Below are 125,269 nucleotides of genomic sequence, written 5' to 3' on the forward strand. Positions count from 1 at the left end.
CCAAATTTGACAACACGGCACGCACGCGACCAAAGAGTCGAAAGAGCTGCTATCTTACGATAAATAAGTCGAATGAAAGCGATTCTGATGACTATCTTTCAACTATTTGGCTATTCATACGACACTCTTACGATATTCCTTCAACTAAAAAGCTGAAAGAAGTGCGCCCAAATCGCGTCGAGAGAACGTCGTTGGATCTTTCTTTCGACCTTTTACGGATCTATCTCTCGACCAAATAGCTGAAAGAGAAACGTAATGGTGCCTTTCTTACGACATAATTTGCTAGTTGGGTAATAAGTAAAGCACCTACCTATCGAAGCAGTTGTATTTTGTATTTGGACATACGGTAGTATTTAATCGGCGCGATTCGGGAAATGATTTAGAGATTCACTAGATCTATATGAAATAGTAAAAATATGTGACGTTGCACGGTAAAAGGTACCTTATTATTAACGCCGCTCCAATATTCAGCCGGGGCAATGGTACCTTTTGCCGTGGAACGTCACATATCTTTACTATTTCATATCTAATGAATCTCTAATTCATTTCCCGAATCGCGCCGAATGTCCATCACGAAGCTAACCTTGACAAAGCGTGCTTGTAGCTGTAAAAAAACATATAGAATCAAAGACACTCCTTGAATTCCAGTTTCCTTCAGTATCTGAACGAGGTGATTCACTGTTCTAAATGTGGAAAGTGATAAACAGCAAAACTTTTTACGGACTCTTGGTAGACCTTACTCCATTGGAATAAGGTTTACAAACGATAATTTAAGTATACCGCCGTTGTGTTGAAGTCTACACAAAGTTATAACATCAAATGTAAAAGACACTATACCTTTGTCTCGAAAAATAAATTTATATCAGAACGCCTTGTCTAGAATTCCGAGAATTGATAAGAAGTTGCGTGTTTTGTCGAATTCGCAAGTACCTACGAGGCGTGTTCATATTCATAAAACATTACACTAACGGCTCGATTCGGAAAATGAATTAGATTTCTACTAGACTTCAACAAGTTACGATACGGGTAATTTAAAGATATTTGTAAGATAGATATGTCAAATTTGACGCTTCCGCGATTCTGGAGGTCCTCTTGAACGATTTCTACAAGTTATGACTTACAAGGAAGGATAAAAATATATTTATTATATTTATTTATTATATATATATTTTTTTATATATAAAAAATGAGTTTGTGGTGAAATGGCAAAACACGTCCCCATTCTTTATTCATGTTCTCCAACATATAACGAAACCAGTAATTAATTATCAATTTTTTTGAACATGTCTCTTCTCAGAAATTAGAAGGTTTGGTCAATTTTCAGTACTTTGAAGGCCATTTTCTCCTAACAGGTTGAGTTTGGGCAGCTAAAAAAAAATACGTGTCCGTTATTTTAGACTACTCTATAACATATATCAAAATAAATCAAATCGGAGTCGGACAGTTGGGTACCCTTCCTTGTTAGAAACAACAACACTTACAAGTCACATCCAGTCAATATCTAATGTGGATCTAGTTGATCTCTAAATCGTCTCAAGATCTTGTGATTATCTCGAAATCCGAATAAGCCTGTAACATGGATACGTAATACATATTCATTCGCCATGTGCCTTCCTCTCTAGTGGTTGAGAATGCCCTGATTTTGATATCATGTTGGTATCGTAATATAAAAATCTAAATACACTTCCATGACCGTTGGTGACTAACCCTCTAATTTATAAAGCTGCGAACACATCAACCTGCCTTATGCCTTCCCTAGTACAATGAAAAGGTCACAAGTAGGTAACAATTTTTTGAAATACAAAACATTCATAAGATATGAGTGTAAGTTACGTGTAACAATAATATTTTAAACCTTTATTAATTTTTTCATCATCACGATGATCATGATTTAATTTTTTTAATTGGTTCTGCATACAACGTGTCGAGAAATTTTCTATTTAAAAACGCGTGTACCTATACATATACAGGGTGTCCCTAGCCATTGGACAAAGCCGAAATGTACATATGCATTAGGGTATTTAGAACCAGTATACAAAGTATCATAACAATCGGTGTAGTGGTTACGAAGAAATTAACAAATTACGATTTTTTTACTTTGGAGCAACCTGTATGTGTTAGTAGCTCCTGACCTCAGGAGCTATTTATTAGGTACCTAATAAATAGTATGAAACCTTCGACCGTTTTGATTATCCTTTTTATTTATGACATTAATAAGATTCTGACTTTTGACAAATGTCATCATTGCCGCACATTTTGAAACAAATTGTCAAAAGCACTGCCACTGATTAATACAGTACGTTTCTTTTTGTTGTCGATTATTGGAAATAACTTTTGTTTTATAATTATTATTTTTATTTCTTGTTCTAATTAAAACAATATTACCGTTAGAGCATTTCTGAGAAGTAACCCTACGTGGGATTTCAGGGTTTGTTCAATGGCTAAGGTCACCCTGTATATGTTTTTGTTTTTAATAAGTCCTAATTGTCTTTGGCGACGTATAACTCGAACAAAACGTGCAAACAATTATTACTAGCTTGTACTTGGTATTTTATAGTTCATTTTATTAACTTCTAAAATTTCAGTAGGAATTAGGATGGCTTATTTTGGCACAAATGCCGTCTTAATGCTTTTTATCATCTACCACGAGTAGGTATCGTAAAGTCGAATACAGGCTTTAGTAGATATTTTACCAAAACCCATAATGTACCTCCGGTTAGGTACATTTTTCTTGCGCTTATTTTCAAAAAGGCATCAGGATAGCTAACTAGTAGGTCAGTGTGAAACCCCCTTATATACATTTATAAATGCGCACAAGCATCGCGCCCAACATCAGTTCCCGAGTCGTTCCTGAACCAATCAGTCCCGTGTCAAGATCCTTTTAATTTTTATCAATATGAAATTTTTAATTTTCTTGACTTTGGCGGTGATGGCAACCCAGGCGAAGATCCTCATGTCACCCAACAGCCTTTCTGCTGCCATGGAGAGTAATGAAATTGACGGTAAGTCTGTTTTCTTACCTTTTTGACACCGCCATATCGTATTAGAGTCTGGCTAGCCAAAAATTGTTGACAGATATTTCGTTGTTGTATCACCAATTGTCTATGATTAAAAAAAAGCTAAAAGTCAGTTGTCAATTTATGTCATTCATTCTAATTGTTTGCGGTTTATGAGGGGTTAATTTTAAATAATATTAATAATGTCTATAATGAGTGAGGTAAGATAATAGACGCAAACTATTATTTAAGCTCGTAAATAATTACGACAATGTGCGAAGTCGACGTATAGCGTTGTATAACGAAAAACTGCAATGTATACAACTCCTAAACAAATGTAAATAAATTAGAAGGTTGGTGCTCTATAAATATTTTGATACTTAGCATTTAGCATATTTGGCAAAGTACTTATGTATTTTTTTGGTGATGGATTAATATTACGGTATTATCGAGCTAGGCCTTATTTACACTAGGTACATTTCATTTTTCGCTGTTACAATGGTATATGGTGAGAAAGTGTTAACATATGGGTTTATCATTGACTCTGTACTTTACATAGTGGTAGAAATTATGTGAGCTGACTTTGAGTGCACGTCAACGTATATTTAACTTAATCCTTAGGTACCTTACGTGTGCACATAAAATCAAAAATATTTTCTAGTATCAAAACTATAATTCCTACTACACAAAGTGTAACCAGCCCAAGATTTTTTGAATTTCCCGCCAAACATTTGTGTAATAAGTATTTCAGTAGCCAGACTCTAGCTGCGAATTAATTTAAAATAAAATGTGTGAAAATAAATAACACATTTAAACACAACATTTTTTTAGCGAGATTCATTATTTTTTTGGGATATAACAATACAGACCTAATTTATTTTTAAAAGATTTTTATTAAACTACGAGAATTTAGCGTTCTAACTTACATCAACATCAACTGAGTTAAATTAAGAGATGATAAAATGTAAAAATTAAGTAAAGGCCAGCGCAAACCGGCGGAGCGCAGCGCAGATCACCGAGGAGGATTTACGCCGAGCAGCGCAAACCGGCGAGGTAAAATCCCCCGCGATACCGCGAGCGCCCGCCAGCCCGAGTGCTGCCGGCAAGCGCACCAGGGAGCACTTCGGCGCAGGCCGGGGGATGCCGCCGCATGCCGCCGCGTGTACTCTATCACAAGGGATTAGGGACTAGTGTGCACGAGTTCTCCCCCGTCGTCCCGGCGCTACTCCGGCGCACTCAGGAGGCCTCGGCGCATGCCGGGGGATGCCGCGGCATGCCGCGGAGTAACAATCCTCCGTGATGCTCCGAGGTCGGTCTCAAAGCATTTAAATTTATACCTGAAGGTAATTGAAATAGGGAAGAAAATACATTGATAATTTTAAAGTGATTTGCGCTGCGCTCCGCCGGTTTGCGCAGGCCTTAAGTACCTACTTAACTGCAATATTTAAATACATACGTTAAACATACATACGTATATAGGTAAATACATACGTTATTTAATTTTGGTGGTAAAAATACGGCAAAGTTCAATTCTATCACAGCGATGTTTTCCTTGAGGATATTCATCACAAGAATCGACATTTTTCCTCGTTGCTCAGCCGGTGTGTAATGTGGTAGTTACTTACATGTAAATAAAATATAATTCCATACATTTAAATGGAGAGAATAATATAACCACGCTGACACGATTCATCATTACATTCCAGCAGTCCTATTATGGATGGCTTTATCCACGTGACAAAATATCCGTCACTTTTTAACACCGCAGGATTGAAAGTGACGTGCGCCGTTTTATCACGCTGTCACGTAGACAAGAACGACCATCATATCCGTACTGATCGTTGTGGAGTTATGACCAATTCAATACCAACCTAGTAGTTCTGAACTGTTACCATTCCTCTCTAAACACCCTGAACCTGCAATATAAAGAGATTTGCGGGAGTCATATAAATTTTTTTTCTTAACAGATGCACCCTTGGCCCAGGCAGCCATGCTGTCAGAGAAGCTATACATCCCGATGGCGCGACTAATGACGTGCAACAACAGCGGCTGCCTGGCCGTCTGCCACGCCCTCGGCTACAAGTACGGCCGGTGCGTCAGTGATACGACGTGCGAGTGCTACAACTAGCACACCACCGTTGGCAGCAATGGATCGATGCGGTATAGGACCAGCCCGCACGCCCTAGGTCTTATCTAAAACTCTGCCTACTTAGTTATTACTTTTTTTCAATATTATGTAATTTTTCGTGTAAGGATTAAAATTACAATTTTTTTATGACTTATTATTTTTAATTTGGAGAACCAAATACTTTTTTATTTTTAAAAACAAGTTGGACATAAAAAGACTAAGAGCCGCTTTTTCAGTTCCCAGTTATACTGACACATGATTTATTTCATAGATAACACGATTCTCAAGTGTCATTCTTAGGGCGATTGTGCACTACAATGAATTTTACTGTCCGGCAGTCCGAGTTTTTACGGTCCGACATGGCACGCCATTAAATGTATATAGTAGCTTGTGCACTACACGTAATTTTACCGTCCGACATTTTACTTTTCCCCATTCCGGACCGTTTTTTTCCGGTCCGAGATGACAGCTATGAAAAACGTGTTTATGCTTGTGCACTCATTCATTCATGACTTGGCCGGGCGGCGAATTTACAAAAGCTATACTATTTCAGTCACGACTCAGATTTTAATAGGTGAGCTTTTGTTTATGCATATTACTTGACAATATCTATACCGTTTCGGTAAAAAGTAGTCACTGAAATGGATTAGCTTTTTGCATACATATTTTCAAATATTATTCACGCCAAAACCTAGTCGAGTTTAGTAAGTTCAGGCACGTTTGAATGTGATATCTAAATTTTAATAATACTTATTTATTCAAATGGTTTAGATTTTGTCGCGATATATTTAAATATTAATGCTCTCACAATACCTAGTCGAGCGGAATCTCGCCGTCATTTTTCAATATTATTCATCGAGTATTATTTGTACGACACTAAAGTTCACTGAATATTGATTTCAACAATATTTTTTTTACTAAATTACTTTTCACCTAGTATTCATGTAAATTGCCAAAAAAGTAGTTTAGGTTAGTTTGATCTGCAACCTCCAAGAAAACGAAATGTTGCTGGAAAAGTGGGTTAGGTTAGGTTAGAACTGCGACTCCCAAGAAAACGAACTGTTACCAAAAATGTGGGTTAGGTTAAGTTAGAACTGCGACCCTCAAGAAAATGAACTGTTGCCAGAAAAGTGGCTTAGGTTAGGTTAGAACTGCAACCCCCAGGAAAATGAACTGTTGCCAGAAAAGTCGTTCTATGTAAAAAAAAAGTCGGTTCGCTGTTTGGTCGCAGTTCACCTAACACGCTCTTCCTCGCTTCGCTCGTCGTCGTACCTATCTTGACTCAGTGAACTCTGTCAAATGACTAGACGATATCGTATTAATAAATATCTAGCAAGTTGAATGATTCGACCATAGAAATGTACTCAAAACGTTGTACACATAGTAATAATCTACATAACAATAATTCTATAAAGTAAAACGTTGTCATGATGAAAATTTGGCGAATGTTGGTTGCCAAAGTAAACCATCTGCGAAAAGTTGTCTGGCAAGTGAAATTCGGACAATAAAACTTCGGAGAAAAGGCAGAACACCGTAGTAAATCTTGGTCCTTAAATAAATCATCTACTTCGTTATGTACCAATGTATTACAAAATACAGTCTACTTATAATTGTATTACGATTTCACATTAAACATGTCCTAATAAGAAATCTCAACTGATATAGTTCTTAAATGAAAAAAAAATTAGGCATTTTTAAGTAATTAGCACGAACGGTAGTTAATACAATACAATCGGAGTAATTACTAAAATATTATTCAAGTTTAGATCGCAACAAACTAGCATTTGTAGCAACAATATCCATATTAATTTAGCCAACAAAGTCTATACGATTTCAGTAAATTTCTGTACTGTAATGGATTAGGGTTTGGTCAAGTTTTGTCCAAACAAAGGCTAATCCAGTTCAGTTCGCATCTGGACCTTATCAGTATAGGCTTTGTAAATTCGCGGCCGGGCGGGGGGGCGGGCTAGGGGGGGTGTGTGTTTCATGCCAAGTGCACAAGCCAATCATCCGTTTTTTTCATGCCACTGCGCCGCACCTGCGAGTAAAAAGACGGATAAGTGCACAAGCCAATCATCCGTTTTTTTCATGCCATATCGGACCATGAAAACTCAGACTGCCGGACAGTAAAATTCATGTAGTGCACAATCGCCCTTATAACTCGGACGAGGTAGGCGGTTATCACACTGGATGCGATTCGCAAGTCGCTCCGATGTGCAAGCGGATCTGCCCGATTCGAACTTTAAGATACGTCAATTAATAGATCTAGAAACGATATGGATTAGATGTGTCAGTGTCAAAAGTGACGTTTTTGTTCGAAGAAAAGTCACATTTGACAATGACATATCTAATCCATATCGTTTCTAAATCTATCAATTGACGTATCTAAAAGTTCGAATCGGGCCGGATGTCGCTATATAATACGCGCATAGCAGGGTCTAGCTCAAACATCGGAGCGACGTGCGAATTGGATCCAGTGTGAAAACCGCCTTAAATGGTAACTGAAAAATCGTCCCTAAACGTAAACAAGATACTTATAGGGACATCACCTCGTAGTAAATTAATAGCAAACAGGTACATAGTGTGTTTGTTAAAGTTTCAGTTTCTTTTTAGGAATGAGTTTAAATTGGGCTGTTTTAGTGAGAGTGTTATAGGCAGCTTGTGACAGGTTAGGTTTGTGTGAGCAGGTTAGATTCGATAACTAACTTAAGTGCAAAATTAATATTTATACCTATGTCAGTATTAGCAAATAATTAAGGCTTATTATTAACCGGGCAACTAAAATATTAAACAGGAATTTTCACTGGGCATATAATAATATAATTAGGCTGTGCATTAATATTTTAGAGCCAATAAATTTAAATTAGCCTCTGATTTAAGCATCATATTATTAAAAAACTGGCAGCAAAAACAAGCCACCCAAAAAAAATATAGGGAACTTGAATTGATAGGTTGGCGTCTAAAATAATAAGTTGGCAACTAATATTGTAAAGAGATCATGAAACTTGGTTGGTTATATATGTACATATACAGAATAGGTACCTTAGATACCTTTATACATAAGCTTTAAATACTCCATTTTTAAATAATTTAAACATATGCATACCTAGTAAGTGTTGGAATTAACAAAACTAAATCTATCTTACTCATACAAGTATATTGTTATACTTTCTCTTTCACACATGTAAACTATTGAACAAAAAACAACAGCCCATAGTTCCTAATCTTAAGGACCTCGCTTGTGCTTTAGTACCTTGGTAGCTATGAATAGGAGCACACCTTGCCTTACAATATTGCGATAATAAATTCCAACTCTTATAAATCGCTATGTGCCTTTCAATTAATAGCCCAAATCTAATAGGTTATGACCAGATAAGAGCGTTAACTATGCAACCCTCAACATATGCATGCGACGAAATAGTAACGGCGAGAGACAACTGTAATAATTAAATTGGTCGGCGTGAGTGCTACGTGACTATCATCCATCTACCAAAAGTTTGCAGTGCTACGTGACTATCATCCGTCGACTAAAAGTTTGCTGTCAATCAAACTAATCAGCAAATCTGAAATGAGAGCATCTTAATTAATATGATGACATTCATGTCGGCGAATATCCAAAGATGGCATTGATTTACACATTATCAGTAAGTGTAAGGTGTGGTACGTATGGTTAAATGGTTATGTTACTACCATTTTTTCATTCCCTTTGTACATATCATTGCTTGAGTTAACTGATAAAAGTATCATTTAAAATTAATTGCGAGGTATTAATTTGTGTCGGTATTTTGTTTTGAGTCACAACACAAGTATATAATACTAATAAGTTAAAACTAATGCTAACAAATATAACTACACAAGCATTAGTACATCGGTCAAGTCAAAATGCACACATCAAACCTAATGCTATAAAATAATAACAAAGTTAAGCATTAGAACAACTGTTAACTAAAAGATTTTTTTGTTTCACAATTGTGTGATCAAATGTAGCTCGTTTGACTCTTTAAAGGCAAAACACATTTTTTGTTGAATAGGCGCATTGGTGCGCTCGATACTTGAAAGCTCATAATTAAGTTTTTTTGCCGACGATAAATTTAACTTTGTTTTCATTATATCAAATTGTCAAAAGTATCTACAAATTGAGATGAGATACGTAATAAAAAATTGAAAATATTTATAAGTAATATATAATAAAAATCTATCACTTGGCAGTGCTGTTGCCTTTAAGGGGTTTTAATGATGTAAGAACGAAATAACACTTTGATGTTGTTTGTCAATTTATGATTGAATAGTCGTTCTTGAGTGAGATTGTTAACTGATTCGTATGTAAAAAGGAAATCTCACTAAAGCACTGGTATGATTGTAATACACCTTTGAAAAATGCTCGAGTTTTTTGGTTCTGTATTTTGTAATAAGATATAGACATTAATTGGTTGTAAACCAAATGATTAAATGGCAAAGGTGTGAGAAAAGTGATAGATAGTGTAGTTTGTGACAGTCAGAGTCCAGTAATGACTTTCAGAGGTTTTCTGAAAAGTTGGTTATATCGGCCATGTGAATCTACGGTTATTGACTATCGGGAGTTTTCCGAAAAGTCTAGGTAGACTACATGAGCTTGAGGGTATTGGACATTTTCAATAATGACTTTCAGAGTTTTTCTGAAAAGTTGGTTATATCGGCCATGTAAATCTGCGGTTATTGACTATCGGGAGTTTTCCGAAAAGTCTAGGTAGACTACATGAGCTTGAGGGTATTGGAAATTCATTCTGACTATTGCGAGTTTTCCGAAAAGTCTCGGCAGGTAGACTACATGAGCTTGAGGGTATTGGAAATTTCCAATAATGACTTTCAGAGTTTTTCTGAAAAGTTGGTATATAAGCCATGTGAATCTGCGGATACTGACATTCGGGTGTTTTCCGAAAAGTCTAGGCAGACTACTTGTCTGCGGTTACTGACTTTCGGGTTTTTTACGAAAAGTCTAGGCAGACTACATGTCTGAGGTTAATGACTTTCGGGTGTTTTACGAAAAGTCTAGGTAGACTACATGTCTACGGTACCGACTTTCGGGTGTTAAATAAAAAAAATAATGTCAGGATTATTTTCCCTGGTTTAAGCAAAATTAAGTTCGTGTGATTTTTAAGTTTGTGAGTTATCCATTTGAAATGTGTATCTGAATGTATTATAAAATGATGACAGGCAATGTATCCAGAGCAATAAACTAGCAAACTTTTTACAATAATCAGGTTCACTCACCTGGAATATCAGATCTGTTTGAGGAACAAACTGCTTTCAATACAAGATTAGAAATTAAAATTGTTTAGGCCACAAACTTTCTTATTTTACTTGAAACGTCTAAGAGTCGATAGACCATTTGAGCCGTTGATAAAATAAAATATTTTTTTTTTGCCTGAGATAAATAAGTAAACAGTACGGACTACAATATAAGACATGTAAGCTCAATCTATTTAAATTAAACCATGTAAGTTTTTAGTTAGGTACATAAATTAAACTAAACATAATTATATTTGTTTGCGGAAAACATTGGCACTAGGATCTCTATTAAGTCATTGATTTGCAAAGCATTAACTAAAGTCTCTCTTATCAACTTATCATCTAAATGTGTTGTAATCCAGTTGCCTGTGTAAGTGTGTATGTTATGTTGAAATGTGTTTCTAAAAGATTATTGGTCAAAATTAAATTTATGATGTAAATACCCGACGTCAATTGTACCTACTTTACTTTTTAACAGTCATTTAAACTAATATTCGAGAATATTCTAACAAAATCAAACTGAATATTGCGATGTTTCATCACAAAATTCTTGTAGGCACCTCCTACATTCTTAGTCAGATTAATTCAATAATGATCTGCGATGACTCTAGTTTTTATTACCTATTTATCACTAGAATATTATGTTGGTTTGCTAATTAAAAAAAAAATTGAAATATTTCATGAGATGATTTATTACTTGGTGTACCTAGGTGTTTATAGTTCATCTTTTGGATTTTCTTCATTTAGGTAACTACTTTAACTTCATGAGATTAAATGTACTTACTTAATTACTTCTAAATAGCCTTTGTCATAAAAATGTTCATTACATTTAAAAAATAAGGAACTAGAAAAATTACATAAATGTCTTAAATGCACACCAAACAATATATTACTTTGCGTGGGAATAAAGTACATAGATTAAAAGATACATATTTTGTTTTTAACTATAGACATAAATAAATGACATTCTATTATAAAGGGTTAATCAAATACGAACATTATATCAAAGGGCAAAAACTAAATATAGAATTATCGTTGAGGCATTTTACAAACTAACGGAACGAAATGAAAATCATTGGATTCGGAATGTGAAGTAAAATAATGCAAAGAGTTTCAATTATAAAAAAACAAAGGCACTTTGTAGAAATGAAGTGTGGGGTGTTCTCAGTCAAACTTAAACTAATGTAAACAAGGCGATAAGTTTCATTATGCTAAAGAATGTCAAGTTATTATTCACGAACAAAGAAATCTTAAGTGAACTGAACACTCGTATAGCGAGCGTGGCAACTTAAAACTTGTATGAAGTGGTTTTCGTTAATTATGTTATGGGTTAGCAAAGTGATAAAGTGGAACGTCACAGGTTTATATTTATTTTTAAATTGAATCAGATTTGGTTGTTACTTTACACTTATAAACAGATTCGTCTTAATTTATATAAAACTGTCAGAGAAGACACATACATTTGTAAAATGGATAACAAATTGAACTCCATGTATTTCACTTAATAATCATTGAATTCTTGTTAATAGGAATGTGATACTATTTAATGTGTGCAAATTGTAAATAATGTAAGCTGTAATAGCTACAAATAAGTGCATACATATTATAATAAATTTTATTTTGAAATAATATGTGTAATTTACAGTTGTAAGAAACTGTGGTATTGTACAATATCTCTAAGATGAGAAACACTGTATGAATATTGTATAAAACAGTATGAAATAATGCGAGCTTACAAAATGTTAATGTTAATGATAAGACTTCAAAGAGATGTAACATTAACTTGTGTACGTACATGTAAGACTTTAAAGAGATGTAACTGTAACATGTGTTATTATTATAATATTTATGTGTTAATATAGAGTTAAGCTGAATCGATCTGATCAATCGATTCAATTATATAAAACTGCATATGCATATGTGTTGAATGTCCTTAATTATTAGCTATGGTACCATATAGGTAGGAATTTTAAAATAAGTTGGATTGTATTTTAGAATTACCTAAGTTGATATGGCTGGTAAGGTTTTACTGGGTTTCCCTTACCTTCGAACAAATGTTGGCCATGATGTTTCCCAGAAAAAGGCAGGTGGTGTTGTTATTGTTTTGTATAAATATTATTAACATAGATTTATTTTTGAGGGGGCGTGTTGGAATTAACAAAACTAAATCTATCTTACTCATACAAGTATATTGTTATACTTTCTCTTTCACACATGTAAACTATTGAACAAAAAACAACAGCCCATAGTTCCTAATCTTAAGGACCTCGCTTGTGCTTTAGTACCTTGGTAGCTATGAATAGGAGCACACCTTGCCTTACAATATTGCGATAATAAATTCCAACTCTTATAAATCGCTATGTGCCTTTCAATTAATAGCCCAAATCTAATAGTAAGTACTTTAAATTGACAAATTTCCTAATCCACAAAACACCACAAATTTATTTACCAATGGTCAGTAAGTCGAAATTCCTAATCATGCAACACCTAATGGCCATTAAGACGATAGGTAGACCCAATGCCCTTGAGCGTCTGGGTGGAGCTAAGCGCTCTGTACCCGCACCACCCGCTTACCCCGCTCACTGCGATCGTACGTGAATTTTGTATCGCTGCACCGCCACGAGGTTCAAAGAATAAGATACAGCCCGCAGAGGCGCGCAGTTGGCGCTATACTCGTAGAATCTTTTGTTTGCAGATATTTCGTTGTTTGAGTATGAGTAGATCATGCATTTAGTGGAGGTCGTAAATTACATTTCACGGTTAATACGACTCGCGTCCCGCTTAATACGCCAAATAAAATTATATTATTATTATATATTACTTACCCATCCCGTTACGCACCGTGCACTTTTGTGTAATTGACATAACCGTCGTATTGGTAGAGTGTCATTCTATGAAACTTGCTAACTATGTAATCAAACTTGATGAATGAATGAATTTACTAGTAACTTTTGTTTACATAGTTAGCAAGTTCCATAGAATGATACTCTATGCAATACGCCGTTAGCCAACATTTTTTTTTGTGTTTATTTTCTACCTTAGGTTTTTTGTTTTGTCTAATATCTAAAATTATCTTTTATGCAAGTAACATAATAAAATTGCGGTTTACGATTTATGACGTATTAAAAAAAACTACTTACTAGATCTCGTTCAAACCAATTTTCGGTGGTAGTTTGCATGGTAATGTACATCATATATTTTTTTTTAGTTTTATCATTCTCTTATTTTAGAAGTTACAGGGGGGGGGGGACACATTTTACCACTTTGGAAGTGTCTCTCGCGCAAACTATTCAGTTTAGAAAAAATGATATTAGTAACCTCAATATATTTGAAGATACCCCACACGTATGGGTTTGATGAAAAAAAAAATTCAACAGTATAGTTCTTATAGTTTCGGAAAAAAGTGGCTGTGACATACGGACGGACAGACAGACATGACGAATCCATAAGGGTTCCGTTTTTTTGCCATTTGGCTACGGAACCCTAAAAACATTTCTCAAAAGAAGATATTTATAATAATAATAATAATTTAGCCTATATACGTCCCACTGCTGGGCACAGGCCTCCTCTCAAGCACGAGAGGGTTTAGGCTATAGTCCCCATGCTGGCCCAATGCGGGTTGGGGACTTCACATACACCTTTGAATTTCTTCGCGGATGTATGCAGGTTTCCTCACGATGTTTTCCTTCACCGAAAAGCTAGTGCTAAATATCAAATGATATTCCGTACATAAGTTCCGAAAAACTCATTGGTACGAACCAGGATTTGAACCCACGACCTCCGGATTGAAAGTCGGACGTCAGATCCACTCGGCCACCACCGCTTTTTAAAGAAGATATTTAATATTTATAATATTTACACATGGCCGGGATATTCCTATTATATGCCTGCCGAGTATGATATTAAACACACAGCAAAGAAATTATATTTTATGAACGTAAGGCCGGTAAATGTTATCGCTATTGAAATAATATGTACGTACGCTTCAAACAAAATGCGCCTTTAAGGTGGTCGACTCTGGCTTTGGCCGATATTATGTATACTTACTTTTTTCAAAAAATGCGTGGAAATACTTAAAATAAGGACGGGACGTAATGACAATATTTCCACGCATGTTTGAGAAAACTTAATTTACTTAATAAACTAACATCATTTTAATAGGTATCAATCCTAAAAATGTAATGGTTTCTGAATCAAACTATATATGTAGTATATACCTACAACATAAGTTGCCAATGTTGATCAATTACATAAATTATTATTTTTTAGGAATCGAACTCTATTAAAAACGTTAAATTTTAATGGCAATATGTCGGCGCATGTTCGAAAACATTTTTAGGGTTCCGTACCCAAAGGGTAAAACGGGACCCTATTACTAAGACTCCGCTGTCCGTCCGTCCGTCCGTCTGTCACCAGGCTGTATCTCACGAACCGTGATAACTAGACAGTTGAAATTTTCACAGATGATGTATTTCTGTTGCCGCTATAACAACAAATACTAAAAACAGAATAAAATAAAGATTTAAGTACCCATACAACAAACGTGATTTTTGACCGAAGTTAAGCAACGTCGGGCGGGGTCAGTACTTGGATGGGTGACCGTTTTCTTTTTTGCCGTTTTTTGCATTATGGTACGGAACCCTTCGTGCGCGAGTCCGACTCGCACTTGCCCGGTTTTTTTTATAAATTTCAAATGAAGCTTTCTCAAACATAAGTGGAAATTTTGTCATAAGGTTTGTAATAATAGGCTGCAAAACACCGTGTTGCGCGCGCTAAAGCGCGTCACAACCAAATCAACTTTCTTCTTTGGTCACAAGAACTCCAATTTTATTGCACTTGGGCTCAGCACAAGCATGCAGAATACAAGGAAGGCACGGAGCGACGAGCGACACAGCCTCCTCGTCTCAAAGCTAGCTCATGACTGCCGGCCACGCCTTTTTCGAGCTACATACGCACGAAATGTTGAAAAATATTCGATTTCTTAGAAAAAAATTGATTAATTAACATTATTCTACATTGCATTTGTAGTGTCGGTTAAAACATTTATTTTAGTTTAAAAACAACTTTAATAGAATAAACCGTTTAGTAGACATAGGCAAAGTTAGTCGCAAAACGGCCTCTCGTAATGTTCCTTTTTTCGAAAAATTATAAGTCACAGGAAAAAAGTCAAACGTTACAAATATTGTACATAAAACGTAGATTCATATATATTTTTTTCATAATTTTTTGTTGAACCGTTATGAAGATATATACTCTAGAAAGTAAGAGTTTACGGCCAAAAACGGCGCGTAGCGCCTTAAACCATTAGGACTTTAATAGTTATCACGGTGATCTGCAAGAGCCAAAAGATAGGTGCGACGACGAGCGAAGCGAGGAGGGGCGTGTTAGGTTGACCGTGTAGTGACCAAACAAAATATTGTACAAAAGAACTTAATTTTTTTAATTAATAGATAGCCGTTTTCTTTTAAAATGTGCTTCATAAACGGTCTCCATAAATTCAGTTGCCAAATAAATACTTGGTACCTGCCTCAAAATAAACAAAAGCTGTACGGCATTAAAATGTTGTCTCATATTGATATATTTTAAGGCTCTCTTTTAGTTGCCAATCTATTAATTTTAGTACCCATACCTATTTTTTTTAACTGCTCAAATTCGATTAATTAGTTGACTAGTTAAATACGTGCCAATAATTAAGTGCAATAACAAACTATAATTGCAAGTTACCAATAACATTATTTCAAAACTTTCTTTAGATTTTTTTAAATGTTTTTTGTGATAAAAAAGTAAAACGCCACATAATAACTCAACTCCTGTGAACGCAAAACTTCTAATGTCGCAAACTCGTCCGAGTTTCAAGAAGCGCCAAAAAGCCTCCTTTACGGGCGCGGCCGCTAAAAGTGGCGTAGATATAAACAGGTCACGAGGGACGGAGTAAAAAATATTTGCATAATTCAGGCAACGCAGGTGTTGAAAGGATCTCTAAAAGGGTGAAATGTTCGCTTCATCACTTTAATTTAATTCGATGCTCGCGTAAAACGATTCGGGTAATCTTACGCATCAGAGATGTCGCGCTACAATGTAAATGGAACAAGATTTTTATTTACTTAAGTCCTAAGGAGATTTTCTGAATAAATTAACCAATTATGAAAATTTGACAAAAGCAAGCGTATTATTTTGGTGCAGTTTATGACAGCTAAAGTTAGGATAGATTATGTTGAGACGAGGCATGTTCCTAGTAGTAGGACGTACCTAAGTCGTAGGTAGGCTGGTTTATTATTAACATAATTATTACGTGTTTAGAAGTTTTAAATGATAACCTGTGAACTAGTATCCTATTCTAGCTGTCCAAAATAGTTTATTTCTATTTGTCAAATAAATCACTGCCAGTGGTATAAAAACAAACATCGGCCGTTGAATTTTAAGAATCCCTATAAGTGTGGTACATACACTTTCACTACCTGTTGCACAAATTACTATTATTGTCTATATTACAATTACGTACACTGTACCTAATTCTATTCAGGTTCGCTACTTGTCTAAGCGTAAACACAAGTTTTAACTTAGTAACTAACTACTGCTAAGCCAACTTGACTTGAGCTGTTTTCATTGACCTAATCTGAGTGAACTTAAGGGATCGAGAGCACGTTCTTATGAATACGTAAAAAACCTGGGTAGTACAATCAATATATGTAAAAATATGGCACAACATGTACAGGAATATTCTAACATCACATAAAAATTTTGCCATGCGAATATCTATTCGCGTTTTCTCGGTACACCATTTTTTACCTGAACCTAAGGCGGCATTCGCTCTTTAAAAAAAAATTGATTGATATTGATTCTAGCAATGTTTTCGTTCGCACCAATAATCGTACTCCTAGTAGTAAATGCTAAATATATAATATATATTTTAAAGTTTAGATGTCTCCTAGTGTGAATAGCTGCAGAAATTTAACTAGCTCAATTCCTAACTTATCTACGTAATTATTCACCAGTTTCTGGTTGGAACTTGTCCCATTTGACGTTACCTACCTACTTGCTAATGACTAAAATGCACACATTAATAAGGCATAGGAGGGAATACTGTAGGTACAGTTCTGAGGAACAGATAAGTTTTCTCTCCTGGGACAATAAAATTTAACAGCTTGTGGGCATGTAGGTAATGATTTTATCATAAGTACTTATCCAAATAAAAGGAGTACCTTTCCATGTGGTTATCCACATTATTAATTAAGAAAATTAACCTTCATAGCCCTTAACTTTTGGGTATGTCTACAGGAAAGACGTGAACAGAGTTTTGTGTTTTATTACTAGTATTATATGATCTGTGGTTTGATCATTAATCATTATTGAAAACTAACGTAGGAATTAAAGTAAAGAAACATTGCATCTTTTAACGAGTTTATTAATAAGTCGCCTTTTAATTATTTATGGATTATTATACAGTTATATGTATACATAGGTACCTACATGATGTCTTTATACAAAAACTTTATCTTTTCTATCGAATAGTTACCGCCCCTAACTAATGTTACAGAGTTCTTAGAGGTCAGCACTCTTGTCAGCCGAAGTGCATCAACTTAGCCAATGGCCTCGAGGACTTTTCCAACGATCAGTCTTGCTCTTATCAAAAAATTGGCTGTTTTTATTGATTACGCGAAAATAATATAAACCTTTCAACCTTAACCCTTTACCAGGCTGACAGTTTAAAAATGACAATCGAATGTCAGTCTTACTGATCGAAAATGGAATACATGTTTGAAGTGCCGTATGTGGGAAATATATATCCCTTAGCCTAGTAAAGGGTTAACTGCCAATGTGGACAAGTTTGATAGTGGTAAGTGGTAACTAATAGAAATGATGTTTTATATAGTAATGTGTTCAAAATTTGAATTCCCGTCCAGTACAGTAGCATGCACCCTGGATGCACTGTCCTCCGTCACGACCGGAGCCACGGCAGTCGCTTGCGCAGTCCGAATTGTTGCAGGCAGCGACTGGAAACAAAAGTAATTACATAGGTACTTACAAGGAAGAAGGAAGATTCTTTTCTGTTGAATGTTCCTCCTTACCTGTATGTATGTATCCACATACCTACAGTAAGAGCAGAAAGTACTAGTCATTAACTGTACTTAATTCAAATTAGATAAGTGGGCATTACTGAACTTGCATTTTATTTTTTGGAATTTTTATATTATTTCCACTCATAATCACGAGCTCTATCGATCCTAATATTAGGTCCTTACCTATGAAATTGGCGTTTTTGTTCATAGATATAAGTCTGATCCTAGTTTTTTTTTTTTTTTACAAAAGTACATACACAATTACAATAAAACTACAGTGCACTCAATAAACAACGATTTTACATACAATTAATTGTTATTTTTTATTGTTAAGTGTTCAGAATTAAGCCTTGAAAATAGGTCTTTTCATGTGCTGTCGGTTCGAGTATTAAAATTACTTATATTTTTCTAATGGTACCAATTTTCAAGAAATGGAGATATTGAAAACATACCTTAAAGGTGTCAAAAATTACTGGAAAAATTTTGTTTGGTTTGAATTAGCCATCAAAAAAATATCCGCAAAATTAATTGTATGGAAATTCGTGTTTCGTTGAAATTCTCCGAACAAAACGCCAATTTCATAGGTAATGACCTAATACAAGAAAAAAAGTCATACAAATTTTTGTTGTCCGTTTTGTTACGGTCATAGAAGGTTGTATTGAAAACCGTAACCAAACGGACCAAAAATTTTGGGGATACATTTTTTCTCAGTAAAAATGGAAAAAGCTCGTGATTCTAAGTAGAAATAATATAAGAAATGCCAAGTCTAACACAAACAATTTTGGTAGGTACCACTTTAAATAGAAATGCCCAAGTATGAGATTAAATGCACTCTTGGAGAATGTCGCCATAACTACCTATTTACTTCAATAATTAAAATATCTTTCTATGCTAATATTAAACTATGTTGACTATAAAAATACCTACTATTCCCAAAAATGTATAACAATATTCCACGTCAGTTAAATCTTATTAGGTACCTACGTGCCTCATTTGAGAGAAATATTTACATTTCAAGACAATTTAAGACTAATGAGTACTAATGACAATAAGGAAAGTGATAAAATTTTTGTAATGAAATTTTCAAAAAATGAATTTTACAAGTAAATGTGGATTCCTGGAAAATTCCACAGAGAAACGAAGGTAATCGAAGTGTTGGAAATTGTCTCATACAAAAGTGTAGAAATTTTCAATCATTCAATCATCAATTGTCAATCTCAGAAACTTTCCGTCGACTAAAAAGTAATTACTTATAAGATAATTGCTGAAATTTAAAAATGTTTAACTCACCGGACATTGCCAAAAATGCTGCGATAATGAAAAACAGAAGCAGGTATCCCTTCATTTTACTTTTACTACAAATCTCCTATATGATAAACCCGATGCCCCCGACTGTATTCTGATCGGAATGTTATTACAGCTGTGATGCCTCGTCTTATAAGCAAAACTGTAATCTCAAGCAGCAAACTTTTATTTGCAGTTGTTATTCTTTAAGTTCCAGCTATTTGGTTGAAGTTTTCATTAAAATATATTGTTTAATAGTAACATGAAGTGCGTTTTTAAGTTTGTAGGTGAAGCGCGGCTAGCGAGTGCCGGTAAAGTCCCTCCCGTCAATGAAACAGAAGGAATGATGTCATATTTTTGCTTGTATACTCGGGGCTGTGGACCTACTGGGAAGTACCTCGAAGTACTTGTAAGATGTTTATAGTTTTACAGTACATATGGTGCTACTTTACCGCACTAGTGCGATAAATTAGCACATTACGTAACTTTTCGAAAATAAAAATTGCCAGATGTGCACTCCCTTCGATCGTGTTTTAAGCTATCGCAACTCGTTGCGAATTTACTATTTTTTGCTCTTGTATCGTAATGTATAGTTAGTCAAACCAATTTGTCAGTCAGTAAGAACTAGGAAAACTATACTCATCCTTTTCTTTTGGGTGCTAGTACAGTGTAAGACAAAGATAGTATGATTCTCTCTTTATATGATTGAAATGAGACAGTCCTTTGACAAACTGTACCTACTATTATAACATAGTTAAAATATTATTTTGCTTAAGAATGTGTATGAATTAAAACCTGAAATATTTATGTAAACACATTAAAAAAAGTGACCACCGGCGCGATTCAAAGAACGCTTATAAGAAGTCACAGCGGTACGATACCGATCTGTCAGTATCAAAAGTGACATTTCTTTAACCAAAAACCGTATTCGATATCGTACCGCTGTGACTTCTTATAAGCATTGTTGGAATCGGGCCACAAGGTCTGGGATAGGCTTGGACCCACGTTTTCTGCATTCGCGGCTGGCGTCATCACAACCACTCTGGATACTTAAAAAACACGAATCTAAATACTTTTACGGCCTCCTAGCCTAGTCGGTAGTGACCCTGCCTACGAAGCAGGAGGTCCCGGGTTCGAATCCTGGTAAGGGCATTTATTTGTGTGTTCATCACAATATTTGTTCCTGAGTTATGGATGTTTTCTATGTATATTTATAAGTATTTATATATATATACCTATGTGTATATTATATGTATCGTCGTCTAGTACCCTTGTGGGTTGCGGGTTGTGGGTAGGCTTGTGTTGTCACAAGCCTTATTGAGCTTACAGGTCGATCTGTGTAAAATTGTTCTATAACATCTATTTATTTATTTATTTTATTTATTTATTTGACGAAATAAATTTAATTATAATATGCCTAAAATGCTTTTATTTCTTTGATTGTACCTTTGTGCGTGTAACATCGGTCACGAATGTCGAATTTTAGATAAGTAAATTATATAATAAGTCTTATAAGCGGAATGTGAAGCGCTGGTGGCCTAGCGGTAAGAGCGTGCGACTTTCAATCCGGAGGTTGCGGGTTCGAACCCCGGCTCGTACCAATGAGTTTTTCGGAACTTATGTAGGTACGAAATATCATTTGATATTTACCAGTCGCTTTTCGGTGAAGGAAAACATCGTGAGGAAACCGGACTAATCCCCATATGGCCTAGTTTACCCTCTGGGTTGAAAGGTCAGATGGCAGTCGCTTTCGTAAAAACTAGTGCCTACGCCAATTCTCGGGATTAGTTGCCAAGCGGACCCCAGGCTCCCATGAGCCGTGGCAAAATGCCGGGATAACGCGAGGAAGATGATGATGATGATAAGCGGTATGTGACATATTTTATACAGATCTAAAGCTACCATGGAAAAATAGTTAAAAAAAGCTAGGTAGCGCTAAGTTCGGGTTTCAATAAAATGTCAGGAAATTTAATTTTCAACAACTATATTTGCCTATTAAAATATATTGAAACAGTATTAATTAGAGATGTATGTAATATAACTTCTATTTACTTACTTAGTAAGAAAAGGATGTTTAGATAATAGGTTGTTACAGTCAGCATTAATAGTAGCGGAAACGGAAACAACTCTCCAAAAGTACCTGCTATCCTTGTTTTTTTTATTCAATAGAGAGTGATAGACTAAGATAACTCTGCAGTGATTTTGATAGCGCAGACTGCGCAAGTGTTTTGGACGTCATCATTTCATAGAAGTTTGACGTTTATAATAATATTGTACAGTCTGTGCTATGAAAATAGCTGCAGAGTTATCTTGGTCTGACTACAGGTATATCTCTACAGTTCTCGTTCTGTCTCTCGCAGTTTAATTATTCTACGTACAGGGACTATTATATTTTAGTGAAACTATTAGAGAATGGAAATAGTTATTTGTTGTACAAGGGAGCAAAGTTGTTGTTTAACCGCTCGTGCTAATATTGATACCTACCCGAGCAAGCGAAAGATTCCAAAATTGAACCACGAACGTAGCGATTGGTTCGAAAAATAGAATCTTTAGCGAGGGTTTCAAAGCACGAGGGTTATTCAAAATTTGCCCCCGAACCTTTATGCAGAACAGATCACATATTTTCTGCTGACCGTAAAAAACAGATTGAAATACATACTAAAATTTAACAGGCATTTTCAAAATTAAATGATTTTAAGGTGAAATACTATCGTATTATGTAAATTACATTGGTAACTTATGTGTTATGTGATCACATATATAATAATAGATACATTTCTCTTAAAAAACCTAATTTGAGCAAATAAAATTACTATAAGATAACACGAACATTATTACTACCTACCTATGTATTTGTTTACGAATTGGTTGGAACACACTTTCATGAATTGAATTAAATTTAGTGTTTTGCACCTCCTAAACAGTATTTAATAAATCATTTCTCCACTACCTAGAGGTTGTCAGGAAGATATCGCTCTTTAACGATAAGACCACCCGTTGTTTACCTGTGTTTTTATGTATTACGTGTTTCTTGGTAAATTTTAGTTCCAGGTTGTGCAATAAAGATGATTTGTATTGTATAGGTATTGTATCTGCAGTAAGTATTTATGTAAGTACGTAGATATTTTTAAACGTATCGATTTATGTTTACGTATAAAAATATTCAAACTTTTACAGGTCTAAATATAAATACAAGTATACCTATTATACCTAGTAAGTAGGTATACCTAGGTATAATTTGCAGGAATGTAAATACCTAAGGAAAAAATATCAGACATCGCAAAGGACCATGGGCAAATTTGTATGGGCACTGTCCCCACCCACCAACAGAAATGAAAGATGTCTCATTTAATAGATCTTGGCAAACTGATGATTTTTTACTATGACGAGAATCGCCCTATGTATGGGGTTTTTTTCTGTCCCTAAGCAGTTATGTTTTCATGGCGGTGTTCCGGTTTGAAGGGTGAGACATGGCAGTGCAATTACTGGGTATTGTGGCATAAGATCTTTACGTCACATGGTCGGTAACGCGTATTACGTGATAACCATGAGTTGTTACATCCGTCTATAGGCTGCGGTGACTGTTTACCATCACGCAGCCCCGCATGCTTGTTTATCAATCAACTAGTATAATAAAAAAAACAAAAACTTTCAATGAAATGAGCAAAAAATATGTAAAAACAAAACACGGTTTTCCAAGAAAACCCCATACATATGGCGATCCTCGTCATAGTAAAAAATCATCAGGTTGCTAAGATCTATTAAATGAGACATGTTTCATTTCTGTTGGTGGGTGGGGACATTTCTGCCCATGGGCCTTTCTCGTTTTCTATTTTGTTTCTCTGAACTTCACCTGATAATATATTTCTATACCGATATTCTAAAGGGAAAGGCTGCAATTAGGATGAGTAAATTGACTGCAGTTTAAAAAAACTGTTTTTTTATTCATTCAGGTAGGTATTTCTATTGAACAAATCTATGTACCTACTTATATACCTACTTAGTTTATTATTTGTAAACTACAAAAAAACAATTTGTAACAATATTTCAAGGCTTAATTTAAGAAAATTGGCATACTCCCTAGATATTTTAGGAAGAATGTAATAAAACATCCCAAACTTCGTATCGAAAAACATAGTTTAGCGCGGCAGGCGGCCTTAAATCGACTTTTGCGGTCGTGTATGAGGAAATAATGAATATTCATGAGAACCCTAGGGGAGGATTCCGTAAGAAATTGTCAACGTAATGGGAATTAGAGGGTGATTTACGACAGATATTCTTAACCCAGTCACTATACTGTTACAGCCGTTCATTAAGTCGGGATAAGTTGGCAGTAAAACTCGTTAAATTAAATTTAGATTATAGTCAAACTATGTGTAGACTAGCAAACGCGTCAACAAACCTAATTTACAGTATAATAAATATCCACCTATATAAAAGAAACACACATTATAGAATTATAGAATTTTGCAATAATTATCGAAATGAACACCTTTAACAATCGTACAGGTATACAGATATCAATACCTGTTACCTAATGTGTATAAAAATACTTAATATGTACAGACATTTGTTGGTTCTTGCAGGTACGGATAAATAGCTAATTAATCATAACATCCATGAAATACTTACAGCAGTAGGTAGGTACATTATATATTGTAATATTGTAACTGTATTGTTTTTTAATTATGACTTTCTCGTTGTAACTTAAAAGTTACGTAATTCAAAATTGTTCGTTCAATCGCCTTATGCTACTTAACATAGATATTCAAATTATAAAAACGAAATTAAGTAGATATTTCATTAGAATATTTTAATTTTAATTTGAGTCAGAAAAATCAGTGTTTCAAATGATTAAGTACCCTCCTCTTTTATATAAATAATAATATAAAATAAAATTAAAAAGGGCAATGTTCGCAGAACACAATATAAGCACCATTCGGGTATTACCGAATGTCGGATAATTCCGAAATTCAGATGAAAATCACCCTTAATTCCATCATAATAAAAGTCTCTTTCGGAATTATCCGACAGTTTTCGACATTCGGAATTACCCGAGTAAACCTTACCTCAATAGGTACTTAAGCATGAGTACTAGTTTACACTTATCTGTCTAAAAGTACCATTCCTTATGTGTAAAGCCTACACCTCGATCCTTACATAATATTTACGTGTTTCATTTTGTAGAAATACTTTAGCTTATAGCATTTTACAGTATATCTGGTGCTCCATTACGACACCCTGTGCTTTAATAAGCACATTACGTAACTACGTCGAAAATTTAAAGGGCCATATGTACTGTAAATAACTATTACTTCTTCCATTCTTTGGATCCACCATTTATTACTATCAAATGAAACCAAAGTCTAGATCTAGTCTACAGTTAGCACACGAGCCTCGAGCATTATCGATATGGGATAGTGTGTGCCCGCTCAGTACAGTCGCCATCAGATATATCGGAGCGGCCAACGTGTTCACAATATCTGAACACGCACTCTAACGCCTTGACAATAGAGGCGTGTTCACATATTTGTGAGCACCTTGGCCGCTCCGATATATCTGATGGCGACTTTACATCAGCAACAGGCATGTGGGGCAAGCAAAGCAGCCCTTAAAATTCCCCGGAGCTCACGTGCAGACTATAAAATATTAGCTAATAACTAATAATAACACCTTTTAATTTTTAAAGCAAAGGTAACAAATTTTACTACTAATAATATAAAATGAGTTTTGGATTGGTTCGCATCCAATCACCGTATAAAAATATAAAATACCAGTTATTTCATAAGTACGAGTATAAAGCTTATCTAAACCCCTTCTTGCATTTTATTGTATTTATTTTGTAAGCTAGCAGCTCTTGGAGCTGATGTAGGTAGTTAAGAAATTTTATTAATGCTGTCCAAATATAATTTAATTTTAATTTTTAGAGCTTTGAACGACACTTTATTAATTTTATGTGTTTTTAGGGTTCCGTACCCAAAGGGTAAAACAAGACCCTATTATTAAGACTCCGCTGTCCGTCCGTCCGTCTGTCACCAGGCTGTATCTCACGAACCGTGATAGCTAGACAGTTGAAATTTTCACAGATGATGTATTTCTGTTGCCGCTATAACAACAAATACTAAAAAGTACGGAACCCTCGGTGAGGGATTCCGACTCGCACTTGTCCGGTTTTTTGTAATATGCAAGAAGGGCTTTACTCAAGCGTGCTGCCTATACCTACTTAAAGTATTTTCTAGGCGCCAACGAGAGCCGAAACATGCGGCAACCTAATTTAAGAACTAACTTAAATTTATTGCAAATCGATCTGCAAAACTCATTTACATTAGGTCTCTTTTAAAGTATGTAGGTAACATTTGTCTTTGACATCATTGCTATGCTGTGCCTCGTCGCGTTATCTCGTTTGTCGCTTCTTAGAACTTTCATATAAATAACTAAGGTAGAACCTTCATCATACTCTACTAGCAGCTTACAATGTTCTGACACTTTGCTGGCAGTTTTTTCCCGGGCGCTACATTCCGTTCAGTCATTCAATTATTAATTTAATTTAATTATACATTCACTTTTGCTACGTTTCTAATTTGCTTTGACTAGTGTTTCTCGATATCTGGTCCTGTTGGTTTCTCATAGCGTTATCACTTAAAACTGGCCGAGCTGAAAAAGAAAGAAACAGAACATAAAAAAATAATTGTATTTGTTTGAAGAAGAGGAAGTTTATGATACGCATTTAGTAATTTAGTATAAGAAGTACAAAAAATAGAGCATAAACACAAAAAGGGTTGATATTGAACAAGATACCTACCTATTAGTACCACACGAATTAATTTTAGGGAAAAAGTAATTTTAATATGACCAGAGTTGCATTTGTTTTGTTTAATCCAATTTTATTACAATACAAATTCCACCCCTTTTTTAAAACTCCAACTCCAATCGCTATTGGAGCGATGCATAGCTGCTTCCAGTAGAGATTTTTTCTAAAATTCGAATGCTGCCAATTTTTCTTGTATGGTAGGCCGCTAGAGGTTACGTAAAACATTCCTGACTATATTCAGTAAAGTTATTATTTATGTAATAAAAATTCATATGTTAAAATAGAATGTTTGGGTTGTCAATAAACTATTTTTACGTTCTACTACTAGTCCAAAGGGACTAGTGTTGGTGTAAGTAAAAACTTACCAAACATTCTGAGAAGAATTTTCTCTATTCCATGAATGGGTGACTCGAAGCTCAGGCAAAGAAGCGTAGCCAAAAAGAACGTCAGTATTATGTGGGATATGGCATTAGCCACCTGAAATAAAATAGTTAGATATGTAATTTGTAAATTATATAAGGTTAAGCGTCAGTGTTTAATATCTCAGTGCGTGTGATATCAAACACTGAAGGCCTAGGGGAGGGGCAAATGGGCATATCGACAGGTGACAAGCAAAGTTACTAATTACTAAAAAAAAATTAAACAAAAATCGACCTTCTTTTAGTACTAATATGGTTCACTATGGCTATGAACTTGTGGTAGTACTTAGTGACTTTTGCTTGTCACCCGACGATATAATAATATTGTATGTAAAATTTAAGCTCATTATACTGAAAAGACTAATAGTTTTAGACCAAAGAAGACGAGCCTTGCTGGCTTTTATGTCTATGGTCAAGCACGTAAAGGAACATGAAGCAATATCTTACCACAGTGAAGAAAGTTATATGTAGTGGATGCCTCAGCTGCCCCACATAGTACAACTCGACGACTCCGTTGACGAGGTAAGCGCAGAAAGTAAGCCGAGAGAGCGGTACGAGGAATTTCCATGACAGCAACTTGCCGAGATAACCTGTGAAAAGGTAAGAAACGTATTACTATAAATAATGAAATAATAATTTAGTCTTTAGCTGTACAGTACAGTAGTCCTGTCCTATTCAACAATGATCGATAGGAGAAATATGCATCCTGAAGACTATTTGAGCTATATCAACGACTAAACTATGAGTCGCTTAAGTTCAAACTCGGGTAAATCCATCTGTCAGATTATGCGATTTTGGTATTAAGAAAAGGTAATAGGGTAGATAATTTGCTGAGAGGGTCGAATGGAGTTTATAGTTAAGCGACACAAGAATGTTGTCTTTCTTTTGACGTTATATCTGGATTTTGGCCAATTTTACATTTCGTTGCTTTGTAAGGTAATCTCACCTCCGTTGCCAGTAGCGCAGGCAGTGACTAGCCACCCGTTGGCGATGCCCCACGCGACCTTATGCAAGGAGATGTACGCCGCAGCCTCGATATTGTTGTAGTCGTACCAGTCCTGGTAGAATACTGACACACTGAACGTGGTTACCGTCCCGAGGATTATGCTTGTCGTCCATGCGAACACTTTGAAGATGCGAGAGAATTTGTAACTGAAAACAAAAACACGCCACGTTACTCTTTACCGTGCCTAACACGGGCGTCACATCATATTATTCACCTAATTTGATTCATACTACTACGCTTGGCATGACCGTTACCAAAAAAGATACATTCCATCAAAATCTCGAGGACATTTTCATGTTTTCTATCCAAAAATGGTTCAATTACTTCCTAATAGATATACTAAAATTATTCACGCATCAGAAAGTTAGAACTATAATAAAGTAACAAATCCAAAGTTTGATTTAGGTTTGATTTACGACTATTAAGAACTAAAAGTGATTCAGGTATAGGTACTCACTCGTTTTCCTGTATCCTGTGCAATATATAACCAGTAAGCAAACCCATGAAGTACGTAGTCAGTTTCATGTGGGTCTTGACATATTCCGTCTTGAAGTAGAAGTTAGATACGATGTCAGTAAATTCTCTGAAAAACATTGTTTAAGATGTTAAGGATCAAATGATCATACTACAATGACATGCTCTGCATATCAAATACACAATAGATACAAGTAGACAAACAAGTAAGGCACCTCAGTAAGATATTGTCAAGATATGTCATGGTTTCGAACAGAAGGCTCTTAGTATCTCCGAGGTATTCAGAACTCTTATTTTATTTTTATTCCCAAGCTTACTATCGTTCGGTTGCACTTTGTTCACAAACTCACTTGGCATAGAACAACAAGGTGGGATCCAGCTTGTCCTTATACGTGATAAAAGCAGGAATGACGACGGAAACGATAATGCTGATGGAGAGGAAGATGGGCCCGACGCGGCGCCAGCGCCACAGGCTGAATATGAAGATAGGCGCCACGAAGAATAGCTGAGTGTCCACGGAGAGGTACCACGATTGGAACATGCACTGGAATAGAAACGGCATCTTATCGCTTAGAACAAGCTTGTAAAACCATTTACATATATTAAGAATTTTATTAAGATTACGTTCTTGTCCTACTTGGAAATAATATTTTAAGTATAATAAAATAGAATAGAATAGAAGTTCGGTAATAGTATATTAGAAATTATTGTGAGATTATACTGAGCCAGTCAAAGTCGTATTGAATATCCTAACCTTCTATTTCTTAGAAACTATCCAAGTTCTTATGATAGTGATTTCAGTTAAGACCAACATCTACAGAACTTGAATCTTACCAGATGATCAGTGTTGACATAGTTGTTGATGTACAGAATGTTCGCCCACCAGGACGTCATGCATCGCTCCTGCTCTAGTTGCATCCTGTCTTCCCACAGAGGCCCCTCTCCGATCTTCGGCAGCCACGTCATGTAGAACAGAATCACCACGGCATACGCGGGAGTTACTCTATAAAAAAAAATTAATATTCTTTTAATAAAATAGAAGCGCCTCATCGTACCATAAAAGCTGATTTACTCATTAGGTGTTTGCTATGCTACCCTTGTTAGTAATAATTCTTTTCCACATATTTGACTTGAAGAGATAGTACATTTTTCTACTCCAGCACTCTTATTTGTAGATTAAATAGTCATTTAATCTGTCTGGCAGTTGACAGTGAGATTTAAATCAACTTCATAAGAAGTTCGGCGCCGTTAAGTAATGAGTTTCTATCTATTAAACTAGATACATACAATTTATTAAGCATACAATTCAATAAGCTCTATATAATCAATAATCTATAAAATACACTTATGTAAATATTTTTTCCATTTTATTTATTGGTATATGTACCACGTTATCTATAAATTGTATATACAGATGTCAATCACAATGAAAAAATTAACGATGATCAACTCTAGCCAACGTGGGATTCGTTATTTTTTTAATTGTGATTGAAATCTGTATATGTATACAATTTATAAATAGACACATAATTATATTCATGTCGTGTATGTACCGGGAATGTGTTACCTAATAAACATAAGTAGCTGGTGACATAGATACATCTTGAAGACAAACTAGAGCTTTAAGGAGAAAGTAAAATATTAAAGAAAATACTGGTAATATTTAAAACCCGTACTTTTATTGGTTCTCAGCTTGTGCACTAAACTCGTAAATGGAACAGCATTCAGGATAACTATGTACTAGTAGTTAATTGGCCGCGTGAGCGACATCAAAGGCCGCGAGCACACGCCTGTGAGGGTTCGCCACAAAGGACTCCCATTGTTTATGTAGGCGCTCTACGTCAAACACATGTTTACACTTTTGCACCTTATTCACTTGAAATAAGGAGAAAAGTGTTTACATTAATTTGACATGGACCTCACCTAGTTTACCAAACTATAATTCTGAATCATGTTTTTGGGATTATGGTAACGTTTGTTGTGCGTTGAATAACAAGCGCTTGTAATCACGCCCTTTGTACTTTCCATTGTAAAATGCTTCAATTGCCTGCTGCTGAAACCACAGCACAAAATCGAAGGTTAATAGTATGCTGAGTTCTGTGAGGCTTTCTAGACGTCATACACAAAGGAAAAAGTCTGACATGCAAATGTAAAAAGATCTACTACAGCATAATAAATTCACTAGGTTACTGGTCATTCGAAATTTTCAATACCATTTGAAATTATTATATCTCAAAAAAGCTGAAGCCGAAATTAGCCCGATTCCATAGAAGGTAGGATCGTATACTTAGAAGTGGTAAAAACATACGCAAATGCGACACTGTGATTAGTCGAATTCATTTGTTGCCCACCATAATCCATACTTAAAAAATGGTGGGGAAAACATGTGTGAGACTGTGACAAGGACAAACAATATAAGCGCTTTCGCTGCTACTCCTACTGAAAGATGCACAAGACTATCCCGTTCTGTCAGTTATCCCCACCCTCATGCCAGATCCAGTTTTAATACTAGATTCATGCCCGATTCGAACTTTAAGATACGTCAATAGATCTAGAAACTATATGGATTAGATATGTCAGTGTCAAATGCGACATTTGTTCAAACAAAAACGTCACTTTTGACACTGACACATCTAAACCATATCGTTTCTAGACCTATTAATTGACGTATCTTAAAGTTTGAATTGGGCAAAATGTCCTGTTCCTGTCAAAAAAGTTGTCATTTGTAACAGTCCTTACCTAATGTACCGGAAGACCAATATCGGTATGACGTTGACCTTGCCTTTCCTCTTGTCCAGCTCGATCAGCAGGAGCCGGCAGAACAGGAACGCGCTCAGGAACAGGAAAGTGTCCACCAGCAGGGAATTGTTCAACATGAACGCGTCTGCTGGATGACGCACCAACTGAAAGTAATATAGGTGTTATAAATCACTGCAATAGGAAGGAATTTAATATATGAACCGACATCGCCCCGATTCGAACTTTAAGATACGTCAAGTAATAGATCTAGAAACGATATGGATTAGATATGTCAGTGTCAAATGTGACGTTTCTTTAAACAAAAACGTCACTTTTGACACTGACACATCTAATACATATTGTTTCTAAATCTATTAATTGACGTATCTTAAAGTTCGAATCGGGCAGATGGTCGCATTAAACAAATCATTTGTGGTATAAAGCATACTTTTGGCCTTATTTTGAGGTGCACGTAAAATACGTGCACTTCAAAATAAATTTCCACGAATCCTTTGCCAACCAGTTTGACTGGCTAACAGCTAAATCACTAATTGGTGTCAATGACCCGTGTCCAGGGCGTTATGAAGGACAGACTGTATATAAGCAGGTACCTAATACATAAGTTACTTAAGTGCCTCAACTTAGCTCATGTTGTTGTAAGAGCTTAATGTAATATTATACATTTTACGGTCCACTAGGATACGTATTAAGTAAGTACACTTAATATTTGTGGCTCCTGTCATATTTTGTATTTACTTATTTGATTGTTATATCCCCCAACAACCGATAAAAATAAATCCATATTTTATATTAAAAAACCGGCTAACTGCAATCTGAAGTCGCGCCGCGAGGGTTCCATACCATAACACAATATTCATAAAAGTCCGGCTGACGTATAAGGCCCCGCATCGAAAAATAAGAGGATCTTTGAAACGTGGCAGTGGCTATAGAAATAAACAGATGTGATTTTCGGATATATGTTTCTTGACTATATGATAATACTAGTCGAAACACGAATGCTTAAAATTTTCTCAATAAAAAATAAATCCGAAGTTACCTCTTCATTTTTCTTGCTGCATTTTATTATTTGTTGCTAACGACTCTAAAGTCGGGCCAAGCTAACAGGCCAACTTGAACTTGCACTCACATCAAACCTATATTAGAATGATATTGGAATCATATCAGTTACTTAGCTGTCATTCGCACGTTCATTTCGCTCAGACTTGTCCGCACAAATATTAATGCGAGGGAAACGCCCGCGCCAATGATAGCTATGATATGATTTCAATATCATTCTAATGGCTCCTCTACACGATGGGCCAGGGCTGGCCACTCCAAGGGACGCAGTCATGCGGTAGAATGAGATAGCAATATCACTTGCTCCCTCTAACGCATAAATACGTCCCTTGGAGTGGCCGGAGCTGGCCCATCGTGTAGAGGAGCCATAATATTGGTTTTATGCTAGTGAACGTTCGAATTGGCCTGTAACCCAGCACAGACTTTGAATTTTAATTTTACCTTCCTTACCTCATTCATAATAAATATCTACCACCAAAATACATAATAAATTATAGTAGAGAAGTATAGACTTTTCATAGAATAAATTAAAACTTGGACTTATTTTTAAGACAAGAAATAACTATCTTAATACCCGGTCCCATGCCTCAGCGTCCATCACAGGTCCACTGGCGATAAACAAACACGCATGCCCAGCTATGATGAACACCATGGCCAGAGTCTTGATGCCCGTCACGCACTCCAAGCCCAGCGTGTGGTTCTGCTTGCACGATATCAGCTTCTTCACATTGTGGATGACGGAGAAGGAGATGACCAAGTTGTGGACTACCGACGTCTTGTTGACACCCCATTTGATCTTGTAGAACTCGTAGATTGTGCTGAAGAGCAAGATGGCTGCGAAGAATAGGATCACCGCCCTGTAATTACAAATTACATTTTCAGTTTGCTACAGGTACAGACAGCAACACTCCTGACTGTACATCGGTGGACCTTATGCCTTTTGTAATAAGGTCCACCGATGTACAGTCAGGAGTGTTGCTGTCTGTACAACGAAATCTACACACGTTTGATTCTGTAGCAGTCATAATGGAAAAGATGGTTTAGTGAGACCGGCCATAATTTTAACTCTAAACATGTCTATTTTAACGAGACTTTATTATCAGGCGTGACATTAAAAAACTAAATAATTTGAATGAAGTACAAGTTCTAACTGATTTTATGGTATTTTGGTATTATGGTAATGACTAGTTTAGAATATGTCTGCTTAGGTATGTACCTTGTGCGCCTAAAAAATATTTAAATTATGACAATGATAATATTGTTTTATGATTAACAACTCAATGCGGATCTCTTTGTATGGAAATATTCATACAAAAGACCCGTTATCATTGCATATTTGTTTTGTTTTGTACCTACATAATGAATGAATGAAAATCTTTATTTTCAGGCAACTATTGGCCCACAGATAAATAGGTAACTTTAAAACTAAAAACACACCATTATGGCTGCGATGCAGTTCGCAACTGCGCACTGTCAGGGAGCCAGCCGCGCAACCGTCAGAACTTGACACTCTTCTGCCAAAACTCCTCCTTGGTGATGGTTGCTGTAATAATGATGATGTTGGTCGCACTTTCGCTCCCTTTTAGTAAGAGCGAATAAGATACTCACAAAAAGCCGACGTCCAAAGACGTGACGGTCAACGGTCTTCGAGTGTAGCAGTCTCTCTCGGTGACTTGAACACTGGTCCTGTTTCCGACTGTATGGGCGAGGACGCTGGACACGAAGCTATTAACAGATTTGGCGCTGCAGGCGCTGGGCACGCACACCGCCCAGCGGAGGGTCTCTCCACGGCCGGTTCGAACCTAGGAAACATTGCAGTGTTAACTAATCGTACTAATCACATAATGCTGTATTCACCTGATACCTGCTTGACCTTCACAAAACGTTTATTACATTATAACTATGGAATTGCATTATAAATATAATTATTATTCCGTTATAAATGTCCGTAAATTCGTTAGGCGATTCACTATAAGTAGTCAGCTAAGGTCTACTCCACACTAGCGTCTCCCGAGCGTCGGCGTCTAGTCAACGCTACCGCTCTACGCAACGTTCGCGCAACTGCGCAGCGACGCCATTTCCCATAGCGCTGCCTAGACGCCGATGCTCAAAAGACGCTAGTGTGGGATGGCCCTAACGGGATAAAGCAAATGGGGAGATAAAGAAAATTTTTAGTGACTATTTATATGGATTATATAATTATTGCCGTTAATAATGGCCCGTTATACTTTCTTACAAATGCATTTTTTGCATGTGTCATTGCCACCCGCTCACTGCAATAAACCCAACTCTATATAATTACAAGTCACCACCTATAAATACAAAACTCGACACTAACAACGTATAACGTCCTTTATTATTATATACCTGTAGGAATAAATAAGTAAGTTCTCAAAGTACCGCCCGATTCAATAAATTCAATAAGGATGTACCTTTTTCGCTTTGTGCTTCTTCGACCATTTGATGGTCGCCAAACAGTATTGCCCCTCGACGGTGATCCCGCCATCAGTAGAGTCGTCGATGGCGACGCACTCATCGAAGTTGCCGAGGTGGTAGGACGAGCCGAACAGCAGGCCTTGAGGGGACTTTGCCGACGCGTCGAACACTGGAGATAATACAATCAAGTGTTAGCAAGTTTCTGTGTATCAAACAATCACTAGTAGGTACATAGAGCGGTATCCTGATATCACAATTCAAAGTTAAAGTTAGGTTAAAGTTTTGATATTATTATTTTACGACCTTGACACGATCCGACTCGTTATGGCATCATATCAATATCAAAACTTTAACAGTTTTAAAATCAGGAAACCGCTCCTGTAGATTTAAAAAACATAATTTAATGTACGTACCTACAGTTATCAAATATAATAGCTTAAGACTACTACATACGTATACATCCGTATGTAAATCATTTTATTGACCGTACGCACCTCAACTCGCTCTAATTTTTATGTCAGTTTCATGATTTTCAGAATGTGGTTTTAAGTACACGATAAGAGCGTAACTTCGATTGTATACCTTTCTAGAGCAGCGGCTAGGATCATATGACTCTTTGTCACGAATGTAAGGGGCCCACAGATTATCAGTTCGCAGGACGATATCAGTCTGTCAGTTGTTCGGAATTATCAAATTTTGCGTTTAAATGACAGGCTGATAACGTCCGGCGAACTGGTAATCAGTAGGCCCCTTTATACATATAAAAAGTATAACTCTGCCTCCACTGCCACACTACGCATAAAAATCACAAGTGAAATTGGAAAATTATTAAATAAGGCAATTCAAATAGGCACGTCAATAAAAGTTGCTGTATAGGACTATTGTTAGCTGCCTGAGTTTGCGGAACCTAATTTATATAAACTGCTGCAAATTTCCTAAATATTTGATGATCAAATACTTGCCTACAAGTGCTGTTTAAGTATTATGGTGTGGTGTTGGACTACGTTCGAGTGCACTCTAGAAAAGTCCACACCGAATTGGCGTCATACATCCCATGCCACGTGAGCGGTTTTTTTACAGATTGTAAAATGTTAACTTGATTTGTCATATCCATAAAGTAATACCGAATAAATTTAAAGTATACCAAGTATACCTAAGTAGATAATACCACATAATAAATAATAGTACTAAGGTACAGAAGACTCACTCTCTAACAAAACGGGTCTGTTACGATCAGGACAGATATGACCGCTAGGTGGCGACAGCGCCACGCGCGGCTTATGGCTTTCCCCAAAATTGGGGCGGAACGAATGCACTTTTAGCTACCTGTAGCAAAGCTACGAAATCGCGGAGTGAGCCACGCCTGGTAATACTTAGGTATCTTAAATGAATAATTATAACTTCTAGATTAGGATGGTGAGAATATAAAAAATTGCATGCGGAGCTTTTTAAAAAGAAGTACCTAATAATTCTAGGTGCATTCCTGAGCTTAAATTAGTTACTTTCTCGAAGGCACCGGTATTCTTATTAACTTTATTTTGGAGAAAATCGATACCTTATTTTTACCTAATAAGGCCCACAACAGCCATAAGGCCACAAGCGTGTACATTTGCCTTAAGGCCTTTTTACATATTGATTAGTGTTTAGCATGAGTTTATACACTTGCGTCTAAATGGGAGTACTTTAAGAAGAAAAAAATATACATTTTCGAAAAATAATTAAGTAGGTCATGCCATTCAGTTTCCTTAAGGGCTGATTTAGACGGTGCGCGAACTCGCATGCGATTTTAGTTATATTGCGGACTGTAGGTTACGTCCAATTCAATTAATCGACCGATCAAGACCCGCAATGTAATGAAACTCGCATGCGAGTTCTCGCGTCGTCTAAATGAGCCCTAAATGTACTTAGCCATACCCCGAATCGGCTTTAGCATTAATAAATTTATACTTTACGAATTCAACCTCACTTGAATGTCTGTAGCTACATGTGTCACATATTAAACGCTTCGCGACCCGAGTTGAAACTGCTTTGACAATGAATCCTAAATTTGTTCCTTGCTGGCGCTGTCAGCGTTGCCCGCAATTCATTTGTTTTTCACCTATCTATTGGTTGAATTTGCTCGTAGAATATTTTTCGTGGCCAAATTACTAGGCTTAGGTGTATTTAAGATTAAATTATTAAGAATTTTGTTTATACATATAGGTATGTATATTAATCAACGAGTTCTGTTAATAGGAGTAGAAGGTCGGGCCCGGGTGCCGAACCGTATTATATATAGTTGAATCATCGAGAGCGTGGAATTGCATATGTAGTAGTATTGTTTGTTTACAGGCATTCTATATTTGAATTTTCTATTTTCTTGTACTATCAGCATACAACCACTACAAATGCAATTCCATCTTCTCGATAATTCAACTATACCTACTCATGCATGTTTGACATTTAAATTTTAATCTACCTACATAAACAATATTTACGATGAATGAAAAGTTCCGTCAGTTCCATTTTCAAATACAGTCTGTGAATATTGTTGTTTTTGTAGCTCCTAAACCTTTTACAATCTTATTAAAATACCTACATTTTGTTTGTCTCTCACAATTTAATACAATCAAACTAAATATACCTATGCTTTTTTTGTATTTTTCGCAAAACTTGAAATTCTTAAGCCTGATTTGAAGTTCTTGCGCGCCTATTTCGCCTTAAAATTATCTCAATTCACCCTATATTCAGCGCTTTTGTCTGTATCTTTTTAACTTCTTATATGGCCCTACATATCATTGTGCTCGGACAAAAAGAATAAGTCAGGCTCAACGTTACGGAAACCATTACGTCACGTCAATGAGGACCGCAAAGACATTCCTTTGTTTAAAACAAAGAGCATTGATGGATGATCGGGAAAGTTCCCTGGTCATATATCTGGTGCGAAATCCCATTAGACGGCGGTCATTTGCCAGTTTTTTGCTAGAGTTATATTATATGCTTCTCAGATATGAGGTAATTTAGCCTACCTATATAATATATGTTCATTAAAGTGATTGGAATGTTTAGGTTACACGTATCTCATTATAATCAAGGACGACTGCATTGCAGTAGGTACTAATTTCAAGAGAAGGAGGCTAACTTTTAAATGTATTTTTTTATATAAAAATGTAATAGATATTTTCGATTTCATAGAATAGATATTTACAGTTTGTTTAATCACAGTGAGGGATACTTATAAACTATAAGACATGTGAAAGGTTTTAAGAGGCCCAGGACCGATTTTCAATAAGTAAAAACGCGTTAAACAATTCGAATTCGTTGATTTATATTTTAAAGGGCACAATAAAATAATGAATGCAGTAAGTTACTTAACTACTTTTTTTATAATTTGATTGTTTAATAATAATTAAAATTACTCTGAGTAGCTACATAAACCTCTCTTGCGCTTGTTAATATTGGTGTAAGTGCGATGCATAGGGAGTAATGTCATATCAGAAAGTATAAAATTAATAATAGAATATACTATAAAAATAGTGAGTACCTAACTAAAGCCGTGGACAAAACATGTCCATTCTATTTAGTTCTATGGACTAATCCGATAGATAGGAATAAATCCGCTTTTCGAATACGCAGCGAATACATCTATAAAAAAAAACTATTTTCGCATTTCAAAATACGAGTCTTTGCTCGATGTTTATTTTGTTAGTAAAATAATAAAAAACCGGACAAGTGCGAGTCGGACTCGCACACCGAGGGTTCAGTACTTTTTAGTATTTGTAGTTATAGCGGCAACAGAAATACATCATCTGTGAAAAGTTCAACTGTCTAGCTATCACGGTTCGTGAGATACCGCCTGGTGACAGACGGACGGACGGACGGACGGACGGACGGACAGCGGAGTCTTAGTAATAGGGTCCCGTTTTACCCTTTGGGTACGGAACCCTAATTACCTACTTGTCCTCAAAAGTTTAATGTCTCCTCTACACGATGGGCCAACGCCGGCCACGCATTTATGCGTTAGAGGGAGCAAGTGATATTGCTATCTCATTCTACCGCATTGCTGCGTCCCTTGGAGTGGCCGGCGTTGGCCCATGGTAGAGGAGCCATAAAACTCGGTCATTCTTTCGGTGGCCTTGTTTAAATATTGCTTAAGGCTTTATTCGAATGTTGGCTGCAGCAGTTAGGGTTGCTTTTGTAGCGTAACAGATGCAGACAGACAAATTCTGCTGCAGCAAAATTAGTCATGACACCTAATTTAGGTAAGTACGTATGAATAAAAATTACCCACGCTTTTCTTTTCCATTTTTTTCAGTTTTTCGATTTACGACTGCCGACGAGACAAAGGATGAGAAAATTAAAAAAAAAACACATCTCACTCACAAAAACGAACTTTGCGCACGGTAAAGGAGGAGCTTTGAAAAATATATTACCTCAATGATAACCGGAAAAGTATTAAATAGCCGCTACCACAAGACTAGAACTGCATAAAGTCATTAATTCCAAAAATAAACACGCACAAATAATATGATACTTTAATTATAATCGTAGACAAGTCTTACCACCCCCAAAAAAGTTTTATTAGGGTTGTGTAGGGCGTTGAGTGAAAAGTACTAATTTTGCCAAAAATATGATTAAATTGTAAATCTAAGAGAAACTCGAAATATACTGGTGTCAATTTTTATCAAGTAAGTACATGCTAAGTTACAACATAGAGAAATATAGTTAGAATAGAGTGCTCACTCCATACATCAGTTTTGGTACCAAAACGACTATTATTTTCGCAGTCGACATCTAGCATCGAGTAACGGAATTATCAGTAGGTACCGCTACTCGATACTAGAATTCTCTAGTGTCGCAACTCACGAATATTTTATTGAACAGCAATTTACAACTAATATTAAAAGCAGAAGTCGTTGAAAATAGAGTTCCGGTTAATCCGGTTATAATATTAGCTAAAAATTGTTGAGAATTAGACTTTTCGGTCGGTGCTACATCTGTTGTCAAGTAGAAGTACTGATAATTCTGCTACTCGATGCTAGATGTCGACTACGTAAATAATAGTCTTTTTGGTACCAAAACTGAAGTATGGAGTGAGCACAGCACTCTATGTATTTTTTTCTCTATGGTTAGAAGCAGATACGGAAAATCGCCATCCGCCGATTGCCTTATAAGACCCAAATGACATCACCGAGAAGCGCGTATGAAGGCACATACACCTTTAAGGTATTTGCCAAGCATTATCTATTAATTCACATGCTTATTCAACTAACGTACTCGTATGTTAAAATAGTACGTTGCTAGTCTGTAAAATATATATAATAACAACCCACAGAATACCTACGTAGGTTTTTTACTCTTGTTCTGCCTACTACATACATGTAATAAAAAGAGTAAAAAAAGGACCTACCTATATTTTGACCTTTTTAATTTAAATACTTTTAGAGTCAGTCCATGAAAAGTCTACAGCGGATTTGATAGCCCACGAAGTGCACGTGTTATTTAAAACGTCAAACTTCTATGAAATTATGACGTACCTATAAATGACACTTGCACTGCGTGGGCTATCAAATCCGCTACAGACTTTTCTTGGTCCGACTCTAACAATGTAAACGTAATAATGACGTATGTATATTATTATATATAATGCTCGAATGCTTATTATGCAAGTGCCATTTTAGTACGTTGCTTCTGGAAAAAAATATATGGAAAACTTGGCATAATTAATAGAAGACTTTTTTCAATTGGGTTATGTACGTTATGGACCGAAGTTATTTTTCATCAACCCTCCCCAACCCTCCCCCCTCTGCGTCACCCCCCCACACCCCCGCAAAGGGCCCGAAACGCGGTTTTTCTAAATTTTTAAGAAAACCGTTCAAGATATAGAAAAAGTGTGTAGGAACGAAGTGATCCTTAGTAAATTTGCTATTTATCTCTTATACACACTATAGTGCTATCACTTATAGTTTTTGTGAAATCTGTCACCATGTATGCAATTTTTTTAGAATTTACGTTTTTTTCTTTTGTAAGATAACTTTTCTCAAAATATACTTACGATATCGCCAAATTTTGTTTAATTTAAATAAATAGTTATATTTTCTTTAAAATGGTGTATTATTTATTATTAAACTCCTTCATTTGACGATGCTATGCCATTTTGAACATACATCGTCTTCAAACATTTTTAAGTTCACCGAAGATCGTTACTATTAACCACTTGACTGTGAAACAGATCGCACGGTCGCGTTTTTATAGCTTGCCTCACATAGAAGGTAGCCTATAGAAGTGGTGTACGCGTGCCTCCGTGAGGGACAATATACGCAATGCGACAATATTAAAAACACGTTTTAACATTCCTGACAATATACCAAAAATAATAATCTACGTATTTCGGTCGGGTTATTGAAATGAAATGAAATGAAATTTTTTATTTGTTGCCCACCATAACCCATACTAAATTTATGGTGGGGAACAAACAAAAAGTAAGACTGTGACAAGGACAAGCAATAGTACCGCTTTCTTGCTACTCTTACTGAAAGTTCTATCTCGTTCGGTCATTTGGCCCCTCCCACGTTTCCTCTCTATTATTGTTCCTCTATGTTGCCTCACCATGCCTGTCACGCTCTAACAAGTATGTAAGTGCGAAAGGGACGCGCATAGTGATAGGTGATAAAAATGGAACCGTGCTGCGCCCGCTGACCGAATTTTATACAACACAAACGAGGGTGAACCCACGAGTTTTGACCACCACACACATGAAAAGTTCATCATCTTCTTCGCGTTGTTCCCGGCATTTTGCCACAGCTCATGGAAACCTGGGGTCCGCTGGCAACTAATCCCATGATTTGACGTAGACACTAGTTTTTACGAAAGCGACTGCCATCTGACCTTCCAACCCAGAGGGGAAACTAGGCCTTACTGGGATTAGTCCGGTTTCCTCACGATGTTTTCCTTCACCGAAAAGCGACAACTAACGCGAGGAAGAAGACGTGTGTGGTGATCAAAAATCATGGGTTCACCCTCGGTTGTGCTGTAGGTACCTATAAATTTCGGTCAGGATCTGTTTCATATACAGACAAGTGGTTAATAACGATATTAGCTGACATTGAAAATATTTGAAGGCGATGTATTTTAAAAATGGCATAGGATCGTCAAATGAAGTAGTTTAATAATAAATAATACATACATACATATAATCACACCTATTTCCCGGAGGAGTAGGCAGAGACCACGGTTTTCTACTTGCTACGATCCTGACATACCTCTTTCGCTTCCTTCATTTTCATTACTCATACATGCTCGCCAGTTTAGGGTGCTCTTGACCAGTACGGTTACCATCAGTTTGTCACTGACATAAATGCCGTCGAGAACGTAATTTACTTTCTATACATCTCGCTCGCACTCGCATATTCGTGCAAACGGGATGTATAGAAAGTAAATTACGTTCTCGACGGCGTTTATGTCAGTGACAAACTGATGGTAACCGTACTGGCCTTTCTTCAGGATTTCCCCGATCTGATCAGAGAAAATCCGCCGAGGTCGACCCCTTCCAACTCCCACTTCCACTTCTCCCTTATACACTCTCTTTGTTAGCCTTCTTTCACTCATTCTTTCCACATGTCCAAATCATCTCAAAATACCTTTCTCAATTTTAGTCACTACATCAACATTCAGTCCACACTTTTCCCTTATCACACTGTTCCTAATTCTATCTTGCAATCTCACACCACACACACTTCTCAGCGCTCTCATTTCCACTGCATTCACTTGGCTCTGATGCCTCTTCTGCCACACCCAACTTTCGCTACCATACATAAGTGTAGGCACTAACACCCCTCTATGAACAGCCAACCGTGCTTTTTGCGACACCTTCTGGCTGCTCATAAAAGCGTTAAGTGCCCCATTCACACGTTTTCCAGCATTCACTCTCCTTTCAATGTCTTTATCATGCTTACCGTCCCTAGTGAACAAGGTTCCCAGATACACAAACTCTTTCAATAAATAATACCCATTTTGAATAACATATTAACTATTTACTTAAATAAAAAAAACCGGTCAAGTGCGAGTCGAACTCGCGTTCCAAGGGTTCCGTACATAAGTCCGACTGACGCTTGACTGCACATTTCTAATAGGTTTTCCTATTATCCATAGGTAAAGTACTATTTTGTGTATTTTTTCAAAATTTTAGGCACAGTAGTTTCAGAGATAAGGGGGGGGGGGGGGGGGGGAATGGTCGGACAGACAGACAGACACACGAGAGATCTTATAAGGGTTCCGGTTTTTCCTCTTGAGGTACGGAACCCTAAAAGCGTGAAAGATATCGTAAGTGTTATTTGAGAAAAGTCATTAGAAGAAAAAAAACACTGAAAATGCTAAAAATAGCATCTTCCGTGACGTATTGCGCAAAAACTATAAGTGATAGCAATATAGTGTGTATAAGAGATAAATAGAAAATTTAATAAGGATCACTTCGTTCCTACACCCTTTTTCTGTATCTAGAACGGTTTTCTTAAAAATTGAGAAAAACTAGGTTTTGGACCCTTTGCGGGGGTGTGGGGGAGTGACGCAGAGGGGGGAGGGGAGGGGAGGGTTGATGAAAAATAACCTCGGTTGACAACGTACATATCCCAATTAAAAAAAGTCTTCTATTAATTATGCCGTAATTTTAGCTAATTTCACTGAACTATATTATAACGATATATGTGTTGAATGAATACTTAAGTAGTTCTAAAGTAAAAATAGTAAGCAAGCTTGGCTATAATCTACGAGACCATTCAAATATAAGTCTCAAAGTTTTTTTTATTATTACTCGCCTATACAAAGTATATACCCACAAGTATGTAGATACTGTTGTTATTGTTTTAAGCATATTACTTCAACCACGCTGTCTTATGCACTATAAGCCACATTACATTAGTAGTCCCCGCTTGCTCGGCCTTGGCGCCCGTCGCGAATGCCTAAGCAAGTAAGCAGACATTCGGGAGTTGAGGGCCTACCGCGAACTACGTTCTACGTGTTGCCCTCTCTGTCGCACTTGTAAATTCATACGTAAGTGTAACAGAGAGGCAACACATCGAACGTAGTTCGCGGTAGGCCGGCTAGAAACATGGCTACTGGCAACCGTTCGAACCGTGAATTCAAATCGCAACCGCTCGCCGCGCGGTAATGACCCCAATTGTGTAATTTTACGCACTTTATTGAAATCCTAGCTCTAAATCTATAACAATAATTAATATACCGCCATGTGGGATGTTGACTCGACGATCATTGTTCCTATAGTCGTGTCAGCGAACGGTCTCATAGCGAAGAGTCTCGACCAACACCTAGAGAGACTCGCTGGGTGGTTGGATCAAGGCCATCAAGGATCAGATGCAGAAGGCGGTAATATTGGACACGGCACGTATAGTACGTCGGTTCCTCACTCTGCGGCCCTGACCACCGGCAGCGCTGCTGGCGACACCCTAGGTTAGGTTCTTTATAATGTGTGTAAATATTTTTTTGTAATGTTTTGTGTTTTTATATTGTACTTTTATACTCACATTGTAAAACCCTAATCTATGACCCAAGTTAAATAATGGAATTAAATATAATATTTTGAAGAAGCTTCATTAAGGATCCAGAAAATAGAAACATGATACTTGACATCACGTAGTCCCACATGACCTCACGCAAATATAAAAGACGCCCACTTGATAGTTTCAGGAGTCTTATCTTATAATATAAGTACAGTTGTTCGTTTACAAAGGATATAAATCGTGTAACTCTGAAGCAGACATTTCCTGGTTGTTGTATATTTTCGTAATCTGATTGGCTGACACACATCGGGATTGGTTGCGCCTTGAAACCTTGAATTATAATTATTATGATTAATTAATTTAACCGGGTTTCAAGATGTTAAAAAAACCTTTCGATAAAGATGATAAAAATATACTACTTAACTTATTACCAATAAAATACATAAGATACACTTTTTGTCTCTCCTTAGCTCAAAGTGTGTAAGATATCAAGAACTATCAAGGGCGTATCCAAATTCTAAAAATATAAAACCGGGCGAATGAGATGCATGCTCCTATTATGAATAATTTCTATGTAAGTAATCGGAATACGCCTTATAAATTGTAAATAAACATATACCTGTAACTATATAAAGAATAATACACGATGCAATAAAAAAAAAATAGTTTAGCTATGAGTTTAACTTTCGTTCTTTCAACTGAACTTCGAACCCCCGCTAAATCCAATAGCAACAAGAAACCAGACTCAAACGTTTCATAAGGCCAATGACATGTGGCTAATTCCGTCATAGGGACTATTCCGTCCACGAGCGTATATTTCTTTGATTTTCAATCGTAGGAAAAAAAACCATTTGCTTTTGATTGTTGGAACCATTTGCTTTTAGCAATGGTGTTGACCTTACATGAAGTTTTTAAATAACATTTTTGATCATTTTATTAAGCATGTTATGTACATACTAGTAGTTTCGTGAGCAGGTGGTCTTACTTTTACAATCTCAACTTAAATTACAATTTATTACAAAACTACAAACGAACGACTTTATCTATTCCATCCTCATAATGAGATTGCAGGCTTGCAGACTTCCTTTATGTCTAGGAGTTGAACTCATTGGAATTAATTGAATTTCAAAGTCTTTGATCAGAACTTGCCCGTCTATTCACATTGCGTACGCGCAGGCGACTTGAATTCTTGAGGTCTACCATTTAGTATCTCAGGTGGTAAAGAAGTTACGAGGCGATTTTCTACTAAAAGGTAGCTAAGTTTTGAGAATAAACCTTCTTTATATATTACGTTTTAAACGCCTCTATGATGGGCGTGGCACCAGTGTCCAGTAATGCTGATATAAACAAATCCTGTAAAATAAGTATTTATCATCAGTTTTTAAATCCTTGGAACATTTTACCATAAATAAGAGCCATAGAGCTGCTTAAGTTAAATTCTTCATATTTTTTTATTAATGATAGATTTGATAGATTAATGGCGCCTAGCCCGTGACTGGAGAAAAAAAAAACATATTTTTAACTTGTTAATAATATTGAAACCAATTGCAGTATCTTTCATTAACAAATAGGTACATCGAAAACATAATAAAATAAATAAAAATAAATAAATAAATATTAGGGGACATCTTACACAGATCAAACCTAGCCCCAAACTAAGCAAAGCTTGTACTATGGGTACTAGGCGACTAATAGGACATTCAACTTTAAACGGTGGAAATTTTACAGGTGTCGGAAATATTTAAAAAAAATTACAGATGTCGGAAATATTAAAAATACTCAAAATTTCCTCTTAAATATCCCATTGATGCCGTTAACATAATACAAATCGGCCAGCCAAGCCTTCAAGTCCAGTCCGTAGAAAAATTCTTAACAGCCGCCTCAGTTAAACGAAAGACCTATACCTACATGGGTGTTATCACTTATCAGAATGGTCTTATAGTAGTTCGCCTTAGCTATCAAATCACCAGCGCTCGGCAAGCAATTGTATTGTACCTAATGCCATTCCTTGGTAGTGTGCAGTTTTATTCAAATGCTAAACGCGTGGCACCGCGTCATTGTTTTAAGTTGGATTGTTCTGGAGCGTGTGACGTAAGAGGGCAGGGCTCTTCCAACAAAGGTTCTATTTTGAGGCGAGTCATAATCTCATATTAAAGTTACGCAGAGTTGGAATCAGACGCTTACATTAAAAGCCAGGTGTTTAATCAAATAAATTTCATCTCTCATCTCTCATATTACTGAAACTTAATTAAGAAGTTGTCAAAGAAGTTGGTTGAAAGTGCTACGTTTTGTACCATAGTTGGAAGTGGAAAGTATTATATTACCGGTTATTTGTTTTCGCTTCTAATAAGAATACGAATTGATGTTTAACTCAATAGTTTTGTTTCTTTTTTTGTTAATTATTCCTGCTTCAAACTGGTAGAGTTTCGGCTTAGAGCCGCTTAAAGCGAAATAGGGAGATCTTGAGGCATATTCTGATTGTAATAATAGGTTCTGAATTTGTTATGGATACGGATTTATCTCAATATATTATAGGTACTCCTTAGGTCCTTTGATACCATCGTTTAAATATTCGCCCGTATTGAATTTACACACTGTATATTATCTTTATTAGAATAAATTTTATTATATTTTTTCTACTCCACTCGTAGCTCAGTTCACGGCTAACGTTTACCTAGATACTTACTCCATTTGTGATAACAGTACGAGTAGGTATAGTCGGCATCATCTGTAGCGTATCAGACTATGCGCCAAAAGTATATTTATACTCTCAACAAAAAGAGATATGTCTCTATATATAATAAATAATAATTCACGTTAATAATTTAATGCATAATAAGCAGTTTGGTTTTACACGGGGTCGCTCAACAACCGATGCCGGTGTTGAGCTAATTAAGCATATTTTCAATGCCTGGGAGGAGTCACGAGATGCTTTAGGTGTCTTTTGTGATTTATCTAAGGCCTTCGACTGTGTTTGTCATGAAACATTAATCAGGAAACTTCATTATTACGGAGTTAGAGGATCGGCACTGAATTTACTTAAGTCCTACTTAAATGGTAGAATACAAAGGGTCGATGTGAATGGACAGCGATCACCTGGGTCATTGGTCTCTATGGGTGTACCACAGGGGTCAATATTGGGGCCTTTCCTGTTCCTTATCTACATAAATGACTTGCCATTCCTTGTTAAGACCCACCATGATATAGTATTGTTTGCAGACGACACCTCACTTATTTTCAAAGTCAAACGACAGCAACAAGCTTACAATGATGTAAACAATGCCATTTCAAAAGTAGTAAATTGGTTCAATGTTAATAATTTATTGTTAAATGAGAAAAAGGCTAAATGTATTAAGTTTGTCACTAGTAGTAACGTAAGGCATGTGCAAACAAGTGTCATTGTGAAGGATGAGGAATTGGAATTAGTTGATAGTACAGTTTTTCTTGGTATAACTTTAGATTCTAAACTCCAGTGGGGTCCCCATATTGCTACTCTTTCGAATAGACTGAGCTCTGCAGCTTTTGCAGTGAGCAAAATCCGTCAGTTAACTGATGTGAAAACAGCTCGATTAGTATATTTTAGTTACTTCCATAGCATTATGGCATATGGTATTTTACTGTGGGGCGGTGCTTCAGAGATAAATACCATTTTTGTTCTGCAGAAGAGGGCTATTCGAGCAATATACAAAATGAACCATAGAGACTCACTTAGAGATAAATTTAAGGAAATTGACATAATGACAGTGCACTGTCAATACATTTATGAGAATATTCTGTATGTACATAAAAATATTGTAAATTTTAGGAAAAATTGTGAAATTCATTATATTAATACTAGAAATAAACATAAGCTCGCAGTGCCCTTCACTCGGCTCCATAAAATTAAAAAATCATTCATGGGTAATTGTGTAAGATTTTATAATAAACTTCCAAACCATATTACTGAAATATCTATTAATAAATTTAAGAATTATGTAAAGCGTAAACTGATTATAAAGCTTATTATACCACACAAGACTACATGAATGATATTACAACGTGGGATTAATTGTTATTCGAAATGATTATTTATTTATTAGGTATATTTGATTATTGATGAGGAAATGGATATTCCGATGTAATACTATCTACTTCTTTTGTTACTTGTGCTTTTTTTTTTGACATTTAGATTTTATTCTAGAAATTCTAGACTAGTATTTTTTTATACAAACTTTTTAATGTTTGACGATCCGTTTGTGAAATTCTTAGTGTTAAATTTGATATGTATAATAATCCAATTTTATAATATTAACATCAATAAATTGCTCTGATAATTAGATTAAGATTAATTACGATTCATAAGAGCTTGTTGGTAGGCCTACATGAATAAAGTATATTATTTTGATTTTGATTGATTGATTGATCAACTGCTGCTATATTTTGAAAAAAAATTCGAGAGTGGCGCGTTGGTTTCATCCGCTACTATTAATGCTGACTGTACCAAACGAGCGTCTACACTTACCCTCAGCAACCACAGGCAACTTGACGGTCAATGGTCACCGTGGCGCCGTAATCGTTTGCAACTACGGAAGTTTGCCACCAGGGCCATCACGTGTGGCTACTAAGGAACTACCTACCACTTTTGGTGCCAATATAAACTCTATTTCCTGACGTTTAAAAAAACGTGGTGTTGTGGTAAAACAGGTTATTTAAAGTAGATCGCTTGGACGTTTTGTTGAACGAACTCGTACATTTTTTCAAACCGGTTCTCAGTAGGTAGACGTGAGGCCATAGCGTATGTGAATATAGGGATACAAATATGGACCTTATGTTATTGTAATAAGTTACAGTACATATTAGAAATCTATAAATACTTGGAGATTCGCATCATAGATTCATTTGAATCTATTTTGGAACTAGAGCGAGTCCAAGGATCAGAATGGACAATATTTTGGTGTGTGCGCGACGACTGTGGCTCCCTCTTGGTGGCTACGAGACTTACGGCCCGATTCGAACAAATCGAACAATGATTGTAAGAAGTCGCAGCGGTACGATAACAATCTGTCAGTGTCAAAAGTGACATTTCTTCAACCAAAAAACGTCACTTTTATTAAAAAATTCCGTTGTCTGAACCTACTTAGGTACTGCACCTTAAAAATGTGCAAAAATCGTAATAACTAAATCCCTATAAATAAATATTACAGGACAATTTTTACACAGATTGACCTAGTCCCACAGTAAGCTCAATAGGCCTGTGTTGTAAGTATACTAGAAGACGATATATATAATATACACATATAATATAAATACTTAAGGGGCCCACTGATTAACAGTCCGCCGGACGGTATCGGCCTGTCAGTTAGAACAAAATTTTGACAGTTCCGAACAACTGACAGGCCGATACCGTCCGGCGGACTGTTAATCAGTGGGCCCCTTTATATACATAAGAAACATCCAAATATTTCTGATGAACACACAAATAAATGCTCTTAACAAGGATTCGAACCCGAAAACCCGAGTGGATTAAAATAAATATTGTAATATAACGAGGTTTCACTTTTATTGTACAGTCGAGGGTAGGTCAAGTACTGCCTTCGATGGCGTGTCATGGATCGTAAATCAAAATCTTCCATAATTAACCGTAACACGCAATAAGTAGCGACAATGAGAGCATAATAGCGGCAACACAATCTCACGCCATAGCGGGTTAGGTCTGAACTTGCCTTGTTATTGCATAATGCAGATCATAGTACCTGTCCGATTCGAACTTTAAGATATGTCAATTAATAGATCTATAGTCTGTATCTTTAGGTATTTAAATAAAAGTAAACAAACAATTTATACATTTTCGGGTACTTAGGTAGTTATAACATTTATTGGTTAACCAACCAAATACAAAACCGCCTGGATCAGTCACTGAACGACCTGACTTTAACCTACATTATTTGTTCATGTAATGTTTTCATCTACTCTCAACGGGCTTAAGGAGCCATTTGAGGATAGATTTTGTTTACTTTTATTAAAATACCTAAAGATACAGAATATAGAAACGATATGGATTAGATGTACGTGTCAGTGTCAAAAGTGACGTTTTTGTTTGACACTGACATATCTAATCTATATCGTTTCTAGATCTATTAATTGACGTATCTTAAAGTTCGAATCGGGCCGCAAGTACAATACAAGTTTTTTAAGTATGTAGGTAACATTTACTTCATTTAAAATTATTTCATCTTATATTTATCCTTCAACTTTAAATGAGTCAACTGTGTTTAATTATGTTAATTATATGTGGGTATAATGTGGCTGTAAATTAATTACAAAATCTAGTTTTTAAGGTAGGTACTTACTGTACTTATGTGTACAAAGTTGTCACTCATAATATTATTTATTATAAATTGCAAAATATATGAAAATAAGTTAATTTAGAAACTTACCTACGAGTATTTTTGCGTACTCTTCATAATATGGGTAAAACTGACAGCCCCATGTGCAGAGCGTGCACGGAAGAAGAGGAGACAACAAAACATATTCTCCTACACTGTAAACAAGTAGAAGTATACAGGAGCAAAAACCTAGGGAATCCGTGCACACTGAAGGAGGCAGTTAGCAACCTGAAGACCTTGCTAGGTTTCGTGGTATAGCTGGGGTGGTTAGAGTAGGGCTACTATTTCACGCAAAATAGGCACAGTGGATGTCGATCTGCGGAAAATGCCCAGAAAAACTAACTACCTAACTAACTACACTTACTCTCTATCATAATCTAACTTTGTATTATTTATGGCGCTAATTTTTCTCTTTAATTAAGTTTGTCTCCCATTAATAACTTGGCTGCCGCTGCCGCACTGATCGAGCGGGCTGATTGCGTGTCACTGTAAATCACTTGCATTTTTCCTTATATTACGTTGATTCAGATCGAGAGACGTCATTCAGATGGCTTGTTAAACTCCAATTGTCTTATCATGTTTCTTTTACCAATTATTATACTAGTTCACGCGACCTTGTGGCAACACGACCTTGACAGAAGAAAGTGAACAAACGCTTCTCCATGCAAAAGTTGTACCATTTTTAGAGTTCCGTACCCAGAGGATAAAACCAGGACCCTATTACTAAGACTCCACTGTCCGTCTATCCGTCTGTCCTTCTGTCTGTCACCAGGCTGTATCTCATGAACCGTGATCAGTTGAAATTTTCTCATATTATATATTTCTCTGCCCATATAACAAATCCTAAGAATTAATACGGAACCCTCGATGGGCGAGTCTGACTCGCACTTATCCGGTTTTTCTTCTCTAGATATTTTAACATTACTTATAGAAAATAACCTTACACAATTTGATTAATATTAACCACAACTTTGTCTCTTCTTTTGAGTTTTTTAGATTTACCAAGACTACGCTAAATCGGCATAGTTTTTACAATGACTAAATATGGAAATGTTATAATTAGTCGCAAAAGTCGCAAGTGCAAAGTTTGCTTACATAGACTCTAAGGGCTTACCGCGAACCACGTCCGACGTGTTGCCTCTCTGTCGCACTTTTAAATTCGTACAGCCACCTAAGGGCGCATCAGAATGGATCAGCTACACTCTATAAGTCTCCATCTTTAGCTATTTAAATAAAAGTAAACAAAGCAAATGGCTTCTTAAGCCAGTTGAGGGTAGATGAAAACATTACAGTCAGGTCGTTCCATGGTGGGTCGTTCAGTGACAGATCCAGGTGGTTTTGTATTTGGTTGGTTAACCAGTAAACGTTAAAACTACCCGAAAATGTACAAATTGTTTGCTTACACCTATTTTAATACCTAAAGATACAGAGTTAACGCAAATTAAAAATTGCGTACTCCAGAGCATAGCATCAAAAAAGTTGACAAAACTAAATTTATATACGTTACGTATAGTTTACATATCCTATTAATTCTATTCATACGTAATTTTCATACACTCGCTAATATATCTAAGTAGTGCTAAACATATCATTGTGAAGAATTGTGCCTTATTTATTTTGAATTTAGTACCTACCTATAAAACGTCGGTTTTTTGTTACAGATTATGCGTTAACAACTTACTTCATTGATGAAATTTACACCTTTTTTTACATTATTGTTATAGAACCCGCCCCGGCTTCACAGACAAACAGACAGACGCGGCGGGGGACTTTGTTTTATAATGTGTACACGGAGAAAAAAATCTAGTGTTCTTTACCAGAATATTGTAAATTTAACTTGATTTTATTGTATTATATGTGACAACTAGACTTTTTTTACACATTAACAGAAAATTCTAGTTCTTTACAACATCATTTCTAGTTCCTATTACCCACATACCTAGTATCGTAGAAAATAAATTTTGTGTAGTATACAAAACCTATCTGTAGCCATCATTATAGGACAGGGTAGAGTTTATCAGATATTTCATTAGTGTTCACCAGATTTTTTATTCGTTTTAAGTATAATTTTAGCTGACTGAAATAATCAACAATTTCTGTTTACTATATGCAGTATTGGAGAATACCAGATTTATGTTTGTGTTAAATATAATTGTTGTGGCATGAAATAAACAGTATGTTCTGTTTACTATATATATTGTAGAGTTTAACGGGTTTTATATTTGTGTTCAGTAAATCATTATTGCGGACTGAAATTGTAATATACTGTCGAGTGAAACAGAGTTAGGTTAATTATCTTAGGTGAGTCTTCGCTTTAACATGCTTTTGTTGCGACGAAGACTTACCTAAGGTGTTTAACATTATTCTGTTTAACTCGGCAGTAAGTACCTACATTGGCTTAGTCCGCAATAATGATGTTTGTGGTACAGGTGTGGTGGCCTGAAACATAAACAGAAAAATCTCAATCCTAAATAATTACTATGAGTAAAGTAAAAACAATTTTTTTTTTTAAATTGGTTTTAATATTAGTAGTACATAACATAAATTATCGGCCGCAATTTTAGTGAGCGTATGGCAAATATAACACAGAGATAATTTTGGTAGCAAACACAACACACAAACAGAACACTCCAATATAACCTTATCACTATTAGCAACATATGTATAAATTTTCAATTAAACCGCTATCCGCTTCGTCCGCCTTTGTTCACTACACACAGACACTTTTATTTGCTAAAACCGGTGATCTAAACAGGAATGCAACCTGATTCATTTATTATTGGCGACACTTGAAATGAACTCTGTCCGGACTTCGGTGAAAATGACAGAATGTTCTGGGCGCTGCGGGCGGCGGCGCAGGGGTGCGGGGGGCCGCAGTTAGCTCATATCGTGGACTGAACAGTTTTTCGTTACAGGCAAATAATATTTTGTTTAGTGTGCAATAATATTGTAATGCCAACAATTTTTGTTGTTGCTGGAACCACTCTTTATTGTTATCATTAAAAAGAGTATGTTAGACAACAGAGAACGTATCTAGTTATGTGTAAAAATATTCATAGTAATCAAGAAATTTCGAGTAAGTAATAGGTATTAAAAATCCGCTAACAGGTACGAGAAAATCTAGTACCTATAAATGAATTACATAAGGTGGACCTTACACAAAGATTTTGTAATACACACTTTTATTATTGGTGTGTTAAACTAGATGATGGTGAACAGAATTAATAAATATTGTAAACATCGCAATTATTGTAAAGTGTTGTATGCTAAATGCATATTTTACTCTGTTACTATTAGATTGTTACCAAAACGATATCAGAGTTTTAGTGTACTAGAATATTTTAACTAGAATATTCTAATATTGTCCAAAATACGAGTCTATTAAACATGGCTGAAATCTGTTTTCCTACACTAGAATCATAACTACTATACAATCTGGTAATATTGTAAAATATTTTTTTCTCCGTGTAGTAATTAACGCCTTAGGCGGATTTCACATAGGATCCGCGGTCTGTGTACCTAATAAGTAATAACCGCGTTAATATATGTATTAGTACTCACCCGTTAAACACCGAAACCCCGAGAGTCTAGTGTTAGCAGCATTAAAAATAAACTTATAAGTTCTTTATTTAAAATATAATATCTGGGAGACCGCTTGCTCGGAAAATATATAAAAACTCAAAAATGCGCGTTTTCCCCGAGATAAGACCTAGCTAGATCGATTTATCGCCCCCGAAAACCCCCATATAGCAAATTTCATCGAAATCGTTACAGCCGTTTCCGAGATCCCCGAAATATATAAATAAACAAGAATTGCTCGTTTAAAGGTATTATACAGATAACATGATTGATTTTCGTTACTATAGCGATCTCTTCTATATTAACCTTAATGTAACATTTTTCCATAATTTTCATCTTAAAATATACAGTCCACTAGTCTTCTCCACCTGACCATGGCCAAGGCTTCGCTATGTAGTTGCACCCTTGTACAATTTCTTCTCCACCTGACCATGGCCAAGGCTTCGCTATCTAGTTGCACCCTTGTACAATTACTTCTCCACTTGACCATGGCCAAGGCTTCGCTATCTAGTTGCACCCATGTACAATTTCTTCTCCACCTGACCATGGCCAAGGCTTCGCTATCTAGTTGCACCCTTGTACAATTTCTTCTCCACCTGACCATGGCCAAGGCTTCGCTATCTAGTTGCACCCTTGTACAATTTCTTCTCCGCCTGACCATGGCCAAGGCTTCGCTATCTAGTTGCACCCTTGTACAATTTCTTCTCCACCTGACCATGGCCAAGGCTTCGCTATCTAGTTGCACCCTTGTACAATTTCTTCTCCACCTGACCATGGCCAAGGCTTCGCTATCTAGTTGCACCCTTGTACAATTTCTTCTCCACCTGACCATGGCCAAGGCTTCGCTATCTAGTTGCACCCTTATACAATTTCTTCTCCACCTGACCATGGCCAAGGCTTCACTATCTAGTTGCACCCTTATACAATTTCTTCTCCACCTGACCATGGCCAAGGCTTCGCTATCTAGTTGCACCCTTGTACAATTTTGAGTGACAAGCAATCGACTTAAAAATATTTGCTGGAACTTATGTTTTCTGCAACAACATTTCAGACCGAAACTTTTATGACAGACCTATCACGGGCCTCTAGGTATAGTTCGTTTTTTTAGCATTAGAAAGTAGGTAAGCGATCTTGACATGTCTTTTAATTGAAAAACGCTTTTTAAAAATCAGTAACTATCACTTATGAAAGCAGAAGAATATAAATGATCGTATTAGATTCATAATTGTTACATATTTGCCGTGACTTATTTTTAAAACGTGTATTTCAATTAAAAGACACATCAAGATTGCTTACCTTTTTTCTAATGCAAAAAAAAAACGAACTATAGGTGCCTTATCAAGTGATTTTACGCGCATAACTCGATTTTCCTGACATTGCAGACAACTAATACTTCTATTCACAGGTTCCAAGAGTCAGCGTTCTAGGAATGTCTTTGTTTTCAGTGCAGCCAACGGGTATATTGGAAAATACTGCAAACCAGATTAGTAAATTCCGGATTTTCCCGTGATTGCAATTGATTTGAAATTGATGTCATTGTTAGAATATGCCCTTTGTAGGTGCGTTGAAAAAAGTAATAGAGATGATGAAAAATTTATAAATTTGGCAATAAACAAGGAATTGTCTATGCCGTAGTAAGTTGGGTTTCCTCTTTTGCATTCCGTATTCAATGTTTTCGAGCCAATATGGAGTTATTTAATTGGTTGTCCAGATTTCCTAAGAGATGGCTCTGTTACAGACGCAAACTAGGTAGAATAGATGGTTGGCAACGTAGCAACTCGTTTAAACAAAGTGGTCCTTTATGTTGGAGCCTATTTGGAGCCGATAATTATGCAGGATATATATGTATCATTTGTTGTACAAATTCCCTAAAAGATGTTGCTGTTCCATACGAAAACTGAGTAACGCTAGTTTATCATAGAACCTATAAAGAAAACTGTAAGATATCAGAATAAATGATTGGTAACGTAGCATGTGTTCGCATTTTCTTTTAAATATAAATTATTTAAATTTAAACATATATATACAGGGTGGAACATTTCTACAGACTGAGCTGAAAGGATAGTGTTATCTAAGTGATCTACAATCGAGTTATTAGAATCGTAAAGCTGGATTAAAAAGTAATACAAAATCATTAAGATGAAATATTTTTCAATTAGTGAGAACCCTACTAAAATTATTTGCATTTTAAATTGACACATGTCATGTCATTCGTCGGATCTTCTTGCTAGGGTTGAAACATACAGATTTTTGCACTAATGTTTAACAAGCTGTATCTCGCAAATGGTTAGAAATATTATGTGATTAATAAGTGAAAAATAAAGTACGTAACCTAAACAATTCCCCGTTTGCGTAAAAGTCCTTCGTTCTGTTCCATCCGATATAATAATATGAGCCGCACAGTGCCGCACGCTGTTGGAATCCCGCCTTTATATCACACAATATGATCGCAGTCAACTGGTTTAAAATAACTCTACAGGCCAATTATTGGCATATTATGTTATGTAATGTTGACGCACTAGGACTTATACTGCTTATATATTATTACTTGTAGTATGCGCGTCATCATCTTTACGAATCCCATGTTTTCGATTGTAGAACTCGGTAAGTATAACAATCTACGTCTAACATGTTATTAAAATATATATTAGTATACAATAACATGTTAGACGTAAGTTTGGTAAAGTTTAACTTATTGAATAACAAGTTTTTGCAATAAAACCCATTGCAAAACTTGTTATTTACATATGTTTAACGTTTTAATTAAAATATGATGTTGAGAAAAAGACGCGCATGAAACTCGGCCTATTATGGCCTATTACCTGTTTACCTACCAGCAGCGTTGACAGTTACTTTAAAAAGCTCGTATCTCGTAAATGTCGCTTTACATTGCGAGCCGAATTATTGTGTATGGATAATATTATCATTGTATTTCTAAACAAAACTTATCTCAATCTACTTCTTAGGTCCTATGCCTATATTAAACGGTGGTTATCTTTTAAATATTCGCCCGTATTGAATTTAAACACTGTAGGTACCTATATTATCAATTTATCATCGTTAATGAAAATTAGGAAAGGTCTCCATTGGTTATTATTTTCACTTAGCAGCATGGGATCATGTGCCCTCAGTGTCCCATTTAAAAAATCTGCCCCGTATATGAGTGAATTGCAAAAAATTTTTACGTAATTAAGCGCAGTTAAGAAGCTGTGATTAGTCTTAACTTAATTGATTCTTTTGTGTTACGAAGATTAACTAGGTAAATTGTATTCTATTATATTTATTATACTTAATTCGTACACATATAAGTATATAGCATAGGTACGCTAACACACTTTCATGCATCTAACTTACATAAATAGAAATGGCTTAACTGTGGATGACTGTGGTAACACAATGGAATCAATTAACTTAATACTAATTACAGGTGCATAACTATGTACTTACAATTTTTTTTTCAATTCACTCATATATAAACCTGCTCTTATGTAATTTAACACCGTTATTTATTATTCGTGCTTTTAGATATTTTATTCCTAAATGAAAGCATTAAATAAGCGGTTTTGTTACATCGATACTACCTATATAACAAATTACAATATTTTATAAAGATAAGTACCTAAACCGTAAGACCCACTGTACTTTTTCTTGGTCGATTTGTCAAAAATTTCCACATTCAAGGTAAGTACTTACCTATTTTTTTTTATAAAATCAGTCAAAAATAATACCTATTGCATGCATTTTACAAACTAAGTACATCACAATTACGCTTGATTTAAGAAAGTATAAACATAAGTGTACCTCCTCTATTTTATGACGTACAATAGTAAGAAACATGCAGTTTTTAATTCTTACCAATTTGAATTTGAAATTTATTGCGCGAGAATGTGGTTGAAAATTCAATGTATTTTCCATTGGCTATTCACGGTACAGCAGAGTCTTGGAACGTAGGTAGGTACATTAAATTACATAGCTGCCTCCGCGCAGCCTTGATAACCGACATCCTACTTCCGAAATATGTTAACGTATCATTGTCTCAGCGAGCCGGCGGTAAACATGTAAAAAAGTGGTTTCGGACAATTAAAACTAAATTTTAGCCAATTATAATGAATCAGATTTACGATCCAGACGTCACAGAGGATTTTTCCATACTTTTAACCAACTTCAAAATTTCAAAAGGAGGAGGTTCCCAATTCGGTTGTATGTTTTTTTATTACCTATAGGTACCTGAGATCGAGAAGCTCAGAACTCCGTCATACCGATTTGGATAATCATGTATATGATTGAACTTTGACAAAATCTAGTTCTGATGATTGGATCCATGAGGAATCAAGGGAACTTCTGAAATCTTATAAGCATATACCAGGTGTGGCCTGTAACACGAGCAAATAATTAAAACATAGATTGTACTCCTCAAACGGTGACACTTTTGTTCAACAACTTTTAAAAATGTTGAAGTATTTAGACTCCCTATTTTTCATACAAAATAAATATTATCTTCAATGGACACCATCGCCACGCCATATCATTGTGATTGACGTTGCTTGTCACGCCTTAAACATAACAAAATTCGCAATACATTGCGTCTTAGAATAAACTTTAAAGTGTATTAAAAATCAAACCACAAGTTATTTTTAAAAGTCGCTGAACAAATGTTGGTCAGTATGAGGAGGACAGCCTACAGTAAATTTTTTTGCTCATATTACAGGTCACACCCGGTATATGTATTGTATTTTGTGATTTTTATATTTGCGTCAACAAATCTAGCATTTGTATTTAAAAAAGTGTCAATATAATGAAGTTGAAACATCCGATGAAGAACATCTTACGCCTGAAACACAGGGAATCCTAGTTCAGGCACATGTAAACTATCACTATTTTTAAGTCTTTCTTTTATATGAATGTAACCATGAAATAAGTGTTTTTTGAATAAATTATGTTTATGTTATATTATCTTAACGACACGTATTTCACATTTAGCGATATTTGTTCTTCATTAAGTTTGTACAGCAAGTTATGTTTATAAGCAACCTTTTCTTAAGGTCGAGTTCTGATGATGGATTCCATGAGGAATTGAGAGAACTCCCTCAAATCTTATAAGCCTACTTATAGCGATTTATTATTCTCATCTAAAACCAAGCATATGCATTTAACACTTGGAATTAATTATAATGGAGCTTCTCCACGACAAGTATTTTACGTCTCGGGGCTGGCTGATTGTAATTGTTATTCTTTTTAACTTGGCTTGACACGCTGCCATGTGTCTAGATGAGATGCATTATGGTCATAAATAATTTTAAAGGCATTCCAGTTCAGTCGGTTTTTTTTTTATATTTGTAATATCGAGTGTGATGACCTAAAGGTACCATGAATGTTGCCAATGTTTTATCTCTTTTTTTATCTTCTTTATTTTTATGTTTTCCTGTTATTTCTCACGTTTATATTTTCCTTACGTGTTTTATAGTTTATTTATTTATTTAATCTTTATTGAACAATACATGAAGGTACAAATGGCGGACTTAATGCCTAAAGTTTATTATAGACCCTAGTGACTGATGTCAAACGTCAACTTTTGGCAACCGGGGTTACCGCATAATGCACAGAAGCCGTACAGCCGCCATCCACATTAAGTATAGATTTGTCATAGACTCTACACATCCTTATAAAATGTATAATTCGGTGTACACTAATGACAAGATTATTATAACTTCTTAGGTATTCAATACATGATTTATAAAAACACTTCTAAGAGAAAATGTATCGTAAATCTTACGCAAATCCGATTTATCGAGCCCGTTGCTGCTAGTCTCTGCTTTTTAAGGCATTGAAATTGAAACCAGTTTTTTTTACAAAATAAAGGTGATTTTCCTTTGTTTCACGTTTTAAGTAAAACAAAAGATCGCATTTACACGTGTGCGAGTGGGACGTACCTATTGATATCAAATTAATAAATATTGGCATTAAGCTGTGTGTTTCTGCATAAGCCACTTACCTAGTCGCTTTACTCTGGTTACATCATAACACGCGGTGACCATAATCAGGTTTCGAATTCCTAGACAGCTATCTGTGCAATGCCTAGGTATTGAAGCAATATCCGTGCAATGTAGAGAGAATTTCGCAACTAATAAGACCAGACCTTTTACTTTATAATAACTCTTAAAAATATTGCGACATCGTCCGTATCGGCGCTGCAGCAGTAAAACTGTAACAGAAACTCTGCTGCAGTCGCTATCTGAATCAGGATGACTCACGCTAGACCGGGCCGTGCCCGGGTCGGGGCGTCCGACATGTCATTTTCTATGACGGCTGATCGGTGATCACGTGGTGCTTTCCATAGAAAACTCCGGAAGCTCCGGCCCGACCACAGCCCGGTCTAACGTGAGTCATCATTAACCAAACGCAACATAAATTATATATTATTATGTACCGAAACCGAATAGACAAATATAGACATGCTTGTTTTCCAAATTTAATGTGAGGTCAGCCTTATTTGTAGTACAGAATAAATAATAGTATGTACTAGGTACAGAAGACTCACTCTCTAACAAAACGCGTCTATTACGATCAGGACCGATATGGCCGTTAGGTGGCGACAGCGCCACGCGCGGCTTATGGCTAGCCACCAAAATTGGTGTGGAACGGATGTACTTGTAGCTACCTGTTGCAAAGCGACGAAATCGCGGAGTGAGCCACGCCTGTTTGTACTTAGTCAATATCAGATCAACACTAAAGTTTGCAGAATCAAAAAAGCATAATTCTAAAGAGGAATCAATGCCGTATATGCCTTATAAGATATCAGGTTCAGAATATACCTTGAATATCACTTCCTGTGTGCTTGATAAAATGGCTTCCGATCAACATTTCGCTTTAAGCGATTTCCAAGTCCCAATGTCATGGCAACTTTGTGTGCGAGCCGATTATTCAATATTTACTAAACGTGTTGCTTAAACTATTCAAATTATATTTCGGTGCCTGAGAAGCCAATGGATGTATTCATCAATATTATATTAAATAGGTATATTAGATCCGGCGGTATTTGATCTAAACCGGTTGCGTGATGTGGTCCACAATGCTAATGATATTTTTTGCAGCTAGACCCCTATTATAAATTTCATTCGATAGCGTGACGTATGTTCGCGTTTACATTATGTCTATTTTTGTATGGGATTTGAACAGCAGCGCGCCAAGCGGGACGTTTTGGAAACTCAAAATCTTATACAAAATAACACTTGACGCAAACGCGTACGTCACATGACGCTATTGAATGAAATTTTCACTAGGGTACAGTAATCCTATCAGCCTATCACTAATATGATTATATGTATTAACTACCTAACACCATAGAGAAATATAGTAAGACAAGAGTGCTCACTCCATACATCAGTTTTGGTACCAAAAATATTAGTATTTTCATAGTCGACATCTAGCATCGAGTAGCGGAATTATCAGTACCTTAAGTAGTAGTAGTAGTACTGTCAAGTGACAATAGATGTAGCACCGACCGGAAACTCTAATCTCAACAACATAAGACTTTCTCTATGCTAACACGTAAAGGAATAGATACAGTCCGCGTCAAAAATATCTTCATTCTCTGACAACGTAACAAAAAGAGATATGTCTCAATATGTACAACAATTACTTAGACTGTGACAAATACCGAACTGTAAAGAAAGGTATAATATGTCGATTTGGAAAAGAAATCCAGAGTGGCAGATAATTTGTTGTTTCATAAGCTTCTATTGATACTAACTATTACGTGCATGGGCGCGAGCGTGGCTCGCAAATCCAAATTTGGTTTTGAAAGTGCAACAACACAAAGCACAGTAAAGCTGCCCTTATGCGTTGTATATACATATATATTATGTGTAATTGTAGGAGGGCTTAGGCCGAGTTTTTCGGAGCTGGCGTTTGGCGTCAAGATCTTCAAGCCGGGTGTGTTCGAAGCTATCAAGACCCATATTAACAGCGCCCTTAATACGACCCTTTTAATTTGTCAGGATGTCGCCGTCGACGGATACGTCATGGAGGACATCATCATCATCATTGATGCTAGCTGTACATAATGCGTACCTACTTCCATACACATGTGGTTGTGGTTATACGGTTACACACAACATACCTTCGTGGTTGCAGATTTTTGGGGACAATCTTACATGGATCGGCTTAGCCTAACAGGCGCGTATTAGAATTTTAGCTATTTGATCGGTTTCCGATATGATACTAATCTGTCAGTGTTGAAAGTGAAGTTTTTGGTTGAAGAAAAAAATGTTACAGATAATTAAACGACTTCTTGTTAAATAGTTTCAAACTGAGGTTTCAAAGGAGCTTAAATTGACAAAATTCCTAGAGTCGGACCAAAAAAAGTCTACAGCGGATTTGATAGTCCACGCAGTGCAAGTTTCATTTATACGTCATAATTTAATAGAAGTTTGACGTTTAATATAACACTTGCACTGCGTGTGCTATCAAATCCGCTGCAGACTATTCTTGGTCTGACTCTAGTAGATTATTTGTCTTCCTCTTTGGTAGTTTCTATTCCCGGATAAAATTATGTTACAATGAAATGATAATTTGTACTAAAACGAAATAAAAACTGAGAAGTCAACTACTTCATACATTCAAGATGATCTAAACATGATAACAAATATAACAATAATATGGGGAATCAAAAATCCGTTCGAATTAATGGTCATTCCTTCTGTCCCAAAAGGAGCATGACGTATTAAATGACGCACATCGTCCTCTACTTTGTCTAAATATGTAAAACTCCAAGTTACGAAACCACAAACTAGTTTTATTGTTATATTTCTAGTTTATCGGGGTTTATTTCTAGAAATTAATAAGTATGCAAATAAAATACTAGGTATTTTGCGGTTCTAAAGTTAGAACTAAAGTCCGCATGCCAATCTATTTATCTTAAATTAATAATTTATTTTTAAATTTTTATCATCAGGTTTGAAGTTTATGGAGCAGTGATTTTAGAATAACATTTATCACTTTTTTTAAACATGCAGAATACGTCTGCATAAAAGCGTAAATTCTGAAATTCTGTAAAGCGTAAATTTTTATTTTTTTTCCTTTAATATAAAATTTGGAACATTTATCACAATGACAAGTTGATTACTCCTCACTCAATTGATTATTTAATTCGAAATTTCTTTTATTAGTATGCAAGTAAAATACTAGGTATTTTGCGGTTCTAAAGTTAGAACTAAAGTCCGCATGCCAATCTATTTATCTTAAATTAATAATTTATTTTTAAATTTTTATCATCAGGTTTGAAGTTTATGGAGCAGTGATTTTAGAATAACATTTATCACTTTTTTTAAACATGCAGAATACGTCTGCATAAAAGCGTAAATTCTGAAATTCTGTAAAGCGTAAATTTTTAATTTTTTTCCTTTAATATAAAATTTGGAACATTTATCACAATGACAAGTTGATTACTCCTCACTCAATTGATTATTTAATTCGAAATTTCTTTTATTAACAAAACTGTTGCATTCCATAAATGTATTGTATTCCCATAATTACGATATCACTGTGTACGATATTTTTTACCTACTGAAAATAAGAAAAGGTGTATAGGTATTTAAGCTTGTTTATTGCCGTAATCTTTCATCAATTATAGGTGTAGTTTTAGATTAGTTTTACTCAAATAGGGTATTAACTACGTCCAGTAATAGGCTTTAAATATTCATGATCCCAAAACCTTACAGTGATTTGCATACTATTTAGAGTTTTAAATAATACGTATTAAATCATGATAAATATACAAATTGGATACCAAGTGCTGATCATCCATTGAAAAAAATACATCCATTGAAAGGAAAAATACGGAATTAATTTCACCAAGAGGCATTCTTTACCGGGCAACCTAATGCAAAGTACCTACGTAGATTTTCCTTGATAATGTAAACATGCAAGTTATATCTTTAATTCCAGGGTTTTATAATTGATCATAATATGTCTAAATATATCTGTAAATTAAGAAAAAGGATACCTAAATAATCGAATATTGTAAGTTTTGATACGAATAATTGCAAATCTAATCTCTAAAAGTGTCAACTAACTTGAAGTAAATAAACTAACTAAAATCCGCACATACGGGACAATTATGAAGCTTAGACCGTTTGGTTTAGCAGATAAAGTAGATATCACTTCGCGACACAATTAAGGTTGACCTCTGGTCGTTAGTACTTAGGGGAATACTACATAATATAATGTATGTACACTGGTTTGTTTACAGTGCAAGTCACGTCTTGACACCTTTTGACTGCATCTAAGCAAGTTTGCGCGTTGCTTTGTTTAGAAACGTATCATTTATGAAATATATTTAGAACTAATTATAAGTACGTTTGGTTTTTACAAGGCGTGGATTTAAAATTATTTTAATACTTATTGAAATTTACTTTTACAAAATTAACCGCGTTATATCGCAATCACGTCATTACGAGAACACTTTATAAAATAAAATTGATCGTATAATATTAAAATGTTTAATATTTCAGCCCCATTCATTAAAAATAAATTTGTTCAAATCATCAGTTATCGTTACCTTTACTCGAAAAGTTAATTTAGGTACCTACTTGCAATGATTAAATTATTAAATTGATATTACACACGACCGATATCTATAATCATCATATATTTTATCTAGTAGCCACTTAATAGTACTAATAACGTGCAACCACTTACTTCGTAAAGCCCATCTTTTGTTCAAGAGCAGACCATCCAGAAACCGGTAACCCTGCTCTCTGCAGACCTTCTCCTGCACATTGGCCACGGCGCTCGTCAGAGACAGCAGGTCACTGGCCAACACCACCGACGAAGCGTAATCAGGAGACTCATCGACCGGCACCAGCTTATCCTTTCCTATTTCTTCCTTATATGAATTATGACTGCCCTTAGCTTCTTCAGACAGTTTGCTCAAAACCCCAGCCTCTACCGTGCCATTATTTGTAATCATATCACTTATTTTTTCAACTACTTCTTTTTCTATTCCTAAAGTTTGCGCAGTTCTATTAAGAAGAGCGAGGTCGCGTCTGTCTAAAGTCCGATTGGTATCAAAGAAGGTGGAGAGTCTGTTGAGGAGTCTTGGGTCGATGGTGGTGTTAAGTTTGAGGTCGGTGTAGTTGTCGGCCGCGGCGCACGCGCACGCAATCGCGAGGAGGGCGAGCAACATGGCGGAAACGAGTGCCCGCGCCGATACCACAAATATCACTGACAGCCTTTGTCCACCCAGCTGTAGTGCCTTCGTCTTGATTTTAATTCCGATGACGTTTTGATAAAATTTATATCGTAACCATAATTATGTCTTAGTTCTATTATACTAAGAGTGAATAAACCTCTTTGACACCACGTTAAATCCAAGTTCATAAGTATTTATAGGTTTAAACTTAATTTAATTAATTTTTTTGCATGTCTGTTATATTTTAAGATTGATCTAGAAAGAGTCAGGTGACACTATGTCTCAATATTCTTTTTCTTTTGTATGTAATCAAAGGTTGAATAATAATCAAATAAGGTAAGATCACGCTTTAATAATTATGTATACCCTTCATCCCTTGCACATTATATTAGGGTATGGATTTACACAAAAACCGGCCAGGTTGGACTCGTACTCGCCCACCGGAGGGTTCTGTACATATAATAATCCAGTAACTTTGTCAAATTTTGTAACCTGGCTCTTTTGCGTCAAATCCGGTAGTTCTGATTTTTTGCAGACTTATTTATGATGTTGGCCCAATGAATAATACAAGTTTGTGACTTAGTCCACTTTAAAAACGTCCTGAGAAGGCACTATCAAAAACTAGTCCTTTAGGGTTATAATCGCCCAAATCTACAAGAAAACCGAAATTTTCGCGGGTTTTTCGATATTTGACAAAGTTGCGTATGGCGCTCGAAGTCACAAACTTGTATTATTCATTGGGCCAACATCATAAACACGTCTGCAAAAAATCAGAACTACCGGATTTAACTCAAATGCGAAATGTATAAAATTACTGTATTATAAATGTAACAATTTATTTTTTACTTTACAGTTTACAGATTTTCCCTGTATTTGTACTTGCCAAATTTCGTAATCCTAGGTCAACGGGAACCCTATCAATTTTAATACCCTTGAGAGTGTCGAAATTTACGTTTTTTGCGGCATAAACGCCATAAACGGCGGTATCTTTTTTTACATCCTTACTTAGAAATTTTATTTTTTCACAGCATCTAAGGACTAGAACCTCAGTAGGTATATGATTTTAATTTCAACACGATACCTCCCCGCGTTCCCGAGATAAAGGGTCTTGACGGACGGACAACAAAGTGATCAAAAGGGTCCAAAATATGTTATATTAATTATAAAATATAAACAAATACCTAGAGACTTAAATATTCTTTTTATAAAATAAATGACACAGGATTTGGTAAATGCTGTGTGAAAATTAATTTGATGCTAACTTTGAGGTTGCCTCATGTTGGCTGGTGGAATGGACTTTTAATTTATGATCTTGAGTGATAAATATTTAAAAGCCTTCATTTCGATTTGATTTGTAATGTTTATATGTAGTTAGTATTTTCCTCGCGCTGGTGTGGCGCAACATTTTGTATTTCACTCCAAAGTTTGTTCAGGTAAACACTCGTGCCTAAGTTTGTTTAACCTTTTTGACGCCAATGACCGATATTATATTCGCACCGCAGGTTCAACGCCAAAAACCGATTAATCAGTTACAGACCACAGAGCAACATAGACCTACGTGCATATGCATAAAGTTCAATTTCAGTGTTAACACTTGGGTGACGTGGCGTCCGAGTGACAGCATTTGTGTTTGACACGGCGTCGAAAAGACTTTTCGAAGCAATTTTGGAATATTTCGCTGTTTTGGGTATCAAAATTGACACGAGAAATTGAAAAACAACTTTTCTCCCTTGTAAAAAAAAATTAAGACCAACTCTCAAACGTCCTTAAGCCATAAGCGGCTACACGGGTACTTATATACGAGACGAGTTTACACGTGACAGTATAAAATTGGCTACTTGCGTAAATTATTCACCATACACCGGAAAATACCAAACCTTAAATAGATGTAGATGCCTTATATGAAATAACTGGCAGCAATCGAATTCAGACTTTAACGTTTAATAAATATATAAATATTATAGGGACATTATTACACAAATTGACGAAGTCCCACAGTAAGCTCAAGAAGGCTTGTGTTGTGGGTACTTAGACAACGATATATATAGGTAATATACAAAAACTTAAATAGGTACATAGAATACATCCATGACTCAGGAACAAATATCTGTGCTCATCGCACAAATAAATGCCCTTACCAGGATTCGAACCCAGAACCATCTGCTTCATAGGCAGGGTCACTACCCATTAGGCCAGACCGGTCGTTAAATAATACCTTAATGAAGTGAAATAACTGTATAAAAGTTTAACGTCAACCTGAAAATTGGAAGATACCATACAGACCAATTCGACACTGACATCAGAATGATATTTGAATCATATTATTTAGTTACCGCGCCGTATTATATTTATATTTTGTACGACGCCATAATATTTAATACGAGCGACATACACGATAACTAAATGATATCAATCAGATGTCATTCTGATATCAGTGTACGTTCGAATTGGCCAGATAAACGATTGGCACGAGTACCTACCAGATATGCCTACAGTGTCTACACGATTTCTTAAATAAATGTAAATATGCCCATATATATACATCGTTTATGAATAAAGAATTACCGTGATAGAGGCCTCACGCTTTGTACGAATTCCATAAAATCGTTTTGTAAAATTAATATACGTACCTATACATAAAGCCGACCACTGACTAACAGTCCGCCGGACAATATCGGCCGGTCAGTTGTTCGGAACTGTCGAATTATTGTTCTAACTGACAGGCCGATATCGTCCGGCGGCCTGTTAGTCAGTGGTCGGCTTAATAAGTTCACCTCCCGCGTGGCCTGGTCCTGTCTGACCTGTCTCCCACCAGTTTCTATAAAAGGCTTTGACCTCACCTCGCCATGTACATTGAGGTTTACCGCGACAATGGATTCCGTTTTGTGGTAAGTATGCAATTAGTTGTTGATTTGGAGATCTTCCTGTCTACACTATTTATACCAAACCTATAACTCTATCCTCTAGCCAGCTCTAGGTTAGTAAAAACACCTTTCATACTAGTCAGTTGATATTGATCTTTCGTAGATCCCTGGATATTATTTATGAAATTATAATTATTTATGAAATTATGAATGTTTTTTTTTTTCGATTTTTTCATTATTATAAGATTCTCCTACCTTCTAGGTTGTAAAAAAGACTAATACTGTATTATTATTTATTTGTGTTTTTTTTTTAAATAAGTAATTCAATTTTATATCGAGATAGTGTTAGATCAAGAAAAGTCTGCAATGATTTTGATAGCATACCCAGTTCAATGGTTAAGTCATAATTTCATATATGTAGAAGTTTGACGTTTATAATAGGGCATTTCCATTTAAAGTTGTACCCTCGAGTTTTTCGCATGTCCCCTTACATTTTTTGCGATTTACTCTTAAGTCGATTTTTTTAACTGGGCAAATGATGTTTTTTATTGAAATATATTATATAGACACATCATTTATTAAGTTTAACGCACAATAAATCACTTTTTTCTTACTTAAAATCAGGTTTTTAGATATGATAAAGTGACCCCGTAGTACAACCCCTTCACCGACTTCAATTTTTGATCAGGTTTTTAGATATGATAAAGTGACCCCGTAGTACAACCCCTTCACCGACTTCAATTTTTGATGGACTTTTACACATATTTTTCCTATGAAGGCAACACCAAATAATGCATTCCTGGCATAGTTTAAATGTTGAAAAATGTGCTATTGATGAAAAAGAGCTTTAAAAACATCAATAATAGGGTTTAATTTCGATAAAAACGTTGTCCCCGCGAAATCGTGAAACGGACATAGTCCGAGTTGGTTACGCAGTTTACGCTACTTAACGAAATACTTTTTACCAACATTTTAGGTTCTTTTTCATCCTGGCAACCCTGTGACCATAGATAAAGCTTGTTTAAACGTCAAATTTGATTTAAAACAGTCAATTCGCAACCTCCAAGGCGTGCTGGTGTGTGACCGGTAAGTTTACTCAATATTTTGTCCGTTTTGTTAAACTGTTTATGCAGCTTGAACCTTAAGTAACGAAAACACTGTTAATATTAAATAAAACCATGTTTCATATAGTTATTTATCAAGTAAATAAGTTGAACATTGCGGTTAGTTTTGTATTATTTTGAATAGATTTAATTCTGGATCAGACAAATCGTTACGTCCGTTTGGTTACAATTTGAAGCGTAACATATAGCCGGACTAGAAAAATGTAACCAAACGGACACGGTAAAGTCGCAAGCACATTGAGTATGTATAGTTTTTACCGTGACTTTGTCTATACTTATTTAATTCATGTCGAATTAATAAGTCATATTTTATTAAGTAATATTGAGTTTCTTATGTCTAAAACTCTCTCTACTGATTTTGGTACATATTTTGTAGTCCTTTTTTTATTCACTGAGTATTTGTGTAAATTTTTGATTATTGTGATCTCGTCTTTACTTTGTCCATTAAGTTACATGGGTGTCCATTTGGAAATGTCCCCTTGATTTCAAAATTATTTATTATTGTTTATTCAAAGTTTATAAGCTAAACAAGATAGGCAGGAACAAATTAAAGCCGATATTCTTGCCACCAAACGGGCTGCAAATGACTTTAAGGCCTTCTGGAAAAGCACAAACAAACTTAATGTGAGACCTAGTGTCCCTGTGAGTGTGGGGGGAGTTAGCGACAAGAAGGACATCGCGAATAGTTTCAGACGTGTGTTTTCTGTAGACCCAATCCTGCATAAACCTACAAAAGAGGTGCGGTGTGCTGAGGCCGTTATGGGTGAGAGTACCCTTAGTTTCACTGCGAAGCAAGTTGACACTGTGATCAAAAACATGCAGAGGGGTAAATCACCGGGTCATGACGGGCTCAGCATAGAGCATCTCAAGTATGCGGGAGTACACTTGCCGCGGGTGCTGGCGATGTTTAACACGATGTGCTTAAGACACGCTTATCTCCCTAGGAAGCTCACTAGGACAGTGGTGGTGCCGCTGGTAAAGAACAGAACGGGGGATTTGTCGGATCTGGGAAATTACCGGCCCATCTCTCTAGCAACTGTTCTGGCTAAAGTGCTTGATAGCCTTCTTAATGAGCAACTTTGTAAGTACATTAAGCTGCACGATGCACAATTCGGGTTCAGGCCAGGATTGTCCACAGAGACTGCAATATTGTGTGTTAAGAGGGCTATCAGGTACTATAAAGACAGGAACACACCCATATATGCGTGTTTTCTGGATCTGTCGAAAGCATTTGACCTGGTTGTGTACGACGTACTGTGGGACAAGCTAGAGAAAACGGGTATACCGAGTGAGTGCGTCGATTTATTAAAGTACTGGTACAGCAGCCAGGTCAATTGCGTGAAATGGGCAGGTGAGGACTGGGACGAGTATAGTTTAAAATGTGGGGTACGTCAGGGTGGACTAACATCTCCCGTGCTGTTCAACCTCTGTGTGAATGAGTTGATTGAGGGACTCAGCAATGCACATGTCGGATGTCATATAGATAAAACGTGTTTTAACAACATCAGTTATGCAGACGACATGGTATTGCTGGGTCCGTCGAGCGACTCGTTACGGCAACTCATTTCGATGTGTGAGGGGTATGCTGAGCAGCATGGTCTTAGATATAACACAAGCAAGAGCGAGTTTGTACTCTTCAAAGCCAGTAAATACAACCCTACAACAATACCTAGGATCATGCTGTGCGGCGTGCCCTTGAAGAGAGTTGAGAGGTTCAAATACCTGGGGCATATCCTTACAGAAGACCTAAAGGATGACCTGGATATAGAGAGGGAGAGAAGGGCGATGGCGGTGCGTGGTAATATGCTTGCCCGCAGATTTGCAAGGTGTAATGAACAAGTCAAATTGACGCTTTTCAAAGCCTACTGTCAGACGTTCTACACTTGCAGTCTGTGGGTAGGTTTTACACAGAGGGCATACAATGCACTGAGAGTCCAATATAACAATATTTTGAGGATGCTGTTGCGGCTGCCGAAGCACTGTAGTGCGTCCAGAATGTTTGCAGAAGTGCGAACGGACGACTTTTTTGCAATCAGACGCAAGCGTGTGGGATCACTACTCAGGCGAGTGCGTGGCAGCAGCAACGGCCTCCTCAAAGTATTGTCGGAGAGCCTTGACTGCCCTATAACTAAATACTGGGTCGAAGTGGCCATCGGCAGGGCCAAATAGGATGAGGCCGCGACCAATCGCGGGCCAATTTGTCGTGTTGTATATTTTTTGTATATTTTCTGTACCGACTAACTTAGTTATTAAGTCAAAATTGTTACTAACATCATATGGATCATTGATCTGCAATAAATGATTTTTATTTTTATTTTATTTTATTTTAAACTATTTAATTTTCTTAACAATAATCACATGTTTTGTTAATTCTAATGATTGTTATTCGTCACATGGCAGTAATGCCACTAACTATTTAATAAACCTAAAAATAACGTACGATTTGGGGCCACCTCGTAACCAAACCACCTAAAATTCCCTTTTATGTAAAATGTTTGTTCTAAATTGGTCAATGGTGATTGTTTTTAGGTTGTTTATTAACATTATTATGCTTTAAACATAAAAACATTTGCTTCAAGTATGTCTTTTATTTACTATATCAAAAACCATTTCGACGACCGGTCTGGTCTAGTGGATAGTGACCCTGTCTGCTAAGCCGATGGTCCTGGGTTCGAATCCCAGTAAGGGCATTCATTTGTGTGATGAACACTAATATTTGTTCCTGAGTCATGGTTGTTTTCTATGTATATAAGTATGTATTTATCTATACAAGTATGTATATCGTCGCCTAGCACCCATAGTACAAGCTTTGCTTAGTTTGGGGCTAGGTTTGATCTGTGTAAGATGTCCCCAATATTTATTATTATTATTATTTTATTATTTGTAACCAAACGGACTGCAAAAAACCTCCCTCATCCTATTAAATATTAATTTTAACTGGTTTATGCTAAAAATATGACGATTCTCTTTTGTGTTTCATAAACTAGAATATATTTACTCATACAATTACATAAAAAAGTACCAAATAATCCAAATTATATTTTCAACTCGTCAAGTGAGTCATGGTACAACTTTAAATGGAAATGCCCAATAACATTTGCACAGCGTGTGCTATCAAAATCGTTGCAAACTTGTCTTGGTCTAACTCTAAGATATATACGAGTATATTCTGGCAAACCATATATTCTATGGAAGGACTTTTTAAATTTGCCATCATTTTCTACCGGCGCAAATGGCTTACCAAACTATATAACATAAATATTTATATATCTATCTATTATATATTATACCTTCAAATACCCACGAAAAAAAACACTTAATGAAATCGTGAGATTTAATTTACATAATCGGATAACATTATCTGGTATATCGGTAGTGTTGAGCTCCGTTTTGACTGCCATTCGCGGTCCATTCCCACTCATCGATATCCTCATCATCATCTCGTAAGGGATACGCCCTTCTTGGTACGTAGTCTTCATCTCTGTCTCCCCAGAAATCATCCTCGCCTCCCTGCTCTTCCTCGATCACTTCCAAATCTTCTTCATCAAAATGATTCTCTCTGATATCATCGTCCGCTCCTTCATCTTCTTCTTCCTCTAAAATTTCTTCAAGTCCTTCAAGTTTATCTCTCTGAACTTCATACTCGATATCAGCTTCAGGAATTTCTTCTAACACTTCTCTATGAGCAACGAGAAGCTGTCTTGTTTTTATTTGTGGAACATCTATTTCTTCTTCTTGATCTTTGGTATTTTCCGCGTCTGCCGCTACGTGATTCTCATCTGGCTTTTCTTCTGATTCTTCTTTGTTATCGTCTTTATCAGAATTTGATGAGAAAGTGAAGACTTTGTGCAAGGATTGCATCGGTATCACAAATGTCAGAGTTAATAACGTTGACGAAAGCATTATCAGAGATATTTCGTGAAGATCAATCTATAACAAGAAGAAAAATATGATAATTTATGGAAATATCAGTCATAAGAATAACAAAATTAATTATAATTTGTGAAGTTTTGCGTACCATAGACATTAAGCTAAACTCGCTTGAAGTCCGAATGGTGGCAGCCTCAGTGAGGAACACGATGAACTGGCAAAGATACAGTGCGTAAGAGAGTCGACTGATAAGTACCAACGGACGGCAGCAGAAAAAATTGGCCAGGGATTCTGTAGAAAGAAATATTGACACTGTTCAATAATAATCTTCAGAGTAAATTGCAGAGAAAACTATCAGTTTTACATGTACATCTTCACGTCTAGTAAATAGGTTTAGACTTGCACAATCTTAAGTAACACAAGTAGTTTTGACGCTAAACTGATATACTCCAAATGAGAATGTAAATAGACGTATAAAATACAAAAAAAAATCGAATAAGAAGACAAAGGTTAAAATGACAGAATTTTCGCAATATGATGAACACTTCCATAATCCTGCTCTTAAATGAATATATTTACGGACGTGCTAATAAATAATAATATAAAACTAAATTCTAGAACTAATTTATAATTTGTACGGTAGTAAGCGATAAAAAGAGTTAATTACTTAACTAACTAACGTCAAAAGCATCGGGATTTTGACGTCATCACTTGTAAGTTAATTGGAAAATTAAGAAGTTCTAAAATATTATACACGTTTAAGTATTTTTCCGCCTATTTTGTGGTGAGTTTGAGGCGGATGTACATAATTGGCTTAATAATCGGCTTAATAACTTGATTAAAACATAATAATAAAGTTTTATCGCTCATTGTTAACCTGACTACTAAACGAATATGGGTAATTTATCGAGTGTTTATTTATACATGATTTTTATTTCGCATGCTCTCCAGCTCAAACGTGTTGACGGCTCCTAATGTAAGTACATGGTGTCGTTAATATATTCATCGCAATAAATGCCTACTAAAATATTCATATAATCTGTCTGTTTTGTATTCTTTTAGCATATTTTTTGCCATCCCTTGCTGAAAGATGATCATTTACCGCAATATCCATTATGCACGGCGTATATGACCCAGGCTATGGCTAGGGAAGCGGCCACCGGCGCGAGGGCGGCGTAGTTTGCAGCGAACAAAGCGCTGTACCGATACTGAGTGTTGCCAGAGTCTAGTCCTGCCCACCATACTAGACTCCAGAGAGCGCCGCTTGTCAACCAACCCAAGGCTAACAGGACCTGTAAGAAGAAAAATAACATGTCAACATTTTAAACCGATTCACTAGACTTATATCGACCGGGATATGAACCGTGATTGCCTTTTGTATTGTTTTCGAGCTCCCGATATTTCGACGCAGTTACATGCATCTTGTTCACGGGGCGGGACTTAGAGGATATAACCAACGGAGACGCCATGTCTAAAATTTTCGGTACAAAATATTAGTCTGCCGTTTTTTGCGGGGGAGGGACACATCAAATGTATAGGTACGTCATGTCAGATAAACGTCAGTCCATATGGTTAACATGTGGTTGACCATCGGCCGCCTATTTTCGACAGAGGGGAACGCCTGTTAATGGCGGCTCCAGAGGGGCGGGAGCTCGAAAACAATACAAAAGGTAATCACGGTTCATATCCCGGTCGATATAGGTACCTAAGTCTAGTGAAACTAACCGTGAATCATTCAAAACTGTTATTTTAAACCGATAGCTATTTAATTGCCCTGTCAACGCCGGAAATACAATTTTACGAAATATCCATTTTACCATCTCAAAAGCTATTTACATCGTTCCTTAAAGAAGACAAATATTTTCAAAATGGAACAGTCGCATTTTTGCGATGGTTGCAGTTTTCTTTGCATTTGATAGTTTAAAAAGATTCCAATGTTATAGAAGTAGGAGAGAAGTAGAGATAATATAATTCCCTAAGATGCATCTTATCATACAATATGATGTTCCTATATGTGTTGTTTTAGGTGTCGTTATTGTATTAATGAAATACTAAAAACTGCACTTTTAAAGCTTAATATACTTGCTAAGATAATATAAGGTATTACATATTATGTAATACCTTGAAAAAAGGTAAAGTGTACGCTGTGATGAAAAATGTTGAATCTTTATACCACCAACAAAAGTTGTCTTAATGCGACTTTATAGTTGCCAGCTTGTACTTAGTTACCTAACTTCCATAATATTTTATTTTTAAGTTTCCTACCTATTTTTCGCTTTTCGCTATCTACTTATTTTAGAGATATTTAAATTTTAACTTGTAGAGAATATAAACTAGTATACATAGAATACTTCTCAGTATTAAGTCCACCTTTATCATAATGATTTTTTTGTACACTGCTAAGGTATAGTCTTTTTGGTAATGAGAAACGTTTTATTACAAAAAGGTACAGTCACCTGCAATAATATATTGCATGTGCACTACCTAATAATGTCATGTTTCTTTGTACGAGTCTGCCAAAAAGATTATTAATTTTATAATTATTAAATAAGATATAAGTATTTGCAGATTTAATAAATCCTTATGGATCAGGCTCACTTCGAACTATTTTACTTTTTTTATAAGTTTAAAGCTTATCGAAATGGCTTCATTATTCCTAAACTCACTCTTTTCCACGGAACCACGACGTCATGTAACTTCATACGGTTGTTAGTTGAACATGACGTTAGCAGCTAGGTTGCAATTTGGATACCTCCCTCATATTTTCAGACGAATTTTAGTTAAGTTCTAGCTAGCTTGTACTTGTTTGATTTATATACGCAATATGCTGCGTCGTTACACCCAGTTGCTTCATTAAATGTGAAAACCATATGTACATGAATCATTCGCTTCAATCGCTTCAGGTGGCTTCTTAATTTACTTTAACATACCTTATTGAGTTGAGTAGGTTTCTGCAAAGCAATGCCTAAGCTGATTCCGATGAGATATGGGGTGCAGCGGTGATACACGGAGGTGTAGCTTAAACGGGCTGTCCTGTAGAGTTGGCTGACACTAAAAAACAAGTTGTCAAAAAATAAAAATAAATATTTATTCTGTCTTCAGTCAGTTCAATCTCCATCATCGTACACGCTTCTCACTGAAGCTATATATGAAAGGAAAGTTACATTTCAGTTCAATTGGAATAAAAATAGATGATAAAATTTTGTAGCTATAAAAAGTCAACTATTGTTCACATTCATATAGTTCTAAAAGACTCTTAAGAACTATGTACCTAATAATATAGGTATTACGTTGGCTTGTTATGTAGAAGTTACATAAACTACTATTAATCATTCCTTTTGCATTCACAATTCATGAATATTTCCCATATTATTTTTTTAGTAATATTATGATTTTAACATTTTATTACCTATTATTAATCCGATGCCGTGAACTTCACCCGTTCCGTGAATACCTACTTGAATTTATCAAAATGTTGCTACTAAGTATAAGAATATAAAACCAGTTTTAACTTTACCAATTTAGCTTTCATTTAAATGTATTACGGCCACCTGAGAATTCTAACGCTATGTTTCGTGGGGTCAAGTATATAATAACCGGATTCTTGTTATTTAAAATCATAATAATATGGAGGCGACTTGATGTAGTGACCTCCCTACACGTGATGTAGTCAGGCAGGTCCAACAATCCTTACTGGTAGTGGATTGATACAAGTTCATAGGTACCATTGACCGGGGTGACTTTCAAATGCAGGGGCGACTTTTAAATTCTAGTTTTTAAGCCATAATATATATTTATGCGAGATTTTTTACAGTAGGTGAATATGAATAATTATATAGTAATCCAACTAGTTACAGGAACATTTTCAGTAAATAATGAATAATGGTAATTCTATGGCCGTTTTAAATCTATTAAAGTACATAACCCCAAATTTTGCAACATCACCCCGGTCTACGGTACTCAATCGAGATAATTCCACCTGATGTAATGCTAATGTTGCAAGAGTTGACAATTAGCTATGCCCCTATGTTTGTCTTTACTCGTATGATTATTGTAAAAATTAGGAGCAACAAGAGTTTTCATACAAAATTTTAAATGCTCCTAACTCTTATAATAATTAAAAAATCGAAAAAGTACGTAGGGGCAAAGCTGCGGTTGACATACAATAAATAATGTTAATATCCGGAGAAGAAAAAGGACTACGTTTGTATGAAAAGGCGATTTCGCGCGGGTCCTCCACTTTCGGCTTAAGATATCCCTCTGACTGACATTATAAGGCAAACGCCAAGAGAGTTATTTATACCATCCTACGTGAAATGTTGCTTTGCTTTTTTTGCACCTAAATATCATTGTCTTTATTTGACCTTAATTTCAAATCAAAACAACGTAGTCCCAAAATATCTAAATGCCAAATTGATTCATAAATATGACGAATTTGACCTGATCCAGTCGCTGCTAAGTTTATTGTAATGAAATTTTATATTGTGTCTTACATCTGTCACTGTTTTGAATCGAATATTTCAACTATTTAGATAGTTTTCACCACAAAAAGTACTAAATTGAAAAAAACTATGTTATTAAAGCCTTACCTCACGCCATGATAGGCCAGCAGAGTCAAACGATGTTCGCTGACCGTCGAATATCTGGAATACGCAGCCAGACCTATTATGGTGGGCAGGAGGAATTTGGAGACGCCTGGCTTGACCTGCATCACCCAGACTATCATACCGCCTATGATAGTGAGCTGCATATCCAAAGCCAGCTGGTGAGTTTGAGGGGCACACTGGAATTAAATAAAAAAGAATCGAAATTATTGATACGATATGTCAAGCACAAAGTATAATGTCAAACAAACATCAATGTGGCAACCAGGAATTCCAGTACACGGCGATAAATATTGCACATCGGTCATTGGAAAGAAAGCCGACTAATTTCGGCTTCGTAGAGCGTGGTCACACATGTATGGGACGTTTGACATGCTACTGATTTGACGTAATTTAATTCCTGCCTGCCTGACGAAGCCATAAATACTGGTAAAATGTTTATTTACAGATTGAGAAACAAATGCTGAAGGATCAAGATACTAAACATACTTTTGTATTTTCAAAGCAGTTTATTTGTGACATGTTTCTCGTTATAAAGCGCCCTTAATAAATAGTACCTACAAACCTCGTTATGTCGATTTGTTTAATCTTGTCCATGTTAGACATCGGGAACACAAGTTATTGACAACAATAACCCATCTACAATACGCTACTGTTTACTGACCTAAAAGCTTGAACTTATTCAGAACTTAAAGGTTATATGCTTAATGTGATACCAATATGATCAACATTACATTGTGTTACTCACACACGTGTAACTGCACTCTGTAGTAAACGAGCGCACGCATCCCATTTTTGATATTATTCTGATACGGCAAATGTTCGAATGTATGCCACATCATTCCGAAGCCACAATTTGCAACACTTCAAGCAAAGGAATGATAAATGTATATGAAACGATTCACGAAGAATACGTACTTACCGATGTCACGGTCAGCACCTATTCTTTATGCCTTTATGACCCAAATGGGAAGCTATTTAAATAGACCTAGTGTTTTATGTTTACATTTACACTTATTATTTATGTTAACCTTATTTATTTTGCTCAACTTATAAGCAATATTCAACCTCAATTAGCTAATAATCGTGTCTTTATCTGTCATATCTGTTTGACTTATGTATGTAAGAAAGGGATAAAACATAATTTAACTAAATCAGGCCCCTAGAGATTTATGAATACTTGGGGGTTAGAGGATGCGTTTTTTATTTATAAGACCCTTATTTTGAGTTTATGTATAGTTAACATGACCTATATTATTAATTTTCAATTTATTCATAATTTATTTTTGTCAATGTTGTTTGTCTTCTAGACGTATGTAACTGTTGAATGTGTAATAAATAAATATTATAACTCTTATTTCTTTGTACTTTACGACTTGTACCTATGTACTACTATGTCAACACTTTGTTGTACAATGAAGCAAAATATATAAAATGTACAAAGGCGAACAAAAATAATAATATGTTCCTATATCAGTCTACGGCGGTTAAAAGGTTAAATGGATTTATTCGATCAGTAAAAAGGGGAAGAAATTGTCATTATGTAACGTAGACTAACATGCAAATTAATATTATCTACTTATAATCGGGTTAAACTAAACTTGTACAATCAGCAGCAGAAGTTGCTAAGCGAGTCAGGTGTTTAAAATGATCTTAACGCGACTTTATTGTTAAGAGAATAAGATCGTGTCAAGGTAATTTTGAACACCTCGCCCGCGTAGCTACTTCTGCTGCTGACTGTATGTTATTAACAGTGACGCAGCCCTCACCATGTCTTCGAAGCCGAACCAGTTTTGCACGTAGAGCAGATTCCACCACCAGCCCTCCTGGCAGATTTCGGCGTTCCTGGTGACGAGGGTGCCCCACATGGGGCCTGTGGAGATGTTATCCCAGATGTATGCGTAGAACAGGACCACAGCTAGTAGAGCAGGGGTCAATCTGAAGATTAATCAAATTATCAGTATCATACCATTGAAGAAGCGCTGGTGGCCTAAAAGTAAGAGCGTGCGACTTTCAATCCGGAGGCCGCGGGTTCAAACCCCGGCACGCACCAATGAGTTTTTCGGAACTTATGTACGAAATAATCATTTGATATTTACCAGTTGCTTTTCGGTGAAGGAAAACATCGTAAGGAAACCGGACTAATCCCAATAAGGCCTAGTTTTCTCTCTGGGTTGGAGGGTCAGATGGCAGTCGCTTTCGTAAAAACTAGTGCCTATGTCAATTCTTGGGATTAGTTGTTGAGCGGACCCCAGGCTCCCATGAGCCGTGGCAAAATGTCGGGATAACACGGAGAAGAAGAAGGACCATCCAAGAAGTACCCGGGTCATACAGATCACTGTGTTATGTCTTTCCTGTAGACATACACAAGAGTTAAGGGCTATAAAGGTTAATTTTCTTATTTAACCCTTATCCACGTGAAAAGGTCCTCCTTTTATTTAAAGAACTATGATAAAATCATTACTTACATGCCCACAAGCTGTTAACTATTGCCCACAGGAGCGAAAACTAGTGTGTTATCGCGAACATCACATTTTTTTCTCCTGTTGGCAATAGTTAACAGCTTGTGGGCATGTAAGCAATGATTTTATCATAGTTCTCTAAATAAAAGGAGGACCTTTTCACGTGGATAAGGGTTAAATAAGAAAATTAACCTTTATAGCCCTTAACTCTTGTGTATGTCTACAGGAAAGACATAACACAGTGATCTGTTTGACCCACTCCGGACAAAAGCAGCCCCCAAGGATCTCTACAATGACCGGTCTTTCGTGTTGACATACACCACGATTTCGTGTTGACATAACACGGGTTAGACACTCTGGTTGAAAACTTCGTTTTTAGTCATTGCGGAATTTTGGGCAAACATGCATATTACCAGGATAAATTAATTAGCATTCCGTAAGTTAGTTATAAGCAGGGATCGTACATTTTCCAGCGTTTTTGGTGCACGAAGTGTTGTTAACGGAATTGGTATAATTAATTTCAACCCTAATAATTAATTAGCGTTTATTACGTTGACATTAACCTTAATTTACCATTTCAGTTGAAATTATCTATACCAATTCCGTTAACACCACGCGAATCGATTTGGTGCAGCGGAGTGGTGTTAACGGAATTGGTATAAATAATTTCAACCCTAATGATTAATTAGCGATAATTACGTTAATATTAACCTTAATTTACCATTTCAGTTGAAATTATCTATACCAATTCCGTTAACACCACTCTGCTGCACCAAAAATGCTAGTAAATGTACGATCACTGGACTTATAAGAGAAAAGAGAAGGGGCCGAAGTGCAACGCGATGGTCCGACCAGGTTAGCAAATCGCTATCCATGAAGATCCATGATGCCTTAGATGTCGCAAGGGATCGGATAGGCTGGAAATCTGCAATCCGGAATCATGTGCTCCACTAGGTCACGACCCTCAGCACTGAGGAGAACGAAGCAAGGAGGAAGTTACAAAAATCTTTTTTTAAGCAAAAATCATCCGTGTTACAATACATCCATACACAGATCTGGAGCACCTAAGATACAGTAGCGGGTAAAAATCTATCATATTTGTGTTTTTATTAAATATTTCTATATGTGATCGACTAAACCTACCTTAACTATTATCATATGAAAGCTCTTTAAATGGAGAGTATAATCATATATTACATTCATACGATATCATAAAAGACACTCGTTTTGCACAAATTTATTTAAAAGTAGGTACCTAAAATAACTAAAACGCAAAGTATAGGTAACAGTATCGGAAATCATGAATAAAGCACTGAAGCAAGTGGAGAGATGGTGCAACTGTCATCAACTCTCCATAAACCCAGGCAAAACAGTGGTAATACCGTTTATTAGGAAAAAGACCCTTAATGGCATGAAGCAGCTGAAGCTTTATGGAAGGGTACTGGAAATGTCCAATGAAGTGAAATATCTAGACCAAAGAACGGCATGCATGGCTATTACTGGCGCGTTTAGAAGGACGCCAACAGCGGCGATGGAGGTACTGCTAGACCTCTCGCCGCTACACCTAGTGATACAATCTGAGGCGCGGAAATCGCTACACAGGTTGACCCTAACAGGCCTCTGGAGCGATAGCAAGCCAAAGACCAAACACACAAACATGGAATGTGACAATTTCATGAAAAGGATTACGAATATGGGCTGCTATAAGATGCAACCCAAGTTTGTGTTCCATAAGAATTTTAAAGTTAAAATTCCAACAAGGGCTGAGTGGACCGAAGGTCTTGAAGCACCAATCTCTGATGAAAACGACATCATATGGTACACAGATGGGTCTAAGACAGAATCTGGTACGGGGGCAGGCATTTATGCAAATGACTTTAGTAGTAGTATAAGCATGGGCAATTACGCCACTGTCTTCCAAGCCGAGACATTCGCTATAATTGCCTGTGTGCATGAGAATATAGTTAGGCGAACCCAAGGGAAGAATATCTATATACTCAGCGACAGTCAGGCCGCTCTCAAAGTGCTCGAAGCGCCCAGAGTGGACTCTAGACTGGTATATAATGGCGTCCAAGCTCTGAACCAGCTTGGAAGGCAAAACAGGGTGCAACTGGTATGGATCCCAGGGCACGAGGGATTCATAGGCAATGAAAATGAAGATGAACTCGCCAGAGCCAGATCTGTAAGTAACCTTATAGGTCCGGAACCATTCGTGGGGCTCTCACAGGGAACCATCACAACGGCTATTAAAGACCATACCAAGACCAAACACCAGGAAGAATGGGATAGTCTGACGGGTCTAAAGCATGCAAAGCTCTTTATGCAAGGAATAGACTCCGGCTGGAGCAAAAAGCTTTGGAAACTTAGCAAAAGACAACTCCAAATCATAACGGGGGTGTTTACTGGCCATTACGGGGTCAAAGGATTTCTGGCCAAGATGGGACACTCTGACAACACCGATTGTCGTATGTGTGGGGAAGAGGAAGAGACAGTAAGACACTTAATGTGTGAATGTCACGCCCTCGCCAGACAAAGAATGAAGGACTTTGGAGCAGGATACCTGGAACCAAAGGACTTTAAAACGCTACCCATGAGCTCCATCATCCGACACATGGATATGGTGGGAAAAGCTCTTGAGTAGTTGACGGATCTCTTCTAGGGGGTAACTGCACAAAAGATCCCTATGGGTCGAAGTGTATCCGCAAGGGCCCCCGAAAACAATAAGATAAGATAAGATAGGTAAAAGTGGTTTATTAACAAAAAAAAAACCACAAAAATAACAGATTCTTGACTGAAAATCAAAATATATGATTAGTACTTGGTACTGAAACCCTTTGCATCAAGAACAGCTTGGCATCTTCGGGGCAGTGATGCAATCAGCTTTGCGAGGAAAGAATTTGGAATGCGTTCCCATTCTTCCTTTAATTGCTCAAATCTTTCATTGATATTTCTTGCTTTTCTTGCACTCACACGACGTCCTAGCTCCTTCCATAGATTTTCTATCGGATTCAAGTCCGGACTTTGACTGGGCCATTCCAAATTCCTCACTCTACGTTTTTTGAACCACTGCTCAACAAGATTCGATGAATGTTTCGGGTCATTATCTTGTTGAAATATAAACGCCCTGCCGAAATTTTGGCGTGCCCAGGGAAGAAAAACATCTTGTAATATTTCTTCATATACTTCCTTTGTCATAATCCCGTTTATTCGATGTAACGGACCAACGTCACTTGCACTGAAACATCCCCATACCATAAGGGAGCCGCCGCCGTGCTTGACTGTAGGGAGCTGGTACTTGGGGTCATAGCGAGCATTGTCGGGGCGTCGTACGTACGTAATTCCATCTGTTCCAAACAGTAAAAACTTGGATTCGTCGCTCCAAATTACCTTTTCCCACATTTCCGATTCTTCTTGGAAATAAGTGGTTTCTTAGCAGGGCGACGAGCACGAAGTCCACCATCAATCAGACGATTTCTTATAGTACGTACGGTCACAGAAACTGAATCTCCAGCCGATATTTCTCGCATAATGTCGCTCGCCGTGAATCGTGGATTGTCTCTGGCTAATCTCAAAATGTTGCGGTCAACCAAATGTGATGTGCAGCGTGGGCGACCAGGTTTGTTGGGCTTTTTTACACATCCGTGAAGCTTTTCGCGTTTTAAAACCTTCGATATAGTCGACTGATGAAGTTGAAATTGCTTAACCAGAGTCGATTGCGTTAAGCCATTTTTGTACCCCATTACAATTGCTTCTTTTATAGCTACTGATAAGTTTTTATTTCCACGAGGTCTCCCCATGACGGAACTGATAATTCTTACAAATATTGTTACGAATTAACACGATATTCTTTTTTTTATAGACTTATATACTACAAGTGACGGACGTCATGTTCCAGAAATACGAATTCAAATAGATTTTTGAAATATGTACCGGCCTGTTAGCATATATTGGGCCTAGAATAAATCAATACAACCTTTTTTGATAAGTTATCAACAAATTCAGTCCCTGGTTTCATCTATTTTGATATATTTTACAGAAAAATCACAATATGATAATTTTTTTTCCGCTACTGTAGGTGGGTAAGTTTTATTTATTTATTTATTTTATACGTTTAATTTATTTAGTGTAAACAATCCTACTTCTTTCCTATGCATTTTGTACTGTTCCGTGTTACGGACACTAGAAACTGTTAGGTTCCTTTTATCATCAGCTCAATAGAGTCTGTAGAATAATAGCTTGGACGAATACCATAAATTTAAATAGTACTACGGTATTTATTTTCCAAATAGTAAGGTATATATACTTAGGATATCCCCACCTTATTTAATTTTACCTGGCTGTTATCCTATATAAATTGTTTTTTTTTGTTTTTAATCTTTCAGGGAATTTTTTTAAAACCTAATTGACAAGACTACATCAAGAAAATAAAATAAAATCCCATGTTAAAATGCGGCACGTAAGATTGGTAAGATAAAGATGGGATAATTGAAATTACCTACTACTAAAGTGGACCTTATTCTCGTTTGTTGGCTACACGCCAGCCTTAATCTCGTTGCGCCCCACATCCTTCTCAGTCGCGTAAATTTAAATTGGCCGAGTGTAAAATGTAAATATTGATAACAGCGTTTTTGACAAAATTTAACAGGTGAAGAGCGGAATAAACCTTATGAACCTGTGAAATTATGAATTTATTAATGTATTAAAGTCAATAGAGTAGATTTAATAATAATAAGTACTTTCAATCTAGTTGGATGTTAATTCTCATGATGATGTTCCATCTTTACGTCTTAAAGAATTCCCAACTAACATTAGGCGCTAAATATAAGGGTTAAAAGAGTTCTACATAAGCGTTTGTTTACTCCAGAGGTTCTATTGATGTTCTAAAAATAGGAGTTATAGCCGGCTATAACTCCCCAATACCCCCGGATTGGGCACAATTTTTATCACCTTGGGTTGTAAAACGGCGCTACAATAGAGAAATAAGAGGTATAAGAGCGCTAAATTAGTGCTGTAATAGCGTTGATTAAGTACTTAAGATTTAAAAGGGTGCCAAATAAGCGACTACTAACTATTTGAGTAGTAGTGTAGGGCCATATAGATGATACTTTGAGCTTTAGATGGTATATTAGCATTCAAAGTCCATATTTGTAACACTCAAGAAGGTAATTGCGCATTTTTTCCTTAGCCCTATCTGCTTTGGTTGCAATGTTTCCATTTTGTATTATTATTCGTAAGCTTGCACTGTGACAGCTTGAAGTGAAATGTAATGGCGGATAAATAAAAGCAAATAATTATTTTAGTTCACTGATGCCGGCGTTATCTGCGGATTTATGATGGCGAAATTAATTACACTGTCAATAACTATATGTATTACTAACAAAATTTTAAAGGGCCTCTGATCCTTTGCATATTTATCTGAATATAATATTTTATTATTTATGGTCCACCGTATTTAATTTTCAAAAAATTACACAATATACGTGAATCCGGTTTTAAATATAACAATACTAACATTAGGCCAATATTGAGTAAAAGTATCGATTTTTATTAAGTATTTACGTTCTAATTAATAGTTTTTGTTTTGCTTATTGATTCATCGGTCATCTCAACATGGCGCTATAGGCTTAGGTTGCAAGTAAGACTCTATTAACAGTATAAGATGTACTAAGGAACTAAGGTATTGAATAACGCTCGTCTGCGACTACATGATCTATAATAGTGACTCGTAACTTCTCTTTTCGACTGTAAGTGATACAAGAGAGTTAAGTAGCGATTGCGATACACGGAGCTATAAAAGACTTTTTATCGCCTGTTTAGAACCTTAAGTGAAAATTGCAGCTGCTTATTACTCATATAGATGTTAAGGTGGTAGAATTCACTTTGAGCTATAATACTAGCTGCTTAAGATGCATTATAGCGGCCAAAACGGCTACTGTGGATCTTAAAGCTATAGATGGACCTCTTAAAGACCTTGATATCACCAGAGCCTGTAAGCTTAGAATATGTAGCTATTCTACAGCGGTTCTATGTCTTTAGGTGACAAAATAAGTGCTAAGTGTCGCCTAATTGTTTGTTGGGTTAGGCTCTCTATTTATTAAAATGTACTTGTAAACATTATCAATACTTTTGTTAAAGGTAGAATCTAAATCAGTTTCGATTACCTATTTGGCTATGAGGCTTGTCGGGAGAAAGTAAAAACGTATTTTAATAGTTTCATCTAAAATAGTCGGTTTATAGTTATAACTAATAATAAATTTCATTTCACAAACATATTATTATGTGAAAACAAACAGTGTGCTTTATACTTTCCAAAGGCTAGTTTTATACATAGATACGGTAAGCCTTCCACGCCACTACCCCCATAAAACCTAAATGTATTGTCAAAAATTCAGCACCAATTCACTTCGGCGCCGGGCACCGTCCTTTTTCATGCCTGAAACTGACATGAGTTGGGAATAAAAATTAGCTTTAGCGTAGCGAAGTTATTGTACCGATCCACTGGGTGTCTGGATACATAAGGTCACTCGTTTATTGATGTGAAATTTAACGCCTGCGCTTTTCTAAATAGCATTTGTTCGGAAAGATGGAGTCAAGTGCGCTAATAACTAGTAGGTAACTAAATCTCCAAGGTGCTTTAGCATCGAAATTAACATTCTGTTTCGAAAACTAGTGTACTTATTCAAAACCTTTGTTTTACTATTCTATTCATGCCGACTGAATCAAGAATATTTAATTACCTATTATAATATACATACTTAGATACTCCTTTAGATATGCCGTTACTTAGATACCTGCTGGCTGATAAGTGATAACACACAGCCTAGGTACCTACCTATATCTTAGAATTTTAAAATTTTAAACATGATACCTAGATATATTCTACAAATGTTGAAAGTAGAAAAAACGGAAAAGGATTTTTTGAAATTCATTCCTTAAGGGGGTGAAAATGGAGTTGAAAGTCGTTAACTTCTGCGTGGATGAAGCTGTGTGCGGAGGCTGGTTCATACTAGTATTTTTTTTTTAATCATGAAAATATGTTCACGCATATACGTAAATATTATATTTATATCTGTCATGTGTAGGTACCTAAGATATCGCGAAAACAGCCTCCTCGCGCCTGAGCCGTCGGCCGACATGCGGTGGGCGGTCAGGGTACCGCTCAGCAACAGGAAGCAATCCGTGTATATCCAGCCGGCGCGGCACCACGACCACAGCGGCGAGCTTACCACCTGGAAAATAGATTTTGATTTGTTGATTAAAACCAACACGACTGTACACTTATTATTTAAAACTACAACTGGACTTTATCGCGTGTACCTACTTTTTAGACTCCAATACTCCACTGTCCATCTGTCCGTCCGTCTGTCTGTCTGTCTGTCACCAGGCTGTAACTCAAGAACCGTGATAGCTATTAGGCAGTTGAAATTTTCACAGATACTAAAACAAATACTAAAAACAAAATATAATAAATATTTAGGTGGGGCTCTGATACAATAAACGTGATTTATTTGCCGTTTTTTGCTTTAATGGTACGGAAACCTTCGTGCGCGAGTCCGACTCGAACTTGGTCGGTTTTTTCATTATTAACTCCAACCTTTTAGTTTTCAAATAATGAGCAGGGTGGATGAGACTAGCCCAGGATCGGGATAAGTGGCGTACATGAAGAGATGCCTATTATGCTCAGCAGTGGGCGACAGGAGGCTAAAATGATTATGATGATGATGAACAGGGTCCGAAAGCTTGCAAAACGATGACGTGAAATTGATGTCACGTTGCATAGAGGATAATTAATTCCACTAAAAACTGAAATAGGATGTCATATATTAAATTAAAGAATAATTCACCAAGCCACAATTGGCATAAAGGGCTTAAGCGCCAGTATGAATCTATGGCACCTAAGACTATTGTAAGTTAGCCGTGATAATTACCTAGTCAACGAAGTATGTAAGTATTTTTTATTTTTACATTTTTTAAGCTTATCGCACACAGAGCCACTAGTTTTATACTTTTGGACTGCCTTAAAATATGTAATTAAAATTCAAATAATTTTCACACATTCCTAAGTAATTAACTAATTACTCTACACAGGGTTTTAGTCTTTTTATTCAGAGGCTCTAGACATGTTGTGTTTAAATTAGACCCTGCAATTAAAATAAAAGCAATGATGCAGTAAATTATGTGGCGTATGTTGTAGTAGCAAGGCGTCGCATATCTTAATAGCTACTCCGCTAAAATATTACGACACATTTTCATTTGTAGCCAAAACGCGTAGGTACCATGCCGTACGTTACGCCTGATGTAAGCGAACAACAAACCCTAGGTCTTTTGAAACTACCTACAGAAGTGTCACTAGCTCATTTCCGACCCTTTCCAGTTCCAGACCGAGATGTGATTGTGGGTGATTGGTTACGGCACAAATGCCTCATATCTATGGCCACTTTGGCTGCCTGTCACTACCTGTTTGATGTCGCCTAAACAATTCGATGTAGCCGCGACTGTGGCCTATTTGAGTTGGACTTCTGGATAGAACGAAAGCTATATAGTATCAAATAGTATTTAGTAACTGGAGATGTCATCAGGTCATCACTGTCATTTTCTTTACGAAACAGTCTGCCAATTTTTGCAGGGGAGGGGACGTCAAATGTCTTGTTATTTCTACATGATTTGTACGTAACGTACAAATAGCCATGTCAGTCCAATCTCATCCTCGTCAGTCCATACAAAAAATTTGCACAATTGTGCAAGTTTTTCGGCAGAGGGGTAAGCTCTTAAAGGCCACTCCAGTTATTAAATGTTCTAAGGGATAATGTAAAAAGTAAACCATATAAGACCACATGGGGTATTCTGATTCAGATAAACATTATGTAGAAATACAGACCAATACATTGACGGATATGTCCGGCGGACAAATCTTTCAGACAGATCTAACTTACAAATCCGTGCGTGTACGGCTAGGTAATAAGTAAGGTAGTTCAGAATGCAAGACAATAAACCACTACAATCAATAATTACAATACAATACCATCGCATATTTACAATGGCATAGCAATTAAAAATGTGCCGCCGATGCGTCATACGCTGCTAGAACAAGCTTGGCCACTTGCCAAGCGTATTAGGTGCGACATCGGGGATTTAATGAACCCAATTCTTTAGTTGGAGCACGCTCGAAAGTGAGATTAAGGTCAGAACTGCAGATTTGAAGATATGTACAGTTTTTTTTTCTTGCTAAATTGGAAATTCTATAGAACAACCAATAAGTATTGAACAACCAATTTAGTTAGGACCCTAAATGTCGCAATAATCGCGGAGCGTATTGGTATATACCTACTTACAATTTACATACAAGCAAGAGACAATTAAATAATCCGGGCAGCTACATCGATTTCGACATTTGCGGTACCTAGTATAATGTCGCGCTGTATTTTCTTTCTTTCTTTCTTTCTTCAATACAGCTGCGCGATTATCGATTACATATAGATATGAAGTTTAAACCAGATCAAAAATTTGTGTACCTTTAGACCTACATATTATGTTCAAAATTTCAATCAAATGTACCTATATAGTTCTTGAAACGTACAAGCGGATATGACGTCTAACCATTTTGGGCACGAAGCCCTACAAAATAGGCTCTTTGAAGTCAAATTACGAATAAACGATACTACCCGACTACATTTATTTATCCAATTTGGAATTGGAAAACTAGTTTCTATTTGTGATTTATATCGCGAGGACGAGACGAGCGTACAATTGAATGCGTTTTCCAGTGACACATTTTATTAGGCAAAAACTTAGCTATTTAAATCCCCATATTGTATGTATAAGTGAAGTGATCAGATAAGATTTGCAACTTGCAGACGCATTAGTTTTGAGGTTTGTTTAATCCCGTCTATTTATTATTTATTTTTTGTTCAGATTAAAGACAGAGTTGTCAAATGTCAATGCCATGCAATTTTATTTATTTAATACGATTTTGTAAGCAACATCACCCAACTATTTAAGTCCACAAGGGCTAGACACATTTTTTAGTACTTGCAACACAATATTACACACCTCAGTAATCTTCAACCGATTGTTGTAGGGCGTAACGGCGACCGGTAAAAACTTGTGGGCGATCAGCAGGGCGATGGTTGCCAGCCCCCTGACACCGTGAATGCAGGATATCTCGTCGTTGGAGCCTGGCGCGGTGAGCTTCTTCAGCGTACTGTACAGGGAGAAAGAACTGAGGAAACTATCTGAAAATAAAAGAGACATGTATTGTTAACACCACTTTGGGAGCCTTGTCTGTGTCTCTATGATCACGCTACTCTTCCTACAGCCGCGCCGTTTACATGATGTTCTATACACGGTGGCATAAAATAAGTGCATTCCCGTTGCCAGGGAGGTTTTGGGATTATACTGAGCAACCTTTACTATGGGACCAACCCAGAAATCGCGAAAATAAATTTACCCTCCCATAGCAAATAGACCAGCCAAAATGTATGAAACAGCCAAATATTTTATTCGCGATTTTTGATCCTATAGTAAAAGTTGCTCAGTGTAATCCCAAAACCTCCCTGGCAACGGGAATGTTCTTATTTTTTGGCCACCCTATATATATTAAGTGTTATTGATGATAAAAGTTTTAATTACACTGATCTTCAGAATTGTAAACAGTTTCAATATCAATATATTGGTCGATAGTGTAGCGTAGGATTTGCCATCTAATTTAATGCACAGTACAATGTGTTAATTACTTAGCATAAATTACCTACCTACGAGTACGCGTACCTACTGCTTAGGCTGTTGCAACTACCGAAGGGTCAAGTCTTATTGTTTTCTGTCAATAGATTCTTGAAGTGTAAACTTGACCTAGGGTAGCATTGGACTATTTCGACATTCCCTTGTTTTGGTTAGGTACACATAGAGATGGGTAACTACCCGGGTAAATACCCGAGAGCGGGTATTTACCGGGTAAATACCCGATATTTACCTACCCGCGGGTAAATACGCGGGTATTTTCGTTTTTCTTCTAAATTTGATGTGTTTAATGGTATGTGAGTATAAATAAGATTAATTTAAGTATTTTTTATAATGTTACATAAAATGTATGTTCAAACTAATTACGAAAAGGCTGCTATGAGGTGAAGTTCGATTTTAACATATCAGTCCAATTATAAAAATCGTGTAAAATCATTCTCTGGCTTCCGGAAATGTTTTAAAATGCTTTTAATATACATTAGAAAGATGAAAATAAAGAATACTTATGAATGATAATAAAAAAAAATTGTGCAGTATCCCAACTTGTGGAGCTTATAAGTCAAACACAGTTAGTTTTAGGACAAAAATGTATATAACCTTTTTTGTAGAAAATTATGTCTACTTTAGTTTGTACATACAACACTTTTCGATATTAATGACAGATTCCAAGAAATATGAAAAAGTTCACTTTTGCCCCCCTCCCCCCAACCACACCCCCCGCCGACCGAAGTTGGAATGTGTATTATCAACGTATAAGTACGATAATTTACTCAAGTCTAAAAAAAATACTATTATGACGGCCTTTTTTTAATATTTATCAAAATTGTACTAAAAATTCCTTACTTACAACTGCAACTGCAACTAAACCATTTAATTTTAAATGACACACAATAATTACAGCCATTAACTCGGTTTATATCTCCACTTTAACACAAATCGACATGTGCAACAAGAAATGAATCTACCCGTCCATTTGGGTAGATACGGGTAAATACCGGGTAGATGGGTATTTACCGGGTATTTACCTGGGTGGGTAAATTGGGTAAATACCCGCGACCCATCTCTAGGTACACATGTTCGTATGTATGTTTAGGTCAAATTTTTAATGTCAGTCTTTAAGAATTTTCAGCATTTCATCGGGCTGAAATATTTACTTAACTAAATATTTTGTATTTGCTTTCTTATTTATTTCATAGTAGAATAAAACGGAATAAAAATCTGGCTAATTTCTATTCAAAACCAGAGAATTTATGGGCCAAACAGAAAATAATTGAGGTGCGGAATATCAGAATAACACACACTGCCGTATTCGAACTTCAAGATATTCACAAGAGACGACAGGTACTAGATCCATTCTAGATACGTTATAGTTTAGATATCAACTAGTTCTCTTTTGCAGCGCAATTCGGGCAACCAATGTCACTTTTACGTTAGATAGAGTAAGATATCTATTAGATGTGAATTGGATCTCTAAGTTATATCCTGTGGAAATCGTTCAACAGTATCTCCAGAATCGCGCAAATGTCAAATTTGACAGGTTAGATCTTAAACATATCGTATCTTGGTGATGTCTAAAAGATGTCTAATAGATGTCTATTTCAAAATCCGAATCGGGCCCATAATATGCGAAGTGAAGTCGAAAAAACACCCACCTGTAGTTTTAGGTGCATGGTCTTTATCTTTTTCTCCTGCTTCGGCCTCCTGGTCGCACTCGGCCTTGTCATCGGCGTCTTCGCTTGGCAGCTCCTCGGAGCTTCCATTAGACAGATAGTCCTGGACGGTGGCCACGAAGACCAAGAGAAGGATGATGGCGTAGAACGACCTGCGAGCAGCATCCAAAATCAAACTAGTAATTAAAATCAAACTAGTAACATCGTCACCAAAATGTAAGGTATCGGTCTCCGGATTCCGTGTAATCTTTCAATTCAAGTTATTAACATTTGGTTACTAAACCACAAAACACATCATATTCTTTGCTAGTACCTATACTAAATCTTCTTCTTCCTCGCGTTGTCCCGGCATTTTGCCACGGCTCATGGGAGCCTGGGGTCCGCTTGGCACCTAATCCCAAGAATTGGCGTAGGCACTAGTGCTTTACGAAAGCGACTGCCATCTGACCTTCCAACCCACAGGGTAAACTAGGCTTATTGAGATTAGTCCGGTTTACTCACGATGTTTTCCTTACTAAAGTATACTAAATCTAATATGCCTACAATAGTGTAAACATTGTAACAATTGGCAACCGCCGAATACCTACCCAAATAAATAACTCAGTGGTCCCTTATAAGTAGTTTAACATGCTAACAGTGACACATTGATTGCCGCTAAGTAATAAATTTGCTAATGTCAAAGCAGGAACTTTATCCCGACTTGTAATTAATTTTGTACTAAACAAAAACGTTTTCTACAATTATTCACAACATTTTTTTTTTTAATTCTGGCCAATAATCTAAGCCTTCAATTGCTTTTTAAAATCCTTAATGACTCAATAATGACTTACAACGTCAGCACTGTCGGAAGCTCAAACCACTCATCCCATAATGATTCGTGGATGTGGCAGTCCCTCTCGTCGATCTTGACCTTGATGACCAGGCCGCTGGTGTGCTGGTAGTGCTTGAGAGAGTCCTTGATGACCACCTCGGCATCCTCGGGGTCGCAGGCCGAAGGCACGCACACCCCCCAGCTCAACGTGGAGAAACGCGGCACGAAGTGACCTGGCTGAACGAATTATGATATGACTTAGTATCCATTACTTTATCTCAACCGTTGGTAAAAGATAAATAAAAATGAAAGCAAAAGAAACTGGCCCGACAATCAATCCAGGAAACATCGTAGCTTACCCGCCCACTTTACGGCTGTGTTGAATTGAATAATATTCCGATTTATCCAAAAACTGGATTCAGGTTTACCCTTGTCCATTAAACTTTTGTAGTAGAGTGTCATTTCATATTACATTGTATGACATATCGACCAATAGACCTCCAACACTAATACTAAAACTCACATCATCTATACGGCTCCTGATCAGGTTTTTGGCCTGGGCCAGATACACCGGCACCTCCAGCTCTTGGTGCTCCGCCTTCACGTCCAGCCGCGCTAAGCAGTACTTGCCCTGGACCTTCACCACGCTTCCGGTCTCCAGTTGAACGCGTGCCCGGCTTCCTAGACACTGGTCGAAGTCGCCCAGTTGAATGCCGTTGCCTTGAAGGATGCCCGAGGGAATCTTCGCTGACGCGTCTAGCACTGGAATTATAAATGTTAGTTAGTACACTAACAGAGTATAAAGACTAAAAACAGTAAACTCCGAACATTTTAAAAATTTATGTACGATGTTCATTCAAATTACGGACTGCCCGTCGCTAATATCCAGGTTAATTTTCGAGATACAGATGTAGTGCATAATTATTTTCCATCGTATTTTCACGGAAACGTACGAACGTGTCACGTGCTATTTCAGTCAGTCTCGCTCAAAAAGCACTGAGGTTGACTGAAGTAACATGACAAATACGAACGTTTCCGAGAAAATACGATGGAAAACAATTATTATGCACTACATCTGTCATAGCTTTTGTTTTGCATGCGACATTTTTGTTAGAAAATAGACGACAGACTACCTACTCTTGTTATACCAATCAGCTCTGACACTATCAAGCTTTTATTTCCGTTGAGATACTTACTATTGTAAACCTTACGTATATACGTTACGTGTATTAAATCGTAAAGTCTAGTTGTAAAGTTTTATGGTTGAAAAGACACTACTCAGTTTGCGGTCCTTTGGGAATGGTGTTGCACGCAATGGTGTTGAGTTCGTGTAACTATTTGTTGTAAAGCCAAAATGGAGTATAACTTTCCTCACTCAATGCCCGTAAGGCTCTTTAGATTGGAACAGTTACATTGTGACGTAAAACATCGTTAATTATACTTCATAGTTATACTAATACAAGTAGGTACATATGCATAACCTAGCTGACACAAGGTCACAGTTTGTAAAGGTGAATGTGCTCTTAAAACACTGACATGTTGACACCTGTATTCATTTTTTATGAAGTGTAAAATATTTAATGGTGCCAAGATTTTTCTTGAGGTGTTTCAGAAATCGTCGCATCGATAGCCAAGACAGTGGGTACTAAAAATTTTAATGGTATGAAATTGAAAGCTTATCCCTTATCTTGGCATTGTAACACCCGTGATACATGGAACTGTTAAAAATCTAGCAGGTTCACTTTATTACCTAACAAAATATTTCTGCCATAAATAGGTCCAGCTATCCTCCTTTATTATAGAAAAAAATAATGGACACAAGTGTCATTGTAAATTAATTAGTAATAATCAACATGGCGCCGTGGAAACAATATATTTCGTTTCGTATTAGAAGTTTGGCACTTATTTTATTGATTAGTATATATTTTTTCATAATCTACATTATGATGCATTTACTATCTCTTAGGGCATAAATATTTACATTGCGGTCGAATTTAAAAACATTTAATACACAGAATATTTACATGAAACTGTTATGTATTATATGTGATACATTGCTAAGAACTCAAAAATGTACATATCAAAAGAAATGTATTACATTTAATACATTGCCAAGTTGTCGTCAAAATAGATTTACATGATTTTTTTTTTATATTTGTGGGGTTACAAAACATGTTTCAAATAAGTTTTATTATTTGTCGTATTATTTAGTTATTGAACTTTGATTTTTTTTAAGTACTTGATGTTTTTCGACGTATATTCGTACGGTGTAGCATTATTGCTACGCCGTAGCCTGTAGCGCGCAAAAATATGGTTATGGCAAAAAATACCCCTCAAGTACAAAAAAATATTATTTTTAACTTTGAATTATTTGTTTGTTTTTCCTATCTCACACAACTGTTTTTTGACATTTCTTTGAAACTTTAAAGGATCAAATTTTGCTTGGGTGGGATCAGGTATTCGTAGATGTAATCTATTTTTACAGGTTTAATAGTCATCTGATGCTTTAGATAGCGTTTAATTAGCAATAAATGATGATTTCTCTTGCATTACATGTTTTATTTTTATTAAAATCAACATTTTTCGTCTAAAAAGTATGTAACTAGTTTGTCAAGGGATTGGCATTGTATCAAATATGATACATATGATTTTCCGAAACTGGAAAATACTGGATTTTTTTCCTTATTTTTTAATAGTCTAGACTATATGCTCAATAGGTGACTAAAAACTAAAAGCTGCAAAATTCCATGGACACATTATGAATGGAATTTATTAACAGCTGAGTATACAATGAGCGGCAAAAGTGCATGGCCATATATGAATTGTTTTCATTTATACTAATATGTGAACTATTGTAGCTCGCTTTAGCCGACAGATGAAACAATTGGATAAAAATAAGTATGATATCATATCGCCACACTTTTTTTAACATCAGATGATGGACCCGGAGGTTAATAATTAAATTTTAACACCTCGCCCGCTTAGCAACCTCTGCTTCTGACTGTACAGGCTGCGATTGCGACAATTTCATTTATTTGTATGGTCTCTCTATAGTAATTATAGCCCAATGATAAAGCACAGAGTATTGCTATGTATTTGACGGCAGTATTCTAATTGTAGAGCGATCATGCATGTCGTAAATAATTTACTAAATTCGTAAGGTAATCCTGGTCACGTCTCCTGTATCACATTGTATATTATTCGAGGACTGCGGTCGTGAGCAAATTTATAAGCTAGGGCAAACCTTGAAACTAACCGTGGTATGGTTATTTATGATTTTTCCCCGCGCAACATCTGTTGCCGAAACGGTCGAAACAGTGCCACTATAAATAAATAGCCGTTGTAATGTACTACGCAGGCATGTCGAAGAAACGCTAGCAACTTGTGTTTCCCATAGTTTACTGGGCTGTGACCCGCCTGAACAATTTCGTCATTTGGCATATATGCATATAATATTGGCTCGCGCTACCCATAATTTGGGAAACGCTCTTCTGGAGTCATTCCCCAATTTTTTTTAATATGGGCTTGATTTGATGTCTGTCTCAGTGCATTTCACTCGCACCAATATTTTGGTGTGAATGTAATATAAGCAAGAAATAAATTGGCTAGGTGCAAAATGCGAGGCGGCGCAATAAAAGCTACGACATCACACACTAAAACATGTACCTACCTAAAAAAATATAATGTCAACTTTCAGCATGATATGTAATTTTGTCAGCTGTCAACTGGTAACTAATGTGTCCCATCCCCATCAGGGCACCACAGTCATTCACAGAGCTAAGAAGTGAAACAAATATCAAATTAAAGAGTAAGGATTTTTCTAAATTGCGATGCGCTTACTGACCTTTGGTGTTTTTAAAAATAAAGACCAATTCAAAACCGCCAGACATAATGTTCGCAGTAATTTTAGAAATAGGGATGACATGTTAGTAATTAAAAGTAATTTTAGATATTTTGACAAGAGTTTAAACTTCATAGTTTTAGAGTTAGGACCGAAGTAACTTTAGAGTTTAAACAACACCGCAGTAAGGGTGTATAATAAATTAGAGAGAGATGTAAAGGAATGCCAGGATTTAAAAACATTTGAAAGAAAACTGAAAGAATATTTTATTAGTAAGCCCTATTATTCCATTAAAGAATAGGTACTTTGCTAGAGCTTTAGATTAAATTAATATTTGACATTTATATTTTAATTCTGATTATGTGTTCTCTTTTTGTATTTCTTCTGTTTTAACTTATTTTCTTAATTTTATTGGTAATCACTAATTAACTGACATTTAATATACATATAATTAATTTCTTACTATGTTATTAATTGTAATGGATTTTTATTCTTTTGATTTTTGTAATTAATTTTGACATTGCCGGTGGTGTAATGTTAATATAATTGTATTTGCATGCATTGTTATGTTTTATCGGCAAATAAACGATTGATTGATTAATTGACCAAAGTGCCCAGGTGACTATCGTTTGCACTACGACAGCGAAACGCTATCTGTCTCTCTATCGCACTAATATGGAAGAGTGATAGAGAGACAGACAGCGTTGTCGCGTGTCGTAGCGCAAACGATTGTCATCTTGGCTAGATCCTCAGAAAATTAAGTAAGAAGAAAGGGACGAGATCGAAAACATAGTAACTCGAAAAACTTATAGATTAATGTCATATACGAAAGAAAAGTGACCAAGGCCTGACTTGAAACAACGTAAAAAGGTATTTTATTTAAAGTATACTCGTAGAATAGTAGTTTGTGTTACAAGGGATCAAAATGATATATTTCCGTCAAGGGCGTACATTGAATCCTGAATGAAGCGATGGATCCTACGATAGAATCCCGAACGTAGTGAGGGATTCTAAAGTAGAATCCTGAGCGTAATGAGGGATTCAAGTGTTAACGCCCAAGACGAAATAATTTTGATACCGTATGACACATACGCTTTTCACATCGACTATGAGGAAAATAAAAAAATCTTAGTGTTGACACTACAGTGTTGCTACTTTTTAATTTCTACTCTTTTTTGCCAGGCTGTACATACGATGTTCATAGTTAATTGTATATTAATATTTTATACTGGCAATGAAATGTCGTTGAACAGAAAAGTGCCACTTTTATTCCTCCTAGCAGGGAAGAAAAATCAATTTTCTGATTAGGTGATGTGAAAAAGTTATTTCAGCGTATTTGAAAATTCATTCCCGAAGGTGGCAAAGATCGGACATTTTCGTAGTGGACGATTTGATTGAAACTTAGCATAAAGGCATGTTATTAGAATACAAGAAAAGTAATATGAGTTTTTTTTATTCATCCCCAAGGGGGTTAAAAATGTGTTGAAGGTTTGTATCGGGTAAATATACTTTGAAACTTCTTCTTAGAAAGACGTAATATTGGAATACAAGAAAAGTAAGTAATTTCAGCAGTTTTGAAAATTCATCCCCTAAACGGGACAAAAGTGTGTATAGGTTGTATACAAATATGTATGTATGTAGTTTAAAAACTTCTTAGTAAGACATAATATTAGAATATTAGAAAAGTTACTTAAACGTTTTGGAATATTCATCCCCAAAGAGGGTAAAAAGGGGTTTTAAAGTTTGTGTCGGAAATGACTTTTTTTTAAAGTGAGGAATTTGACATTTCTTTGACATATTATAAAACAAGGAAAGCAATTTCAGCGTTTAAGTATGATTATTTATTCCCCAAGGGGAAAAAAGGGGTTGAAAGTTTGTATCGGGTAAGTAAACTTTTTTGAGTCCGAGTCTTGAAATTAAGCTCTTAAAAAATTATAGTATTTTTTCATCACACTTGTTAGGCGATGCGGTCCATAAATCGTAAATTTCAACCTAGGGCTATAATGTAAGTACGATATTAGGTACGAGTTTTATTTTTCCACGAGTGTGCCGCGGGCGGTAGGTACAGGAATTACGAACTCGTGTTAATTAAGCCCTTGCCTTCGGCTTCGGGTCATTCACACTCGTTCGTAAATTCTTGTTTACCGTCCTTAATACACAATGTACTATTGCTGCACAATGATCTATGCTCATGTAGAATACTTATAAAGGTAACAAACAACATACAAATACACTCGTACAAACTCGTGGGCAACAGCTAATACATTATAATCATGTAAGCAAATCGTAATAACATCGCTGGAATATTATAAATTATAACGTTTAATCGCATTTTTACCAAAATAAGGTTTTTTGCAGCTCTGCCTCTTGACGGTATAATATTTATGCGTCTTCTCAACTACTTTACAAGAAATATTCACGTTCGTTTAAATTAAGCGCTTAACTTTAGTACAAGTAAGTACTTTGATACGTCATGCAGCCCTAAAACTTATATTAAGAATATTAATTAGGATTGTTTAAAAAATTGCGGTAAAACTCTCATCATCCAATTTATTTTACAGCAACCTCGAGCAAAAGTTAGTTATTTAATTACGTACTTACTATTCAAAGCCCATAGTTTCGTCCCGCGTAATTGCCTTAATAGGATTTGCCCATGCCGTCTGCATTCTGGATTATGAATCCTTGAAAAATTGGGAGCGAACGTCGGTAGAAAAGCGTAAAAGTCTTCAAATTCACTGGCTAACATATTTCTTCGATACAACATATCTGTCAATTGATCAATAATATTAATAGTTTTAGGTTCACTGTTGTCCAACTCCTTCGATTTCCTTTTGCCATCTTTTTCTTTTTTCTTTTTTTCAACGGTCTCTTCGGAGCCTTTATGCTTGGAAGTCTCAGGTTTCTTTAATTCTGATTTCTTTTCCACCTTTTTTCCTTCTTCAGGGTTTGGAGCTGTTTTAGGCTTGGCAGGATCTGATTCTTTATGCTTTTTAGATTCTTCTTTGTGTTCCTCCTTTTTTGGAAGATCAATTTTAGATTTAATTTCTTCCTTTTTAGCTAGCGGAGGTGGTTTTTCTCTTTTTGATTCCGGCTTATTAATTTCTCTTTCTCCTGATTTTAGTTTAGGTTCACTAGGTTTGGTTTCTTTAACAGAAAGTACTTTCTTATCTTCAAGTTTAGAATCTACTTTGACCTTTTTTTCATCCATTTTTACACTGTGAGCATCTGTATCTTTTTTCGGAACGAATTTATCAACAGCATCTTTTGTCAAACTGGAGCTCTTATGTTTTAGATCCTTCTTTAAATTTCTATCATCTTCATCATCATCATCATCATCGTCGTCGTCGTCATCGTCATCATCATCATTGTTGTCTTGCTTAGATTTAACTGGGTTTGATTTGTTTATTTCGTCCATTTTTTTTAAACTCTGCTTTACGTTATCATTTTTCTTAGTCTCAATAAATTTTTCTGTTTTTTTCTTAAAGTCTTTATCATCATCATCATCGTCATCTTCATCGTCGTCATCATCATCGTCATTGTAGTCGACCTTTATAGTTGATTTGACTTTGTCTTTTATATCTTCTTTCTTTTTATCTTTTATTAAATCTTCTTTTTTAACTACAATAGGTTTAGCCTTCTTTATAAAACTAGAGTCAGTTTCATCGTCATCATCATCATCATCGTCATCGTCGTCATCGTCATCATTATCTTCAGGGAACAGTTTTGACTTTTCATAAGCTCTTTTCGTTTCCTCTCTGAGGTTTACTTCGGGTTTCTTAGTAAATTCTTCTACTTTTCCCTTATCAGCTTTATTTTTTCCAACGTCTTCATCTTTAAGCTGTTTTGTAGTTTTGGATTTTGATGATTTTTCTCCTATACTTAATTTAGAATTCACTTTTGATTTATCAACATTACTTTTGAAGATATCAAAATCGTCGTCATCATCGTCATCATCATCATCGGCACTATCACTGACTATTTTTAACACAGAACCCGATTTCGCGTTGGCCTTCTGATTGATCAGTTGTTGTTTCTCCCTTACGGCTTTCTTCAGTTCCTCGTAACTTTTGGCACTATCTTTAACACTGTGTTTAGTAAACTTGTCTGCACTATCAACGACACTTCTAGGTAAATCGCGTAAACGGAATGCGGTTATCACTGTCGCTAGGATAGGTAAGCAGACTATAATTAGAGCTAGCGTCCATCTGTTACGCGCCATGACCGACGCGTGAGACGCTCACCGCGCCATCATCGAACCGACTGAGAAAGTTTCAGCCAGAAACTCTACAGTTTATTTGTATCACACGTTCTAAACTAAACGCGAATAGTTTAAAATAAAGATGGATCGTAGGAGATCGCAATGTGATTATGGAGGATTATTTAGCCAAATTGAAATGATATTTAATGGAAAGGACCTTTTTGTGTTGGGATTTGGTGCGTCTTGTAGCGCGAGGGCACGCACGGTGGCAACAGGCCAAGATTGTCGTAAAAATAGTGTTGCAAAGGCGATTGTCCGGTCCCGATGGATGGATCGACTGCAACCACATTGTCTATTGCTTAACTATAATCAATTACTATATTATTTAAATTCGTTGTATTTCCTTCAGTGCAAAAAATATGTACTGTGAGAAATTATATCGCATCACGACATTTCCGTTTCCTATGTCGCCAGCTGTCAAAAAATAAAGTTGAAACCGCTCTTGACCTTGTTAATAAAAACCACTAGACATCAATAAAAGTCACACTTTTCATTGTAATGTTTCAAGAAGTTAATTTCGTTATTAAACATAATTTTATTGTCTCGAAGATTCCCCATAATGTCCCCAGTGGGAAAGATGCTTATCATTTTGATAGACCTAACACGAGTAGAACATTACATAACCTATTGTCGTCCAACATGTATGGCTTTATAAAGCGAGATAAAAAACGTGATTAGTGATAGTTCGTTTTAATTCAAATTTATCAATAAATAATTGAATTGAATTGAATTAGCATTAGAAAAAGACTACACGATCTTGACGTATAATTTCGAAAATTTAAAAACGCTTTTTAAAAATCAGTAGGTAACTTATTACTTATGAAAGCAAAAATAATCGTGTATGATTCATAATTGCTACATAATATATTTGCCGTAACTTATTTTTCAAAAGTGTTTTTCAATAAGTAGACACGTCAAGAATTTTTACCTTTTTTCTAATGCTAAAAAAACGAACTATAGTGAATATAGTGATAGTTTTTAGGTAGGTACCTATAAGCTGCTATAAGTATGTACCTATTTATGGCGTTATTCATAAACACGCTACAAACCTCAATTAGCTAATAGAGTCGCTTAACTTCCAACTCGGGTAAATCCAGCTGTCAAATTTTGGTATTAAGAAAAAGGTAATAGGGTAGATATTTGCTGAGATGGTCGAATTTATTTACCCGAGTTTGAAGTTAAGCGATACAATAATTGTTTGACTTAATCTGTAATTTTGACTTATGTTTTTTTTAAGAAAGGGATAAAACATTAAACATACTTAAACATAATTTATTCAAATAACACGTATTTCATGGTTACATTCATATACCGGGTGTGGCCTGTAATATGAGCAAAAAATTAAACTGTAGGCTGTACTCCTCATACTGACCAACATTTGTTCAGCGACTTTTAAAAATAACTTGTGGTTTGATTTTTAATACACTTTAAAGTTTATTCTAAGACGCAATGTATTGCGAATTTTGTTATGTTTAAGGCGTGACAATTAAGCAACGTTAATCACAATGATATGGCGCGGCGATGGCGTCCATTGAAGATAATATTTATTTTGTATGAAAAATAGGGAGTCTAAATACTTCATAATTTTTAAAAGTTGTTGAACAAAAGTGTCACCGTTTAAGGAGTACAATCTATGTTTTAATTATTTGCTCATGTTATAGGCCACACCGTGTAAAACAAAGAATTAAAAATAGTGATCGTTTACACATGTAAAGGCACATCCCTGAACTAGGATTCCTTGTGTTTCAGGCGTAATTAATTAACTAATTGAGGCCGTGATTTCGGTGTTTTTCAAGTTGATGAAGGATCAAGTCGGTTGGGACCATTGGAGCCTATGTGTGCATTTTAGATAAGACCCGTGGAAATCATCGCAGTAAATAAGTGAAAAGTCAATAATATCCGCAAAGAAAATATTCACGGCTGTAAAATCATGTCTCAAAAAGATTTCCAGATACCCATTAGTAAAATCATATTTTCTTGCATACATATTTTTAATATACGACCCGATAAGCTATAGTCACTCAGAATGAGCCATAGGGCTCATTCTGAGTGACTATAGCTATACTCCTGAGACCCAATAGCAATTGTTTTGTTTTTGAAATTGGAACCCTTAGTTACACAATAAAAGTTCATAATAGATTTTGAAATATGTACAAAAACTTGTACACAGGCATGGTATAATAATATACTCCGCCTGGTACTCCATTCCGAGATTCGCGTATGACCTAACTGACACGCGCCTACGTCATCATGCTGTTTACAGGTTCTCAAACTTTGAAATGTGGGAGAATTTTTACCAACGGTGAAAATTATTTTAACGGCATTAATTTTAAGTTATTCATGTAGAAACATAGTAAAATAAAACAAATCTAATGTATTAAATTAAACTTTATTTATCTATACAAGACAAACGTTTAAAAAACTAATTCACAGTTACACATTAATTACCAAGCTTACGACGTGAAAAGTTTGGAAAACACTGCGACTGCTGACACTGAGCGAGAAGGAAATAACAATTAACACGCGTTCGACAAGGATGACGGTCAGGGCATGAAGTTATCTAGATCCGAATTGTCAAATGTCCACAGCGCTATCCTGTGTTGCCAGTAGTATAAACAGAATTACCCGAAAGTCTGAAATTTCTTTCGTGAATCGGAAGATATTGCTAACGAGTAATTAAAAATGACGTGTTATTGTAAAATTTAAGCTAAAATACATATAAATGAAAATTATAAAATTATAAAGAAATATTTTAACTTATTAACCATAGGTATAATATACCCATGTAACATGTTATGTTGAAATAAAGTGGCAATGTTATTGTGACGTAATCGCGTGTCACTCTGGGAATGGAAGACCATGTTTTATTAGACCATGTACACAGGGACTTAGGAGGTTATAAGATAGCCCAAAGTTTAAAAGAGAGGAGTGCTTGGGACCAAGGACGATCCACATCCTCCTCGTCGTTAGAATATTTGCAAAATAACTGAGTGAGAACATACTTATTTTTTTAAATATTAGGTAATTTTTAAACAGAATTGGGCTTCACTAAACTTTATCGACAACTGAGCGTATCTTTGACCTGACTATAATTATGTTACAATACAAGTAAATAAACAAATAAATATTATAAGACATTTTTACACTAATTGACTAAGCCCCACAGTAAGCTCAAGAAGAATTATGCTGTGGGTACTCAGTCAACGATATATTAAAATACAAATACATACTTAAATACATAGAAACCACCCATGACTCAAGAACAAATAATTGTGACTCATCACACAAATAAATGCCCTTACCGGGATTCGAACCCAGGACCATCGTCATCGGCTTCAACCGACAACGTTAACAATATCACATAAACCTAGTAACAATACGAGTAAACATTTTAAATGCTCATGGGTTTGGCCTCAAGGGCACTCAAATCCGGGTCTCGTAACACCATACTGTCACATTCATAGCTCGACTCATGGTAGGTATTCTGTTTTCGTTATATGATTATTTTATTAATATTCATCATCTCGCCTAGCATTTTCAATCGGGCTAAACTGTTTCGTACTAGTAGTTCAAAAGACCCTAATTATAAATACCGTACCCAGTACCTAAGGCTATAATTGGCGGCCGAGCGTGATAAAAGGGACCGAGGAAAGCGAGGAAGTTTTAGGAACATAAAGACAGCAATTCCTATCCAAGTAACTCATGTAAGACTGGAACTTTCCATTTGTCTCCAATGGCTACTGTATGTGTTTGTCTTTAAAATACTTATTTTATTCTGTACACTATTAAGGATGACTCACGCTAGACCGGGCCGAGGCCGGGCCGGAGCTTCCGGCGCTTCGATCTCTATGGAAAGCACCATGTGATCACCGATCAGCCGTCATAGAAAATTACATGTCGGACGCCTCGGTCCGAGCCCGGCCCGGTCTAGCGTGAGTCATTTTACGGGACTACCCAAGGTTATCTAACAGGTTATCTACCTAACGAGATACTGCACCAAGAGTATCTTGGAGTGCACGTCGTGGTTTGCTATGGGATCATTATAGTCATTATCCGCTTAAGAATACCTAAACGTGTACCTATACAGTTTAATTTTTTGCTCGTGTTACATGTGGTTATATAGGTATTACAAAGGAACATACTTAGAGCCTGCTACTAATTCCGCCGCACCCCCAACGAAGTAAGGCAGAATCGCACTGATTTCTTAACATTAGCCCTAATTAGTAAGATTGCCTTTCATTTGTTATTTTTTTCTAACCGAGTTGAACTAGGGAAGAACTTATTAAAGTTACATAACTATATAATTTTGACATAGACTTTGAATGATCTCGGCCAAACCGGTAACGTAAAGCATCTCATTCATTATTATACTAACGACGGAGCATTCTGTTATTTTAATCAAATAATTTCCATTATGGGTTCCGTCTATTTGGCATAACTTCCGTGACCCGAAACGCATCTTGCATAACCTATTTGGCAGAAATATTTTTCGACGAATGTTAAATTTGCAGATAGCTTCAGTTTGTATAATATGCAATAGCCCGAATGTTTCCAAGTCCGAATCTTAAATAGACTACTACTATCATGGCCGAATTTTGATACGAATAATTTTATTTTGCATTTGTTTAAATGTCCGAAATGTGATTTTCATAATCTGTTTAGCATAATAGGATTTAGGCGAATATTTACATCAAAGAAAACGTATTTAGATTCTTTCTATTTGGTATAACTTGTATGACCTAAAACCCATCTGTCATAAGCTACATTTGGCAGAATGTTTTTCGACGAATGTTAAAATTAAAGAAAGCGTCAGATTGTATAAAATCCAAGTCTAATTTATATTTAACAATGCATAAAACACCTAAATATGTAGCTGACTGACTCATTAACGCAGAGCCGTAACTAAAAGCTCTGCCTACGGTTATAATTCGTAAAAAAAACATTATTATTGTATTGTATTGTAACTTTGGGTGGGAACATATTATTGGCATTTTGGATGTATACATATTTTAGCTCACAAAACAAACGAAAACAAACTGTTGCCAGAAAAGTGGGTTAGGTTAGGTTAAAACTGCGTCCCCCAAGAAAACGAACTGTTGTCTGAAAAGTGGGTTAGGTTAGGTTAGAACTGCGACCCCCAAGAAAACGAACTGTTGCCTGAAAAGTGGGTTAGGTTAGGTTAGAACTGCGACCCCACGAAAAAGAACTGTTGCCTGAAAAGTGGGTTAGGTTAGATTAGAACTACGACCCCACGAAAACAAACTGTTGCCAGAAAAGTGGGTTAGGTTAGGTTAGAACTGCGACCCCACGAAAACAAACTGTTGCCAGAAAAGTGGGTTAGGTTAGGTTAGAACTGCGACCCCACGAAAACAAACTGTTGCCTGAAAAGTGGGTTAGGTTAGGTTAGAACTGCGACCCCACGAAAACAAACTGTTGCCTGAAAAGTGGGTTAGGTTAGGTTAGAATTGCGACCCCACGAAAACAAACTGTTGCCAGAAAAGTGGGTTAGGTTAGATTAAAACAGCGTCCCCCAAGAAATCGAACTGTTGTCTGAAAAGTGGGTTAGGTTAGGTTAGAACGGCGACCCCCAAGAAAACGAACTGTTGCCAGAAAAGTGGGTTAGGTTAGGTTAGAACAACTGCGACCCCACGAAAACAAACTGTTGCCTGAAAAGTGGGTTAGGTTAGGTTAGAACTGGAACCCCACGAAAACGAACTGTTGCCTGAAAAGTGGGTTAGGTTAGGTTAGAACTGCGACCCCACGAAAAAAAACTGTTGCCAGAAAAGTGGGTTAGGTTAGGTTAGAACTGCGACCCCACGAAAACAAACTGTTGCCTGAAAAGTGGGTTAGGTTAGATTAGAACTGCGACCCCACGAAAACAAACTGTTGCCTGAAAAGTGGGTTAGGTTAGGTTAGAACTGCGACCCCACGAAAACAAACTGTTGCCAGAAAAGTGGGTTAGGTTAGATTAGAACTGCGACCCCACAAACTGTTGCCAGAAATGAAATTATGAGAAAATAATAGTTGCGAATTGGGAAAAATTTGGCGAATTAATTTCCGCCAAAAAATATTCGGCCTACAACATATATGATTCTTGCAAGTATGCAAAACATTTCTATGCCATAAGATTTTATGCTTGTGGTACTTTATGCTTAATGGCGAATTATGCAAAAACAAATTATTACAAAAAAAATTATGCGAAATGAAACAGATACCAGGTCTCGATTCGGACATTAAATTTATGCCAAAAGATACTTCGATCAATAAAAATTATGCGTAGAGTATGTATGCGCAACAATCCAGTACCAAGTGAGTTTATGCTAACAGTATGTTATGCTTAAAGGTATTATGCACAATAGAATTATTACAAAAAAAAATATGCCAAAGATAGGGGAACCTTTCCATTATATTGTTACTAACCTCCAATAAAGACATAGTCCACATCGGTGATCAAATAAGCAGCTTCTTTTGTCATTGGTGGGCGTGGAACTGAATGCGGCAACCTGTGAAATAATAAAATAACTACCCTGGGATGCAAATTATCTGACACTATTTAGATTGAGAGTAGAACTCATTAACTATTTAATCTCATTCTTAGTTCAGGGAATCAGTGCAAACTGTCGCCTAAAATATTCTATCATTACTGCATTTTAGAGATATGTTGCATATTTCAAATGGTATTTCTCTTATTTATTCTGTGTTAGTTTCCATAATTTTCCCTTTGTAATACGTACTTACGTACTATTATGTGCTATTACCTCGTTTTCATCCAAATGACACGGATCGGATTCCATGCAAATACAAAACATTACTTATTACCACTAGATTGTGTTTATCGCTCGCGCTCACCAATGAAATGAACATTGTGTATGGAACTGTCTATGTGCGCTTGGAATTATAGAAGAAGACAACGAACGGCGTGGGAAAGTATGAACTTTTATTAGACTCAACTGGCACATAACTAATGTAATTCGTCGAATAGAGTAACCTGTACTTCATACTATAGCACTATAACTCATTTTACACATAAAAATTAACTTACATTGATATTTTTTAGTCGTAGGAAGTCGTAGAAGATGAGGAACATAGCGGTACAAGAATCATACTGCATGCGGGATCTATTGGACAGTAATCTTTCCACGCAAATTATTCTTACGACGATGGTATATAATCTACCTAATCATTTAATTTTAATCATTGATGACAATGATGACACAAAGATGATTACGCAATTATTATGTAGTTGTATAAGACTGATGTTTATGCGTTTGAACATACCCACTTACACAGACACATGGGGACATGTTGCCAGGCAGAGTGATGGCAGGTGGGCCAAAATGATAAGGAATGGTGGCCGCTTTCAGACGAAAGAAGTGCCTGGCGTCCGTTGGCTCGTCGGGTGGACAACATTCGGAAGATTGCGGGTCACTTCTGGATGAGATTGGCTCAGGACCAGGATAAGTGGTGTACTCGAAGAAAATACTATGCTCAGCAGTGAGCGATAAAAGGCTGATATGATGATGATGAATTAGCACAGAGCAGGTACAATGGAAATTCGGCTAAATAAAATCTCAATTAATTTCATTCAATCACTCAACAAGATAGGTAGTTAACGTTGTCACCAGTTTGTATCTGCGTCCTGTAGACCTTAGGCGGTTATAACCGAGGTAATAGTAACTAGGTGATTTTCTTAGAGTGTAGCTTGAACCAGTCCATAGGCTGACCATAATAAATAAATTAAAAATTAAAAATAACTTCTTACGAACGGCCTCAGTTAAACCGTAGACCTAAAAAGTTTCTATGGAACTTGCGAAATATGTAAACAAACCGCCATATTGAAATTGTCTCTGAATGATGAATTTACTAGTGACATTTGTTTACATAATTAGCAAGTTCCATAAAATGACACTTTAGCTTGACAATTATTTGTAATACAAACAATGAATAAGCAGAAAACAATGATATGACGTATTTCTAGACTATACTTTATGTTCTAAATGATGACATAGTTTTATGTCAGCTTAGTTGTATGTACACTGTAATTTATATCAATGCCAATTGAGGATTGAAGGAATATCAATTTATTATCTCGTAGGTACCAAACGTAGGCAAATTCGACTTGCTTTAATTTGATATTTTTTTATTAAAATATTTATTAGGTATATATTTAAATCTTAACATTTTTCACACATTATTTTCAAGAATCAGGATTTAATTACGCACACTTACATCTGTTAATTTTCTTGACGTTGCGAATATGTCATTACCTAATACTCGTTACCAAGTAAAACCGCCACGCCACTGTCGGGGAACAAATATTCCCGAATTATTTTTACTACTCCACCATCTAAGATCCAAGTAAAGCTGTGGAGCTTTCGTGGTTTTATCATAAATAAGCATTCAACTATATAACTAAGAAAACAAAACAGAATTCGTAAAAAGGACATAATAATATGGAAGTGACAAAAAGCAGGTTGAAAAGAGGAGAAGATTGGAACTAGGAATTAAAGACTAATAAGTAAATGAAATAATTGTGGGTAAAGGTGACAACATCAGTTCGCTACGTGACTCGAACTGCATTTTTTTTTCTTACAAGGGATTCAATAGTTATAAAAGTTAATTCATGTAGCTGACGTAGTTTAGTAAGTACGCTTGTGTTTTTGAGTGGCGGTTCTCCTTTATTCTATGTAATCTGCGGGAGCGCATCACTTAAATTGATAGCCATTTTGTATATTGGCAATCCAATAATAAGGTACAAAATAGCTCAAGTCGTATTGCCTGTTAGGGTGGTTTTTACGAGGTAATATTATGTCTAATCTTCTTCTTTCCCCTGCCCTTATCCCACGTTATGTGGGGTCGGCACAACATGTTTTTCTCTTCCATTCTCCTCTGTCTTTCGTCTCCTCAGCACTCACTCCTTTCTTTCTCATATCCTCTTTCACACAATCCATCCATCGTTTTTTGGGTCTACCATACGCTCTCCGTCCATCAACATTCATCCCTAACATTCTTTTGCCTATATGGCATTCATCCCTCCTCATTACATGCCCATACCACGCTAACCTAGTACTCCTCATTTTCTCCGTTACTGGAGCTACTTTCAAACTTCCTCTTATATACTCATTCTTAATACGATCCTTTCTCGTCACTCCACACATCCATCTCAGCATTCTCATTTCCGCTGCGTGCACTCTTCTTTCATCCGCTACTTTCGACGCCCAGCATTCTGATCCATACATTACAACAGGTCTCACGATCGTTCTGTATATTTTCCCCTTAAGTTTAAGGGGCATTCGTGGATCGCAAGTTGTTCCAGAGACCTGTCGCCATTTCATCCATCCCACATTTATTCTATTTTTCACGTCTCGGTCGATGTTTCCGTCCCTTTGGATCAATGACCCAAGGTACCGGAAGTCAGAGCAGACTGGTAGGGATACACCATCTAAGGCAATATGGGAAAAACTGGATAGACCACCGAAATCGCAGAACATGTGCTCCGTTTTGGTTCTGCTTATTTTGAGTCCCACACTTTCCAGCTTTTCTTGCCATTTTCCCAGCCTGCTCTGGACCTCAAGTGCATTTTCTCCGACAAGAACAATGTCGTCGGCAAACAGCATACACCAAGGTGCCTCCTCCTGTATGTTCGATGTCAGAGCATCCATAACCAGGAGGAACAAATATGGGCTTAAGGCCGACCCCTGGTGTAAACCTACCGCCACATTGAACTTGTCGGTTACTCCTGCTTCCGACCTGACGTGAGTACTGGCTCTGTCATACATCGCCTGAACAAGCCGTACATACTTCTCTGGCATTCCTTTCTCTCTCATAGACCACCACAGAACCTTACGGGGGACTCTATCGTATGCCTTTTCCAAGTCCACGAACACCATGTGCAAGTTCTTTTGCGCAAGTCTGTATTTTTCGCACAGCTGGCGAAGTGCAAATATGGCGTCCGTAGTTCCCCGGCCCGGCATAAACCCAAATTGGTTCTGTGTTACCTCACTTTCTTCTCTCATTCGTCTCGCTACCACTTTTTCCCATATTTTCATACTATGTGACATGAGCTTTATTCCCCGATAGTTGTTGCAATCCTGTACATCACCCTTATTCTTAAAAACGGGCACCAGTGAACTGTTGCACCATTCATCAGGGATCGCCTCTTCTTGCAACAACTTATTAAAGAATATAGTCAGCCACTTCCATCCATCCGCTTTCAGAAACTTCCATACTTCCACAGGTATACCATCTGGCCCGACCGCTTTCCCATTCTTCATACCTTGCACAGCCATCTTTACCTCTTCTACAGTGATCTCCTTCACCATACCAATGTTGCTTCTAACCTTTTCTAGCACTCCACTCCAGTCGTTCTCTTCGTTCATAAGTTTATTGAAGTAGTTCTTCCAGCGTTCTTTTATGCTCTTGTCATCCGTCAAAATCTTTCCTGCTTCGTCTCTCATACATTTCATATGATTTATATCTCTTGCATTCCTCTCTCTCTCTCTCTTGCTATTCTGTAAAGATCTTTTTGGCCTTGTGGGCTCTCTAGGAAATCGTACAATTTATCTTGTACCTTGGCCCTTGCGATTGCAACTGCTTTCTTAGCCATCTTTTTACTTGTAAGATAAGCTGACCTCTTGATTTCTTTCTCTCTATCGTTACCCTCTTCCACACTCTTCCATTCTTTAAAAGCATTCTTCTTTTCTTTCAGAATCATTCGCACATCTTCATTCCACCACCATGTATCCCTATCAATCTTTCCTTTCCCTGTTGTTTCCCCAAAAACATCCCTCGCTACACTTCTTAAACATACTGCCATTTCATTCCAGCAATCATTCGCTCTCATCTCTGCCATATCACCCATTCCTACCATCTTATCGACTATTCTTTTTCTAAATTCTTCAGATAAATCCCTGTCACTCAATCCATGCCATTTCGTTCTAGGTGGGGGCTTCGAGTTCTTTTGCAAGTGCTGTACTTTAAGATTTAAGTCTAGAATCAGTAACCTATGCTGGGAAACTAGGCTCTCACTGGGTATTACTTTGCAGTCCTTAGCCGACTGTATTTTACTCCTTCTTAGAAGAAAGTAATCTATTTGGGTAGAGTGTTGGCCACTACGGTATGTAATAAGGTGTTGTTCTTTCTTTTGATAGTAGGTGTTCACTATGGCTAAGTCAAAGGCTAAGGCTGCTTCCAGAAGAGCTTCACCCTCTTGATTCCTGGCTCCGTAACCACGGCCCCCATGCACTCTTTCATATCCGTCATTCATTCTTCCCACATGTCCATTAAAATCTCCTCCAATATATATCTCCTCACATTCTGGTATTCCCATAATTACCCCATCCAAATCCTCCCAGAATTTCTCTTTCAAACTATCATCACATCCAGTCTGCGGTGCATATACACTAATTACATTTAAAATCAAGTGTTCTATCAACAATTTCACGATAATTACTCTATCATTCACTCTCTTTACATCCATCACCTTGTTTTTCAGCTCCTTATCTAACACTACACCCACTCCATTTCTTTTCCCATCACTACCGCAATAATAAAACTTGTAACCCGCCCCAATTTCTCTAGCTTTCTGCCCCTTCCACTTCGTCTCCTGCAGACATGCTACGTTTATTCGTCTTCTTTCCAAAACATCCGCTAACTCTCTTCCTCTTCCAGTCATCGTACCTATATTCCAACTTGCAATCCTCAGTCTTATTTCCCGGACTAGCTTCTTACGCTGCCCCCGTCCCTGGTGCAGCAACCCTCGTCCATTTCTCACAGCCGCCGGGTGCTGCGCCTGCGCGTCGCCTGCGGGGTACGCCCTAGCATTATCGCATATCCTATCATCTGTCGCACTCATGTCATGTTGTAAATGATTTGGCATATATTTTTACGATCGGCCGCCTGCCTGACATCAACCCTCCTTGGGAATTCTTCGTCAATAAGGATAGATAGACTGGAGAAGGGAAATGGAAGGATAAGGGTAAGGGTTTGGGATACTAGCGTCACGGAGACAGAGGGGTGAGTGACACTAGCAGCTAGAGCAGTCCGGGGCCGCGTACCCGTAGTGATTCCAACCAGTTACCGGACAGATATTCTGGTGGATCCACCCTCTGGACTTATAATACCTGGACTGGTAATATTATGTCTAATGAGGAATACTATATAACGACTGGCGGAACGAGTCCCAATATCTCCTTAGCAACTCTAGCAGCCTGCAGTTTAGCTCTGTAAGTCTGAGGTCAATTGTTTTTTATTGTTCACTTGTTCAGGGTTCCAAATTTCATGAGCACGACAATGATTTTTTGTCAGAGATGTCATCTCAAGTAGGACTCAGATCAAAATACAAACAATGAAGAGCGCAGTGCATGACGTTTTTTCTTAGACCTATACTTACGGCTGTGATTATAATCTCACCAAGCACGGGCAAGTTAAAGGTCCCATCATAAGTGGGTCTCTGATCACACATAATTGTTACGGTTCTCGAGGTCGGATGACAGCGGTTTATTGGACTCAATGATCCGCCAATAAGAATACACGGCGAGTATCCGGCCTTGTGCGCTACGTCCATAATGAACACCTAAGTACGCAATGTTCTATTATAAAGTCAACATATGTATTGTTTAAAACCTAGGGTCATGGATATCTTTTTTACATTTATTGGGAAATTATGAATAAGGTGTAAATTAATTGTTTGGTTTTGTATTATTACCCAAGATTATTTACAATATAAACACAACAAAAGAGTAGGTATGTAGGTACCTAAAATAATTTTGAACATAAATAGGTAGTTAATCATTTTTGCCGTTAATAAGTGTCTATTATTATATTACGCACCACAAAATTATATTTAAACGGTTTACGAAATAGCATATTTTTATTTCACTTAACTACGTATTCACCATGCAATAATAATAATGTTGCCTACCTGCTCATTACCTATTTTAACTGCAATTGTGGAGCTCGGAAAAAACTGTTGTACAAAATTTATAATAAGCACAGAATAAATAATAATAAGGTTAAAGTTTAGGCACTTTATGATTTCTAATGCTCGTAAACTTTGTTTCAATCAAAACAACGTCCTCCGGCGTCTGTCTGTCTGTATGATAAAAAAAAAGATAAAGATAAAAAATAGTTTATTCAAGTAGGCATATTACAATGCGCTGCTTATGTTCGCGATAAACTCAAGAACTAAGTACTGACCGAATTTTCATGCGGTTTTCACCTATCAATAGAGTGATTCTTGAGGAAGGTTTAAAGTGTATAATTTGGTAAGGTTTTGTGTAACCCGCACGAAGCAGAAGCGGGTCGCTAGTCAAAAACAATAAGTAAATCGACTTTCTAACTGGGAAATCAATTGGTTTTTATTAAAATTATGTCTCATAAAACCAATTGAGTCAAAACAGACCACAAAAAAGTTCTGCTAGACAAAATATCTGTCATTTCCAAGCAAAAATCCCACTTTCTCGCTTGCCATAAGGGCGCATTGACAGGTTATTCGTATAAAGATACAAGCAAATCTCACCCTTATGGTACGAGTAAGCGACAAAGTAGGACCTTTGACTTTGACTTGACTTTTACACATATCGTCAGGTGACAAGCAAAACTCACTAAGTACCACCACAAGTTCATAGCCATAGTGAACCATATTAGTACTAAAAGAAGATCGATTTTGGTTTAATTTTTTTTTAGTAATTAGTGACTTTTGCTTGTTACCTGACGATATATCAATCTTCGCATCGCTGCAGTTATTTATCTCATATATACTTAAATGGGTCAAACAGATCTCTGTGTTCGCGTCTTTCCTGTAGACATACACAAAAGTTTAGGGCTATAAAGGTTAATTTTCTTATTTAACCATTATCCACGTGAAAAGGTCCTCCATTTATTTAGAGAACTATGATAAAATCATTACCTACATGCCCACAAGCTGTTAACTATTGCCCACAGGAGAGAAAACTAGTGTGTTCGCGCGAACTGTACATTTTTCTCTCCTTGACCCAAATCGCGTGTTTCCTGGCCCCATAGCTTTTATAAACATGGCTACCAAGGACAACATGGCTGGAGGCAGCGAGGAGCTAGTTAATAGGCCCGGAATAAGAGTCTTGAGCATCTTTGTGTATACCAGGCACTTTTATAAGAGGTATTTATAGACCTAGACATCTTTCAAAACAGAAGTACTAACATAATATGTAGTAGGTAGAGTTAGACCAAGATAAGTCTGCAACGATTTTGATAGCATACGCAGTGCAAGTCTTATTTATACGTCACAATTAGGGAATGCAATCTCGATCTCGCAATTTCGAGATCTCGCGAGATCTCGCACGAATTTTCGTGATTCAATCTCGTTAAGAGGAAATCTCGATTTTAGCAATCTCGAACGAGATCGAAAAATTGATCCGTGTGAATTACTTTGTTTTGAGTAATCTTTTTGACCTTAGTTGCATGTTGTTCAGGCAGTGCTACTGTGTGCGACCGGCATTAGCTGACGATTAAAGCACTGTGGCGCGCTCTGTGCGGAAAAATCGGACGAACTTAACGTACCCAGTCACAATTATTTATGATTTTTGCTCGCTTACCCTACATTTTTTTGTAAGTTGCTGAATGCTTGTCAAAAATATCAACTGAGCATGTTACTGCCTCTGCTTACAATTTTGTATAAGTAATTAAAAATAATTATTTTACCACTTTTTCATAATTAAGTACATGCAAATTAGTACATATATAGTTTTTTTTTTTATAAAAGTGGTTTTTTTTATTAAATATTGATTAATTTGGTGTTTTTATCTTTAAAATAAAACATGACGTACTCTACATAAGTAGTATATACGGAATTCTTAGAGATTTTTGCTTAAAATAACACTTTTTAATTACTTTGACAAATCTCGATCTCGTCGAGATTAATCTCGATCTCGAAAGTGTGGCGGTCGAGATCTCGAAACACCCTATCTCGATTCAGATTTGTCGTGTGAGATCTCGAATCGCCAATCTTGGTGCGAGATTGCATTCCCTAGTCACAATTTCATAGAAGTTTGACGTTTAAAATAACACTTGCACTGCGTGTGCTGTCAAAATCGTTGTAGACTTATCTCGGTTTAACTCTAGGTGTTTTCCAGATTATATAGGAACAATAGCGGAATAAGGCTAATTACATAATACATACTACGAATTATGGCAGGTATATATTAATTAAATTGAAAATTCGTGAAAGTAGATTTTGTATTTTGCAATTAAGTAAAGTTATTATACATTATGTTGCTGTTTCACGTCATGCTGCGTAGAAACCCACTGTCTGTTTTGTGATTTATTGAAACGTAATACTGATGTACACAATATGTACTGAATTACTACATACTTCAAAAAAATTGTACCTCAATCTCCCCAGCAACCCCAAAATTTAGTTAAAGAAAATTCACGTAAATAATTACTTTTTAGCAAATAAAACGCTAAAAAAATTGTACTGCGGTTTTTAACGTTGAATGAGTTAGCCATAGCTAGTTAAATTACCTAATTGTCGCCAGGACGCAAGCGCCTCCAGCCGACTTCTCAAACGTACGAAACTTTGTATTTTTATATACAATGGGATACACACATTTTATTTATATTATGAAGTTGGTTTCTGGTGAGAGTTCCAATGTTTTCTTGCCAACCTGCAATGGTGTTGTTGCATTGATCATGATCATGCAACTAACACATAATATTTTTAGTCGAACCTACGTGTTTTTTACATGACATTATTGACGTATCTTGATAACGTTAAAACGAAGATTAGGTACTTATATTTTTATTGCTAGGATTTATAATTCATAAAACCATATTTTAATTATTTAACGTAAAATATCACATACGACAAGAAAACATAAACAAATCGATTGAAAACTAATTTTTAAGTTATCTTATTGATAAAGAGTTTCATACGTTTGAGAAGTCGGCTGGAGGCGCTTGCGTCCTGGCGACAATTAGGTAATTTAACTAGCTATGGCTAACTCATTCAACGTTAAAAACCGCAGTACAATTTTTTCGGCGTCTTATTTGCTAAAAAATAACCCCCTTATTCATAAACGTTTACCAAAGTTAACAAGCCGATAATAATCGTTTGTCCCTTTCCATCATATCAATACGTTGGAAAGGGACAAACGATTATTATCCGCTTGTCAACTTTAGTAAACGTTTATGAATAAGGGGGTAAGTATTTACGTGAATTTTCTTTAATTAAATTTTGGGGTTGCTGGGGAGAAGCTCTACAGCAAGTCCGAATTGAGTTTATTGTACTCTCGATCTATTGAGGTACAATTTTTTTTAATGTAAGATGTACTAATTCAGTACATATTGTGTACATCAGCATTACGTTTCAATAAATCACAAAACAGACAGTGGGGTTTCCACGGAGCATGACGTGCTGTTTCATCAATTTACGCGAATTGATTGAATATACGAGGGCCCCCTTTTAAGTCTTGTCGTTTGCAAATCTCTCACAATTATATAAAAAAAACTACCATCGTATCAAACTATGTGAATTAAGTATTCAAAAACAATTAAACGAATCATGATTGACCGAACCCCGAACCGTTTTAGTATAGCGTCGAGTTAAAGTTGACAAATCAGTTGTGAAAATGGAATTTTCATAGGAAAATTTCCGTGCGATAATTTTCTATAACTTTAAATGAGGTTTAACGCGACTTCAGTGCTTTACAGAGCTGACTACTGTTTTCATTGACAAAGCATCATGCCTTCTGATTGTGTAACGCTGGTATTTGGAATTTTAACGCTATTGCTCTAGTCTCGGTGATAGACTGGGTGAAGACCGTCGTCCGAACACCGCGAAAAACCAGGAAAGCATTGAGGCTGTACGGCAGCTGATCGTCGAAGATCGCTATGTGATATACCGAAAGATAGCAGCTTCTATACGCATTTCAGCGACTACCATTTAAAAAACCTTACATGAAGAGCTAGGTGTAAAAAAAAAATCTCTCGCCGGACACCACATTTGCTTGCTGCCGACCGAAAAACGGCTCGCACTAGATAGTGCCGCAAAACTCTACAGCAATTCGATCGAGGAGATACAAAACTCGTTTATGACATTGTGAGTGGTGATGAATCTTTGATTTATGCTTATGATCCTGATTCCAAACAGCAATCCACCGTCTGAGTGTTCTAAAACGAGCGGAAACCGACCAAATAAGTTATACGCTCAAGTAGTACTTAAAAAAATAGTCGCCTCGTTTGTCGCCAAAAGTGGACACGTTGCCACCATTGTGTTAGAAAATCACAAAACAGTTAACCCTGACTAGTATACGATACTCGTATTACAGTTTGCTTACTAGAAGCTATAAGTGAATTCCGAAAAATCAACCGAAAACATCGTATGGTACTGAGCTATGACAATGCAAGCTCACACCTCACACTCCTCCCGGCAAACAATTGCGATTTTACTAGAGCAAAACGTCGAAATTCTGGACCACCCGCCGTACAGCCCTGACTTGAGCCCTGATGATTTCTTTACTTTCCCTAAAATCATGCAATGTCTTCGTGGTTAATCGTAACGAATACAAGAAGAGGCGGTTGACGTATACAAAACGGCCATTTTGAAGTCCCAACTTCGGAGTGGAATAAGTGGTTTCAAAACTGAATCGAAAAAAATGAAAATAGTTATTTGTACAAGAAGAGATCAAAGTTTGATATTTCTTCGAGTGCTTATTTTGAGTCCCGTGCAAGCGAAAGATTCTATAATAGATTCACGAGCGTAGCGAGTGAATCTAATTTAGAATCTTGAGCGTAGTAAGGGATTCAAAAGCGCACGAGATGTAAATAACTTTGATCTCGTGTAGTACACAAAATTTTTCACCCTAAGCAGTGAGAACATACCTAGAGGGACAGAGATAATAGAACCCAAGTATATCGAACTTGTATTAGACCCCGCATGTTGAAATGACATTTGACTATAAAGGTCACTTGAATGTCATGTTGTCTCACTCAGTGAGCAAAATCGCATTTTGCTCACTGAGTGAGACAAAATGACTCAGTGAGCAAAATCGCATTTTGCTCACTGTTTTTAAGAAGCAAAGTACCCTTGTTCGAGCTGCTGAGGTGAAAAGTGTATTAAATATCACAGCAAGTTCTTAAAAAAACAATAAATAGTACCTACTTGAGGTTTAAATTGTCTTTAGATTTACAAACGACAGAACTTAAAAGGCACCTCGTAGACTATGTTTGGTACGGACCAGTTGACTTTTTTTCGCAATATCGGAGTTGCCCTATATCATATTATAGTAGTTCAGTAGGTACGACGTAGGCGTTCACTCCTTTGTGTGTGGTGCTTTGTGATTGGAAGGAGACCCTGTATGTGTGAAGGCCCGACCACATCAATGACTTCTTTGGAATGCTAACCAGTAAAAAGCAAGTCTATTACTAAGCGAGGATAAAGTAAATTCACTTTGTTACTTTTTTACTTTTATTTTCTCATTCCTAGAACTTGTTAGGCAGCCTCAACTACAGAGTATCCTCGCAAATTAAATTTTTATTTTCTCGTTTGCTTTTAATATACTTATATAAAAACAATAGCTGTGGATTAAAACTAATATTTCTTAATGACTAGAAATAGAAAGAAATAAAGTACGAGTATATAAAACTAATTTCAAAAAAATAGAGAAAGCAATAAAGAATAGAGAATAGAGAGTTCTCAATAGAGTAAGCGTTTTTTTTTTTTACATTTACTTTACAAATGTAAAAAAACCGGGCAAGTGCGAGTCGGATTCGCACACGAATGGTTCCGTACCATTATCTATAAAAACGGTCACCCATCCAAGTACTGACCCCGCCCGACGTTGCTTAACTTCGGTCAAAAATCACGTTTGTTGTATGGGAGCCCCACTTAAATATTTATTTTATTCTGTTTTTAGTATTTGTTGTTATAGCGGCAACAGAAATACATCATCTGGGAAAATTTACGCTTACAATTTTCTTACATTTACAATGTAGTGGATTACAATTTTAAACAAGTTTGAATAATCAAGAGGATAAGTGTGTGTGTGTGTGTGTGTGTGCGCGTGTGCGTGTGCGTGTGCGTGTGCGTGTGCGTGTGCGTGTGTGGGAAAGGTAAAATAAAACACTTATCGTACAGTTACTTACAGATTAGTCAGGTTATCTAGTTTAGGGTAGTAAATGAAGCAAGTTGTTGTATGGAGACCCATGCATTAATTTCTCAGTCGATGAAATTTAGCTTGGTTATTGTATAGTATGAGCCGAGACTAACATTATAAATATCAAAAAAAAAAACTCCTAAGTTAGGTAAAAACACAAATCTGATTATATATTGAACCGAGTAATTCCTCAGTCCAAAATTATTTTACAAAATAAGTTATTTGTATCAGTAAGTATGTGATATTATTATTATTCTTTGGAAATTTATACAATACTTTTTATTTATTGATACTTTATCATACTGTAAAGTTTTTTCAGGCTGAGGAATTACTGCGGGGTCCACTACCTTTATTTACTACACTAGTTACCTAATGCGCATAATGCAAGTGTGTTATGCACTCCATACTATAACAGTGGGTATCTAATTTTACTAATGCGCCTACATCAATTAACTTGTCAATGTGCAGATTATTTGGAAGCGCCAGCTAAAATGGATCGATTCTCATTTCGTACATTAACTAAATAATCTGCAGATTTACTAGGATAATCTGCAGACTAACGACCATGCATAATCAAGTTAGTAGCACAAATTGGCTACAGTGCATAAGGGACGGAGCGGGCCGAGGCAACCAGTGTTTCGCTCTCTGTATTTTTATTTACTTAACACTGGTTTAAGTACAGATTAACTACACGAAGTGCTTATATACTAAATCGAGCAGCTATTTGCTGAAGTCATATGGTAATATAGTCCGGATCGATACAGCGATTTAGAGCACGATGCTTGTTTTTGTATTAATTAATCTTAATTGTAAATAGTCGTTATGTTGTATCTTCTTGCTGTGTAACGTTTGCTTATTTAACTAACTGTTTACTGTATGTTATTTCTGTCTTTTTTCTTCTTGTCTGTTACCTTCCGTGATTCTTCTCACTTGATGGTCTCATCGGAAGATCAGCGCTGGAAGCCACCAGCAACATGCTGAGATGGGGCCATTTCGTGGCACTTTAATCTTATTTTGTGTTTTCTTTTATACTATGTACTGTTCCGATTGTTTGTGCTTACGAATAAATCTATTCTATTCTATTCTATTCTATTCTAATACCTACCTACCTACATTGGTGTATCTTTCTACTACTAGGTTCTTCTACCTACAAGGAGGATTGACCTACTGAAGGCCGCGGGAGTCCACCCTGTAGGGTCGGTGGCAAGACCGGTAATAGTAACTATATGTACTTATAAATATATACTAGTTCTAATTACCTATACACCCATTCATAAACGTTTACTAAAGTTGACAAGCCGATAATAATCGTTTGTCCCCTTCCGACGTATCAGTATGATGGAAAGGGACAAACGATCATTATCGGCTTGGCAACTTTAGTAAACGTTTATGAATAAGGGGGATAATAGATAAACCGGTCAAGTGCGAGTCGGACTCGCGTTCCAAGGATTCCGTACATTACCCAATTTTTAACAATGTATTTTTTTATGTGGAACGTGAATGAAATGTCTTTAAAAAAACCCGTAGGGGTCGGATCTAAAACTAAGTCCGACTCACGCTTGACTGCACATTTCTAATAGGTTTGCCTATCATCTATAGGTAACTAAAGAACTATTTTGTGATTTTTATTTTTTAGTTTAGACCCAGTAGTTTCGGCGATAAAGGGGCGGGGGGACAGACAGACGCACGAGTGATCCTATAAGGGTCCCGTTTTTTCCTTTTGAGGTACGGTACCCTAAAAAGCATGACTTAAGGCTTATGTCGTACCTATTAACTTAAATATAAGCTATCGCAGCGACTAACTATAGGTAGTCGAAACATGAGTAATGGCCCGATTCGAACTTTAAGATACGTCAATTCATAGATCTAGAACTTCAAACAAAAATGTCACTTTTGACACTGACACATCTAATCCATATCGTTTCTGGATCTATTGATCGAAGTATCTTAAAGTTCGAATCGGGCAGAAAGTCGGGGTACGGTATCCGACGCTAATGATGTGTTTCATACTATTTGGCTTCGAGTAGTGATTTACACAATTAATTTGTGATTTACTTTCACTGAAACTGTAAGTTGTATTATTTATAATCTTCAACACAATGATAATCAGAGATCGGACAGATTGGCGTCATTGCTCGCAATAATGTGGACATGACTCCAAATTTGATTAAATAATTAATCTTTTAATTAATTAGATTTTTTTTTCCTGAGATTTAATTTTGTTCCCTATAGTCAATAAATATATTTGACTTAAATATATTTTTTATATAAAAAAATTAGTACCTACATAAAATTTGGAAAACGTACTGATTATTTTCTTTAATAAATTTACATTATAAGAAATCTTTGTGTTATTTATTGATTAGGAATCAAAATTAAGCCTCAGGTAAGAAATAATGATTAATTATTTAATCAATTTTGGAGTCATGTCCACATTATTGCGAGTAATGACGCACATTTGTCCGATCTCTGATGATAATACAGGATTATTTTGTTACCTACGTCTGCTATACTGTGAGAGCAATTAAATACTATGTAAATAGGTCACACTGAAAAACTTTTACTATGTATTTTAGGAGCACAAATCAGCCGATTCATACATTTTTGCAAATCTATTTTCTATTAATAATCAGATTTTTATTTTATTTTATTAAATAAGTAATATTTGTTCAGGATACCTATATTAAAAGTAATAAAGTCATACAGGGTGACCTTAGCCATTGGACAAACCCTGAAATCCCACGTAGGGTTACTTCTCAGAAATGCTCTAACGGTAATATTTTTTAATTAGAACAAAAGATAAAAAAATAAATTATTAAACAAAAGTATTACCTATTCATCATTGCCAGTGCTTTTGACAATTTGTTTGAAAATGTGCGGCAATGATGACATTTGTCAAAAGTCAAAATCTTATTAATGTCACAAATAAAAAAGATATTTATTACCTCAGGAGCTACTAACACATACAGGTTGCTCCAAAGTAAAAAAATCGTAATTTGTTAATTTCTTCGTAACCGCTACACCAATTGTTATGATACTTTGTATACTGGTTCTAAATACCCTAATGCATATAATGTACATTTCGGCTTTGTCCAATGGCTAGGGACGCCCTGTATATTAGCCGGTATATTGTAAACATGACATGTGTATACATACATGTAAATAAAGTAACCATTTTAAGCATTTTTGTTAAAAGTTTTTTGTTACCTACCATGTTACGGTACGACGCGGGCGTTACAAATATTTTGGGTAGGTATTGATTGATGCTTCAAATAATTTAAGTTAACAATTTTGCAAAATACTAGGTACTGTATTAATTCATAGTAAGACAAGAGTTAAGTTATATTAAATAGATTCGTTTAATTTTTTTTCACTATCATTTTATTTTTATTTTATTTTATTTTATTCATTTTAGGGATAACAAACAGCTATACAATACAATGTTACATTTAGTAGTAGAATTAAAATTAACTTTATGCATAACCAACGACATTATCCACGGATTACAACAAAATTATGCAATGGTTGGCACAGAAAAGGGAACAGTTAATTATTTGATGTAGATTGTAGGTACTTATTTAAACAGGGAAAAATTATATGCTAAGTAAGTTACGTCATGCCTTATAAATATAACAAATAGGTAATGAAAATGTTTGCTTAGATCAGATGCAGATACAAAGCTTTAACTTAAACTAAATTAACTAAATAAATTTCAATTAGGGGTTTTAAAGGAATCAAGATAGCATAGCATCATAATGAAAATGTATTAAATCTCTTGTACCTTCCAAAACCAGTAATCGTTATACCAAAGGTTAATTACTGGTGGCTGTCAACTTGACTAGACAGTTGACAAAATGGCCTTTGTCCATCGTTAAAGAAAACGCAGTAATTACTTTATTAACAGCAAATAAGGAAAATAAATTATTTGACCCATTATACTTTACTGCCGTGAAAGATTAAGATAGTATAATAATTAAGATAAGATTTATGAGAGCGTCAATTTAAAAAAAAGTAAGAAGTCTAGCTATTATTATTATTTGTATGCTTATCAAATCTCAACATCCTAAAACTGAAGAAGGCTTCCTATATAAACTTAGAATAAATTTAAAAGTGGAAAAATTACTGTGAGAAATATAGTTAGTTCCTATATAGCTAGGTAGGTAGGTACGTATTTTGATCGCTAAATATTCAGGCATTAGGATTAATGAAAATAATGTAGGTAAGTAACTTGATTTGATATAAGGATAAATTTTAGAATTTATAAAAATCATTATTTTTGAACACCTCTAGCGCTGCGAACGTACTCCCTTTTGCTTTTAATGTTGATGATATTAACGGGTACATTTTCAAAGTGCGATTTTTAGGTGTCACACGAGTGTTATTACTAAACCGGTAACTTAAATATTTCATACTATTTTTTGTGTTCATATAACACATACACATAATATATATTCATTTCATTTATTCTAAACAAAAATATAACGTCGCCAAATGCTAATTGAAGTCTTTGACAACTTTTTTGCTGAGTTAAACCACAACGAAAATCGTACATAACATGCTTCGAAAAT

At 36.2% G+C, this 125,269-nt stretch overlaps 3 protein-coding genes across 3 annotated transcripts; 1 reads left to right on the top strand and 2 right to left on the bottom strand.

The window, feature by feature from the left end:
• The first annotated feature begins 2,824 nt into the window (after positions 1-2,824).
• Positions 2,825-5,276, top strand: LOC134806279 (uncharacterized). Its single transcript, XM_063779502.1, has 2 exons — positions 2,825-3,002; positions 4,964-5,276. The coding sequence occupies exons 1-2, from the start codon at positions 2,897-2,899 to the stop codon at positions 5,122-5,124; spliced, it is 267 nt and encodes an 88-aa protein (XP_063635572.1). The 5' UTR covers positions 2,825-2,896; the 3' UTR covers positions 5,125-5,276.
• Positions 5,277-25,909: 20,633 nt separating this feature from the next.
• Positions 25,910-65,419, bottom strand: LOC134806795 (nose resistant to fluoxetine protein 6-like). The gene is made up of 12 exons (XM_063780159.1): positions 64,835-65,419; positions 34,695-34,867; positions 33,871-34,064; positions 32,837-33,119; positions 31,186-31,349; positions 29,281-29,449; positions 28,797-28,990; positions 28,430-28,555; positions 27,913-28,118; positions 27,414-27,556; positions 26,913-27,024; positions 25,910-26,390 (listed from the first exon to the last, which is right to left on the bottom strand). The coding sequence occupies exons 1-12, from the start codon at positions 65,319-65,321 to the stop codon at positions 26,305-26,307; spliced, it is 2,337 nt and encodes a 778-aa protein (XP_063636229.1). The 5' UTR covers positions 65,322-65,419; the 3' UTR covers positions 25,910-26,304.
• A 7,212-nt stretch (positions 65,420-72,631) lies between these two features.
• Positions 72,632-101,587, bottom strand: LOC134806544 (uncharacterized). The gene is made up of 12 exons (XM_063779844.1): positions 99,912-101,587; positions 93,993-94,231; positions 93,489-93,706; positions 92,641-92,810; positions 90,302-90,483; positions 87,338-87,480; positions 79,559-79,727; positions 77,775-77,968; positions 76,116-76,236; positions 74,288-74,477; positions 73,334-73,476; positions 72,632-73,245 (listed from the first exon to the last, which is right to left on the bottom strand). The coding sequence occupies exons 1-12, from the start codon at positions 101,527-101,529 to the stop codon at positions 72,673-72,675; spliced, it is 3,960 nt and encodes a 1,319-aa protein (XP_063635914.1). The 5' UTR covers positions 101,530-101,587; the 3' UTR covers positions 72,632-72,672.
• Between the last annotated feature and the right edge of the window lie 23,682 nt (positions 101,588-125,269).

This window comes from Cydia splendana, chromosome 3, assembly GCF_910591565.1.
Source record: "Cydia splendana chromosome 3, ilCydSple1.2, whole genome shotgun sequence".
Taxonomy (NCBI): domain Eukaryota; kingdom Metazoa; phylum Arthropoda; class Insecta; order Lepidoptera; family Tortricidae; genus Cydia; species Cydia splendana.

What these genes read in the sequence shown, in the direction of transcription:
- LOC134806279 (XM_063779502.1), top strand. Translation starts at nt 2,897, where the DNA reads ATGAAATTTTTAATTTTCTTGACTTTGGCGGTGATGGCAACCCAGGCG. An exon ending in GGAGAGTAATGAAATTGACG is followed by an intron (nt 3,003 to 4,963) that starts GTAAGTCTGTTT and finishes TTTTCTTAACAG; the next exon opens with ATGCACCCTTGGCCCAGGCA.
- LOC134806795 (XM_063780159.1), bottom strand. Translation starts at nt 65,321, where the DNA reads ATGTTGCTCGCCCTCCTCGCGATTGCGTGCGCGTGCGCCGCGGCCGAC. An exon ending in TCTTTGGACGTCGGCTTTTT is followed by an intron (nt 33,120 to 33,870) that starts GTGAGTATCTTA and finishes TTGTAATTACAG; the next exon opens with GGCGGTGATCCTATTCTTCG. An exon ending in ATGTCAACACTGATCATCTG is followed by an intron (nt 28,991 to 29,280) that starts GTAAGATTCAAG and finishes TTTCTATTCCAG; the next exon opens with TGCATGTTCCAATCGTGGTA.
- LOC134806544 (XM_063779844.1), bottom strand. Translation starts at nt 101,529, where the DNA reads ATGGCGCGTAACAGATGGACGCTAGCTCTAATTATAGTCTGCTTACCT. An exon ending in CCATGCACCTAAAACTACAG is followed by an intron (nt 90,484 to 92,640) that starts GTGGGTGTTTTT and finishes TTTTATTTTCAG; the next exon opens with ATAGTTTCCTCAGTTCTTTC. An exon ending in GGTTCGGCTTCGAAGACATG is followed by an intron (nt 77,969 to 79,558) that starts GTGAGGGCTGCG and finishes ATTTAATTCCAG; the next exon opens with TGTGCCCCTCAAACTCACCA.